This window comes from Rutidosis leptorrhynchoides, chromosome 1 (assembly GCF_046630445.1).
Source record: "Rutidosis leptorrhynchoides isolate AG116_Rl617_1_P2 chromosome 1, CSIRO_AGI_Rlap_v1, whole genome shotgun sequence".
Classification (NCBI taxonomy): Eukaryota; Viridiplantae; Streptophyta; class Magnoliopsida; order Asterales; family Asteraceae; genus Rutidosis; species Rutidosis leptorrhynchoides.
Genome location: NC_092333.1, coordinates 37339015 through 37483193, shown reverse-complemented (window position 1 = coordinate 37483193; position 144179 = coordinate 37339015). Strand labels below are relative to the sequence as shown.

General features: G+C 32.9%; 1 protein-coding gene across 1 annotated transcript; it reads left to right on the top strand.

Annotated features, from left to right (window-relative positions):
• Window positions 1-9118: 9118 nt before the first annotated feature.
• On the top strand, window positions 9119-9790 carry LOC139859847 (NDR1/HIN1-like protein 3). The gene has a single exon (XM_071848632.1). The coding sequence runs from the start codon at window positions 9119-9121 to the stop codon at window positions 9788-9790; it is 672 nt and encodes a 223-aa protein (XP_071704733.1).
• The last annotated feature ends 134389 nt before the right edge of the window (window positions 9791-144179 follow it).

Below are 144179 nucleotides of genomic sequence, written 5' to 3'. Positions count from 1 at the left end.
GTAAAAACAAGACTACTAACTCAAGAATTACGAAACGAGACTTATATGTAACGATTATCGTTGTAACGATATTTAAATGTATATATCATATTAAGAGATATTCATATATCATAATATCATGATAATATAATAATTTAATATCTAATTTGATATAATAAACATTGGGTTAACAACATTAATTGAGATCGTTAACTTAAAGGTTTCAAAACAACACTTACATGTAACGACTAACGATGACTTAACGACTCAGTTAAAATGTATATACATGTAGTGTTTTAATATGTATTCATACACTTTTGAAAGACTTCAATACACTTATCAAAATAATTCTACTTAACAAAAATGCTTACAATTACATCTTCGTTCAGTTTCATCAACAATTCTACTCGTATGCACACGTATTCGTACTCGTACAATACACAGCTTTTAGATGTATGTACTATTGGTATATACACTCCAATGATCAGCTCTTAGCAGCCCATGTGAGTTACCTAACACATGTGGGAACCATCATTTGGCAACTAGCATGAAATATCTCATAAAATTACAAAAATATTAGTAATCATTCATGACTTATTTATATGAAAACAAAATTACATATCCTTTATATCTAATCCATATACCAACGACCAAAAACACCAACAAACACTTTCATTCTTCAATTTTCTTCATCTAATTAATCTCTCTCAAGTTCCATCTTCAAGTTCTAAGTGTTCTTCATAAATTCTATAAGTATAGTTTCATAAAAATCAAGAATACTTCCAAGTTTGCAAGTCTACTTTCAAGCTTTCTAGTTCATTCCAAGTAATCATCTAAAATCAAGGAACCTTTGTTATTTACAGTAGATTATATTTCTAATTCAATTTAATATTCATATTCAAACTTTGATTCAATTTCTACAACTATAACAATCTTATTTCGAGTGAAAATCTTACTTGAACTGTTTTCGTGTCATGATTCTGCTTCAAGAACTTTCAAGCCATCCAAGGATCCTTTGAAGCTAGATCCATTTTTCTCATTTCCAGTAGCTTTATCCAGAAAACTTGAGGTAGTAATGATGTTCATAACATCATTCGATTCATACATATAAAGCTATCTTATTCGAAGGTTTAAACTTGTAATTACTAGAACATAGTTTAGTTAATTCTAAACTTGTTCACAAACAAAAGTTAATCCTTTTAACTTGACTTTTAAAATCAACTAAACACATGTTATATATCTATATGATATACTAACTTAATGATTTAAAACCTGGAAACACGAAGAATACCGTAAAATCGGACATACGCCGTAGTAGTAACACCGCGGGCTGTTTTGGGTTAGTTAATTAAAAACTATGATAAACTTTGATTTAAAAGTTGTTCTTCTGAAAAAATGATTTTTCTTATGAACATGAAACTATATCCAAAAATCATGGTTAAACTCAAAGTGAAAGTATGTTTTCCAAAATGATCATCAAGATGTCGTTTTTTTGACGGAAATGAGTACCTCTTTAGTAATTGACTTGTAACTTAAATTTTCAACTATAAACCTATACCTTTTCTGTTTAGATTCTTAAATTAGAGTTTAATATGAAACCATAGCAATTTAATTCACTCAAAACGGATTTAAAATGAAGAAGTTATGGGTAAAACAAGATTGGATTTTTTTTTGATTATTTTAGCTACGGAAAATGTTTAATAAATCTATACAAATCATATCCTAGCTAACTTATATTGTATTATACATGTATTCTAATATATTATGTAATCTTGGGATACCATAGACACGTATGTAAATATTTTGACATATCATATCGACCCATGTATATATATTATTTGGAACAACCATAGACACTCTATATGCAGTAATGTTGGAGTTAGCTATACAGGGTTGAGGTTGATTCCAAAAATATATATACTTTGAGTTGTGATCTAGCCTGAGACGTGTATACACTGGGTCGTGGATTGATTCAAGATAATATATATCAATTTATTTCTGTACATCTAACTGTGGACAACTAGTTGTAGGTTACTAATGAGGACAGCTGACTTAATAAACTTAAAACATCAAAATATATTAAAAGTGTTGTAAATATATTTTGAACATACTTTGATATATATGTATATATTGTTATAGGTTGGTGAATCAACCAGTGGCCAAGTCTTACTTCCCGACGAAGTAAAAATCTGTGAAAGTGAGTTATAGTCCCACTTTTAAAATCTAATATTTTTGGGATGAGAATACATGCAGGTTTTATAAATGATTTACAAAATAGACACAAGTACGTGAAACTACATTCTATGGTTGAATTATCGAAATCGAATATGCCCCTTTTTATTAAGTCTGGTAATCTAAGAATTAGGGAACAGACACCCTAATTGACGCGAATCCTAAAGATAGATCTATTGGGCCTAACAAACCCCATCCAAAGTACCGGATGCTTTAGTACTTCGAAATTTATATCATATCCGAAGGGTGTCCCGGAATGATGGGGATATTCTTATATATGCATATTGTTAATGTCGGTTACCAGGTGTTCACCAGATGAATGATTTGTATCTCTATGTATGAGATATGTATTGAAATATGAAATCTTGTGGTCTATTGTTACGATTTGATATATATAGGTTAAACCTATAACTCACCAACATTTTTGTTGACGTTTAAAGCATGTTTATTCTCAGGTGAATACTAAGAGCTTCCGCTGTTGCATACTAAATTAAGGACAAGATTTGGAGTCCATGTTTGTATGATATTGTGTAAAAACTGCATTCAAGAAACATATGTCGATGTAATATATTTCTATTGTAAACCATTATGTAATGGTCGTGTGTAAACAGTATATTTTAGATTATCATTATTTGATAATCTACGTAATGCTTTTGAAACCTTTATTGATAAAATAAAGGTTATGGTTGTTTTAAAAATGAATGCAGTCTTTGAAAAACGTCTCATATAGAGGTCAAAACCTCGCAACGAAATCAATTAATATGAAACGTTTATAATCAATATGAATGGGACATTTCATTACCTACCCGTTAAAGTTCATACTTAATAGCTTAATACAACAATTAACTACTACCGTTCAAATAATATTCTATTATGAAAAACTAATGCATTATCATTTTACGCTTTATTCTTCAATGCATTTTCGTACAACGATACAATACCACTTATTCACATAAGTTTATTTTACATAAAACATATGTAGAATAAAGTAAAGCACACTAATTAATATTATACAATACGTGAAGTGATGTCGTAGCGGAAATGGTTTTTAAAAGCGGCGAGGCTTCTTGTTATCAGGTACTGGAATATTGCTTATTCGAGCGGTAGGTTTATATTTTTGTCGGGGTTCTGAGGTACTTGATACCTCAATAGAGTTGGTAAGAGAAGGGTGACTAGGGGTAGAAATATTAGGAGTAACAATTGCTTTATTAATTTTTGAATTTGGCAATTCTGGGTTGGTGACTACAGGTTCCTTTTCTTTGTTAACTTCTTTTTCTGTAATCTCCTTTACTTCCTCCTCCTCCTCACTGATCTCACCTAATGAACTGTCTGAGTCATGTGTAGGAGAATATGTACTGGTGGTCATGAACCGATATCTGCCAGGCGTAATCGGCAACCCGCCCGTCGGCGGTGTATCTGGCCCAATGTCCATGTTCGTTTAGAAATGGACGATCCTCGTTTATTCCAGGGATCACGGTACCATCAAAACGATACTGTGGCTCCGGAAAACCAGGGATGGGTGGAGCTGGGACCTCCTCTAGGTTTACCTGGAGTTGAGATTCCCCGGCTAATACAATTTCTTCTTTAATAGGTATTGGAACGTCCTTTTTAGTTGTTGAGAGAATGGATTCAGTGTCCGATTCCGAGTCGTACAAAATGATAGGATTAGAAGAAGTCATCTATCACATAATTGAAACAACAATTATGTTAGCATATAAATATATCATATATAGTGTTTTTTGACAAGATGATAAGCAAAAATCGGTAAAAATAGATATGGTCATAGTCCAGACTCACTATTGCATCCTAACAATTATTAGTTAAACACATTAATGTAAATTCTGGTTCCTTATAACCTCAAGCTCGGATACCAACTGTAACGACCCGTCAAAATTGCTATTGACGCGGCACGTTAATCATTGATTCCACAGTGAGGTTTTAACCTCTATATGATACGTTTTGATAAAATATTGCATTCATTAAATAAAGTGACTTTCTAACATAGAAAGTTATAAGCATGCGGGTGAGTGCTTAGGTATAAGCAAATCCCCAAAATACATAAGTTTTTATCATACAGTTTGACATCACAGTCAAATTATTTATTACACAACGCAGTTTTTTTTCGAATGCAATAAACTTTATACAAAATATGAGAGACTCCATGCAGGCAACAAGCACATCACAGCGGAAGTAGTCTAAGGACCTGAGAATAAAACATGCTAAAAAGTCAACACGAATGTTGGTGAGTTATAGGTTTAATTGCTCGAGTCATAAATATATATAAAGATAGACCACAAGATTTCATCAAAAGTTTATCAATAGATTCTACGTAACAGAGCACCCTGGTAACTAAACTTAACGCTATAATGATAATTACCCTATTCATTTTAATACACGCAAACCAACGTGTCATAAACTCAAATAACATACATCCCTTAAAAGGCTAGCGCTCTAGCTCGGACGGGGATGTCAAGCCCTATGGATCCATATACAATTATTCGCGCCCACCAGTTCATATCCTATGTACTGGCAGCTACTAGTTACCAAAGCTAAGGGATTTTCGGTTTAACTCAGTGTAGAATTTAGTATGTACTTGTGTCTTATTGTGTTTAAAATAAATTGCATGTATTCTCAGCCCAAAAATATTTAAAGTATTTAAAAAGGGAGACTATAAACTCACTGTTCAATATTGAGGTTCAATATTGTAGGCAAATTACGTAGACGTAAAGATAGTGGATGACTGTATGATTGGTCTTGAATTCACGAACAATACCCCGAACAATACCCAATATTTCATTAGCTTAAAACGGTTTGAAACCCGAATTAAAACACCCTCGAATATACTTTATTATTATTAAACTTAAAATTAAAATTAAAATTATAAATAAAAATATAGATTACAGAAGAAGAGTGTGTGATGAGTCGAGCAGAAAACTGGCGTATTTATAGTACTTTTCCATTTCCTGTATCCCATGCAATCGCATGGATTTGTAGTGTATTTGCCATGCGATCGCATGGCCGCCTGATCCGCTTTTGTTTGCTAGTTCGTCGACATAATATTTACTATAGCGAATAGTGTTACTGTAGCAAATAGTGCTACTGTAGTAAATAGTGTTTACTGTAGCAAAGTCGTTTTCACTGTAGCAAAGTCATTTTCACTGTAGCAAATAGTGTTTTACTATAGCAAAGTCGTTTCACTGTAGCAAATAGTGTTTTACTGTAGCAAAGCCGTTTTCACTGTAGCAAATTGTGTTTTACTGTAGCAAAGTCGTTTTTTATAATTATCACAAGTTATGACGTTCGTGAATCGTCGAAAAAAATCGAAAGGTACATGAATGTTTAAACTAGTTCAAAAAGTTTTAAGACTCAACATAATAGGTTCGCTTATCGTGTCGGACACATTTATCCTGTAATTAATTTATTAATATGAAATTTTCTGGGTCATCACAATTTGACTTTACAATTTTCGTCGCCGAAAAGCATCTTTCAACCGTTGCAGTGGTCACTAAAATTGAAGACTGTTGAGACTAGAGAATCATTCACAATAATCACGCCACCGTTTGCTTTTATTTTTGTTTGAAGTTAGAAACTGAATTGAATAAGTGTAGCCACATAGAGACAAAATTATAAGTAAAACTAGATTTGTGGTCCGCGTTTTGCGGCAGATTAGTGTCATTTTAACGTTACTATATCGTTACACAGTTTTCGGCCTGAAAGTCATCAAAATATTGTCCACTCTTTCCAAACCATTTACGCAATGGGCGACAACTGTTATGGTAATATTCTACTATATTTTTAGGCTTCTATTTGTTGCTAGAAAACGCTGACACAACTTAGAATGTTTAGGAGTAAAAAAATAATAATATGGGTGACATTTTTTGTGAGGAAAAATAAGGAAAAAAAATTTAGAGAGTGTTATTGTGCGGGCCTTTAGGAAAAGTTGTAGGGAAGTAAGGGGATGTTAAAAAAGAAAAAAAATCAGTGTAGCATAGTAGTACCCCTTGTGGGTACAACTGTTTATGCGACACTTGGTGTCGTTACGATAGTGAATAGTTTTATTGTTGTATAGAATTTGTCCGAAGATAAAAATCATATCGTTGTTAGCTATCAATATTTTGTTGTATACATCATATCATTTATGATATAAACTTTGTTAATTTGTTGTTGTATCATTCATCTATCGGACAAAGTTTATTGTGTAATATAATAGAAGCACTTTTTTCTTAAGTATATAGTAAAACTAATATTACTGTAATTACTAATCTAACGAATATATACTTTTAAATTAGGTAATATGGAGTCCAAAAGATGGACACTATTTTTTCTTATTTAATGCCTTGTTGGGCCAACCCACCAAAAAAGGACGAAAATCCATTGATATGTTTAATTTTCATATCCTCAATTACTAATATCAAGTTTTACACCACATGTGCTTCATATCTCACACTTTTATTTATTTCTCATCTTCTTTTACTTCACAGTTTACCGTCCGGTACTTCTCTCATCTTAATTTTTTCTACCGAAAATGAGGCGACGGGTTTACCTTCTCCAGCAGGACCTCCTGTGTTTTTGCTAAAACCGCCTCCTTTTTCAGATCTGGCGGTTGGTCACTCCTTTTAAATGGTCAGATCGTTCTCTATTTTCAGAGTTACTACCGGATCAGAGTTTAAGGCATATGTTTTTTTTTCAAATCCATGTTAACACGATATTACCTTTTTAGATCCGTATTTATATTATCTTTGTATTTGTTTTTCTAGATGTTATTTAATTAATGGTGTGTCTGTTTGTCATTGAGTATGGATATCGATGATGGTTGGTGGTGGTCTTTTGTAGTAGTAGTAGTTCATAAAATGTATATTAAATAAAATAAGAAAAGGTTGTTGTTGATTGACTAAGTTTTTTAAGATATGAGTTTGTTTCATGGTTGGTTGATGTTAATTAGCAAAGAAAATTGAAAAATTAATTTGTATTCATTTTTTTTTGTTTATCAGTTAAGAGGTTTTTAAGAGTTTATTTTAATTTTTTTTTTTTGCTCTTGTTTCAAGATCGTTGGTGATCTTTGTTTAAAGATGTTTGTTAATGTTTGTTGTTTCTTGTTTCAAGATCTATGTTTTGGGGGGGGGGGGGGGTATTGATACAGTATCCAAGGATCAATTAGTGAGTCAGAAAAAAGGGGCGCTACAGGTGAACAGTAAATATTTGGCCAATAGGATTGCAGGGGTATTTACGTAAATAAAGATGTTTGTTAATGTTTGTTGTTTCTTGTTTCAAGATCTATATTTTTTTGGGGAAAAAAAATTGATGCAGTATCCAAGATCAATTGGTGAGCCAGAAGAAAAGGAAGAAAAAAGGGCGCTGCAGTTGAACAGTAAATGGGGTGGGTTTGGGCAATAGAATTGCAGGGGTATTTACGCAAATTAGTGTATAGAGTAATAATACGAGTGTATTTTAAAGCCCAACTCTATGGGATTATAAATATATCTTTTAATTGGATCGTGGCCTAGGGGTTTTGGGGTGGGGGCTACCATCTGCTATTTTTATTTGAAGTAAACAACAATCACAGTTACGGTTTAAAATAATAAACACCTATCTTCTATTTTGGGCTGGGGTCAAAAAGAGAAAAGTCAAAATTTTACCTTAAAATTTAATAATCAATTGGGGTTATATGAACCCCCTTGCACCACACTACTTCCGCCCCTGGCTGGGCCAATGACCCTTTGGTACAAACTTATTGTTATTATTTTTTAAATGTAAATTTTTTATAAAAAAGTTGTTTATTTTTTACTTTTTATATTACTAACAGAAATTAAAATTAGAAAGCATATAGCGAAACCATATATTGCATCATAGGATTTTCCGCCGCAACCCTTTTTTTTAAAATGTTTTTTTTTCTTTTACAAATTTTTTCTCTTCGTTTTTCATTCATTTATTTTTTTTACGTTCAGTTTACCGACCATTAACGGACAAAAATCACTCTATTCTATTAGACTAACCGACAAAAACTGCCTCCTTTGAATAACCGTCAAAAACACCCATTCGAATAACCGGAAAAATTCACCCAGCAGCGAAGCGTAGATTTTTTCCTCTCATATATACCAATGGTAATTAATGGGGTACATATACAATGTAGATTACACTTAATTTTTTGGTAAACATTTTTTTTTCGTTTTTAGGAAAAAAAATTTACCCTTCTTTTTACAAACCTTTTTTCATGCTGCTATTTCTTAAACATCCAATCAACCGATCGCTAACCAACTAAAATCACTGACCGTTAACAGATCGAATGAAAAAAAAAAGTCCTCTTTCTTTACAACATTTTTTTTCCTTTTCTTTACAACCTTTTATTCACTTCCTTTTTTTTCAATGTCTAATTAAACCGACCGATAACCGATCTTTAACCGTCCAAAACCGTCCAAAACCGTCAACCGTTAAGCGATGAAAATCGCCGACCGTTATTCTGCCGAAGCCACCCCGCAGCAAAGCGCGGGTGTATTTTCCTCGTTCTTAACTAAACATGAGCTAATGGGCCATTATGGTCAATGGAAAGCCGATTTTTTAAGTTCTTTTAGATTAGATAAATTCATTTGTTTTTATATATTTTATATTTATTTATTTATAAAAAAGATTTTGTTTAAAAGTTTTAATTAATTTCGGAATGCCGAGAGATCTTTAACTTTTATTAGTGTGATTTTGTTTTCAATTTTGAATTAGAATTGGATTAAATAATAATAGTAATTATACTTGACCTATATTTATCATTATTAACGTGATTTAGTTTCCCATTAAAATTAGATGACTTAATTATCAAGTTTATCATCCTATAAAAATATAGAACCGTATTTATCAAACATATCTATTACATCACATAAACCCTACAATTCACATCTCAATAATAATTCCGTTCAATATGCGTACAGCCGTGTGTTTTGTTGCGATATGCTGCATATGCATATCCGGTCTCATCGGCGCGTACTTTTCAGTTTGGTCAAAACTCACGTCCGAGAGGTCTCATATCCCAAAAGTTCACGTGGATGTCGCTTTAACTCAATTCACGCTCTCACCAACAAACAACACTTTGTATTACAATCTTCCGGCTAACATAACCTTTCAAATTCCTACCAGTCTAGTGGGGATAACGTTTTATAAAACTAATCTCTACTTGATGTATCAAGGCCAGCTATTGGGTACGCAAAGAATTTCGGAAGCGTTTTCTTTACAACATAAGAAGAAAAAGAGTATTGTTAACGTGACATTAGGAGGTCAACATGAATTGAAGTTGAATCATGGTGATGAGAGGTTGGTTTACGAGTCGGATAATAAGAGCGGTTTTTATTTGATTAATGTGATGTTGAGACTTAAGATGAAGTTTAAAGCGTTGGGGTTGCCGACGAAGAGATATGCATATCAGATCATGTGCGATAATATGGAGGTTCCATTGAGTTCCGAAGGCAATGTTTCATCTGTTTCATCTGTGAGGCTTGATATTACGAAGTGTTTGCATAAGGAAATAGATATCGAGTGTTTTGACGTTGAAGACGGAAACAGTATGTCTAGGAAATATTGTCAGAGGCTCTTTTGAGTTCCAAAGGCAATGTTTCATGGGTTTGATTGTACCAAGTGTTCGTATGATCAAATATCCGTCCATTATTTTTAATAAGAGATGTTCTCTAATTTAATATTTAATTTTAATATTATATTATTCATTAGACTATAATTAAATATATTTAATTAATATTAGTTTTGAATGTAAGTCGAGATTTATGAGATGTTCTCTAGTTTTGTAAGTCCAGATTTATTATATTTAAAATAGATATCAATTGTTCGTATTTAATATTAACTAGTAAAACGGGCTCGCGCGATGCCGCGGGGCCTTTGAGTTGCGTATTCATAGTTAGCGGAGCGTTATGTATCTACAGAAGTAAAAACGTTTTGCTACTTTTTAGATACACGTAGTTTGTACATAGGTTTGTATATGTATTGAATATATCCGAGGTATTTAGCATTTTTTTTAGTGTCATTTTCGCGTATAGTTAGTCCCGTTGTGTTCGTAAGATTTTTTTGAGTTGAACGGTGGGTCCGAAAAAATTTAACGCTAGGCGAGTGGAAAGATATGTCCCGTTGAAAATATGGGTGAAGTTTGGTTAAGATTTTTAATTAAAATAATAATTTTTTTTTTTTGAAAGACAAGTTGTTGGGATCGAATACGCTCATTTGTCACGCACGCACGCGTAATAAGTTTTATTTTGCACCCCTAATATGGGGACTGGATTTGAAAGCTAGATAGAGTTTGAGGGGGTGTTTGGTTTTTTTCCCCTTTTTCCCCCTGATGTCGTTTTGACCCTCTTTTGGGTTGGAATTGTGATGAAACGACCAAATTTTGTGTGGCAATTATTAGTATATATGGTAATAATAATGGTAATTGATGTTTATCAAATGATATTCTTCTTCTGTTTCAATTTTTAGAAGACATCCGGGCTGGTATACAAGTATTTTTAGCCCATTTGATTTCATTTGGACTTGAATGGGGCCCATTAATCGGATATTGATCCCCAACGAGATTCGAATCGGCCCGCGAGTTGCGGCGGGGCCTTCCGGGTTGCATATTCATAGTTAGCGAAGCGTTATGTATATATAAAGGCGAAAACCGCTCATGTGTTAAACCCTGTTTTAGATGTCGGTGCGTTTAACGTTTTTAAAAAGGTGTCCGTTTCGCGTATAGTTAGTTGCGTTGTGTTCATAAAATTATTCTGAGTTGAACGGTGGTGCCGGAAAAATTTTAACGTCTGACGAGCGAGAAGATACGGCCCGGTAAGAATTGTGGTAAGTTTGGTTAATTTGTTTTAATAGAATAATGATTTGACGGTTTCTACCCCAGATAAAATTGTCGTTTGGATGATAGTTGAGGGGTCGGATATGTAAATTATGTGTTGGATGTCGTTTTTATATTCAAGAAACGACCAAAAGTTGGTGCTCAAGAATGTGTATAATTTAGGGTTTCAGAATGTTGACCGACTAATGGCATACCAATTAATCATGAGTGTTAATAATATTATTATTACTACTACTACTACTACTACTACTACTACTACTGAGTCTATACATTTACTGTAGACTCGATTATTTTATTACTAAAGGGTAGTTTTGTCTTTTCACACTTCTGGTGTGTTCGCTGAATATCTGGAAGTCTCCATTCGCTTCATTTTGGGTAGGATTCTACGCATCTATTCTTTTGTTATAATTTCTGCCTTCTCATTACTGATGTCGATCCATGGCTTATTTGGTGGGTCCACACTTATGTTTGCTGCACTAATTTCCCCTTTTCTTCACCAATAACGGTATGTATTGGGGTGTGTGTTTAGTTTTTTTGCCCTAATTTTCCTTTTGCTTCACCGATGGTGATGCCGACGGCTATGAAAACACCGACTATCGGCCGTACCTACGACGGTTTATGTTTTTTCCAAAGGTATTTGTGGAAATCCAACCAACATGACTCGAGCCGTCACCGGCAATATGACTCGTGCCGTCACCAGCGTTGCCGTAGTTCGTATGGTAGCCATCGCTTTGATTTGAAATTGTTTGTTTTTTTTCCCTCCAATGTAAGAATATATTAAGAACAATACCAATTACAAAACAAAGGCAGAGGATAGTCATGCCCCAAACCCAAAACAACACATCCAAAATACAAAGTGAACACCACTCAAAATACAAACAACATAAAAATCACCCTAGCTTAAGCTGAAACCTATTATTAACCAGAGCAAGATCACAAAGGTTTGCAACCTTCTGCACCTTCACATTATCCTTAACCTTCAGGCAGGTTAACTTCAATCGAATAAATTCCCGAATAGTCCTCCATATATCATCAACTGAACTTGAAATATTCTTAAACAATCTTCTATTCCTCTCAGCCCATACAAAATATACACTGGCACCAAATGCAATTTTATTGATCACATTACGAATATCCTTAACAGCAGGATACCTAGCCAAATCACTAACAATATGGCTAATGTCATTATGCAACCCTCTGAATGTAAAGACCTGTCCTAATCCATAATAACGAATACAATAACATATGATTTCACCGCGAGGAATTTGACCTCTATATGATACATTTTACAAACATTGCATTCGTTTTAAAAGACAAACTTTCATTACATCGAAAGTTGACAGGCATGCATACCATTTCATAATATCTATCTATAAATGATCTAATATGTCATTTACTTAATCATAATCTTTACTGAACTCAACGACTTGAATGCAACGTCTTTTGAAATATGCCATGAATGATTCCAAGTAATATCTTTAAAATGAGCCAATGCACAGCGGAAGATTTCTTTAATACCTGAGAATAAACATGCTTTAAAGTGTCAACCAAAAGGTTGGTGAGTTCATTAGTTTATCATAATCATTCTTTTCCATCATTTTAATAGACCACAAGAATTTCATTTCCATTTCTCATAAATATACGTCCCATACATAGAGACAAAAATCATTCATATGGATGGAACACCTGGTAACCGACGTTAACAAGATGCATATAAGAATATCCCCTATCATTCCGGGAAATCCTTCGGACATGATAAAAACGAATTCGAAGTACTAAAGCATCTGGTACTTTTGATGGGGTTCGTTAGGCCCAATAGATCTATCTTTAGGATTCGCGTCAATTAGGGGTGCACTAATTCTCAAAATTAGTGATGTTCCCTAATTCTTAGGCTACCAAGCAAAAAGGTGAAATGTCCCGTTCTTATTGATTAAAAACGTTCCATATTAATTGATTTCGTTGCGAGGTTTTGACCTCTATATGAGACGTTTTTCAAAGACTGCATTCATTTTTAAAACAAACCATAACCTTTATTTCATAAATAAAGGTTTAAAAAGCTTTACGTAGATTATCAAATAATGATAATCTAAAATATCCTGTTTACACACGACCATTACATAATGGTTTACAATACAAATATGTTACATCGAAATCAGTTTCTTGAATGCAGTTTTTACACAATATCATACAAACATGGACTCAAAATCTTGTCCTTATTTTAGTATGCAACAGCGGAAGCTCTTAGTATTCACCTGAGAATAAACATGCTTTAAACGTCAACAAAAATGTTGGTGAGTTATAGGTTTAACCTATATATATCAAATCGTAATAATAGACCACAAGATTTCATATTTCAATACACATCCCATACATAGAGATAAAAAATCATTCATATGGTGAACACCTGGTAACCGACATTAACAAGATGCATATATATAAGAATATCCCCATCATTCCGGGACACCCTTCGGATATGATATAAATTTCGAAGTACTAAAGCATCCGGTACTTTGGATGGGGTTTGTTAGGCCCAATAGGTCTATCTTTAGGATTCGCGTCAATTAGGGTGTCTGTTCCCTAATTCTTAGATTACCAGACTATAAAGGGGCATATTCGGTTTAATAATCCAACCATAGAATGTAGTTTTAAGTACTTGTGTCTATTTCGTAAAACAGTTATAAAACCTGCATGTATTCTCATTCCAAAAATATTAGATTCTAAAAGTGGAACTATAACTCACTTTCACAGATTTTTACTTCATCGGGAAGTAAGACTTGGCCACTGGTTGATTCACAAACCTATAACAATATATACATATATATCAAAGTATGTTCAAAATATATTTACAACACTTTTAATATATTTTGATGTTTTAAGTTTATTAAGTCAACTGTCCTCGTTAGTAACCTACAACTAGTTGTCCACAGTTAGATGTACAGAAATAAATCGATAAATATTATCTTGAATCAATCCACGACCCAGTGTATACGTATCTCAGTATTGATCACAACTCAAACTATATATATTTTGGAATCAACCTCAACCCTGTATAGCTAACTCCAACATTCACATATACAGTGTCTATGGTTGTTCCGAAATATATATAGATGTGTCAACATGATAGGTCGAAACATTGTATACGCGTCTATGGTATCTCAAGATTACATAATATACAATACAAGTTGATTAAGTTATGGTTGGAATAGATTTGTTACCAATTTTCACGTAGCTAAAATGAGAAAAATTATCCAATCTTGTTTTACCCATAACTTCTTCATTTTAAATCCGTTTTGAGTGAATCAAATTGCTATGGTTTCATATTGAACTCTATTTTATGAATCTAAATAGAAAAAGTATAGGTTTATAGTCGGAAAAATAAATTACAAGTCGTTTTTGTAAAGGTAGTCATTTCAGTCGGAAGAACGACGTCTAGATGACCATTTTTGAAAACATACTTCCACTTTGAGTTTAACCATAATTTTTGGATATAGTTTCATGTTCATAATAAAAATCATTTTCCCAGAATAACAACTTTTAAATCAAAGTTTATCATAGTTTTTAATTAACTAACCCAAAACAGCCCGCGGTGTTACTACGACGGCGTAAATCCGGTTTTACGGTATTTTTCGTGTTTCCAGGTTTTAAATCATTAAGGTAGCATATCATATAGATATAGAAAATGTTTTTAGTTGATTTTAAAAGTCAAGTTAGAAGAATTAACTTTTATTTGCGAACAAGTTTAGAATTAACTAAACTATGTTCTAGTGATTACAAGTTTAAACATTCGAATAAGATAGCTTTATATGTATGAATCGAATGATGTTATGAACGTAATTACTACCTCAAGTTCCTTGGATAAACCTACTGGAAATGAGAAAAATAGATCTAGCTTCAAAGGATCCTTGGATGGCTTGAAAGTTCTTGAAGCAGAATCATGACACGAAAACAATTTCAAGTAAGATTTCCACTCGAAATAAGATTGTTATAGTTATAGAAATTGAATTAAAGTTTGAATATGATTATTACCTTGTATTAGAAAGATAACCTACTATAAGTAACAAAGGTTTCTTGATCTTGGATGATTACTTGGAATGGATTTAGAAAACTTGGAAGTAAACTTGCAATCTTGGAAGTATTCTTGATTTTATGAAACTAGAACTTTTGGAATTTATGAAGAACACTTAGAACTTGAAGATAGAACTTGAGAGAGATAAATTAGATGAAGATAATTAAAGAATGAAAGTGTTTGTAGGTATTTTTGGTCGTTGGTGTATGGATTAGATATAAAGGATATGTAATTTTGTTTTCATGTAAATAAGTCATGAATGATTACTCATATTTTTGTAATTTTATGAGATATTTCATGCTAGTTGCCAAATGATGGTTCCCACATGTGTTAGGTGACTCACATGGTCTGCTAAGAGCTGATCATTGGAGTGTATATACCAATAGTACATACATCTAAAAGCTGTGTATTGTACGAGTACGAATACGGGTGCATACGAGTAGAATTGTTGATGAAACTGAACGAGGATGTAATTGTAAGCATTTTTGTTAAGTAGAAGTATTTTGATAAGTGTCTTGAAGTCTTTCAAAAGTGTATGAACACATATTAAAACACTACATGTATTTACATTTTAACTGAGTCGTTAAGTCATCGTTAGTCGTTACATGTAAATGTTGTTTTGAAACCTTTAGGTTAACGATCTTGTTGAATGTTTTTAACACATTGTTTATTGTAACAAATGAGATGTTAAATTGTTATATTATCATGATATTATGATATATAATATATCTTAGTATGATATATATACAGTTAAATGTCGTTACAACGATAATCGTTACATATATGTCTCGTTTCGAAATTATTAAGTTAGTAGTCTTATTTTTACATATGTATTTCATTGTTAATACACTTAATAATATATTTACTTATCATTTAACATAATTAACCAAGTGTATCAATATCTTAATATGATTCATATGTACCTAGTAAGACGTTGTTATAACGATAATCGTTATATATATCGTTTTGGAGTTTCTTAAATTAATAGTCTCATTTTTATGTATATAACTCATTGTTAAAATACCTAATGAGATACATACTTATAATAAAATCATGTTAACTATATATATAACCATATATATGTCATCGTATACTTTTTACAAGTTTTAACGTTCGTGAATCACCGGTCAACTTGGGTGGTCAATTGTCTATATGAAACCTATTTCAATTAATCAAGTCTTAACAAGTTTGATTGCTTAACATGTTGGAAACACTTAATCATGTAAATAACAATTTCATTTAATATATATATATATATGAAGGTATTTCGTATGCCCGAGAGACATATTAAATTAATGTGGCTAACGTGTTATGATCCAAGTCGGGTCATACCCAATAACAAACTTACCGACACCTTATTCGTATTTGATCTTAACGATTGAATCATTGATTAAATACGCAACACTTGAATTTTAAGAAAAAGGTTTCTTAAATAATATTACTTGATATGTTTATATAAGTTATGGAATAACTTATAACAAGGATTTAATTATTTATAGGTTAAATAATTAATTAAGTTATGTTACATTTTATAAGTTGGTTTTATAAAATATACATAACAAATAATATACAAGTTTATAAAATGTGTTTTATAAAATCATGTTTTATAAAAACTGATTTTATAAATTCAGTTTTTTTATAAAAGTATATTATAATATGATCATTGGTAGTGGCTTTGGGAGTTCAAAACACATGCTAGAGATTCTTCATTGAATGGCCCATACTTTTCCAAGGATCTATAAGCATGCTCCTTGACTAAAAGCTACATACACATGCAAACATATCAAGAGAATAAGTGCAAAAAAAACTGCATTCTGCTGCAGTTGGGGCCGTGGGGTTTGAAGCTCAATAGGGAGATCTTCAAGCTCATTTTGCAAGTAATTTAAGCGTCTTATTAAATCCTAACTAAAGGCTAGGTGTTGGTGCATAAGTTTTGGGGTATTTCTCCTTGAGGTCTCATCATTTTGAAGCTCCATTCTTCATCATCTTCATCATCATCTTGCTCATTCCAAAACAGCCCTCAATTTACTTGAGGAGGTATAATCTCTAATCTCCTTGTTAATATATGTAAGCATATGTTCATGACTTGATATCTACATGGGATTCAATTTAAATGGTTAAACATATTAACTTGTTTTCTTAATTATCATGCTTCCGCTTGCTTTAATATTCATAAAATTAGTTTTGTGATCATGCAAACTCTAAGAACATGTTGTTATGTTGAATTCCATCAATGGTATCTAGAGCCGAAGTCTATGAAATATGCTTCTTATATATGGTCTTTAAACCCACTATACTTGCATTCTAAGTACATGCATGAAAATGGAATGCAAAAAAATTTTGGGTTTTGGGTGGGTACCCTATTATGGCCGAATTTGGGAGGGTCCAAATGGTTGTTTTGGGTTTGCAATTTGGTTAATATTTGTTGTTATATTGTTGTTCACAATCAAGCCTTGACCTTGTGGTTGTATGCATGTGTGTTTGGATGATTATTAATAATTCATTTGGTATGTAATATTAATTCATTCATTTGGTTTGTAATATTATTATTTTGGTGATGTAATTTGTTTTACATTTGGTATGTAAAATAGAATAGGTTGTATTTTCATTTTCTAGATAAAAATGTATTAGGATACATATTTTGTAAAATGAAGATACAAGATGATGAAGACTTGAAGAACACAAGGAGCATATGGATGCAAGGTTAAGTGGGAGATTTGAAATCTCCTACTTTGTATTATTACCCCTTAACCCGGTGACATTTGTTTTCGGCTAAACAAATGTCCACCAAAATGGCTAGATTGTGAACATACTTGTTTTGCATGTGTGGTTGTTTGTTTGTTTATTGTATTGTATGTTTGGTTGATACAATTAATCACAAGATAACAACAAGCAAAACGACAATTTAATTGGTTAAATTAGACGTATTAATGACATGCAAGACGACAATTTAATTGGTTATATTAAAAGTAACTAAAGACCCAAATAAATGGTTATTAAGAACAAGAAAAGGATCACATATATATAAAATGGTTTATATCAAGTAATTGGCAAATTACAAGACTTGAAAATGGATTTCAAATGAACCATACACTAAATGCATGTTGGTGTATGGCATAAATGTTTTCTTAAACTAGAATTAACGAAAACTTAAAATCCCTTAATCGACAAGGTAAACAAGTTTAACGCCATCCTTTTGTGGGACACTCAAACATAGTAGGGAATTCGTAATGGGATAAAGGTCACCTAACCGTTATGAGCTAACTAATATGGTTAAGGTAAAATTCGCATGCTTGTGGGATAAAGGTCACCTAACCACTTGTATGTTAATTTTACATGTTTACACAAGTAGGACGACTTGATTTGGGAATCATGAACTTAGGGTCACCGAAGCATGAGGAACAAATAGGCGTTGATGGGATAAATATGCCATGCAAAAGGATTGCATGATCCCATAATATAGAAGTTGCAAAAGGATTGCAATTGTCATATAATGACTACCTAGCTAAACCAAATGACGGGATAAAGGTCACCTAACCGAAATTTGGTTCACCGTTGGATTCTAAAATTTAATAAATATCAATTGGATTTAAAGGGTATTGATTATTAAATTAAAATTGATACTTAAACTACTTTGTTAAAATTTTGTAGATGGCCGCCAATAACAACAACATACAAAACGCACCTATTAACTTGAACAACCTATCATTAAGGTCTCTCCTCGAGAAAGACAAACTCAACCATACGAACTTTATAGATTGGTTCCGTAATCTTAGAATTGTCCTCAAACTTGAGGATAAGCCGTATGTGTTGGAAGACCCCATTCCCGATCAACTAGACGAGGATGATATGGAAGGCATGGCTTATTGGGATAAGTATTGCGCCGATTCGGTGCAAGTCGCTTGCCTAATGCTTGGGACTATGATACCCGAACTCCAAAAGGATTTCGAACATCATAGTGCATATGACATGATTACGCAATTGAAGGAGATGTTCCTTCAACAAGCACGTGTCGAGCGCTTCGAAATGGTTCGAGCGTTACATGCATGTCGTATGGATGACACCCAATCCGTATCCTCTTATGTCCTCAAAATGAAAAGCCTTATTGATCGCGCAAACCGTCTTAATCTCAACATATCTAATGAGCTAGCCACTGACCTTATCCTAAAATCCCTATCAAAGAGGTTTGACCAATTTGTAATTAATTACAATATGAATGGGATGGATAAGACCATTGGTGAACTTCATGGCATGTTAAGGACGGCGGAAACTAGCATGGGTAAGAGGGCTTCACCCGTGCTAATGATCAATGATGGTGGGTCCAAAGGTATCAACACCTCTAAGCCAAAGGCGGCTAAGAGGAAAGGACCCGCCCATCAAGGCAAGGGAAAGGGGAGGATGGTTACCCCAACCAAAAACAAGAACAAGAAGCAAAAGGTTGCCGGACAAGCAAACCCTAAGGAAGACCCGTGCTTCGGTTGCGGTGAAATGGGTCACTGGAAACGCAATTGCCCGGTCTACCTTAAGGAGTTGAAGGAAAAGAGGGATGTGGGGCAATCCTCAGGTAACATATATATGGTATATATAGAGCTTAGTATTACTTCTTCTAATACATGGGTATTAGACACTGGATGTGGAACTCACATTTGCAATTCTTTGCAGGGGTTCAAAAGAAGTAGCAAGCAAACGGGAACATCAAGTCTCTTTATGGGTAATGGAGCCAAAGTGCAAGTGAAGGCTCAAGGAGACTTTGTATTAAAACTTCCAAGTGGTTTGGAACTTATTTTGAACAATGTTTTGTATGCACCGGATTTATGTCGAAACATTATTTCAGTTTCCCGTTTAAAACAATGTGGTTTTTATCTTAATTTTGTTAATGATGATATCCACGTTTATTTAGATAATGTATTTTATTTTAAGGCTTCGCCTTCAAATGGAATTTATGAATTGGTTCACGATGACACATCATCTAGTGGCTCAATATACCATACTAGCACCAAGAAACTCAAAAGGGATTTGAGTGATTCCTACTTATGGCATTGTCGCCTTGGTCACATAAACAAGAATCGAATGCATACACTCCAAAAGAATGGCCTTTTGAAATCAAATGAACTAGACTCGTTTGATGTATGTGAATCTTGTTTACAAGGCAAAATGACTAAAGCACCTTTCAAAGGGACCTATGAAAGGGCTAAGGACTTATTGGGATTAATACATTCGGATGTATGTGGACTGTGATGACCCGGAAATTTCCGATCAAATTTAAACTTTAATCTTTATATATATCTGACACGATAAGCAAAATCTGTAATGTTGAGTCTCGAAAGTTTTGAAACTATATTTCTGTAATCAAATATCCTTTGACCATGCCAAACGATTCACGAACAATTATGTGTAAATAAATATATATATATACATATACATATGTCTGATTTTAAATTGAGTTATATTAATGAAACATTGAACGGATTAGTTATTATGAATATAAGATATGAGATTTATTTTATGAACCTGGAAGTACTATCAAGGTATTGAATAGATAATACTTTACATGAATGTATTTGTTCGATGTAAGTTTATCGACGAGATTAAAAGATAATATCAAATGATTGAATTATCAGATACATTGAATTATGATTAAGAATATCTGTTATGAGGTCCACTTTGAATTAGGTAACCCTTATTATTAACCGTATTCGGAAAATAGTAAAGAGAGTTATAAGTAAAGACAAATGTGTCAATTAACGGGAACTAGCCAAATGTTAGTGGAGTTTTCTGTTCGACTTTCTATATAAACGTTAACTAGTTAACTTTCCTATTATTTAGAGTGAAAGTGAAACTTTGGGAATATAGTTATATTATTTAGAAAGTTTAAGGAAAACAAACTAAACGTTGACGCATAAGGAAATTATTTTTTTTTTTAAAGTATAAACGTTATAGGATATAATATTATAAACGATCTTCAAATATACTTTGAAATATAATTAAAATCTAAATATTTTATTAATGTATTTCAAACCTATATATTATAAATATATTTTAATTTAGTCAAAAGACGTTTTGGTTTAAGTTAATGTTATTAAATATACTTCGATAACTAACGAGGGTATGAATTATAAAAGTAATTGACCAAAACACTCAAAAGATTAAGTTACACTCTGAGTGGGTTAGTTTTTAATTAATTTAAGTCTAGTTATTAATAAAGGTACATGTCACAATATGTTTAATTTAAAATAAAATATTTTGACAAACAACGAGACTTGGATTTATAGAAGGAAATGACCACAACGCTCAACTTTATAAGTTATATTTTTATAAAGGTAATTTATTGTTATATAAGTCTAATTTTTGTAAAAGGTACACGTCACGTAATATAAAGGGCTAGTTTTCTAAACGTACGAAAGTGCGCCCGAAAAACGGAAAGTGGTACATGAGTCGTGAGACCACGACCGTGTCATTTTTGTAAAAATTATATTTTTACCATACTCGTAAATATAATATATTATATAAATAATTATATAGATTAATTAATTAATTAATTATAATAATAAATAAGTGGTGTCGGTAGAGTAAAACAAGTGTGTGTGCTGCTGAGCTACATCATGCGACATCATGATCTTTTCAAATATCTCGCATGATCTTTGCAAATAGAAACGAGGTACTAGTAGTCTATATAAAGCAACTTGTCTCAGTTCATTATATTACACACATATCAAAAATCAATATCCCTCTGCAATTATATTTATATTATCAATATTAATATTATTATTATTATTAATCATATTATTATTATTATTATTAGGATTACTATTATTATTATTACACATAAAATATTACGACGAGGTCATGAGCGGGTCATTTCAAGACAAGTTTTATAAATAGGATAAGGCTAAGGAAATTATGGGTTATGGCTAAGGAGGTTATGGGTATGGATCAGGAGTATAGTTCGTGAGGTCAATTTAGTGTTTGTCATCTCCGTTGCGTCTACGTACCTTTCCTACAATATTGAACCTCAATATTGATACGTGAGCACTCATAACTTAACTTTTATTTATCAATAGTGTATCCCTGACTAGTGCTCGAGAAAATAGAATTATGCATGCTTGTATATTTGATATTGCCCCTAAATAGGTTATGTTGAATCTTAAAGGTTGTTATACTAGGGATGAGATAAGATATAAGATATGCATGTCGTTGGAAAGCTAGCGAAAAACTAAGAACTTTTCCTTTAGGTACCGAATGATTTTGACGGATGGATTAGAAGTTATCGTCAAATGAATTTTTGTATTATTATTAAAAATGATTATTATTATCGTCGTTATAATCGTCGTCATAACTATTATCTAATTATTATTATTATTAATATTATCATTATCTATAAGAAGTAGTATCATTAAAAATTGTTATTTTATTATTATTACTATCGTTAAAGTTATACTACTATTATCATTAAAATTATTATATTTAATATTAAAAATATCATCTTTACAAAAATCATTATTTTAATAGGAGTATCATTATTAATATAGAATTTCATTAGTAATAAGAATTATCATATTGTTATAATACCATTTTCGTAAATATAAATATTGTTATTATTGTTAGTAGAATAATAATAATTATCAATACAAAATAATACAACTTACTTATTATTATTATCAATGTTATTTTATCAAACAAAACTGTAATACAAATTATATAAATACCTTAATAAAACCTATCATAACGGTTTATGATATTCAATGAACTTTATAAAGTTTATTATCTAAGATATATAAAAGTATATTTTATTATATAAATTTTAATATAAATTTTATTTATTATTTACTCTATTAAATCTTTTAAAAATATTTAAAAATATAAAACGACGATATTTAAAATATATAATAATCATGTATAAATTTTGGAAATCATTTTGAGTTAATTTGATTTTTGTCGACTTTTACATATTAGTCTCGAGCATTAGGATTGTGGTACACTATGACATAACCTAAATTGTTAGACAAATATTGATCAACATATAAATATATATATAATTAATATAGGTTCGTGAATACGAGGCCAACCCTACACTTGCTCAATGATGTTATATGTATTTTTACTACAAAATACAGTATGGTGAGTTTCATTTGCCTTTTTACCCTTTATATTTTTGGGACTGAGAATACATGCGCTTTTATAAATGTTTGACGAAATAGACACAAGTAATTGAAACTACATTCTATGGTTGAATTATCAAAATCGAATATGCCCCTTGTTATTAAGTCTGGTAATCTAAGAATTAGGGAACAGACACCCTAATTGACGCGAATCCTAAAGATAGATCTATTGGGCCTAACAAACCCCATCCAAAGTACCGGATGCTTTAGTACTTCGAAATTTATATCATGTCCGAAGGAGGATCCCGGAATGATAGGGGATATTCTTATATGTATCTAGTTAATGTCGGTTACCAGGTGTTCACCATATGAATGATTATTTTTATCTCTATGCATGGGACGTATATTTAAGAGAACTGGAAATGAAATTCTTGTGGTCTATAAAAATGATGAAAATAAATGATTATGATAAACTAATGAACTCACCAACCTTTTGGTTGACACTTGAAAGCATGTTTATTCTCAGGTTTGAAAGAGATCTTCCGCTGTGCATTAGCTGATTTTAAAGATATTACTTGGAGTCATTCATGACATATTTCAAAAAACGTTGCATTCGAGTCGTTGAAGTTCATTAAAGATTATATTTAAGTAGATGACAGATTAGGTCATTTATAGTTTGGATACTATGAAATGGTATGCATGCCTGTCAACTTTCGATGTAAATGAAAGCTTTTCTTTTAAAACGAATGCAATGTTTGTAAAATGTATCATATAGAGGTCAAATACCTCGCGATGTAATCATATGTTATTGTATTCGTCCTTATGGATTAGGACGGGTCATCTCATGTGGTATCAGAGCGGTGGTCTTAGCGAACCAGGTCTTGCATTAGTGTGTCTAACTGATAGTTGTTTAGATGCATTAGTGAGTCTGGACTTCGACCGTGTCTGCATGTCAAAAGTTTTGCTTATCATTTAGTCGGAAATCATCTACCTACCATCCTTAGGAAATTACCTGATTATCATTCTTTAGTCTATACGCGTTTTCTTGCATTTATTGCATAATAGTGTATAGACGAAATCTTATCCTGGCATATCTGTTACTGTGAACTTTGACTGACATCTTTCAAAGTTTCTTCCGTAATTTATGGGATTTTGATAATATATATACATATGTAAATTATGTATTGAAGAATATCAAATCTAATTCCTATAATCTATTTCATAACAAAATTCTTTCCCTAATCATACAAGATGGATCCCTCAACCAGTTCGAACTCCTCAGATTTCGATAGCTATGTCGATATGGATTTCCATTCGAGCTCCGAAAACAGTGTGACCGGAATAGATCAACCAATCAGTCATCATCTATTCTGGATGAAATGGGGATGGGTTCGTAGCCTCCTCAATTATTGGAGACAAGAAGAAGGTGATCCTTTCCATCCACCACATTACCCTCTTGGCGATGAAACTGAAGCACTTACCGGCGAACCTGTTCGTGAAACCATTTTCTCTCTCATTTCCAGAGTATCTCGTCACGATTATATACTACATCAAATTCTAGATTTTATTTATCCGCTCGTCCCAACCAACAATCATCCCGGTATACTAGCAGAAGTTAACGAATTTCGTGCTCGTGTGACTGCTTTGGAGCTTATGGTGCAAGGATTACAAACACCATCAGCAGCACCAGCAGCATAATCAGTACCGCCAGTAACATCAACATCGCAAGCCTCAATACCCTAAGCACCAGCAGCATCACCGGCATCAACAACACCACCATCAACAACAGGATCATTACCACCACCAACAATCACATATGCATCACACACCTCAATATCCCAATCTATATATATGATATCAACGTCACACGCACCAAAGATACCAAGGAGTACCAACAACAACAAATGATGAAGTATTGATTCATAACTTCATCGGAGAAACATTCTGTGGTGATTATGTAATCTCTAAAGTTTTAGAGATTATCTATCTCAGCCTTAACCAAAAACTAGATGAGTGGACAGAGATGATAGAGAGAAGAACCGAAACCCTAACAAGACTAGTGCGTAAGGTACAAGCTAGACTTGTTTTACCAACAACATCAGCAGTACCAATAGCCTCACCAACACAGTCAAATGCTGTCAACATAGTGAGAATCGTCAACACCTCCAACCTCACAAGCTTCGCCAGTTCAAGAATCACTGTGGAAATCATTACGAATTAATAACGAGTATATTATATCAACGAGTTATGAAGTATTAACTCAGTTCCTCCAAAGAATTTATATGTATATCCTATATATATATATATATATAAAAAAAAAAAAAAAATTTAACCATAATAAATCTTTCTGTACTAAGCTATTATGTATGGAACTTAACTATCCGGTTAATTCATATTACTAATATGCTATGATGTACATTATTCGTTAACAATTTCATCATTGTTAACCACAATCTCTGCTTCAATTCAATGAATTCCGTCTCATAATAAGTCAAGTGTATCATTCAATAACATGTTTGATTTTACACTTTCATCTTCGATGCACTCGAAACTTTCTAGAAAACATCAATCGTACTTTGCGAAGTTCGCAAGAATTTTTCAAGCGTCAACATCCTTCACTGAAGAATATCAATAAGAATAAATATTGAAGTATTGACTACATTAGTGAAATACTCCGCAAAGATTATGAAATCTCTAATGTTTTAGAAAAAAAAAAAAAAAAATTCATTTCTAATTCAATCTGAAAATCAAATGAGCTTAGTATGATTTAAACTCATTGAATCTGTATTACATCTGAAGAAAATATATTCACATATATTTTCATAAGGACGGTAATGAAAATTCTTATTCAAAACATTATTTGTGAATTTTTTTAACGGGTAGGTAATACCCGAGAGATGTCTAAATTCACAATTAATATGTTACATTCTTTGAATCTGATTCAGCAATCACCAACTGTATTCACTACTCTCTCAACAATATACATTCTTTCGTAAAAATCAAAATAACTATTCTCATCCAAATTTGATTACATATTCTAATTTTGACAAATCAAAAAAATCCAAGTCAAGATTTAACAGAAGACATCACTCTTAGAATTCCTACATCTATCAAAGTCATACTTTGAATTCAAAACTGTGACAGAACATCACTTTTATTCGTAACACTCAGAAATAGATGAAATTCATTCGGGAATCAGGACGATTTTATCATTTGGATATTGACTATGACAATCTGCATTTAAAACCCTTCGAAATCCTGGAAGACACTTCAAACATTGAACAATCGAGATGATGATCCAACCACACATTATCCGAAGTCTTGTACCTGAAAAGCTCTCGAAACCAAAGTCGTAGTTTAACACGTACCCTCGTCGAATTCTTTAGCATTTATTAGCAAAAACAACACTTCGATTTCTTTTCAAAGTAGCCAATTTTGTCACAGCTCCAGCAAGTCAATTTCGATTTCTCAGTTGGACTAGTCTTATTATAACCCCGATAGATACGTTGCTCTTTCGTCATTATTACTGGGGAACCTTTCATATTCCACCATATTACCACCAGCGTTTAATCATCTGAAACACGATTCTTCTGAACCCACCTCGGATTGATAACCAGAGATTCAGATATTATAGCATTAAATGCAGAGGAAACATAAAAATGGTAGAAGGTTTAAACGGTCAAAATTTTGATGATAAAAGATAGTGAGTTGGTAAAGCTCAGAAAAAGAAAGGATTTGGTACTGAAAAACGGATTGAGCAAAGTATGAGGGAAGCCGTGGACAAATCATAGAGACTGAATCTGCCTTCAAAGGATCTAAATGATTCAGTGCCTGCTGAACTCGTTAGCAAACACCTTACTTCTTATTCTAAACCTTCACAGACAGATATTCTTCATCATCATCATATCTTAAATATTATAAGATATCTTCGTATCTTCCATTATACATATTCTCCATATTTCTGGAAATATCATCACAACTATTCTTATCAAGTATCATTTATCTCTCCGTAATATCTGCAAAATAAAAGAGACTGTGTTAGTTTCTAAATTCTGTAAAATTCGAATATGAATGTTTTTGAAGTAGTGTTGGGAACTGATGCATGAGTTAGTATAATATAATGACACTTGATCAACGTCATTATATTACAGTAATTCATGCTGAGTTTCTAATGGACGTGATGATTCACAGGACATACCGTCATCATGTGTCATTTACACGACTCTTACATTCTATCTAACCTCTAAATATAACAAGAAAATATTTCTTGATGATTCGGTCTTTTCAGGGTATTATGGTAATTTAACAAATCAATATTTTACCATTACCATTTCCTTCTTAGAACAATTACTATGTTCATTCTGAAATCTATACCTACGAATTCCGGACCATTACAAGAGATGTTAAATCGCAAGAAGAAGAAACGAAAGGACAAAGCTCCGAAACAGAAATTGGAGTATAGATCGCAACAAATAGAAGGGAGCATTAACTATGGATGACAATGATTATAGAAGACAGAAGCAGGGACATCGAAGTATAAGGGAAGATATAAAACCCAACAACCACCCGTAAATTATAAACCGTAGATGTCAATGCAAATAGCAATATAAAGACACGGGAGGACTAGAAAAACTATAAACCCAAGAGTATAGTAGAAGTAAATAGATTCTTCCGGTGGCAGATTAAAAAGAAGAATGACAGATATGAAAGTTAAGAGGATATCAAGGATCAGGATGGGATGGAGCATATTAATGAATACTTTAAAGTATGAATTGAGGAAGAAAGAATAGAAGGTGTGAGTTGTAAGGAAACGAAGGGGGTGGATTTATAGACAGAGCAATCAAAGCAGATTATCGCGTATAACCAAAGAGGATCCTAATCTCCTTATTTACCGACGAATCAAATCTTACTATGGAGATCTTCTTCTAAATTCCTTAAATTTCGGAAATCAATCTTGACTACGCCACCTGTTAGGTCAAACCTGCATTTATTCATTTTCACTCTTAGGTGATAGCTTCATTCGTGCTCTTCACAAAAACAAATCGTTTTATCTATATCACTCAATTATGATAAAACTCTATTATCGATTCATATTCGTCATGAAAACATTTTATTAGTTAGCCATGACGACCTCGATCAAATTTCGGGACGAAATTTCTTTTAACGGGTAGGTAATGTGATGACCCGGAAATTTCCGATCAAATTTAAACTTTAATCTTTATATATATCTGACACGATAAGCAAAATCTGTAATGTTGAGTCTCGAAAGTTTTGAAACTATATTTCTGTAATCAAATATCCTTTGACCATGCCAAACGATTCACGAACAATTATGTGTAAATAAATATATATATATACATATACATATGTCTGATTTTAAATTGAGTTATATTAATGAAACATTGAACGGATTAGTTATTATGAATATAAGATATGAGATTTATTTTATGAACCTGGAAGTACTATCAAGGTATTGAATAGATAATACTTTACATGAATGTATTTGTTCGATGTAAGTTTATCGACGAGATTAAAAGATAATATCAAATGATTGAATTATCAGATACATTGAATTATGATTAAGAATATATGTTATGAGGTCCACTTTGAATTAGGTAACCCTTATTATTAACCGTATTCGGAAAATAGTAAAGAGAGTTATAAGTAAAGACAAATGTGTCAATTAATGGGAACTAGCCAAATGTTAGTGGAGTTTTCTGTTCGACTTTCTATATAAACGTTAACTAGTTAACTTTCCTATTATTTAGAGTGAAAGTGAAACTTTGGGAATATAGTTATATTATTTAGAAAGTTTAAGGAAAACAAACTAAACGTTGACGCATAAGGAAATTATTTTTTTTTTAAAGTATAAACGTTATAGGATATAATATTATAAACGATCTTCAAATATACTTTGAAATATAATTAAAATCTAAATATTTTATTAATGTATTTCAAACCTATATATTATAAATATATTTTAATTTAGTCAAAAGACGTTTTGGTTTAAGTTAATGTTATTAAATATACTTCGATAACTAACGAGGGTATGAATTATAAAAGTAATTGACCAAAACACTCAAAAGATTAAGTTACACTCTGAGTGGGTTAGTTTTTAATTAATTTAAGTCTAGTTATTAATAAAGGTACATGTCACAATATGTTTAATTTAAAATAAAATATTTTGACAAACAACGAGACTTGGATTTATAGAAGGAAATGACCACAACGCTCAACTTTATAAGTTATATTTTTATAAAGGTAATTTATTGTTATATAAGTCTAATTTTTGTAAAAGGTACACGTCACGTAATATAAAGGGCTAGTTTTCTAAACGTACGAAAGTGCGCCCGAAAAACGGAAAGTGGTACATGAGTCGTGAGACCACGACCGTGTCATTTTTGTAAAAATTATATTTTTACCATACTCGTAAATATAATATATTATATAAATAATTATATAGATTAATTAATTAATTAATTATAATAATAAATAAGTGGTGTCGGTAGAGTAAAACAAGTGTGTGTGCTGCTGAGCTACATCATGCGACATCATGATCTTTTCAAATATCTCGCATGATCTTTGCAAATAGAAACGAGGTACTAGTAGTCTATATAAAGCAACTTGTCTCAGTTCATTATATTACACACATATCAAAAATCAATATCCCTCTGCAATTATATTTATATTATCAATATTAATATTATTATTATTATTAATCATATTATTATTATTATTATTAGGATTACTATTATTATTATTACACATAAAATATTACGACGAGGTCATGAGCGGGTCATTTCAAGACAAGTTTTATAAATAGGATAAGGCTAAGGAAATTATGGGTTATGGCTAAGGAGGTTATGGGTATGGATCAGGAGTATAGTTCGTGAGGTCAATTTAGTGTTTGTCATCTCCGTTGCGTCTACGTACCTTTCCTACAATATTGAACCTCAATATTGATACGTGAGCACTCATAACTTAACTTTTATTTATCAATAGTGTATCCCTGACTAGTGCTCGAGAAAATAGAATTATGCATGCTTGTATATTTGATATTGCCCCTAAATAGGTTATGTTGAATCTTAAAGGTTGTTATACTAGGGATGAGATAAGATATAAGATATGCATGTCGTTGGAAAGCTAGCGAAAAACTAAGAACTTTTCCTTTAGGTACCGAATGATTTTGACGGATGGATTAGAAGTTATCGTCAAATGAATTTTTGTATTATTATTAAAAATGATTATTATTATCGTCGTTATAATCGTCGTCATAACTATTATCTAATTATTATTATTATTAATATTATCATTATCTATAAGAAGTAGTATCATTAAAAATTGTTATTTTATTATTATTACTATCGTTAAAGTTATACTACTATTATCATTAAAATTATTATATTTAATATTAAAAATATCATCTTTACAAAAATCATTATTTTAATAGGAGTATCATTATTAATATAGAATTTCATTAGTAATAAGAATTATCATATTGTTATAATACCATTTTCGTAAATATAAATATTGTTATTATTGTTAGTAGAATAATAATAATTATCAATACAAAATAATACAACTTACTTATTATTATTATCAATGTTATTTTATCAAACAAAACTGTAATACAAATTATATAAATACCTTAATAAAACCTATCATAACGGTTTATGATATTCAATGAACTTTATAAAGTTTATTATCTAAGATATATAAAAGTATATTTTATTATATAAATTTTAATATAAATTTTATTTATTATTTACTCTATTAAATCTTTTAAAAATATTTAAAAATATAAAACGACGATATTTAAAATATATAATAATCATGTATAAATTTTGGAAATCATTTTGAGTTAATTTGATTTTTGTCGACTTTTACATATTAGTCTCGAGCATTAGGATTGTGGTACACTATGACATAACCTAAATTGTTAGACAAATATTGATCAACATATAAATATATATATAATTAATATAGGTTCGTGAATACGAGGCCAACCCTACACTTGCTCAATGATGTTATATGTATTTTTACTACAAAATACAGTATGGTGAGTTTCATTTGCCTTTTTACCCTTTATATTTTTGGGACTGAGAATACATGCGCTTTTATAAATGTTTGACGAAATAGACACAAGTAATTGAAACTACATTCTATGGTTGAATTATCAAAATCGAATATGCCCCTTGTTATTAAGTCTGGTAATCTAAGAATTAGGGAACAGACACCCTAATTGACGCGAATCCTAAAGATAGATCTATTGGGCCTAACAAACCCCATCCAAAGTACCGGATGCTTTAGTACTTCGAAATTTATATCATGTCCGAAGGAGGATCCCGGAATGATAGGGGATATTCTTATATGTATCTAGTTAATGTCGGTTACCAGGTGTTCACCATATGAATGATTATTTTTATCTCTATGCATGGGACGTATATTTAAGAGAACTGGAAATGAAATTCTTGTGGTCTATAAAAATGATGAAAATAAATGATTATGATAAACTAATGAACTCACCAACCTTTTGGTTGACACTTGAAAGCATGTTTATTCTCAGGTTTGAAAGAGATCTTCCGCTGTGCATTAGCTGATTTTAAAGATATTACTTGGAGTCATTCATGACATATTTCAAAAAACGTTGCATTCGAGTCGTTGAAGTTCATTAAAGATTATATTTAAGTAGATGACAGATTAGGTCATTTATAGTTTGGATACTATGAAATGGTATGCATGCCTGTCAACTTTCGATGTAAATGAAAGCTTTTCTTTTAAAACGAATGCAATGTTTGTAAAATGTATCATATAGAGGTCAAATACCTCGCGATGTAATCATATGTTATTGTATTCGTCCTTATGGATTGGGACGGGTCATCTCATGGACCCTTTAAGCCCATAGCTAGGAATGGTGAAAGATACTTCGTTACTTTCATTGATGACTTCAGTCGTTTCGGATATGTCTACTTGTTAAGACATAAGGACGAAACTTTTGAAGCATTCAAAGAGTATCAAAACGAAGTACAAAATCAACTCAATAAGACAATTAAGGTACTTCGAACCGATAGAGGAGGTGAATACCTAAGCGATGCCTTCCAAGATCATCTTAGAAGTTGTGGGATTATCTCGCAACTTACTCCACCCGGGACACCACAGCTTAATGGTGTGTCCGAAAGGAGGAACCGAACCCTAATGGATATGGTTCGATCTATGATGGCTAGAAGCTCGTTACCTCTATCATTCTGGGGTTATTGTCTATGCTCAGCGGCTCGTATTTTAAATATGGCCCCAACCAAGAAAGTGGAACGAACACCTCATGAGATGTGGTTTGGAAAACCTCCATCTCTATCATACTTAAAGGTATGGGGATGTGAAGCTTACCCTAAGTGTTACGTCCCTAATAAGTTGAATGCTCGATCTACGAAGTGTATCTTCATAGGATATCCCAAGGATGATATGGGATACTATTTCTATGATCCTTCCGAGCAGAATGTATTTGTTGCTCGGAAGGCTGAATTCCTTGAAACTAAGTTCCTAATGGAAGGCAAAAGTGAAAGGAAGATAGATCTTGAAGAGGTTCAAGATCAAGTAGATGATACACAATTGGCTGACACTAGCACTCAACATGAAAATGTTGAGAGTGATCAGATGGATGATCAAAATACACAAGACGTTCGCAGATCTGGTAGGATTAGTAATCCTCCTGAGAGATATGGGTTTCTCATGGATGGTTGCTATGTGGTTGATTTGGATGAACCAATAAACTACCAAGATGCTTTATCAAGGATTGATAAAGATAAATGGAAGGAAGCCATGAATGCTGAGATGCAATCCATGTATGACAACCAAGTTTGGGAACTTGTTGCGCAACCTCCTGGCTCTAGGCTAGTTGATTGTAAATGGCTGTTCAAAATGAAAACCGACATACATGGAAACTTGGATACATATAAAGCTAGACTTGTAGCAAAAGGTTTCACTCAAACTCGAGGGGTTAACTATGATGAAACTTTTTCGCCTGTGGCAATGCTAAAGTCTATTAGGATATTACTTGCCATTGCTGCTCATTATGATTATGAAATATGGCAAATGGATGTCAAGACCGCTTTCCTAAACGGACATCTTGAGGAAGATGTCTACATGGTTCAGCCTGAAGGTTTTGTTGATCCGAAATATCCTAAGAAGGTATGTAAGTTAAAGAAGTCAATCTACGGATTGAAACAAGCATCTAGAATGTGGAATCATCGTTTTAATGAGGAGGCCAAGAAATTTGGCTTCATTAAAAATGGTGATGAAGCTTGTGTATACAAGAAAGCTAGTGGGAGCACTATCATGTTCCTTGTACTATATGTGGATGATATATTGTTATTTGGAAATGATATTCCGGCAATGCAAGGTGTTAAAACTTGGTTAAGCAAATGCTTCTCCATTAAGGATCTTGGAGAAGCACAATACGTTTTGGGGATTGGGATCTACAGGGTTAGATCCAAGAAACTGATAGGTTTAAATCAAAGTGCATACATTGAAAAGATCTTGAAAAGGTTCAAGATGGAGAACTCTAAGAAAGGTTTGGTACCTATTCAAAAGGGAACACTTCTCAGTTCATCTCAGTGCCCCACCACGAAAGATGAACAGGAGAGAATGAAGAAAGTCCCATATGCTTCTGCCATTGGGTCAATCATGTATGCAATGATATGCACTAGACCGGATGTGTCATGCGCTCTTAGCCTGACAAGTAGATACCAGAATAACCCAGGAAACAGTCATTGGATTGCTGTTAAAAGTATATTGAAATACCTTAGGAGGACTAAGGATATGTTTCTTATATACGGGTCTGGTGAAGAGGAACTCGCTGTAAAAGGTTACGTGGATGCGAGTTTCCAAACTGATCATGATGATTCTCGATCACAATCCGGTTATGTCTTCACATTAAATGGAGGTGCGGTCTCTTGGAAGAGTTCAAAACAGGATGTTGTTGCTCTATCCACTACAGAGTCAGAGTACATCGCCGCATCATTGGCAGCTCAGGAAGCTGCATGGATGAAGAAATTCATCGACGACTTAGGAGTAGTCCCTTCCATTCAGGACCCTCTTGAGATCTTTTGTGACAACGAGGGTGCGATTGCTCAAATCAAGGAACCTCGTGCTCATCAAAAGACCCGTCACATTGAGCGGAGATTCAACTACATAAGGGATGAAGTTGAAAAGGGAAAGATATGTATTCGCAAAGTTCACACAGATCTTAATATAGCGGATCCTCTCATGAAGCTCTTACATGGATCAAAACATGCAGGACATGTTTGTGCATTAGGGCTTCGATATTCTAGTGATTGGTCATGATCTGTTTTAAGTATTGTAACGGAACGAAATTGTTCAAACTCATTAATATAATTATGGTATTAATTTATTTAGAGTCATGTTCCTATTTTGCATATTTTATCCATGAATAAGTAATTATTCTAAATTCCGTAGTCGATCACATTCGTGGGAACAAGTGTGAGGTTTAGACTATTATGAACTTGGATTGGTATACATTCACGGACTGAATCGGGGCAAGGTTGCTACCAAGGTTCATAGATATTTGTGGGATGCAAATATTGGAAGACCCGCCCTCAAGATTTGCTAAATGGAGCCTTTGTGGTTGATCACATGTAATCTTGAGTAAAGGCGAATGTCATTGTATCCTCTGACCTGAGATACATATTGGGCTCGGATATTCACTAAGTGTTGTGCCTTGATTCTTTCCTTCGCTATTCTGAAATATGGTAGTTCACAAGGAAGAGCTCAGGTGTGATACAAAGTATATATCTAGGACGTATGTAGTCAAGATGGAATTTGTCCCTCTTATTCGTTGAGAGTTAGATGTTTAAGGCATGATAAAGTTAAATCTATAAGAGAGTGATCACTCTGTGTCTCTTGGATTTAACATGACATCTAGGACGAAAGGATATAATGAAAGATTCACCTATTCATATTCGAGATGGGAACTCGAAAGAGATGATGTTATTGAATGGCACAAAGTCATAACATGTTGGGGGTGATGGACGGTCGTTAGGTGGTATCCATCGCTTGCATTAATTTCTTATGTTTCTCGTGCAAGTGGGAGATTGAAGGTATTTCGTATGCCCGAGAGACATATTAAATTAATGTGGCTAACGTGTTATGATCCAAGTCGGGTCATACCCAATAACAAACTTACCGACACCTTATTCGTATTTGATCTTAACGATTGAATCATTGATTAAATACGCAACACTTGAATTTTAAGGAAAAGGTTTCTTAAATAATATTACTTGATATGTTTATATAAGTTATGGAATAACTTATAACAAGGATTTAATTATTTATAGGTTAAATAATTAATTAAGTTATGTTACATTTTATAAGTTGGTTTTATAAAATATACATAACAAATAATATACAAGTTTATAAAATGTGTTTTATAAAATCATGTTTTATAAAAACTGATTTTATAAATTCAGTTTTTTTATAAAAGTATATTATAATATGATCATTGGTAGTGGCTTTGGGAGTTCAAAACACATGCTAGAGATTCTTCATTGAATGGCCCATACTTTTCCAAGGATCTATAAGCATGCTCCTTGACTAAAAGCTACATACTCATGCAAACATATCAAGAGAATAAGTGCAAAAAAAACTGCATTCTGCTATAGTTGGGGCCGTGGGGTTTGAAGCTCAATAGGGAGATCTTCAAGCTCATTTTGCAAGTAATTTAAGTGTCTTATTAAATCCTAACTAAAGGCTAGGTGTTGGTGCATAAGTTTGGGGTATTTCTCCTTGAGGTCTCATCATTTTGAAGCTCCATTCTTCATCATCTTCATCATCATCTTGCTCATTCCAAAACAGCCCTCAATTTACTTGAGGAGGTATAATCTCTAATCTCCTTGTTAATATATGTAAGCATATGTTCATGACTTGATATCTACATGGGATTCAATTTAAATGGTTAAACATATTAACTTGTTTTCTTAATTATCATGCTTCCGCTTGCTTTAATATTCATAAAATTAGTTTTGTGATCATGCAAACTCTAAGAACATGTTGTTATGTTGAATTCCATCAATATAAACATGAAAAAGTTCGGGTCACTACAAAAGGGGCATATCCGGCTTCGATCATTCAACCATATAATGTAGTATCGATTACTTGTGTCTATTTCGTAAAACAGTTATAAAAGCAGTGCATGTATTCTCAGTCCCAAAAATATATATTGCAAAAGCATTTAAAAAGGGAGCAAATGAAACTCAGCATACTGTATTTCGTAGTAAAAATACATATAACGTCATTGAACAAGTACAAGGTTGGCCTCGGATTCACGGACCTAAATTAATTATATATATATTAACACATATAATGACATATAATGGCATTCATACTAGGTTACCTATATTAATTATTTAATATATTACTTATTTAAAATAGTAATGTGTTTATTATTTCCAATATTATATATATATATATATATATATATATATATATATATATATATATATATATATATATATATATATATATATATTGTATATATATATATATATATAATATTTAATAATCCTATAATATATTATATAATAACTTTTGATTGAATATTTATTATTTATACATTTTATATATAATGCAATATTATAGAAATCATATATATTTATATATAGATTCATTTTAAATTACACTTAATTATTTTTATATATTATTTTACATATTTAATTCTAATAATTAATATCATATTGTAGATATTCAAACTATGTTATTTAAACAAAACATTTTAATAATCAAATTCTATTGAATCGAAAAACATTTCCGCACGTTTGTAAATAGATCAATCGAATATTATGAAATTCAATTCTCCACTAACTTTTGTCTAACTTTCATTATTTGTCACTTGTTCTCAATGGTAGATTACTTTACCAATTATTCCGAATACCGTTAAAAAGGACATATTTCTTAAATCTTAATGGACCTCACAACAGAGACCCGTAATCATATCATGATGTATCAGATAATTCAATCATTTGATATTATCTTCTAATTCCAAACATGTTAAATCAAATACGTTCATATAAAGTATTATACCTAATACTTTGTTAAAGTTTTCAAGTTATAATATATACACATATACATATATAATCATAACCGTTCATTTAATGGTTCGTGAATCATCGGAATTTGGTCGAGGTTAAATGAATATATGAACAGAGTTTAAAATTTTTGAGATTCAACTTAACAAACTTTGCTTATCGTGTCGGAAACATATAAAGATTAAAGTTTAAATTTGGTCGAAAATTTTCGGGTTGTCAAAGTACCTACCCGTTAAAGAAATTTCGTCCCGAAAATTGATTGGGATAGTCATCGCTGACAATAAGTATGTTTTCATGACGCATATAAGCTGAAGATTAGGGTTTTATCATCACTGAGTAATATGGATAAAACCATTTGATTTTGTGAAGAGTACGAGTGAAGTTATCACCAAAAGAGTGAAATGAGTAGGTATAGATTCGTCATATCTTTTGACGTAGATAGGATTGATTTTCAAGTTCAAGAGATTTGGAGAAAATCTTCGTAATAGGATTTGATTCTCCGATAATCAAGGGAATTAGGATCTGCTTTAAATGCGATCATCTGTTTTGATTTCTCTGTCGGATATTTTACTATAAATCCGCGTTCTTCGTTTCCTTTTAACTCACACCTTTCATTATTTCTAACTCATACTTTAAAGCATTCATCAATATGCTCCATCCAGTTCTAATTCTTGATATACTTCTAACTTTCATATCTGTCATTCTTCTTTTTCACCTGCCTCCGGAAGAATCTATTTACTTCTACTATACACTTGGTTTTATATTGTTTTTAGTTATCCCGTGTCTTTATATTGCTATATGCATCGATATATATGGTTTATAGTTTCTGGATTGTTGTTGGGTTTTATATCTTCCCTTATATTTTTATGTCCCTGCTTCTGTCTTCTATAATCATTGTCATCTCCAGTTAATGCCTTCTTTTATTTGCTGCGATTTATACCCCAATTTCTGTTTTGGAGTTTTGTCCTTTCGTTTCTTCTTCTTGTGAGTAAGTACCGCTTATAATGGTCCATAATTCGCAGATATGAATTTCGGAATGAACATTGTTAATGTTCTAAGAAGAAAGTTGTAATGGTACGATCTTGACTTGTCAAATTACTAGAATACCTCGGAAAAGGCCGAATCATCAAGAAATATTTTCTTGATATATTAGAGGTTAAAGAGAATACAAGAGTCGTGTAACAAGGCACATGACGATGTTATGATCTGTGAATCATCGCGTTTCATTTAGAAACTCAGCATAACTTACTGTAATATAATCACGTTGATCAAGTGTCATTATATTATACTAACTCATGCTTCAGCTCCCAACACTACTTCAAAAATATTCCTATTTTAAACTTTAATGTTTCAGAATTTAGAAACTAAAATAGTTTCTTTTATGATGTAATACAGATAGCGCAAAGAGGTAAATGATTTCAGATAAGAATAATCATGAAAATATCTTCAGAAATATGGAGGATATTTATAATGAAAGATACGATGTTATCTTAGAATTTCTAATATCAGAGGATGATGAAGAATATTGTTCGCAGGGGTTTAGAGTTAGGAGCAAGGTATTCGTTAATGACTTCAGCAGGTACTGAATCATTTAGATTCTTTGAAGGCAGGTTCAGTCTTTGTGATTTGTCCACAGCCTCCTTCATACTTTGCTCAATCCGTTTTCCAGTTCCAAAACTTTTCTTTTTCTGCGCTTTGCTAGCACACTTATTCATTATCATCAAACTTTTACTGTTACAGTCATTTATAGTTTTTGCTGCTTCATCAGCATTTTTTCATTTTTGGAGAACCAATTCGTAGTTCGGAGTGTTCTTCAGAAACTTCACATTCAAATTAAGTCCAGAAGTTAGACGTTATATATACACGTATAACTGTTGGCATAGACATGCTGCGAGATTTCAAAATACTGATTGCTAATTCTCAATGACTAGTATAGCAATTCTTGTTACAAGGTGCGGATGAGTATACGGTCGGGTTTTAATGAACAAATATAATAGTTTTTCGGAGAGACGTAAACCATTGAATCACGAAGTTGTTGGTAACTTTATTGCTAATGTGGTGGAATATAAACGGTTTTCCGGTAACGATGGCGAAATGGCAACGTATATATCAAGGTTATAATAAAGCTGTTTCGATTGAAAAGTCGAAGTTGACTTGCTGGAGCTGTGACAAAACTGACTACTTTGAAGAGGAAATGAAAAGTCATTTTTGCTAATAGATGCCAAAGGATTTGATGCGGATACGTGTTAAATTATGACTTTGGTTTCGAGAGCTTTTCAAGTATATAACTGTAGGTAATATGTGGTTGGATCATCATCTCGATTGCTCATTATTTGAAGTGTCTTCAGAAATTTTGGAGGGTTTGAACACAGATTGTAATCCTTAATATACATATGATGTTCCAATACAGTTTTGGAGTCAAACTATAACTTCAAAAGATATAGGAATCTAAGAGTGATGATACTGTTTATATTTCGAATTGAATTCTGCGATTTCAAAATCAGAATATGTAGTTGAATTTGAATGAGTATGGTTGTTTTGATATGAAAGAATGTATATTATTGTGAAAGTAGGAAGTATGGTTGATAATTTGCTTAATCAGATTCGTTAAAAAAATTCACAATTAATATTTTGTACAAAAGAATTTTATTACAGTCTTTATGAAAATATATATGTATATATTCTTTTCAGATGTAACATAGATTTTAATGAGTTAATACTAAATTAAACTCATTCGATTTACAGTTGAAACTAGAATTGAATAATCCCTTGAAGGCTTTAGAGATTACATAAGTATTTCTTCAATAATATTGAAATTATGAATCAATACTTCGTTATTTGTTGAGGCATGATGTTGGTTTTCGTTAAATTCTTGTGAACTTCGCAAAGTACGAATGATGTTATTTAAAAAGTTTCGGGTACATCGGTGATGAAAGTGTAAAATCAAATATATAATTGATTTATTATGAATTGGAATGTGTTGAATTGAGACAGAGATTGTAGTTAACGCTGGTTAAGTTACGGCCGAAGGACGTACATTATTGCATATTTGTAATATGAATTAACCGAGTAGTTAAGATTCACACATAATAGCTTAGCACGGAAAGATTTATTTTTATTTCAAAATATATATATATATATATATCAAATATACATACAATTTCTTTAGAGGGAATGAGTTACTTCTTCATAACTTGTTGATACAATATACACGTTATTGATTCGTAGTGATGTCCACAGTGATTCTTGAACTGACGGAGTTTGTGATGTTATAGGTGTTGTTGATTCTGATACTGACTGCACTGACGATGCTGGTGACGCTGACGGTACTGTTGATGCTGTTGGTAAAACAAGTTTAGCTTGTTAACCACACACCATTTTTGTCAGAGTTTCTACTCTTCCTTCTATCATTTTGGTTCGCTTAACTGATTTATGGTTAGGGCTAGATTAGATAATCTCTAAGACTTTAGAGATTACATAATCGCCGCGGAATGTTTCTCCAATAAAGTTATGAATTAATACTTCGTTAGTTATTGTTGTTGGTATTCCTTGGTATCCATGGTGCGTATGACGTTGATGCTCGTGGGACAGATTGTGAAGTTAAGGTTTACGACGCGGTTGTGGTTAGAGGTGGTAATGGTACTGTTGGCGTTGATGATGGTGGCACTGGTTATGCTGCTGGTGCCAGGGCCGGTCCTGGGGCTGTGCGGCATGTGCGACCGCACAGGGCAGCAAACGATAGAGGGCATCAAATTTTCATGTCGATTTTGAAATTTTGTAAACTGATTTGAAGTGTTACGGTTCTTGTTTGGTGGAGAATTAATTGCAGGTATCATCTAAGATGAAGACAAAATATATCGTCTATGACCCCTCATTTTGATTTTCTTAACAACTTAACCCCCTAAAGTATTTACATAAAGCAACAGCTACTCAGAGTACTATAGTACGGAGTACTTGCATTTTATCTACTCCGTAATTGATTAATTATATAAGAAATACTTGTGGTTATTGTTTCTTCATCTAATTTAATTGATTTTTTATGTAACTCGTATAAAACTCTATATACCTTTTTATTTTTATTTTTTTAAGACAATAATTTTATAAATAAAAATAAGGCTAGCAAGAAGCTAGTAGTTACAACAACTCTAAATAACTTCAACATAATTCTACGAATCTAACGATCTCGAAAAATACAATAAATATGGCTACAATCTAAACAACCAAGCTTATACTCGCTCCCAAATCAATACCACACCAGACCACATAATGACAACACTAGTTAGAACATGAGAACAGATGAAAAAACTAACCAAGACCAACACCACGAAACTGAAATAAAACTCGCCGATCACACAATCTAACAAAGTGGTGGTATAGCGAAATGCTTATTACCCACTAATCTTTTTCTTTCTTTTTTACCATAGTTAAATTTTTAACTTCTAACCAAATACTTTTAACCAAATACTTGTACATGCTTATTAGCTTATTGCGTGATCTAGATGTCAGTGATATATGTTACGGTCACTACGTAATTTGAATTTTTTTGTTGTTATTGTTGTTGTTAATTATTAAGTAATATATAAAACAATAAATATTAGATGTAACTTTGTTATATATTATTACTCATAAAAGATTAGTTGGTTACCTGTCACAAAAAATTAGAGGGCATACTTTTCTTTTTTCGCACGGGGCATCAAAAACGTGCGGCCCGGCCCTGGTTGGTGCTGCTGCCGGTGTTTGTAATCTTTGCACCATATTTACAAAGCCACTACCCGAGCGCGAAGTTCGTTGACTTCTTCTATTACACCGGGGTGATTGTCGGTTCGGACGAGCGGATAAAAAAATCTAGAATTTGATGTAGTATATAATCATGACGAGATACCCTGGAAATGAGAGAAAAAATGATGTTTCGGACAGGTTTGCCGGTAAATGCTTTAGGTTCATCGCTAAGAGGGCAATGTGGTGAATAGAAAGGATCGCCTTCTTCTTGTCTCCAATGATTGAGGAGGCTACAAACCCATCCCCAATTCATCCAGAATAGATGATGGCTGATTGGTTGATCCATTCCAGTCACACTGCTTTTGGAGCTCGAGTTAGATTCTATTTCGGAATCCGAGTGACTTGAACTGATGACGAATTCCATTTCGTACGATTAGATAAAGGATTTTTCGATATAAAATGATTTTCCGGCTATCGGATGGTATTCTATTTACATAGGATATCTATATATATAGATCAAAAGATTTCGTAGATTACGGAGGAATTTACGGAATGTGTCAGGTAAAGTTTACAGTAACATATACGATAAGATATGATTTAGCATATACTCTAAGATATGAATTTTGTCTATACACTATTCATTCAATCAATGTAGCAAGACGTGTCTAGACTAATAATGATAAGCAGGTAATTTTCTAAGGATGATAAGTAGATGATTTTCGACACAAAATGATAAGCAAAACTTTTGACATGCAGACACAGTTGGAGTCCAGACTCACTAATGCATCCTAAAGACTATCAGTTAGTCACACTAATGCAGACCTGGTTCGCTAAGACCACCGCTCTGATACCACATGTAAAGACCCGTCCTAATCCATAAGAACGAATACAATAACATATGATTTCATCGAGGTATTTGACCTTTATATGATACATTTTACAAACATTGCATTCGTTTTAAAAGACAAACTTTCATTACATCGAAAGTTGACAGGCATGCATACCATTTCATAATATCTATCTATAAATGATCTAATCTGTAGTGACCCGAACTTTTCCATGTTTATATATATTAATTGAGATTGATATTTACATGATTAAATGTTTCCAACATGTTAAGCAATCAAACTTGTTAAGACTTGATTAATTGAAATATGTTTCATATAGACAATTGACCACCCAAGTTGACCGGTGATTCACGAACGTTAAAACTTGTAAAAACTATATGATGACATATATATGGATATATATATAGTTAACATGATACTATGATAAGTAAACATATCATTAAGTATATTAACAATGAACTACATATGTAAAAACAAGACTACTAACTTAATGATTTTTAAACGAGACATATATGTAACGATTATCGTTGTAAAGACATTTAATGTATATATATCATATTAAGAGATATTCATACATGATAATATCATGATAATATAATAATTTAAAATCTCATTTGATATTATAAACATTGGGTTAACAACATTTAACAAGACCGTTAACCTAAAGGTTTAAAAACAACACTTACATGTAACGACTAACGATGACTTAACGACTCAGTTAAAATGTATATACATGTAGTGTTTTAATATGTATTTATACACTTTTGAAAGACTTCAATACACTTATCAAAATACTTCTACTTAACAAAAATGCTTACAATTACATCCTCGTTCAGTTTCATCAACAATTCTACTCGTATGCACCCGTATTCGTACTCGTACAATACACAGCTTTTAGATGTATGTACTATTGGTATATACACTCCAATGATCAGCTCTTAGCAGCCCATGTGAGTCACCTAACACATGTGGGAACCATCATTTGGCAACTAGCATGAAATATCTCATAAAATTACAAAAATATGAGTAATCATTCATGACTTATTTACATGAAAACAAAATTACATATCCTTTATATCTAATCCATACACCAACGACCAAAAACACCTACAAACACTTTCATTCTTCAATTTTCTTCATCTAATTGATCTCTCTCAAGTTCTATCTTCAAGTTCTAAGTGTTCTTCATAAATTCCAAAAGTTCTAGTTTCATAAAATCAAGAATACTTTCAAGTTTGCTAGCTCACTTCCAATCTTGTAAGGTGATCATCCAACCTCAAGAAATCTTTGTTTCTTACAGTAGGTTATCATTCTAATACAAGGTAATAATCATATTCAAACTTTGGTTCAATTTCTATAACTATAACAATCTTATTTCAAGTGATGATTTTACTTGAACTTGTTTTCGTGTCATGATTCTGCTTCAAGAACTTCGAGCCATCCAAGGATCCGTTGAAGCTAGATCCATTTTTCTCTTTTCCAGTAGGTTTATCCAAGAAACTTAAGGTAGTAATGATGTTCATAACATCATTCGATTCATACATATAAAGCTATCTTATTCGAAGGTTTAAACTTGTAATCACTAGAACATAGTTTAGTTAATTCTAAACTTGTTCGAAAACAAAAGTTAATCCTTCTAACTTGACTTTTAAAATCAACTAAACACATGTTCTATATCTATATGATATGCTAACTTAATGATTTAAAACCTGGAAACACGAAAAACACCGTAAAACCGGATTTACGCCGTCGTAGTAACACCGCGGGCTGTTTTGGGTTAGTTAATTAAAAACTATGATAAACTTTGATTTAAAAGTTGTTATTCTGAGAAAATGATTTTTATTATGAACATGAAACTATATCCAAAAATTATGGTTAAACTCAAAGTGGAAGTATGTTTTCTAAAATGGTCATCTAGACGTCGTTCTTTCGACTGAAATGACTACCTTTACAAAAACGACTTGTAACTTATTTTTCCGACAATAAACCTATACTTTTTCTGTTTAGATTCATAAAATAGAGTTCAATATGAAACCATAGCAATTTGATTCACTCAAAACGGATTTAAAATGAAGAAGTTATGGGTAAAACAAGATTGGATAATTTTTCTCATTTTAGCTACGTGAAAATTGGTAACAAATCTATTCCAACCATAACTTAATCAACTTGTATTGTATATTATGTAATCTTGAGATACCATAGACACGTATACAATGTTTCGACCTATCATGTCGACACATCTATATATATTTCGGAACAACCATAGACACTCTATATGTGAATGTTGGAGTTAGCTATACAGGGTTGAGGTTGATTCCAAAATATATATAGTTTGAGTTGTGATCAATACTGAGATACGTATACACTGGGTCGTGGATTGATTCAAGATAATATTTATCGATTTATTTCTGTACATCTAACTGTGGACAACTAGTTGTAGGTTACTAACGAGGACAGCTGACTTAATAAACTTAAAACATCAAAATATATTAAAAGTGTTGTAAATATATTTTGAACATACTTTGATATATATGTATATATTGTTATAGGTTCGTGAATCAACCAGTGGCCAAGTCTTACTTCCCGACGAAGTAAAAATCTGTGAAAGTGAGTTATAGTCCCACTTTTAAAATCTAATATTTTTGGGATGAGAATACATGCAGGTTTTATAAATGATTTACAAAATAGACACAAGTACGTGAAACTACATTCTATGGTTGAATTATCGAAATCGAATATGCCCCTTTTTATTAAGTCTGGTAATCTAAGAATTAGGGAACAGACACCCTAATTGACGCGAATCCTAAAGATAGATCTATTGGGCCTAACAAACCCCATCCAAAGTACCGGATGCTTTAGTACTTCGAAATTTATATCATATCCGAAGGGTGTCCCGGAATGATGGGGATATTCTTATATATGCATCTTGTTAATGTCGGTTACCAGGTGTTCACCATATGAATGATTTTTATCTCTATGTATGGGATGTGTATTGAAATATGAAATCTTGTGGTCTATTATTATGATTTGATATATATAGGTTAAACCTATAACTCACCAACATTTTTGTTGACGTTTTAAGCATGTTTATTCTCAGGTGATTATTAGGAGCTTCCGCTGTCACATACTTAAATAAGGACGAGATTTGGAGTCCATGCTTGTATGATATTTTGTGTAAAAACTGCATTCAAGAAACTTATTTTGTTGTAACATATTTGTATTGTAAACCATTATGTAATGGTCGTGTGTAAACAGGATATTTTAGATTATCATTATTTGATAATCTACGTAAAGCTTTTTAAACCTTTATTTATGAAATAAAGGTTATGGTTTGTTTTAAAAATGAATGCAGTCTTTGAAAAACGTCTCATATAGAGGTCAAAACCTCGCAACGAAATCAATTAATATGGAACGTTTTTAATCAATAAGAACGGGACATTTCATAATCTGTCATTTACTTAATCATAATCTTTACTGAACTCAACGACTTGAATGCAATGTCTTTTGAAATATGCCATGAATGATTCCAAGTAATATCTTTAAAATGAGCCAATGCACAGCGAAAGATTTCTTTAATACCTGAGAATAAACATGCTTTAAAGTGTCAACCAAAAGGTTGGTGAGTTCATTAGTTTATCATAATTATTCATTTCCATCATTTTAATAGACCACAAGAATTTTATTTCCATTTCTCATAAATATACGTCCCATACATAGAGACAAAAATCATTCATATGAATTGAACACCTGGTAACCGACATTAACAAGATGCATAAAAGAATATCCCCTATCATTCCGGAAAATCCTTCAGACATGATAAAAATGAATTCGAAGTACTAAAGCATCCGGTACTTTGGATGGGGTTCGTTAGGCCCAATAGATATATCTTTAGGATTCGCGTCAATTAGGGGTGCACTAATTCTCAAAATTAGTGATGTTCCCTAATTCTTAGGCTACCAAGCAAAAAGGGGCATATCCGGCTTCGATCATTCAACCATATAATGTAGTTTCGATTACTTGTGTCTATTTCGTAAAACAGTTATAAAAGCAGCGCATGTACTCTCAGTCCCAAAAATATATATTGCAAAAGCATTTAAAAAGGGAGCAAATGAAACTCACCATACTGTATTTCGTAGTAAAAATACATATAACGTCATTGAACAAGTGCAAGGTTAGCCTCGGATTCACGAACCTAAATTAATTATATATATATTAACACATATAATGACATATAATGGCATTTAGACTAGGTTACCTATATTAATTATTTAATATATTACTTATTTAAAATAGTAATGTGTTTATTATTTCCAATGTTATATATATATATATATATATATATATATATATATATATATATATATATATATATATATATATCCATATATGATATATTTATATTAAGTTAGTAAATTAGATATACTTATGATATATGTAATAAATCTATTTCTATATAAACATCTTTTGTTTGTAAAAAAAAATAATTATAATAATACTAAAATAATTTGTAGTAATAATAATAATAATTAATAATAATAATGAAATTGAAAATAAAAGTAATAACAATGATAGTAATATTAATAAAATAATAATATTTAAATTACTAATAATAGTGATAATAATAATAATAATAATAATAATAATAATATAATAATAATAATAATAATAATAATAATAATAATAATAATAATAATAATAATAATAATAATAATAATAATAATAATAATGATATCCATAATCAAATTTATACCATCAATCATACTCATCATCAAATCATATTCTTCTTATTATATCGTAAGTCATAGTCTTCATACATTATTTAATTTATAATCTTATTCATAAGTTCTCTTGATAATCATACTTATAACCATATCATGTTTATATATTTTAAAAAAAATTCTTTTAACACATAAACCTAACTATATTTCATTTGACATACCTACATATATGATCATCAACTTATATCAATCATTTAAGATCAAAACACTATATCAATAATTTATCTTATCTATTTTACCTAAGACATTTTTCGTAAATCAGTTCAAGATCTATTATGATCAACTAAGTTGTCTAAATTAACATGTTTGTAGCTAATATATGTTAACACGAATAATTGAAGTTATAGTATATATAGAGTATATATATTTAAACTAAAGTTTGAGTGAGTACCATATGTAGTGACCCGAACTTTTCCATGTTTATATATATTAAATTAAATTGATAATTACATGATTAAGTGTTTCCAACATGTTAAGCAATCAAACTTGTTAAGACTTGATTAATTGAAATAAGTTTCATATAGATAATTGACCACCCAAGTTGACCGGTGATTCACGAACGTTAAAACTTGTAAAAACTATATGATGACATATATATGATTATATATATAGTTAACATGATATTATGATAATTAAGTATCTCATTAGGTATTTTAAAAATGATTTATATACATAAAATTGAGTTTATTGAATTAAGAAACTCGAAACGGTATATATAACGATTATCGTTATAACAACGTCTTACTAAATACATATGAATCACATTAAGATATTGATACACTATGTTTAATCATTATAAATGATAAGTAAACATGTCATTAAGTGTATTAACAATAAATTACATATGTAAAAACAAGACTACTAACTTAAGGGTTTCGAAACGAAACATATATGTAACGATTATCCTTGTAACGACATTTAAATGTATATATATCATATTAAGATATATTAATACATCTTAATATCATTATAATGTAATAATTTAACATCTCTTTAGATATAATAAACAATGGGTTAACAACATTTAACAAGATCGTTAACCTAAAGGTTTCAAAACAACACTTACATGTAACGACTAACGATGACTTAACGACTCATTTAAAATGTATTTACATGTAGTGTTTTAATATGTATTCATACACTTTTGAAAGACTTCAAGACACTTACAAAGTACTTTTACTTAACAAAAATGCTTACAATTACATCCTCGTTCAGTTTCATCAACAATTCTACTCGTATGCACCCGTATTCGTACTCGTACAATACACAGCTTTTAGATGTATGTACTATTGGTATATACACTCCAATGATCAGCTCTTAGCAGCCCATGTGAGTCACCTAACATATGTGGGAACCATCATTTGGCAACTAGCATGAAATATCTCATAAAATTACAAAAATATTAGTAATCATTCATGACTTATTTACAAGTAAACAAAATTACACATCCTTTATATCTAATCCATATACCAACAACCAAAAACACCTACAAATACTTTCATTCTTCAATTTTATTCATCTAATTTATCTCTCTCAAGTTCTATCTTCAAGTTCTAAGTGTTCTTCATAAATTCTATAAGTTCTAGTTTCATAAAATCAAGAATACTTCCAAGTTTGCTAGCTTACTTCCTATCTTGTAAAGTGATCATCCAACCTCAAGAAATCTTTATTATTTACAGTAAGATATCTTTCTAATACAAGGTAATACTCATATTTAAACTTTGATTCAATTTATATAACTATAACAATCTTATTTCTAGTGGAAATCTTACTTGAACTTGTTTTCGTGTCATGATTCTGCTTCAAGAACTTTCAAGCCATCCAAGAATCCTTTGAAGCTAGATCTATTTTTATCATTTCTAGTAGGTTTACCTACTAAAATTAAGGTAGTAATGATGTTCATAACATCATTCGATTCATACATATAAAACTATCTTATTCGAAGATTTAAACTTGTAATCACTAGAACATAGTTTAGTTAATTCTAAACTTGTTTGCAAATAAAGTTGATCCGTCTAAATTGAATTTTAAAATCAACTAAACAAATGTCTATATCTATATGATATGCTAACTTAATGATTTAAAACCTGGAAACATGAAAAACACCGTAAAACCGGACATACGCCGTCGTAGTAACACCGCGAGCTGTTTTGGGTTTGATAATTAAAAACTATGATAAACTTTGATTTAAAAGTTGTTCTTCTGAGAAAATGATTTTTCTTATGAACATGAAACTATATACAAAAATCATGGTTAAACTCAAAGTGGAAGTATGTTTTTCAAAATGGTCATCAAGACGTCGTTCTTTCGACTAAAATGACTACCTTTACAAAAATGACTTGTAACCTGTATTTCTGACTATAAACCTATACTTTTTTTGTTTAGATTCATAAAATAGAGTTTAATATGAAACCATAGCAATTTGATTCACTCAAAACGGATTTAAAACGAAGAAGTTATGGGTAAAACAAGATTGGATATTTTTTATTGTTGTAGCTACGGGAAATATTGTAACAATTCTATACAAATCATATCCTAGCTAACTTATATTGTATTATACATGTATTCTAATATATTATGTAATGTTGGGATACCATAGACACGTATGCAAATGTTTTGACATATCATATCGACCCATGTATATATATTATTTGAAACAACCATAGACACTCTATATGCAGTAATATTAGAGTTAGCTATATAGGGTTGAGGTTGATTCAAAAAATATATATACTTTGAGTTGTGATCTAGCCTAAGACGTGTATACACTGGGTCGTGGATTGATCCAAGATAATATATATTGATTTATTTCTGTACATCTAACTATGGACAACTAGTTGTAGGTTACTAACGAGGACAGTTGACTTAATAAACTTAAAACATTAAAACGTATTAAAAATATTGTAAATATATTTTGAACATACTTTGATATATATGTACATATTTTTTATAGGTTCGTGAATCGACCAGTGGCCAAGTCTTACTTCCCGACGAAGTAAAAATCTGTGAAAGTGAGTTATAGTCCCACTTTTAAAATCTAATATTTTTGGGATGAGAATACATGCAGCTTTATAAATGTTTTACAAAATAGACACAAGTACATGAAACTACTTTCTATGGTTGAATGATCGAAGCCGAATATGCCCCATTTTGCTTGGTAGCCTAAGAATTAGGGAACATCACTAATTTTGAGAATTAGTGCATGCCTAATTGAGGCGAATTCTAAAGATAGATCTATTGGGCCTAACAAACCCCATCCAAAGTACCGGATGCTTTAGTACTTTGAGTTTTATATCATGTCCGATGGATGTCCCGGAATGATCGGGATATTCTTATATGCATCTTGTTAATGTCGGTTACCAGGTGTTCACCATATGAATGATTTTTATCTCTATGTATGGGATGTATATTGAAATATGAAATTTTGTGGTCTATTATTATGATTTGATAATATATAGGTTAAACCTATAACTCACCAACATTTTTTGTTGACGTTTTAAGCATGTTTTTTCTCAGGTGATTATTAAGAGCTTCCGCTATTGTATACTAAAATAAGGACAAGATTTGGAGTCAATGCTTGTATGATATTGTGTAAAAACTGCATTCAAGAAACTTATTTTTGGTGTAATATATTCTTATTGTAAACCATTATGTAATGGTCGTGTGTAAACGGTATATTTTAGATTATCGTTATTTGATAATCTACGTAATGTTTTTTAAACCTTTATCGATAAAATAAAGGTTATGATTATTTTAAAAATGAATGCAGTTTTTGAAAAATGTCTCATATAGAGGTCAAAACCTCGCGACGAAATCAATTAATATGGAACGTTTATAATCAATATGAACGGGACATTTCAGTTGGTATCCGAGCGTTGGTCTTAGAGAACCAGAAATTTGCATTAGTGTGTCTTATCGAGTTTGTTAGGATACATTAGTGAGTCTGGACTTCGACCGTGTTTTCTTTAAAAACGATTGCTTAACACTATTGTTGGAAACTATATATTATTTACATGTAATTATTATGTGATATATTAACCTCTTAATGTGTTTGATACTGTGTGATAGATGTCTACCACTAGTACAAATTCCATCGACTCACCTAATAATAATGAAGAGTCGAATATACTTTGGGAAGATTCACAAATTCCGGAAGAGGAGGAACCGGAAGAGGAGGAACCGGAAGAAGAGGAACCGGAAGAGAAGGAACCGGAAGAGGAAGAACCAAAAGAAGAAGAGGTTCTGGAGGAAGAAATATTGATACCTACAGTAACTCGGTTAAATAAAAGAAAATCCTCAACCAACGAACCAAAGTCAATAATAGTCAATGGTGTTTCCGCCGAGGAAGCAAAATATTGGGAAGATTACCAATTTTCCTATGAATTGGATCCCGATGAGGATTCCGATGATGTTATAGAAATTACCTCGACCCAATTTAATATAGAAAAAGAAAATAATAAGGGAAAAGGTATAAAAATAGAGAAACCAGATTCAAACCCCGATGAAATTTTTATGTATCGGCAACGTCCGTATTTCTTAAATTGTAACAATAACCCGGGAACCTCTAAACTACCAGGTTTTTCTAAACCATTGTGGAAAACGATGGATCGTATTAGAGGAACACCATATATTCCTAGAAAATTAGGAAAACGAACCAAGTCCGAAGAAGAAGAAACCAGTAATTCAGATTAGAGGGTTGTAATCATGTTGTGTATTATATGTATTGTAGTGTAGTTGTACTTTTATGTTCTATGTAAAAATTGATTGTATTGTTTGTTAATTATCTTTTACGAATCTAATCCTTGTCTATTTTACAGTATAAAAACAAAATGGACGTTAAGGGTAGACAACCGAAAATTTTAGAAGACCTACCAGGAGATATGATTGATGAAATCTTGTCTAGAGTCTGGAAGAATTCATCAGCACAATTAGTTACAGAAAAATTAGTTTGTCAAACCTTTGAAAGACATTCCAGGCATGCCTTAGTATATAAAAGGCTTTCCTTTGAAAGATGGGGTATATCACATTGGGGAGACTTTAAGTTATGCCAAGTTTTCTTTAAGGCATTTAGTGCGGGAAACCCAGATGCAATTTCACGCTACGGGTTACGAACGTATTTTGACTCAACATATCCCAACATAAGACTCCGTTCGTTAGAAAGAGCTTCTAACATGCAACATAAAGAAGCATGTTATGCTTACGGGTTAATAATGTTCGCTTCTCATCAAATTGAGAAAAAGAACATTGGATTGCAACTTTTAAATAAAACATTTCCACAAGTGACGGACTCGGTAGTTGAGATGAGAAACGAGGTTTTTAGATTGTTACGGGGCTGTTGGGCATTACGAAACCCTCATCCTTTTGATGACATTACAACATGCTGCCTAGCAAATGGTCATAACGGTTACTTTCCACAAAACCAAGGATGGGGAGTCGTCTTAGTAAAACCAGAATGCATGACTTGTTTCTGGACTTATGAATTACGTGTCTTTATTTCTTTTGCTGAACAACTTGCGTATTAACTAGAATTGCCTTTATAGCTGCCGAGTAGCAATGTTATTATATGCTATATTTCATCCTATATGTATAATGGTGGTATTGTAAGTTTGTAAAATATTGTATAAAGTTTGAACGCGAAATATTATTGTAATAAGTTTTTCATATAGAAACGTAGTAGTTGAGTTGTATAGTAGCTAGTAAGTATGAACTTAACGGGTAGGTATTACCCGAATTAAAACTATAAAATGCTAATATGAAGAAAAAGCTTTTATAAATAAGTTCATATAATACTACGAAATACTATTGACTACTCTTAAATACTATATGATTAACTCAATTCTTTTGGCTATTTTTGAAGGAAATGGCACCTGCAACTCGTCAGAATTTGAACATGAGTGAGGAAGACTTCCGTGTTTTCCTTGCAGCAAACATAGCCGCAGTACAGGCTGCAATGCAAAATAACAATAACTCTGGATCTAGCAGTGGAACTAATTCCACAAGAAATCGTGTAGGATGCTCCTACAAAGAATTCACTGCCTGCAAATCTCTGGAATTCGATGGAACCGAGGGTCCAATTGGATTAAAGCGATGGACCGAGAAGGTCGAATTGGTGTTCACCATAAGTAAGTGTACTGAAGAGGACAAGGTTAAGTACGCCAAGCATACCTTCACAGGTACTGCGTTAACGTGGTGGAACACCTATCTTGAACACGTAGGACAAAATGCTGCTTACGCACTACCGTGGTCAGCATTCAAGCAATTGATGAATGAGCAGTACCGTCCTAGAAACGAAGTTAATAAGCTCAAGGCGGAACTTAGAGAGTTACGAACACAAGGGTTCGACATTACCACGTATGAACGACGATTCACAGAGTTGTGCCTATCTGGTCCGGGAACGTTCGAAGATGAAGAAGAGAAGATCGACGCGTTTGTAAAAGGATTACCAGAAAGGATTCAAGAAAATGTGAGTTCACACGAGCCCGCTTCCAAACAAAAGGCAAGTCGAATGGCTCATAAACTCATAAATCAGATTGAGGGAAGAATTAAAGAGCAGGCGGCCGAAGAAGCCAACACGAAACAACTCAAGAGGAAGTGGGAGGAAAATAGTGACAAGAGTCACCAGTACAACAACAACAACAACAAAAATTACAACCAAAATCACAACAACTATCCCAACAACCGCAACATAAATCGCAACAACAACAATCACAATCCCAACAACAACAACTACAACAAACGTCCCAACAACAACAATTACAATAATCGTCCCAACAGCAATAACAACCGCAACAACAACAATAATCAGAAACAGCAATGCCAAAGGTGTGAAGAGAATCACCCGGGGTTCTGCACAACATTTTGCAACAGGTGTAAAAGAAATGGTCATAGCGCGACAAAGTGTGAAGTCTACGGACCAATGTATAACAGAACTAAAGGAACAAATAATGCCGGAACGAGTAATGTCGGAACAAGTAGTGTCGGAGCAAGTACTGCCAACGTAGTCTGTTATAAATGTGGAAAACCGGGCCACATTATTAAAAATTTCCCGAATCAGGGGAATACTAATGGGCAGGGCTGCGGAAGAGTTTTCAATATTAATACGGCAGAAGTGCAGGAAGACCCGGAGCTTGTTACGGGTACGTTTCTCATTGACAATAAATCTGCTTATGTTTTATTTGATTCGGGTGCGGATAGAAGCAATATGAGTAGAGATTTTTGTGCTAAGTTAAGTTTCCCATTGACGCCTTTGTATAGTAAATTTTTACTCGAATTAGCAAACGGTAAATTAATTTCAGCAGATAATATATGTCGGGATAGAGAAATTAAACTGGGGGATGAAACGTTTAAAATTGATTTAATACTAGTCGAGTTAGGGAGTTTTGATGTAATAATTGGCATCGACTGGTTGAAAAAGGTGAGAGCAGAGGTAGTTTGTTATAAAAATGAAATTCGCATTATACGAGAAAAAGGAAAACCCTTAATGGTGTACGGAGAAAAGAGCAACGCGAAGTTAAATCTTATTAGTAACATGAAGGTACAAAAACTAATAAGAAAAGGTTGCTATACTGTTCTAGCACACGTCGAGAAAGTCAATTCCGAAGAAAAGAACATCAATGATGTTCCCGTCGCAAAAGAATTTCCCGATGTATTTCTGAAAGAATTACCGGGATTACCCCCACACCGATCCGTTGAATTTCAAATAGACGTTGTACCGGGAGCTGTACCAATAGCTCGTGCTCCATACAGACTCGCACCTAGCGAAATGAAGGAACTTCAGAGCCAATTACAAGAACTTTTAGAGCGTGGTTTCATTCGACCAAGTACATCACCATGGGGAGCTCCTGTTTTGTTTGTCAAGAAGAAGGATGGTACATTTAGGTTATGTATCGACTACCGAGAGTTGAACAAACTTACCATCAAGAACCGCTACCCACTACCAAGAATCGACGACTTATTTGATCAACTACAAGGCTCGTCGATTTATTCGAAGATTGATTTACGTTCTGGGTATCATCAAATGCGGGTGAAGGAGGATGATATTCCAAAGACTGCTTTTAGGACGCGTTACAGTCATTACGAGTTTATGGTTATGCTGTTTGGGTTGACTAACGCACCAGCTGTGTTCATGGACCTCATGAACCGAGTGTGTGGGCCATATCTTGACAAGTTTGTTATTGTTTTCATTGATTGCATACTTATTTACTCGAAGAATGCTCAAGAGCACGAAGAACATTTGAGAAAAGTGCTAGAGTTGCCGAGAAAAGAAAAACTGTACGCTAAGTTTTCAAAGTGTGCATTTTAGTTGGGAGAAGTTTAATTCCTCGGTCACATAGTGAACAAAGAAGGTATTCAGGTGGATCCAGCAAAGATTGAAACCGTTGAAAAATGGGAAACCCTGAAAACTCCGACGCATATACGCCAATTTTTAGGGCTAGCTGGTTATTACAGGAGATTCATCCAAGATTTTTCCAAAATAGTAAAACCCTTGACTGCATTAACGTATAAAGGGAGGAAATTTGAATGGAAGGATGGACAAGAGAAAGCGTTTCAATTGTTAAAGAAAAAGTTAACTACGGCACCTATATTGTCATTACCTGAAGGGAATGATGATTTTGTGATATATTGTGACGCCTCAAAGCAAGGTCTCGGTTGTGTATTAATGCAACGAATGAAGGTAATTGCTTATGCGTCTAGACAATTGAAGATTCACGAGCAGAATTATACGACGCATGATTTGGAATTAGGCGCAGTTGTTTTTGCATTAAAGACTTGGAGGCACTACTTATATTGTGACGACCCGGGAATTTCCGACTAAATTTAAACTTAATCTATATATGTTTTCGGCACGATAAGCAAAGTCTGTAATGTTGAAGTCTCTAAATGTTTGAAACTGATTACATGAATACATTTGCCCCTTTGACCATTCCCGACGATTCACGAACAATTGTGTGCAAATAAATATGTGAATAAATATATATATGTAAATATAAATAGAAGTATATATATTAACTTGAAATAATATAATACCATTTAATCATTTAAATTAAATATGTAGAGAAGTATATATATGAATTCGGTACACAATTAATGTATGCTGTAATATTTATAATATATATATATACATAATAAATATTCAAATATGTTATTATATAGTATAAGTATTTCCTAATAAATGATGTGTAACATTATTGTAATAAACTTATTTACAAGTTAAAATATAACTAATATTATTACTCTTTTGATATTATTATTAATATTGATATTGATATTAATATTATTATTTGTAGTATTAATATTATTATAATATATTTTATATAAATATAAAAATGGAAATATGTAACTTGATATTACTAGTATTATTATGCATTATCATTAAGAATCATTATTATTGTTATATAGTATTATTTTTACTATTAATATTATAAAGACAATACAATTTATTAATATTATCATTAATAATATCATTATAAACATTATTATAATTATAATTATTAGTATCATTATTCTTACTAATGTCATTATTATTTCTATTATCATTATTATTAATTGTATTATTATTATTTATATAATTATTATTAGTATTAATATTATTATTAATACACTTATATATATTTAGAGATATATATACATATACATATACACTTACGAATTACATTTATATATATATATATATATATATATATATATATATATATATATATATATATATATATATATATATATATATATATATATATATATATATACTAATACATAAATACTGATTTATCTAGATAAGAATTTCGGATGCTTTATATATCAAAAACAGATCTTTACGCCTAAAATATCCCTATCACTATCTGTTATACTTTTTATTCTATTTTTTTTCCTGATTCTCTATTATGCTTGTGAACCCGTCGATCCTTTTCAATATAAAACAACCAGTAATTATTTATTGATTAGGTGAAGAAGTATCAGGTACAAATGGAAAGCAACCTTTTATTTTTTTATTCTTCTTCTGTCATTCTGATTAACCCATCGATCACCACACAAAAGCAAAACAAAATTTATGTCAGATGATTTGTACGAATTAGTTGCAAGTCTTTTTCAATCCCAATTTAACACAGGAATTCGTCCATTGTATAGAGATTAAATTAAGTGTGTTGAATTAAAATAGAAAAATACATTTAAGAGGACAACGTACCCGCTGTATTGAACTCAAATTTACATAATTCGAAATTGAAGCAATCCTCACAATCTAATGATACAGAAGCGTTAGGAATCATATACATAATCTATCTGTAAGTTTCAAGTTTTTCAATTCGTTTTATTTACTCTGAATTTCGAAGTCAAACTTCAAATTGAAAAAAGTCAAACGTTTTGTTCATTATGAAATTCGAAATTGTTTCGATGTTTAAAGATCAACCGATGTGTCAAGAAGTTTCTTGGAGTCATTTGCAACCTTTTTCGTATAGGAATTTTTATCAAAAACCGTCTAGAAATCAAGATCAGTGTTGGACTCCAGAATCGATTTTAGAGAACTGTATAATTGATATTTAAAGTTTTTTTTTTAGTTTTGTTGAATTACAAAATTCTTTCAAAACAGTCGTGTTGTTTATTTGCAAGATTAAACCAATAAGGTTATTACTAAAATCGTGATTAGGAGCTCTGGATGATTTTGATATTGTGAAGAAGATGAAGAAAGAACCAGTTAGTTGTATAGGTTATATTGTTTAAAATGGGTATTAAAACAGAAAACTAGGCAGCAGAGCAATGGTTTGTTAGAGTGTCGAGTTAACGTGAGGTCGGAGGTTCGAGTCCCTCATGGGGCAGTGTATTTTTTTTAGCCGAATTACTTGAAGGTAACTTCACTTTTTTTATTTATTATTATTAATATTATTATTATTATTATGTGTATTAATGAGTATTGTTATTTTTATGATTATTAATATTATGGATGTTAGAACTATAATTATTATTACTAAAATTATAATTATAAGTGTTAAAGACATTATTAGCATTAGTATATTTTTTTATCATTTAAGTATTATTATTATTTAGTATTATTATTATTATTATTATTATTATCATTATTGATTATGTATTATGGTATTATTCAATATTACTAATATCATTATTATTAACATGGTTATTAAAAGTTAGTATCACTAATATAGTTTATGAAAAATATCACTACTAATATTATTTTTAAGAATTATTATTCTATAAGGAGTATTATTATAAATTATTAGTATTTTCGTAAATATTATCATTTTTAGAACCATTATTAGTAACATAAGTATATTAGTAATATTACTATTATTATTTTTATAACTTCTAGCATTAACTTAGTATAAATAGAATTACAATTTTTTTATAAACATATATATATATATATATATATATATATATATATATATATAAGGTATTTAATACATATAGCATCACAGAATTTATATTGTTATACACAATGAATATATGAAACCTATATATATGATATTAATATAAAAAATGATATAACTAATAAAGTTATAGTTCGATTACAATTATGTGTGTTAATACCTATATGAATGATATAGGTTCGTGAATCCGAGGCCAACCCTGCATTGTTCAATATAGTCATATGTATTTTTACTACAAAATACATTAGGTGAGTTTCATTTGATTCCCTTTTTACTCTTTACATTTTTGGGACTGAGAATACATGCACTGTTTTAATAAATGTTTTACAATATTTATATGCGTGAGTTTCATTATTCCCTTTTTATATACATTTTGGGCTGAGAATACATGCAAATGCTTTATTAACTGTTTTACAATATTTATATGCGTGAGCTTCATTTGCTCCCTTTTTACTCATTATATTTTTGGGCTGAGAATACATGAAAATGCTTTATTAACTGTTTTACAATATTTATATGCGTGAGTTTCATTATTCCCTTTTTAAATGCTTTCGCAATATATATTTTTGGGACTGAGAATACATGCGCTGTTTTTTTTATAAATGTTTTACGAAATAGACACAAGTAATCAAAACTACATTATATGGTTGAATGATCTAAATCGAATATGCTCCTTTGTTATTAAGTCTGGTAATCTAAGAATTAGGGAACAAACACCCTAATTGACGCGAACTCTAAAGATAGATCTATCGGGCCCAACAAGCCCCATCCAAAGTATCGGATTTTTAGTACTTCGAAATTAATATCATGTCCGAAGGAGGATCCTGGAATGATGGGGATATTCTTATATGTATATTGTGAATGTCGGTTACCAGGTGTTCAATCCATATGAATGATATTTTTGTCTCTATGCATGGGACGTATGTTTACGAGAAATGGAAATATGAAATCTTGTGGTCTATTAAAATTATGAAATGATTATTTATGTCAAACTAATGAACTCACCAACCTTTTGGTTGACACTTGAAAGCATGTTTATTCTCAGGTACGAAAGAAATCTTCCGCTGTGCATTTGCTCATTTTAAAGATATTACTGGGAGTCATTCATGACATATTTCAAAAGATATTGCATTCGAGTCGTTGAGTTCATCAAGATTATTATTAAGTCAATTATATTTGGATATATTATGAAATGGTATTCATGTCTGCCAACTTTCGATGTAAATGCAAGTTTGTCTTTTAAAAACGAATGCAATGTTTGTAAAATGTATCATATAGAGGTCAAGTACCTCGCGATGTAATCAACTGTTGGGAATCATTTATAATCGATATGGACTTCGTCCAGATGGATTAGGATGGGTCTTTACAGTTGGTACCAGAGCAGAGGTATTAGCGAACCAGGTCTGCATTAGTGTGTCTAACTGATAAGTCGTTAGGAGGCATTAGTGAGTCTGGACTTCGACCGTGTCTGCATGTCATAAGTTTTGCTTATCATTTCTAGTCGGAAATCATTTGCTTATCATTCTTAGTAAATTACCTGCTCATTATTCTTAGTCTAGACACATCTTATTGCATTGACTGCATGAAAAGTGTATAGACAAAATTCATATCTTAGCGTATCTGTTATTGTTATCTTTGCCTGACAGCTTCCGTAGATTCCTCCGTAACTTATGAGATTTTAGTATTATATATGTATATGTAAATTATGTATTGCAGGATACTAATTTACATCCTATAATCTATTTCTTATCGAAAATCCTTCATCTGATCGTACGAGACGAATCCCTCAACCAGTTCGAATCCATCGGATTCCGACAGCTATTCTAATTTGGAGTTTCATCTAAGCTCCGAAGGCAGTGTCACCAGAATGAATCAACCAATTCATCCGATGGGTTCGTAGTCGACTTAATCAATGGAGACGTGCAGAAGGCGATCCCTTCCACTAATCGAATTCACCTCTTGGCGAGGAACCTGAAGCACTTACCGGCGAAGCTATTCGAAACACCATTTTCAGCCTCATTTCTAGAGTATCTCGTCGCGACTATATACTATCTCAAATCCTAGATCTTATTCATTCGCTCGTTCCGACCGACAATCATCCCGGAGTAATACAAGAAGTCAACGAACTTCGTGCTCGAGTAATCAATTTGGAGAATAATGGTGCAAAATGTACCAGCTTCAGCAACATCATCGGCACCAACAGTACCATCAGTAACAGCACCAGTACCATCAACAATCCATGCCTCAACATCTCATTATGTACCTCGAGTATAATCATCATTCTACGTATCGTTCTACATCGATTATCTTCGTTCTTCATGACGATTAAGTAATCTCTAAATGTTTTAGAGATTATGTATTCTAGTTCTAATGGTAAACCAAATGAGTTTAATATCACATTGACTCATTAAATCCATAATTACGTCTGAAGAAAATATATATATATATATATGTTTTCATAAAGATTGTAATTAAAATTTTTAATTGTACAAACTATTAATGGTGAAAATATTCTAACGGGTAGGTAATACCCGAGGAATATTTAGATTTCGCATTAATAAGTTACACTGTACATTCTTCGAATCTGATTCAACAGTCATTTACTATCCTATTTACAACCACCGATATAAGTATCCGTTCACCGCCGAAAAACCATTTTCATTCAATTTCATATTTGGATTTTGACCTATCAGAATCCAACAAGTGGCATAATGAAGAAAACATTTGACCAAAATAAAATTTGTTAGAAACAAATAAATTAACTATGATAAATTTTGTTAAGAATCCTAGCTAACTGTTCCTAGCTAACTGTTGATTCCGTATTACATTGTAACTATCGCAATTTATTTTATCGCAATTTTAATTCTCGCAATTTTATTTATCGTCATTTAATTTCTGGTATTTACTTTACGCACTTTATTTATCGTCATTTATTTTCTGTTATTCATTTTACGCACTTTAAATATCGGGACACGTATACAAGGTTTTGACATATCATATCGACTCATCTATATATATTATTTGGAATCACTATAGACACTCTATATACAGTAATGATCGAGTTCTCTATACAGGGTTGAGGTTGATTCTACAATAATATATATAGTTTGAGTTGTGATCGAGTCTGAGACGAATACGGGTCATGATACGTATTAATTAATTCGAATATTATATATTAAACTATGTATGAATTATTGAATTGCTAACTGTGGACTACCAACTGTGAACTACCAATATTGGACAATTAAAATGAATTAAAATATTGACTATAACATATGAAACTAAACAATTCTTCAAGTTTGCCACTTGATTTCATCTTAAACTTCATTTGTTTCTTGACGATTACAATCAGCGTTCAAACCTTTCATGATTTTTGAAAACACCTCAATCGGGAGGATGAATCAACCGCACTCCATCTACGGAAGAAAAGATTTATGCATATAGTTATACACCTGAAAAATTCTCAGAACCTGTATAAACGTTTAACACGTATCTGTGCTAGCTCCTTTGGCATTGTTATCACCAAAAATAACTTTGCAATTCCTTTCCAAATTAGCCAATTTTGTCACAGCTTCAGCAATTCAACTTCGACTTTTCATTCGAAGTAACCTTACTATAAATCCTGATATATACGATTACCCTTTTAATACTGGAGAATTCTTTTATATTCCACCATATTACCAGCAGACGTACCAGCAACCTCATTGCTTCTTGACTTAAATCTCTCTGACAAATCATTATATTCATTCATTGAAACCCTATCATATACTCATCCACATCTTGTAACAAGAACTGCCATACCAATTACCGGGAATCAGCAATCAGTATTTTGAATCTCGTAGCATTTCTACATCAATAGTTATTTGTATACATATAACAATTATCTCCTAGAATTATGATCTTCAATTCTGAAATTTTTAAAAGGCACCCAGTTTACGAATTGATACTCTGAATGTTGAAAAAGCTGAATGAAGCAGCAGAAACTGTAGGCGACCGTAAACGACCATAGTCGTCGGAAGTTTGATGATAAAGAATAATATGTTAGAAAAGCTCAGAAACGTTGGAATTGGAAAACGGATAGAGTTAACCAGGAAGGAGACCAAGGACAAATACAAGGACCATACCCTATATTCAAAGAATCCAGATAAATCTGGATCCGTTGAAATCTTTAGAGAATATATTACTCCGAAGTCATGTTAAAATCTTGCGGAAAATCTTTCTCCATCAACCATCGAACTTAGAAATTCCAAAATATCATCATCAATATCTTCGATATTTCTGAGGATATTTTCATAAATATTCTCGTCTAAAATTATATACTTCTTCGTGCTTCCTTTGTATCATTATAATGGAAACATTCAATAGAAAATTTAGTATCGAAAGGCAGATTATATGAAACTATGAAGAAAGTCGTGGACAAATCACAAAGAATAAGTTTGACTTCAAAGAATTCAAATGATTCAATGTCAGCTAAAGTCTTTAGTGAATATCTTGCTCCTTACTCTAAACCCTTGCAAACAATAGTTTCTATCATCCTCTGATCTTAGATATTTCGAGATATTATCGTATCTTTCATTATAAATATCCTCCATATTTCTGGAAATATTTTTATAACTATTCTTATCAGAAATTATTAATCTCTTCATGCTATCAGTATTACATCATATAGAAACTCTTAGTTTCTATATTCTGTAAACTTTTGAGCTTAAAATATGAATGTTATTGAAGTAATGTTGGGAACTGATGCATGAGTTAGTATAATATAATGACACTTGATCAACGTGATTATATTACAGTAAGTCATGCTGAGTTTCTAAAAAGGACATAATGATTCACAGATTATAACGTCATCACGTGCCATGTTACATAACTCTTTCATTCTGCTTAACTTCTGAACATATCAAGAAAGTATATTCTTGATAGTTCTATTCTCAGTGATTCTGATAATTTGACAAATCAAATCGTGCCATTACGATTTCTTTCTTAGAACATTAACAATGTTCAATCCGAAGTTTATAGCTGCGAATTCTGAACCATTACAAGAGGTGTTAAATCGCAAGAAGAAGAAACGAAGGGACAAAGCTCCAAAATATAAGAGAGAATATAAAGCCGATAACAACTCATAAATTACAAACCGTGTATATCAATGTTTATCACAACATAAAGACACAGGAGAATTAAAAACATTATAATCCCAAAGGCGAAGTAGAAGAAAGCGGATTCCTCTGGTGAAAGTTGGAAAAGGAGAATGATTGTTGCGATAGTAAGGATGAGGACAAGGATCAGAACTAGATTGAGCATTTCCCTGATCTTGGAAAGTATGATTTAAGAAAGAAAGTATAGGAATGGTGAAAATAATGGAACAGAAGAGTTTAATTTATAATGGAAATATCGGAAAGAGTAATCGAGGCAGATCACCGTAGTTAAATATAGAGATCTTAATTTCCTTACTCGTCGAAGAATCAAATCTTTTAGATTTTGGAGATTTTCTCCAAATCCCTTGAATTCCGGAATTTAACAGTGACTACATCAAAAGTCAAGATGAATCTTTACTTCTCATTTTACTATTTTGCGATAGATTCATTCATACGCTTCAAGTAATCGAATAGTTTTATCCAAATTATTTAATGGTAATAAAACTTTATTTATCAACTCATATTAGTCATGAAAACATTTTTATTGTTAGCCATGACCACCTCACTCAAATTTCGGGACGAAATTTCTTTAACGGGTAGGTACTGTGATGACCCGGGAATTTCTGACTAAATTTAAACTTAATCTATATATGTTTTTGGCACGATAAGCAAAGTCTGTAATGTTGAAGTCTCTAAATGTTTGAAACTGATTACATGAATACATTTGCCCTTTTGACCATTCCCGGCGATTCACGAACAATTGTGTGCAAATAAATATGTGAATAAATATATATATGTAAATATAAATAGAAGTATATATATTAACTTGAAATAATATAATACCATTTAATCATTTAAATTAAATATGTAGAGAAGTATATATATGAATTCGGTACACAATTAATGTATGCTGTAATATTTATAATATATATATATATATATATACATAATAAATATTCAAATATGTTATTATATAGTATAAGTATTTCCTAATAAATGATGTGTAACATTATTGTAATAAACTTATTTACAAGTTAAAATATAACTAATATTATTACTCTTTTGATATTATTATTAATATTGATATTGATATTAATATTATTATTTGTAGTATTAATATTATTATAATATATTTTATATAAATATAAAAATGGAAATATGTAACTTGATATTACTAGTATTATTATGCATTATCATTAAGAATCATTATTATTGTTATATAGTATTATTTTTACTATTAATATTATAAAGACAATACAATTTATTAATATTATCATTAATAATATCATTATAAACATTATTATAATTATAATTATTAGTATCATTATTCTTACTAATGTCATTATTATTTCTATTATCATTATTATTAATTGTATTATTATTATTTATATAATTATTATTAGTATTAATATTATTATTAATACACTTATATATATTTAGAGATACATATACATATACATATACACTTACGAATTACATTTATATATATATATATATATATATATATATATATATATATATATATATATATATATATATATATATATATATATATACATATATATATATAAATACTAATACATAAATACTGATTTATCTAGATAAGAATTTCAGATGCTTTATATATCAAAAACAGATCTTTACGCCTAAAATATCCCTATCACTATCTGTTATACTTTTTATTCTATTTTTTTTCCTGATTCTCTATTATGCTTGTGAACCCGTCGATCCCTTTTTAATATAAAACAACCAGTAATTATTTATTGATTTGGTGAAGAAGTATCAGGTACAAATGGAAAGCAACCTTTTTATTTTTTTATTCTTCTTCTGTCATTCTGATTAACCCATCGATCACCACACAAAAGCAAAACAAAATTTATGTCAGATGATTTGTACGAATCAGTTGCAAGTCTTTTTCAATCCCAATTTAACACAGGAATTCGTCCATTGTATAGAGATTAAATTAAGTGTGTTGAATTAAAACATAAAAATACATTTAAGAGGACAACGTACCCGTTGTATTGAACTCAAATTTACATAATTCGAAATCGAAGCAATCCTCACAATCTAATGATACAGAAGTGTTAGGAATCACATACATAATCTATCTGTAAGTTTCAAGTTTTTCAATTCATTTTATTTACTCTGAATTTCGAAGTCAAACTTCAAATTGAAAAAAGTCAAACATTTTGTTCATTATGAAATTCGAAATTGTTTTGATGTTTAAAGATCAACCGATGTGTCAAGAAGTATCTTCGAGTCATTTGCAACCTTTTTCGTATAGGAATTTTTATCAAAAACCGTCTAGAAATCAAGATCAGTGTTGGACTCCAGAATCGATTTTAGAGAACTGTATAATTGATATTTAAAGTTTTTTTTTTTAGTTCTGTTGAATTACAAAATTCTCTCAAAACAGTCGTGTTGTTTATTTGCAAGATTAAACCAATAAGGTTATTATTAAAATCGTGATTAGGAGCTCTGATGATTTTGATATTGTGAAGAAGATGAAGAAAGAACCAATTAGTTGTATAGGTTATATTGTTTAAAACGGGTATTAAAACAGAAAACTAAGCAGCAGAGCAATGGTTTGTTAGAGTGTCGGGTTAACGTGAGGTCGGAGGTTCGAGTCCCTCATGGGGCAGTGTATTTTTTTTAGCCGAATTACTTGAAGGTAACTTCACTTTTTTTATTTATTTATTATTATTATTATTATTAATATTATTATTATTATTATGTGTATTAATGAGTATTGTTATTTTTATGATTATTAATATTATGGATGTTAGAACTATAATTATTATTACTAAAATTATAATTATAAGTGTTAAAGACATTATTAGCATTAGTATATTTTTTTATCATTTAAGTATTATTATTATTTAGTATTATTATTATTATTATCATTATTGATTATGTATTATGGTATTATTCAATATTACCTATATTATTATTATTAACATGGTTATTAAAAGTTAGTATCACTAATATAGTTTATGAAAAATATCACTACTAATATTATTTTTAAGAAGTATTATTCTATAAGGAGTATTATTATAAATTATTAGTATTTTCGTAAATATTATCATTTTTAGAACCATTATTAGTAACATAAGTATATTAGTAATATTACTATCATTATTTTTATAACTTCTAGCATTAACTTAGTATAAATAGAATTACAATTTTTTTATAAACAAATATATATATATATATATATATATATATATATATATATATATATATATATATATATATATATATATATATATATATATATATATATATATATATATATATATATATATATATATATATATATATATATATATATATATATATATATATATATATATATATATATATATATATATAAAGGTATTTAATACATATAACATCACAGAATTTATATTGTTATACACAATGAATATATGAAACCTATATATATGATATTAATATAAAAAAATGATATAACTAATAAAGTTATAGTTCGATTACAATTATGTGTGTTAATACCTATATGAATGATATAGGTTCGTGAATCCGAGGCCAACCCTGCATTGTTCAATATAGTCATATGTATTTTTACTACAAAATACATTAGGTGAGTTTCATTTGATTCCCTTTTTACTCTTTACATTTTTGGGACTGAGAATACATGCACTGTTTTAATAAATGTTTTACAATATTTATATAAGCGTGAGTTTCATTATTCCCTTTTTATATACATTTTGTGATGAGAATACATGCAAATGCTTTATTAACTGTTTTACAATATTTATATGCGTGAGTTTCATTTGCTCCCTTTTTACTCATTATATTTTTGGACTGAGAATACATGCAAATGCTTTATTAACTGTTTTACAATATTTATATGCGTGAGTTTCATTATTCCCTTTTTAAATGCTTTCGCAATATATATTTTTGGGACTGAGAATACATGCGCTGTTTTTTTTATAAATGTTTTACGAAATAGACACAAGTAATCGAAACTACATTATATGGTTGAATGATCGAAATCGAATATGCCCCTTTGTTATTAAGTCTGGTAATCTAAGAATTAGGGAACAAACACCCTAATTGACGCGAACTCTAAAGATAGATCTATCGGGCCCAACAAGCCCCATCCAAAGTATCGGATTTTTAGTACTTCGAAATTAATATCATGTCCGAAGGAGGATCCCGGAATGATGGGGATATTCTTATATGTATATTGTGAATGTCGGTTACCAGGTGTTCAATCCATATGAATGATATTTTTGTCTCTATGCATGGGACGTATGTTTACGAGAAATGAAAATATGAAATCTTGTGGTCTATTAAAATTATGAAATGATTATTTATGTCAAACTAATGAACTCACCAACCTTTTGGTTGACACTTGAAAGCATGTTTATTCTCAGGTACAAAAGAAATCTTCCGCTGTGCATTTGCTCATTTTAAAGATATTACTGGGAGTCATTCATGACATATTTCAAAAGATGTTGCATTCGAGTCATTGAGTTCATCAAGATTATTATTAAGTCAATTATATTTGGATATATTATGAAATGGTATGCATGTCTGCCAACTGTTGATGTAAATGCAAGTTTGTCTTTTAAAAATGAATGCAATGTTTGTAAAATGTATCATATAGAGGTCAAGTACCTCGCGATGTAATCAACTGTTGGGAATCATTTATAATCGATATGGACTTCGTCCAGATGGATTAGGACGGGTCTTTACATATATGGGGTCAAAAGTATTATATATACCGACCACAAAAGTCTTCAACACAAATTTAATTAGAAACAACTGAACATGAGGCAGCGTAGGTGGATTGAATTGTTGAATGATTACGACTTTGAGATTCGTTACCACCCGGGGAAGGCAAATGTGGTAGCCGACGCTTTAAGCAGAAAAGACAGAGAATCCATTCGAGTAAAAGCTATGAATATAATGATTCACAATAACCTTACTACTCAAATAAAGGAGGCGCAACAAGGAGTTTTAAAAGAAGAAAATTTAAAGGATGAAATACCCAAAGGATCGGAGAAGCATCTTAATATTCAGGAAGACGGAACCCGGTATAGGGCTGAAAGAATTTGGGTACCAAAATTTGGAGATATTAGAGAAATGGAACTTAGAGAAGCTCATAAAACTAGATACTCAATACATCCTGGAACGAGAAAGATGTACAAGGATCTTAAGAAACATTTTTGGTGACCGGGTATGAAAGCTGATGTTGCTAATTATGTAGGAGAATGTTTGACGTGTTCTAAGGTCAAAGCTGAGCATCAGAAACCATCAGGTCTACTTCAACAACCCAAAATCCCGAAATGGAAATGGGAAAACATTACCATGGATTTCATCACTAAATTGCCAAGGACTGCAAGTGGTTTTGATACTATTTGGGTAATAGTTGATCGTCTTACCAAATCAGCACACTTCCTGCCAATAAAAGAAGATGACAAAATGGAGAAGTTAGCACGACTGTATTTAAAGGAAGTCGTCTCCAGACATGGAATACCAATCTCTATTATCTCTGATAGGGATGGAAGATTTATTTCACGATTCTGGCAGACATTACAGCAAGCATTAGGAACTCATCTAGACATGAGTACTACCTATCATCCACAAACTGATGGGCAGAGCGAAAGGATGATACAAACGCTTGAAGACATGCTACGAGCATGTGTTATTGATTTCGAAAATAGTTGGGATCGACACCTTCCATTAGCAGAATTTTCCTACAACAACAGCTACCATTCAAGCATTGAGATGGCGCCGTTTGAAGCACTTTACGGTAGAAAGTGCAGGTCTCCGACTTGTTGGAGTGAAGTGGGTGATAGACAGATTACGGGTCCAGAGATAGTACAAGAAACTACCGAGAAGATCATCCAAATTCAACAACGGTTGAAAACCGCCCAAAGTCGACAAAAGAGCTACGCTGACATTAAAAGAAAAGATATAGAATTTGAAATTGGAGAGATGGTCATGCTTAAAGTTGCACCTTGGAAAGGCGTTTGAAAGGACCCGTTCATATACATTATAAACGATTCACAATAGTTGATTACATCGCGAGGTATTTGACCTCTATATGATACATTTTACAAACATTGCATTCATTTTTAAAAGATAAACTTTCTTTACAACAAAAATTGACGGTATGCACACCATTTCACAATACATCCAACTATAATTGACTTAATAATAATCTTGATGAACTCAATGACTTGAATGCAACGTCTTTCAAAATATGCCATGAATGACTCCAAGTAATATCCTTAAAATGAGTTAATGCACAGCGGAAGATTTCTTTAATACCTGAGAATAAACATGCTTTAAAGTGTCAACCAAAAGGTTGGTGAGTTCATAGGTTTATCATAACAATCATTTCAATATATTAATAGACCACAAGATTTCCGTTTATAAATATATGTACACTCGCAAGTGTATAAAATTATTCTATAAGTTGTAGGCACCCGGTAACAAGCCTTAACGTTCATGTTTTACCCTCTGAAGTACACCAGATCAGGTGTGTTTAAAATAACCTCGAAGTACTAAAGCATCCCATAGTCAGGATGGGGTTTGTCAGGCCCAATAGATCTATCTTTAGGATTCGCGCCTACCGTACATAGACAAGTAGTTTAATGTTACCAAGCTAAGGGTATATTTCTGGTTTAAACCCACGTAGAATTAGTTTTAGTACTTGTGCCTATTTCGTAAAACATTTATAAAACAGCGCATGTATTCTCAGCCCAAAAATATATATAAAAAGGGAGTAATGAAACTCACAATACTGTATTTCGTAGTAAAAATACATACAACGTCTTTTAACAAGTGCAAGGTTGGACTCGGATTCACGAACGTATCAATATTGAGATTCAATATTGCAGGAAAGTACGTAGACGCAACGGAGATGATAAACACTAGATTGACCTCACGAGCATACCCATGAACCATACCCATCACCTCCATAGCTATAACCCATAATTTCCTTAGCTTCGACTCATTCAAAAAAACTATTTTGAAATCACTCGGACAGCACTCCGTCGTAATATTTTATGTATACTAATAATATCTTGAAATAATACAAAGAAAATATATATATGTAATTCGATTGAGAGAGTTTAGAGAAATATATTTTCAAGTTTCTATGAAATAATGAAACCTATTGAATTCTATTTATAACAGATTTTTGAATTATTAAAGTGAATTATTAAAGTATGAATTATTAAAATGAATTATTAAAGTAAATTATTAAAGTATGAATTATTAAAGTGAATTATTAAAGTGAATTATTAAAGTATGAATTATTAAAGTGAATTATTAAAGTATGAATTATTAAATTGAATTATTAAATTGAATTATTAAAGTATGAATTATTAAAGTTAAAGTAAAATAAAAGTAAAGTAAAGGTAAAGTTAAAGTATAGTAAAAGTATAAAAATATATACGTATAATACGCGTATAAGTATATATAATATTAATTTAAATCATTATATATATTTAATAAAATAAAATATAAATATTGTTATCTTTATCATACTGGTTATGTAATGAGTTGTCAAAAGTGGTTCTAGATATTTATAAAAGATATATACGTTTTAATAATAAAGTTCTTTTTAAACTGAAAACGTTTTTTGTACGTTTGAAACTAAATTAATAGAATATTATGGAAACCAATTCTCCACTAACTTTTGTCTAACTTTCGTAAATGACACTTTTTGTTTTTATTTATAAATAGCTTTACAAATTATTCTGAATATCGTTAAGAGGAATAGATTTTCTCAAATCATAGTGGACCTCTCAACAGAGACTTGTAATCATAATTCAATGTTTCTGATAATTCAATCATTTAATATTTTTTTTTTAATTTCATCGAAAATCATATTGAAACAAATACGTTCGTTTAAGGTATTATACGTTTAATACTTTATTAATATTCTCAAGTTATAATATATATATATACATATACATATCTATTTATATATAACGGTTCGTGAATCGTCGGAATTTGGTCGAGGTTATAATGAATGTATGAACACAGTTTAAAATTCTTGAGATTTAACTTAACAAACTTTACTTATCGTGTCGGAATAATATAAAGATTAAAGTTTAAATTTGGTCGGAAATTTCCGGGTCGTCACAGTACCTACCCGTTAAAGAAATTTCGTCCCCGAAATTTGATAGAGGTCGTCATGACTAACAATGAGAATGTTATTATAACGATTATAGAGTTTTATCATGTTCAAGAAGAATGGATAAAATAATTCGATTAATCGAAACGTGTGAGTGAAGTTATCGTAAATGAATGAAATAAGATAATAGTGATTCGTCGTATCTTTTGACGTCATCACGATTGATCTCCGAAAAGAAAATCTTTGTAATCTATATTGGATTTGATTATTCGGCGATTAAGGAAATTATGATCCTCTTCGAATTAATGCGATAATCCATTTTGATTTCTCTGTCGGATATTTCACTATAAATCCACCTCATTTGTTTTCTTACAACTCACACCTTCTCAACTCATATTTTAAAGTATTTGTCAATATGCTTCATCCAGTGCTGATTCTTGATATACTCCTCACTTTCATATCTGTCGCTCTTCTTTTTCATCTGCCTCCGAAAGAATCTATTTACTTCTACTATACTCTTGGTTTTATAGTGTTTTTAGTTCTCCCGTGTCTTTATATTGCTATATGCATTGATATATACGGTTTGTAATTTCTGGGTTTTTGTTGGGTTTTATATCTTCCCTTATATTTCAAAGTCCTTACTTCTTCTATAATCATTGTCATCCCCAATTAATGCTCTCTTTTATTTGCTGCGATTTATACCCCAATTTCTATTTCGGAGTTTTGTCCTTTCGTTTCTTCTTCTTGCGATTAAGCACCGCTTGTAATGGTCCAGAATTCGCATATATGAATTTCGGAATGAACATTGTTAATGTTCTAAGAAGGAAGTTGTAATGGCACGATCTTGACTTGTCAAATTACTAGAATACCTCGAAAAAGGCCGAATCATCAAGAAAAATTTTCTTGATATTTTAGAGGTTAAAGAGAATACAAGAGTCGTGTAACATAGCATATGATGACGTTATGGTCTGTGAATCATCACGTTCCATTTAGAAACTCAGCATGACTTACTGTAATATAATCACGTTGATCAAGTGTCATTATATTATACTAGTTCATGCTTCAGTTCACAACACTACTTCAAAAATATTCCTATTTTAAATTCGAAAGTTTCAGAATTTAGAAACTAAAATAGTTTCTTTTATGATGTAATACAGACAGCACGAAGAGGTAGATGATTTCAGATAAGAATAATTATGGAAATATCTTCAGAAATATGGAGGATATTTATAATGAAAGATACGATGATATCTTAAAATTTCGAATATCAGAGGATGATGAAGAATATTGTCCGTAAGGGTTTAGAGTCAGGAGCAAGGTATTCGATAATGACTTCAGCAGACACGGAATCATTTGGATTCTTTGAAGGTAGATTTCGTCCTTGTGATTTATCCACAGCCTTCTTCATGGTTTGCTCAATCCGTATTTTTCAGTACCAAATATTCTCTTTTTCTGAGCTTTGCCAACACACTACTCTTTATCATCAAACTTTTTACTGTTAAGGTCGTTTATAGTTTTTGCTGCTTCATCAGTATTTCGAGAACTAGTTCGCAGTTTAGGGTGTTTTTCAGAAACTTCACATTCAAAGTATATAAGTCCAGAAGATAGACACATATAATTGTTGGCGTAGACATGCTGCGAGATTTCAAAATGCTGATTGCTAATTTTCGATGATTCGTATGGCAATTCTCGTTACAAGATGCAGATGAGTAAATGATGGGGTTTTGATAAATATAAAGATTTTTCGGAAAGTCAAAGATCAATGAAGTTATTAATAAGTTTACTGCTAATGTGGCGAGATATGAAAGGTTCCCCGGTAATATTGATGAAGAGGTAATCATTATAATAAGGCTTATTCGATTGAACAATTGAAGTTGGTTTGCTGGAGCTGTGACAAAACCGTCTATTTTTAGAAGGGATTGAAAAGTTATTTTAGCTAGTAAATGCCAAAAGGTCTGACATGGATACATGTTAAATTATGACTTTGGTTTCAAGAGTTTTTCAGGTACGTAACTGTGGATAACATGTGGTTGGATCATCATCTCGATTGTTCATTATTTGAAGTGTTTTCAGGTATTTCGAAGGGCTTGAACACAGATTATAATCGTTAATATACATACGATGTTCTAACATAGTTTTGAAGTTAAAGTATAGCTTTGAAAGATGTAAGAATCTAAGAGTGATGATACCGGTTATAACTTGAATTGAATTCGGCGATTTTAAAATCAGAATATGTAATTAGATTTTTGAATGAGTATGGTTGTTTTGATTTCTATAAAAGAATGTATATTGTTGTGAAAGTAGGGAGTATAATGGATAATTTGCTGAATCAGATTCGAAGAATGTAACATATTAATTGTGAATTTATATATCTCTCGGGTATTACCTACCCGTTAAAAAAATTGTCACAATTAATATTTTGTACAAAAGAATTTTATTACAGTCTTTATGGAAATATATGTGTATATTTCTTCAGATGTAATATTGATTTAATGAGTTAATATTAAATTAAACTCACTTAATTTATGGTTAAGGCTAGGATAGATAATTTCTAGACTTTAGTAATTACATAATCGTCATAGAATGTTTTCCCAATGAAGTTATGAATCAATACTTCATCGTTGTGGTATTCCTTAGTATCTACAGGGCGTATGACGTCGATGCTCATGGGACAGATTGTGAAGTTGAGGTTTGCGATGCGGTTGTTGTTGGTGGTGGTAATGGTACTGTTGATGTTGCTGGTGGTACTGGTTATGTTGTTGGTGCTGCTGCTGGTGTTTGTAACCTTTGCACCATATTCTCCAAAGCCACTACCCGAGCGCGAAGCTCGTTGACTTCTTCTATTACACCGGGGTGATTGTCGGTTCGGACGAGCGGATAAATAAGATCTAGAATTTGGTGTAGTATATAATCATGACGAGATACTTTGGAAATGAGAGAGAATATGGTGTTTCGAATAGGTTCACCGGTAAGTGCTTCAGGTTCTTCGCCAAGAGGGCAATGTGGTGGATGGAAGGGATCACCTTCTTCTTGTCTCCAATGATTAAGGAGGCTACCTTGGAAAGGCGTCTGAAAGGACCCGTTCATATACATTATAAACGATTCACAATAGTTGATTACATCGCGAGGTATTTGACCTCTATATGATACATTTTACAAACATTGCATTCGTTTTTAAAAGACAAACTTTCTTTACAACAAAAATTGATGGTATGCACACCATTTCACAATACATCTAACTATAATTGACTTAATAATAATCTTGATGAACTCAATGACTTGAATGCAACGTCTTTCAAAATATGCCATGAATGACTCCAAGTAATATCCTTAAAATGAGTTAATGCACAGCGGAAGATTTCTTTAATACCTGAGAATAAACATGCTTTAAAGTGTCAACCAAAAGGTTGGTGAGTTTATAGGTTTATCATAACAATCATTTCAATATATTAATAGACCACAAGATTTCCGTTTATAAATATATGTACACTCGCAAGTGTATAAAATTATTCTATAAGTTGTAGGCACCCGGTAACAAGCCTTAACGTTCATGTTTTACCCTCTGAAGTACACCAGATCAGGTGTGTTTAAAATAACCTCGAAGTACTAAAGCATCCCATAGTCAGGATGGGGTTTGTCAGGCCCAATAGATCTATCTTTAGGATTCGCGCCTACCGTACATAGACAAGTAGTTTAATGTTACCAAGCTAAGGGTATATTTCTGGTTTAAACCCACGTAGAATTAGTTTTAGTACTTGTGCCTATTTCGTAAAACATTTATAAAACAGCGCATGTATTCTCAGCCCAAAAATATATATAAAAAGGGAGTAATGAAACTCACAATACTGTATTTCGTAGTAAAAATACATACAACGTCTTTTAACAAGTGCAAGGTTGGACTCGGATTCACGAACGTATCAATATTGAGATTCAATATTGCAGGAAAGTATGTAGACGCAACGGAGATGATAAACACTAGATTGACCTCACGAGCATACCCATGAACCATACCCATCACCTCCATAGCTATAACCCATAATTTCCTTAGCTTCGACTCATTCAAAAAAACTATTTTGAAATCACTCGGACAGCACTCCGTCGTAATATTTTATGTATACTAATAATATCTTGAAATAATACAAAGAAAATATATATATGTAATTCGATTGAGAGAGTTTAGAGAAATATATTTTCAAGTTTCTATGAAATAATGAAACCTATTGAATTCTATTTATAACAGATTTTTGAATTATTAAATTGAATTATTAAAGTATGAATTATTAAAATGAATTATTAAAGTAAATTATTAAAGTATGAATTATTAAAGTGAATTATTAAAGTGAATTATTAAAGTATGAATTATTAAAGTGAATTATTAAAGTATGAATTATTAAATTGAATTATTAAAGTATGAATTATTAAAGTTAAAGTAAAATAAAAGTAAAGTAAAGGTAAAGTTAAAGTATAGTAAAAGTATAAAACTATATACGTATAATACGCGTATAAGTATATATAATATTAATTTAAATCATTATATATATTTAATAAAATAAAATATAAATATCGTTATCTTTATCATACTGGTTATGTAATGAGTTGTCAAAAGTGGTTCTAGATATTTATAAAAGATATATACGTTTTAATAATAAAGTTCTTTTTAAACTGAAAACGTTTTTTGTACGTTTGAAACTAAATTAATAGAATATTATGGAAACCAATTCTCCACTAACTTTTGTCTAACTTTCGTAAATGACACTTTTTGTTTTTATTTATAAATAGCTTTACAAATTATTCTGAATATCGTTAAGAGGAATAGATTTTCTCAAATCATAGTGGACCTCTCAACAGAGACTTGTAATCATAATTCAATGTTTATGATAATTCAATCATTTAATTTTTTTTTAATTTCATCGAAAATCATATTGAAACAAATACGTTCGTTTAAGGTATTATACGTTTAATACTTTATTAATATTCTCAAGTTATAATATATATATATATATATATACATATACATATCTATTTATATATAACGGTTCGTGAATCGTCAGAATTTGGTCGAGGTTATAATGAATGTATGAACACAGTTTAAAATTCTTGAGATTTAACTTAACAAACTTTGCTTATCGTGTCGGAATAATATAAAGATTAAAGTTTAAATTTGGTCGGAAATTTCCGGGTCGTCACAGCGTTGTTCGATTTGGTAAACGAGGGAAATTAAATCCAAGGTATATTGGACGATTCAAGATTATTGATCGTGTCGGACCAGTAGCTTACCGACTTGAGTTACCTCAACAACTCGCAGCTGTACATAACACTTTCCACATCTCAAATTTGAAGAAATGTTTTGCTAAAGAAGATCTCACTATTCCGTTAGACGAAATCCAAATCAACGAAAAACTTCAATTCATCGAACAACCAGTCGAAATAATGGATCGTGAGGTTAAAAGACTTAAGCAAAACAAGATACCAATTGTTAAGGTTCGATGGAATGCTCGTAGAGGATCCAAGTTCACTTGGAAATGATAAGATCATATGAAGAAGAAATACCCGCACTTATTTCCAGAAGATACGTCAACACCTCCTACTGCTTAAAATTTCGGGACGAAATTTATTTAACGGGTAGGTACTGTAGTGACCCGAACTTTTCCATGTTTATATATATTAAATGAAATTTATATTTACATGATTAAGTGTTTCCAACATGTTAAGTAATCAAACTTTTTAAGACTTGATTAATTGAAATAGGTTTCATATAGACAATTGACCACCAAAGTTGACTGGTGATTCACGAACGTTAAAACTTGTAAAAACTATATGATGACATATATATGATTATATATATAGTTAACATGATATTATGATAAGTAAGTATCTTATTAGGTATTTTAACAGTGAGTTATATACATAAAATTGAGTTTATTGAATTAAGAAACTCGAAACGGTATATATAACGATTATCGTTATAACAACGTCTTACTAAATACATATGAATCATATTAAGATATTGATACACTATGTTTAATCATGATAAATGATAAGTAAACATGTCATTAAATGTATTAACAATAAACTACATATGTAAAAACAAGACTACTAACTTAAGGGTTTCGAAACGAAACATATATGTAACGATTATCATTGTAACGACATTTAAATGTATATATAACATATTAAGATATATTAATACATCTTAATATCATTATAATGTAATAATTTAACATCTCTTTAGATATAATAAGCAATGGGTTAACAACATTTAACAAGATCGTTAACCTAAAGGTTTCAAAACAACACTTACATGTAACGACTAACGATGACTTAACGACTCAGTTAAAATGTATTTACATGTAGTGTTTTAATATGTATTCATACACTTTTGAAAGACTTCAAGACACTTATCAAAGTACTTCTACTTAACAAAAATGCTTACAATTACATCCTCGTTCAGTTTCATCAACAATTCTACTCGTATGCACCCGTATTCGTACTCGTACAATACACATCTTTTAGATGTATGTACTATTGGTATATACACTCCAATTATCAGCTCTTAGCAGCCCATGTGAGTCACCTAACATATGTGGGAACCATCATTTGGAAACTATCATGAAATATCTCATAAAATTACAAAAATATTAGTAATCATTCATGACTTATTTACAAGTAAACAAAATTACACATCTTTTATATCTAATCCAAATACCAACGACCAAAAACACCTACAAACACTTTCATTCTTCAATTTTCTTCATCTAATTGATCTCTCTCAAGTTCTATCTTCAAGTTCTAAGTGTTCTTCATAAATTCTATAAGTTCTAGTTTCATAAAATCAAGAATACTTTCAAGTTTGCTAGCTTACTTCCAATCTTGTAAAGTGATCATCCAACCTTAAGAAATCTTTCTTATTTACAGTAAGATATATTTCTAATATAAGGTAATACTCATATTCAAACTTTGATTCAATTTCTATAACTATAACAATCTTATTTCTAGAGAAATCTTACTTGAACTTGTTTTCGTGTCATGATTCTGCTTCAAGAACTTTCAAGCCATCCAAGGATCCTTTGAAGCTAGATCTATTTTTATCATTTTCAGTAGGTTTACCTTCTAAAATTAAGGTAGTAATGATGTTCGTAACATCATTCGATTCTGTGACGATCGCTCTAAATCCACTTGGACGAACACGTCATTCATCAATTTCATTGCGAGGTATTTGACCTCTATATGATACGTTTTTTAAACATTGCATTCTTTTGAAAAGGCATACCATAAATGAATATTTAAATCAAAGGTTTTCGACATCTGATGATTTTTATACTTATAGACAATCACCGTAATATAATAATTTACAATAATACTTCCGTTGACAATGCAGTCAAAATGAGATACATGGTGATGATTTGGTGAATGCAACGTTTCCTTGAAAAATATGCCATGTATGATTCCATGCACATAGCTTGTCTAACATATAAGCAAACAGTGGAAGACTTCTAGGGAACTTGAGAATAAACATGCTAACAAGTGTCAACACAAAGGTTGATGAGTTCATAGTTTTAATGTTGCGCATAATCTGTATATAAAGGTGGATCACAAGATTTTAGTTATTCAATCCAGAAATGTTTATCAAAATATTCTACGAAATTGAGCACCCTGGTAACTAAACTTAACGTATATATAATTTGTACCCTTTGTATAATCATCTTAATAATACACGCAAACCAACGTGTACGCTTCTCAAATAGCATACGTCCGTTAAAAGGCTAGTGATCTAGCTCGGACGGGGATATCAAGCCCTATGGATCCATATACTACTACTCGCGCCCACCAGTTCTTATAACTGGCAGTTAACAGTTACCAAAGCTAAGGGATTTTCGGTTCAAACTCAGTGTAGAATTTAGTATGTACTTGTATCCATTGCGTTTAAAATAAAGTGCATGTATTCTCAGCTCAAAAATATATATTGCAAATGCAATTAAAAGGGGATCAATGAAACTCACCTTAGCAGCATATAAAGTCGTTCACCAAAATGTGATCGAAACTCGGATTACCAAATAACCGTAGATCTCAACCTAGAGAACATATGTTGGTCAATAAATGTCTATCAAGCTAGGTCAGGTCATAGTGTATCACAATCCTAATGCTCGAGATCGACATACAAAAGTTATCCAAAGTCGTTTCAAAAAGTCAATTTTGACAGTTGTTTAACAAAACGAGACGTACCTTATATAAAGATTCATTTACTCGGTTGGTAATATTCAAAAATCCAATTTATCAATCTCGTAAACAAGTTGTTTAAATCTTAATTGCAGATTCAAAAGCAATTTCAATTAACGTCAATCATAATTCAGTTGATCATATCTTTTAATCCGTTCATCGAATTTATTCGATATCTAAATGAAAAGTTATTGATTTTTCGCCAGCTTTCCAAAAACATGTATATCATATACCTTTTACCAGTAATATATGTATTTAATTCGTGATTCATTATAAACTGTTTAACGATGAAATTTAGCATATAAGCATATATAAATATATATACTCGTGCACTAGACATGGATACACAATTAATGTATAAAAGATCAAATATGAGTGCTTACGTATCAATATTGAGATTCAATATTGTAGAAAAGTACGTAGACGCAACAGAGATAATAAACACTAGATTTGATTCACAAATATACCCTCGAACATTACCCATAACCTCCTTGGCAATAACCCATAATTTCCTTAACTCTATCCCGCTCAAAAACCCATTTTGAAGGTGACACGCTCATAACCTCGTCGTAGTATTTTATGTATATATACTACTAATAATAATATTATAATAAGATTAATAATAATAATATTAATCTTAATAATAAAAATAATATAATAATAATAATAATAATAATAATAATAATAATAATAATAATAATAATAATAATAATAATAATAATAATATAATAATAATAATAAATAATAATACGGAGGAATGAATCGAGCTTTTATAGTGTGGCCTGCTACAGTACCTCATGCGATCGCATGAGTTTTCAGTGTTTTTGCCATGCGATCGCATGGCCGCCTTATCCGTTTTTGTTTGCTAGTTCGTCGATATCAAATAGTGTTTAATGTAGCAAATAGTGTTTTACTGTAGCAAATAGTGTTTACTGTAGCAAATAGTGTTTTACTGTAGCAAAGTCGTTTTTACTTGTATATATATATATATATATATATATATATATATATATATATATACATATAATTGTTCATGAATCGTCGAGAGCAGTCAAATGTAATTTAATACATGAAACAGTTCTAAAATTTTGAGATTCAACTTCATAAACTTTGCTTATCGTGTCGGAAACGTTAAATCATTTAAAGATAAAGTTTAAATTTGGTCAAAAATTTCCGGGTTGTCACAGTACCTACCCGTTAAAGAAATTTCGTCCCAAAATTTGAGTGAGGTCGTCATGGCTGACAATAAAAATGTTTTCATGACGAATATGAGTTGGTAAATAGAATTTTATCACCATTGAATAATACGGATAAAACAATCCGATTACTCGAAGCGTATGTGAGAAGTTATCGTAATAGAGTGAAATGGAGAATAGAGATTCGTCTTATCTCTTGATGTAGTAATGATTGATTTCCGGAATTTAAGGAATAGAAAATCTTCATAATTTAAATAAGATTTGATTCTTCAGAATTTAAGGAAATTAGGATTTCCTTTGATTAAATGCGTAATCTACCTCGATTGCTATGTCTGATATTTTGATATAAATTAACCTCTTCCGTTTCATTTATTTTCACCACTCCTATAATCTTCTTTCTTATTTCATACTTGTAAAAGATTTGTGAAAATGCTTCATCCAGTTCTAATTCTTGATATTTTCTTGGCTATCATATCATTCATTCTTCTTTTTCATCTGCCACCAGAGGAGGTTATTTTCTTCTACTATTACCTTGGGGTTATATTTTTTTCATTCTCCCGTGTCTTTATATTGCTATACGTATTGATATACACGGTTTGTAATTTCGGGGTTGTTTTCGTGCTTTATATTTTCCATTATATTTCGGAGCTTCATGCTTTCGTTTTCTCTTCCCGACTTTAAGTCAAGCGAATAATAGTCCAGAATTCGTAGGTATGAATTTAGGAATAAACATAATTAATGTTCTAAGAAAGAAACGGTAATGGCACAATCTGACTTGTCAAATTACCAGAATATCCGGAAAAGATCGAATCATCAAGAAATATATTTTCTTGATATATTTAGAGATTATATAGAATGAAATAGTTATGTAACATGGTTTATGATGAGGGTGTGATCTGTGAACCTTTGTCACGTTCCATTAGAAACTCAACATGACTTACTTTAATATAATCACGTTGATCAAGTGTCATTATATTATACTAACTCATGCTTCAGTTCCCAACATTACTTCAAAACATCCATTTTTTCGAATTTTTCAGATTTTAGAAACTAAAATAGTTTCTTTTATGATGTAACACAGATAGCGCGAAGAGGTAATGATTTCAGATAAGAATGGTTTCGAAAAATATCTTCAGAAATATGGAGGATATTTATAATGGGAGATACGATGATATCTTAGAATATTTAAGATAAGATGATGATGAAGAATATTGTCCGCAAAGGTTTTAGAGTAAGGAGCAAGGTATTCGCTAATGATTTCAGCAGACTCTGAATCATTTGGATTCTTTGAAGGTAGATTTAGTCTTTGTGATTTGTCCACAGCCTCCTTCATGGTCTGCTCAATCCGTTTTTCAATTCCAAACCTTCTCTTTTTCTCAGCTTTACCACCATACTATTCTTTATCATCAAACTTTTGACTGTTAAGGTCGTTTACAATTTTTGCTACTTCATCAACATTTTTCCAAAATTCGGAGAACTAGTTTCGTAGTTTGGGGTGTTTTTCGGAAACTTCACATTCGAAGTATGCAAGTCCAGGAGGTAGACGTTATATGTACACATATAACTGTTGGCGTAGACGTGCTACAAGATTTCAAAATACTGATTGCTAATTACCGATAGTTGGTATGGCAATTGCCGTTACAAGATGTGGATGAGTACATGATACGGTTTCAATAAGTATAAGGATTTTTCGGAAGGTCAAAGATCAATGAAGTTGTTGGTAAATTTACTGCTAATGTGGTGGAACATGTAAGGTTCCCCAGTAACGAAAACGTATATGCCAAAATTACAAGTCTAAAAAGTTGTCGTTGACTGGTTGAATGGTTGATAATACTGGATACTTTGAAAAGGAATTGCAAGGTTATTTTAGGTCAAAACAATGCTAAAGGATCTTGCATAGTTTTGAAGTCAAAGTATAGCTTTGAAAGATGTAGAGATCTAAGAATGATGTCACCGGTACAGAGTTATGGCTTGGATTCTGATCCGTCAATATCAGAATATGTGATTAAATTTGTATGAAATGATTGTGTATCATTGTGAAGATAGTGAGTATAGTTAATGATTTTTGAATCAAAATTAAAGAATGTACAGTGTAACATATTAATTGTAAACTTAAATATTTCTCGAGTAGTACCTACCTGTTAAAGATTTCACAATTAATACTTTGTACAAAAGAATTTTTATTACCGTCTTTATGAAAATATATGTATGTATATTTTTTTCAAATCTAATACAGATTTAATGAGTTAATATCATATTAAGCTCATTTGATTTTTGACTTGACTTAGAAGTGATTAATCTCTAAAACATTAAAGATTACATAATCTTTGCGGAGTATTTCGCTAATGTAATCGATACTTCATTATTTATTCTTATTTCTCGGTGAAGGATGTTGATGCTTGTGGAATCTTTGTGAACCTTACAAGGCACAGATGATGTTTTCTGGAAAGTTTCGAGTACATCGAAAATAAAAATGTAAAATCAATTATGTAATTGAATAATACACTTAGTTTATTATGAAATGGAATTCATTAAGTTGAAACAGAGATTGTAGTTAACAATGGTTAAGTTGTTAAGAAAGGATGTACATCATTGCATATTAGTAATATGAACTAACCGAGTAGTACCTACCAGTTAAGATTCACACGTAATAGCTTAGTACGAAAAGATTTATTTTGATTTCAAAATTCATATATATTAAATATACATAAAATTTCTTCAGGGGAAATAAGTTAATACTTCATCGGTTATTGTTGCTGGTATTTCTTGGTAACTACGATGCGTATGACGTTGATGTTCAAAGTACATATTGTGATGTTGAGGCTTGCGGTGCGGATGTTGTTGGTGGTGGTAATGATACTATTGGTGTTGTTGTCGGTGGTACTGTTGTTGTCGGAGATTCTGCTGGTGCTTGTAACCTTTGCACCATATTCTCCAAAGCTACTACCCGAGCGCGAAGCTCGTTGACTTCTTCTACTACACCGGGATGATTGGCGGTTCGGACGAGTGGATGAATAAGATCCAGAATTTGAGAGAGAATATGATCATGACGAGATATTCTGGAGATGAGAGAGAAAATGGTATTACGAACAGGTTCGCCGGTAAGTGCTTCAGGTTCTTCGTTAAGAGGGCAATGTGGTGGATGGAAGGGATCACCTTCTTCTTATCTCCAATAATTAAGTAGGTTACGAACCCATCCCCAATTCATCCAGAATAGATGATGGCTAATTGGTTGATCCATTCCGGTTACACTATCTTCGGAATTCAGGTGAATATCTATATCGGAATAGCTGTCAGAGTTTAAGGAATTTGAACTAGATACGGGATCCATCTTGTATAATTTGGGAGATGATTTTTTTTATATGAATTAGATTTTAGAATTTAGTTTGGTATTCTTCAATACATAATTTACATATGTATATATAATACCAAATTCTATAAATTACGGAGAAATTTTCGGAAGATGTCCAGAAAAGTTTACAGTAATAGATACGCTAAGATATGAATTTTGTCTATACACTATTCATGCAATCAATGCAGTAAAATGTGTCTAGACTAGGAATGATAAGCAGGTAATTTTTGACAAAAAATTATAGGCAAAACTTTTGACATGCAGACACGGTCGAAGTCCAGACTTACTAATGCATTCTAACAACTATCAGTTAGACACACTCATGCAAGACCTGGTTCGCTAGGACCAATGCTCTGATACCAACTGTGACGATTGCTCTAAATCCACTTGGACGAACACGTCATTCATCGATTTCATTGCGAGGTATTTGACCTCTATATGATACGTTTTTTAAACATTGCATTCTTTTGAAAAGGCACACCATAAATGAATATTTAAATCAAAGGTTTTCGACATTTGATGATTTCTACATATAGACAATCACCGTAATATAATAATTTACAATAATACTTCCGTTGACAATGCAGTCAAAATGAGATACATGGTGATGATTTGGTGAATGCAACGTTTCCTTGAAAAATATGCCATGTATGACTCCATGCACATAGCTTATCTAACATATAAGCAAACAACGGAAGACTTTTAGGGAACCTGAGAATAAACATGCTAACAAGTGTCAACACAAAGGTTGGTGAGTTCATAGTTTTAATGTTGCGCATAATCTGTATATAAAGGTGGATCACAAGATTTCAGTTGTTCAATCCAGAAACGTTTATCAAAATATTCTACGAAATTGAGCACCCTGGTAACTAAACTTAACGTATATATAATTTGTACCCTTTGTATAATCATCTTAATAATACATGCAAACCAACGTGTACGCTTCACTCATTATTTTTTTTTTAAATCACAGCGGAAGTCTTAATTCACATAAATACCCTTAGTTAATTACAAACATGATTATCACAAATCATTAGCTAGTTACTTATTACAAACTACCGGTGTTACTTTAAACAACTAGTTACATATTTAAAAAAGTTAAGACATCAGAGTTCATCTTGTCAAACATATCGTCAACCCGACGCCCGTCCCTACCAGCACTAATATCCAAAACCTGCAAGGAAGGAGGTGAGGGGGGTTAGCACGAGGCTAAGTGAATGGAATCATCTAACAGATCTAGCATACAGTACCAACTTGTACAACTACAGCAACTACAACAATCCATAACAGGAAACCGTCAACTAACAACTAATCATCTGGCAACTATCAACTAGCAACTATGCTCCAACTAGAGACTCGGCGGCTTGTACGAGCACACAACCACTAGCTGATCAGTCTAGCGTCTACCGAAAGTCCTTACTACTGAATCCCCAGTATAGTAAATCCACACGCAGGTGATGCGTCATTCAGTACTATACTCAATAAACAGTAGCCAACTGGACCCAACCACAACAAGGTTGACCTCTCTGAGCTGAACCTAACAACAATAGGTTCCAATAGGCAACTACAACTTGTGCACCCAACTGTTAAGCAACTACCACTACGAACAACTGTCCCTACGACTAGCATGACAACTCTACAATGATCATTATTACAACATATCTACTAAGCATAGCAACTAAAACAGTATAACATAGTAGCATAACTTGCTACTCTATACTACACCCGGAGATAATCCCACTCACCAATCACCAGCAACTGCTCAGTTATCTTACTTCTAAGCTTCTTCCTTGTTCTTATCACCTGAGAACAACACAACGAAGTCAATATACATATCTCAATCAATAATATAATCAAATCATACTATAAACTAGGTCATAACACCATATATTCATAATTTTATGATTCTACATCATGACTCCATTCAATAATGGCATACAGGTGCGTGCAAAACACGACATACACACTAAAACTCCTTTTTCGACCCAAAAACAGTTTGATCTAGTTTCTTAAAAGTTCACCATTGAAAAGTATTCTTTATTATGATTCTAACGATAGTTTATTCATCAAAAACGGAGTTACGTTTTGAAAGTTACGCCCGTTTCAATTTCATAAAAGGTACTGTAGCAAATAGTGGCACTGTAGCAACTGTACTGTAGCAAATAGTGACACTGTAGCAACTCGGGTACTGTAGCAAATAGTGGCACTGTAGCAACTGTACTGTAGCAAATAGTGACACTGTAGCAACTCGGTACTGTAGCAAATATTGACACTGTAGCAACTCGGCACTGTAGCAAATACTGTAGCAAAATACTGTAGCAACTGGGTTTCGAACTACTTCGCTGATTTCGAACATTTTTTGCCCAAAACTCGATTTTTGAGCGATTTTGATCAAATTTTAAGCACAAGAAAGTTACTAAACATATATACAACCTATTTCTAACATCAATTGAGCATCACAAACACATATAATCAAGAATCAAGCATCAAAATGCATAAAACCCATATGAACTCAAAACCCATTTTGAGCAAGAATTAATACATGAATCTATGATATGCATACCTTATATTGATCACGAAATCACAAGGAATATATCTCTAGCTTCAATTAATCCAAAGGCTCACAAAATCAAATTAGGGTTTATGTGTGTGTTTGTGTATGCGTTCGTGTGTGTGTTTGATGAAATGAGAAATGGATAGAACTATCCAGATACATACACTTAAATGAGTTACAAACTCATACCCCATATCACACAGGTATTTACCAGTTATCTTATCTGATAACCTTTCGTATCTCCTTAGGCGGTCCTAACGGAGTCCAAATTAAATAAACCAACCTGTTCTGGGACCCTTCTCACAAACTGGTCTCAACTAAACAACCAAATAATTGTAAACATATAATTATAAAAATCAATAATTACGCCATACCCCAGGGTACAATGGTCATTTCATCTAGGCCCAAAACGCGGGTGTTACAAATCTACTCTCCTTAAAAGAGATTCCGTCCTCGGAATCGGGTCAACTATGGTCAACAAACACAAAAAAAATTGTTACTCGCACCGCCAAAACACACGGTTAACTTTATCGATCTTATCCCCGATACCGACAATATCCACCACAATTGCATAGGAAAATGAGATTCCTGAAGTCAATACACTCCCGATACCAAATAACTTGTCACAATCTTCGTCGATCAACGTCCGTTAATCCACTTAAGCCCACAAATTACACGATCAAGTCAAATAATCAGAGTCAAATTCGTGTTTCTTCGCCATTCCGTATCATAAATTTCACGATCTGTCATCCAATTCAACTCTTTATACAGTCCATTTTTCCCAATTATCCAAAGCTTAGGCAATATAATTTGTCATCATGCTAAAATCTATACCTAGGTCCACGAAATTGTCTCGTAAGTCAACAGAACTTCACAGGTTATTCGTCTCATATCCAGTCACATCACAATCCAATATAGCACAGGCCGCCTAATTTTCCTTCAGCTTCCCAGAAATTCCTTATGATTTATCACAATATACTTCTGTTGGCCAGACACAAGCATATTATCCTAAATCATACCTTCATTCTGAGTTGCTCGTAACGGAAAAATTCTACTTGTCTCATTCACTAACTTATGTCCAATCAATTTCCTCAATAAGCATCGGTAATTAATTTAACTACTTTATGACTAATCAATCACAACATCTGTCCAATCATAGTTACTCAAACCTTGTCTATCAATCATCCAAATATAATCTATCAACCAGATCATACATCCAACAAGCTTAGGAAATACCGTCATAACAATCATACTCATGCCACTATCCAACAACTTCATGTCGTCCAAAAGTCCACTACACAAACATACTCAACGCATCTCTATCCAAGTCACGGTTCTCAATCCCAAAAAGTCAACCAAAGGGTCACCCTTACCCCACATGGCACAGAAGGGTCGCAACCAAAACATAAACAACATAATGCAACAAAATAAATCTTACACTACTATCAAGATCTACTAATCTACCACACACATATATACACCCAATCATATACATATATATAACTAAACAATACGAGGATTTTGAAGCATACCTGAATTCACATCATATTCAACATCTGCATCTGCAACCATCTGATAAGCTCTTGCTGTTTCCGTAGGTGGATTCTTTCTTTTCTGCCCAACTGGAGAACCAGAAGATCCACCTACTGATCCCGACTGCGCTCCTGGCCCCGCCCCAGAACCTGATCCTCTTACATACGGACACTGAGCTGACCTATGCCCCACTTGATGACATTTCCAACATACATCCTCTTGGAACGAACACCTCCGAATCTCGTGTCCCACAATACCACATCTTAAACATCTTTTGGTTGAATCTGAACAAAGACCACTGTGAGATGATCTACAACTATAACACCAAGAATTCTGACTTGATGCTGACCCACTCTGTTCTGACCCGCTAGTCCGTTTCAACTTAACAGACTTCTTTGACCTAGAGTCCGAATGACTCATCACCTGATCTTGTTGTGGCATAACATAACCTTCCATTCTGTTTCTTGCTGCTCTAACATCATCTTCCACCATCTTGGCCATAACAAACGCTTGCGATAACGTCGTCACTATCCTAACTATTGTTCTATACTCTGGTAAAATTATATTAACAAAATGCTGAATTCTGGACTGTTCATCTGGAACCCACTGATGAACGAACCTTAATTTATCCATATACTGCTCAATCACCTCATCTATCGTCATTCGAGGCGTCATTTTCATTTCCAAAAATTCCGTCTTAATTCGATTGAGGTCATAAGATAAACAATACTGCTCACAAACTTTACTATAAAATTGTTCCCAAGTAATCATGTTCACTTGCTCTTTCGGTATACTATAAATAACCGTATCCCACCAAACCATTGCCCTATTTTTCAACATTCGACTAGCATAAATAACCTGTAATTCTGGTTCGCACTGACATGCCTCAAAAACCTTTTCTATCTCTCTTAACCAGTTAAGGGTTACCGTTGGGTTAGAACTTCCTGAGTACTCTGGTGGATTACAATTCAGAAACTTTTTGAAGGTACATTTCTTTGGTTGTTGAAACATCAGCGTCTGATACGGACCCCACATCTGATTTGGGAACTGTTGATTAAACTGAGGTGGCATCTGATACTGTTGAGGAAACTGATATTGAGGTGGTAACCATTGCTGTTGTTGGAAAGCACTTCCAATTTGCTGATAATTATTTGACTGCACCGGATACCCACTAATCGTCTGATTCGGTACACTACCACTTGGATTCACGGTTACCTGACGTTGTTCTAATTCCCTTATTCGATCACGTGCTTCCTTTAACTTACTTTGCAAATCTAAAATTTGTTCATGCGGATCCACTTCTGACACATATCCGTCTTCATCTGGGGCTCTGAATGTTCCGGGGGCTGACGGACCAGTTGCGTTTCCTATATTATCTGCCATATCTGCACTACCACAACATCTCACACAAACTCTTAGTGGAAAATAGGTTAGTACCTATCAACTAACACATGTAATCCCTACATTCACTTAACCCGTCCCCTCATATAGGTTTGACACAACACAAGGTTTGGGAACATGACATTCACCACAATGTACATGCGGCCAAACCTATGCTCTTCTGGTATGGATACCTCTTCTGGTATGATGCGTTTTGAGGGTGTTTACTCGAGAAGCAAATCCGTGAGGTAGAAGTGCGATCCGGGGTTGTACTCGTGCGCGGGTAGCCCGTCGGTGATTGGCTTGTGTCTAAAGCGGACAATATCATACCACGGGCTGATGGTGATGTTACTTATGGTATCAGAGCTGGGGCCCGCATCGATGTGCACTGCGGGGACGCAGTATCCCGAAGGGGGGGAGAGTTGTAACAGACTCGTCCCACATCGGTGGGAGAGGAAAACAAAGCACTCCTTATAAGGGTGTGGATACCTCTTCTGGTATGACGCGTTTTGAGGGTGTTTACCCGAGAAGCAAATCCGTGAGGTAGAAGTGCGATCCGGGGTTGTACTCGTGCGCGGGTAGCCCGTCGGTGATCGGCATGTGTCCAAAGCGAACAATATCATACTACGGGCTGATGGTGATGTTACTTATGGTATCAGAGCCGGGGCCCGCATCGATGTGCACTGCGGGGACGCAGTATCCCGAAGGGGGGAGAGTTGTAACAGACTCGTCCCACATCGGTGGGAGAGGAAAACAAAGCACTCCTTATAAGGGTGTGGATACCTCTTCTGGTATGACGCGTTTTGAGGGTGTTTACCCGAGAAGCAAATCCGTGAGGTAGAAGTGCGATCCGGGGTTGTACTCGTGCGCGGGTAGCCCGTCGGTGATATCATCTTAATAATACACGCAAACCAACGTGTACGCTTCTCAAATAGCATACGTCCATTAAAAGGCTAGTGCTCTAGCTCGGACGGGGATATCAAGCCCTATGGATCCATATACTACTACTCGCGCCCACCAGTTCTTATAACTGGCAGTTAACAGTTACCAAAGCTAAGGGATTTTCCGTTCAAACTCAGTGTAGAATTTAGTATGTACTTGTATCCATTGCGTTTAAAATAAAGTGCATGTATTCTCAGCTCAAAAATATATATTGCAAAAGCAATTAAAAAGGGATCAATAAAACTCACCTTAGCAGCATATAAAGTCGTTCACCAAAATGTGATCGAAACTCGGATTACCAAATAATCGTAGATCTCAACCTAGAGAACATATGTTGGTCAATAAATGTCTATCAAGTTAGGTCAGGTCATAGTGTATCACAATCCTAATGCTCGAGATCGACATACAAAAGTTATCCAAAGTCGTTTCAAAAAGTCAATTTTGACAGTTGTTTAACAAAACGAGACGTACCTTATATAAGCATTCATTTACTCGGTTGGTAATATTCAAAAATCCAATTTATCAATCTCGTAAACAAGTTGTTTAAATCTGAATTGCAGATTCAAAAGCAATTTCAATTAAGGTGACACGCTCATAACCTCGTCGTAGTATTTTATGTATATATACTACTAATAATAATATTATAATAAGATTAATAATAATAATATTAATCTTAATAATAATAATAATAATAATAATAATAATAATAATAATAATAATAATACGAAGGAATGAATCGAGCTTTTATAGTATGTGGCCTGCTACAGTACCTCATTCGATCGCATGAGTTTTCAGTGTTTTTGCCATGCGATCGCATGGCCGCCTTATCCGTTTTTGTTTGCTTGTTCGTCGACATCAAATAGTGTGTTACTGTAGCAAATAGTGTTTTACTGTAGCAAATAGTGTTTACTGTAGCAAATAGTTTTTTACTGTAGCAAAGTCGTTTTTACTTGTACATATATATATATATACATACATATAATTGTTCATGAATCGTCGAGAGCAGTCAAATGTAATTTAATACATGAAACAGTTCTAAAATTTTGAGATTCAACTTCATAGACTTTGCTTATCGTGTCGGAAACGTTAAATCATTTAAAGATAAAGTTTAAATTTGGTCAAAAATTTCCGGGTTGTCACAGATTCATACATATAAAACTATCTTATTCGAAGATTTAAACTTGTAATCACTAGAACATAGTTTAGTTAATTCTAAACTTGTTCGCAAATAAAGTTAATCCTTCTAACTTGACTTTTAAAATCAACTAAACACATGTTCTATATCTATATGATATTCTAACTTAATGATTTAAAACTTGGAAACACGAAAAACACCGTAAAACATGACATACGCCGTCATAGTAACACCGCGGGCTGTTTTGGGTTTGATAATTAAAAACTATGATAAACTATGATTTAAAAGTTGTTCTTCTGGGAAAATGTTTTTTCTTATGAACATGGAACTATATCCAAAACTCATGGTTAAACTCAAAGTGGAAGTATGTTTTTCAAAATGGTCATCAAGACGTCGTTCTTTTGACTGAAATGACTACCTCTTACAAAAATGACTTGTAACTTATATTTTCGACTATAAACCTATACTTTTTCTGTTTAGATTCATAAAATAGAGTTCAATATGAAACCATAGCAATTTGATTCACTCAAAACAGATTTAAAACGAAGAAGTTATGGGTAAAACAAGATGGAAATTTTTTATTGTTGTAGCTACGAGAAATATTGTAACAAATATATATTAATTATATCCTAGCTAACTTATATTGTATTATACATGTATTCTAATATATTATGTAATCTTGGGATACCATAGACACGTATGCAAATTTTTTGACATATCATATCGACCCATGTATATATATTATTTGGAACAACCATAGACACTCTATATGCAGTAATGTTGGAGTTAGCTATACAGGGTTGAGGTTGATTCCAAAAATATATATACACTTTGAGTTGTGATCTAGCCTGAGACGTGTATACAATGGGTCGTGGATTGATTCAAGATAATGTATATCAATTTATTTCTGTACATCTAACTTTGGACAACTAGTTGTAGGTTACTAACGAGGACAAATGACTTAATAAACTTAAAACATCAAAATGTATTAAAAGTGTTGTAAATATATTTTGAACATTGATAATGCTAAAAACGAACATATATTTCATAACATTATCCCTCAAGAAAGACAAGCTTTTAGTTGCAATTTTTCTATTTACAAGTGATATTCGTTTAAATAATAAAAGGTGAAGACAAAAGACATATTCGACGAATTGAAGACGCAAACAACCAAAAAGCTCAAAAGTACAAAATACAATCAAAGAGGTTCCAATTATTGATAAGAAACGTCTCAAAATTACAAGAGTACAAGACGCGAAACGCAAAGTACAAGATATTAAATTATACGCAAGGACGTTCGAAAATCCGGAACCGGGACCAAAGTCAACTCTCAACGCTCGACGCAACGGACTAAAAATTACCAGTCAACTATGCACATAAATATAATATAATATTTAAATAATTCTTATAATTATTTATATATTATATTTATTTATTAAAATGTTGACAAACAAGAAAACAAAGAAATGTGAGCTGCTACCTACCCCCATGCGATCGGATGGCCTGGAGGCACAAAAGCCATGCGATCGCATGGCTGACTTTTCCAGCCCACATGCCTATAAAATTCGCGGTTTTGATCAAAGTAAAACACATCTTTTTCTTCTTCCTTCATACGTAAGATATATATATATATATATATATATATATATATATATATATATATATATATATATATATTTAAATTTTAATTTTAATTTTAATTTCTAATAATAAGGGTATGATAGCGAATGTTGTAAGGGTGTAAGTCGAAATTCTGTCCGTGTAACGCTACGCTATTTTTAATCATTGTAAGTTATGTTCAACCTTTTTACATTAATGTCTCGTAGCTAAATTATTATTATGCTTATTTAAGCCGAAGTAATCATGATGTTGGGCTAAAAATATTAAAATTGGGTAATTGGGCTTTGTACCATAATTCGGGTTTGGACAAAAGAACGACACTTGTGGAAATTAGACTATGGGCTATTAATGGGTTTTATATTTGTTTAACTAAATGATAGTTTGTTAATTTTAATATAAAGATTTACAATTGGACATACCTATAAATAACCATATACACTCGATCGGACACGATGGGCGGGATATTTATATGTACGAATAATCGTTCATTTAACCGGACACGGGAATGGATTAATAGTCTATGGAATTATTAAAACAGGGGTGAAATTATGTACAAGGACACTTGGCGTAATTGTTAACTAAGTATTAAAACCTTGGGTTACACGCAGTCGATATCCTGGTGTAATTATTAAACAACGTATTAAGACCTTGTTTCAGTTTAAGTCCCCAATTAGTTGGAATATTTGACTTTGGGTATAAGGATAATTTGACGAGGACACTCGCACTTTATATTTATGACTGATGGACTGTTATGGACAAAAACCAGACGGACATATTAAATAATCCAGGACAAAGAACAATTAACCCATGGGCATAAAACTAAAAATCAACACGTCAAACATCATGATTACGGAAGTTTAAATAAGCATAATTCCTTTATTTTCATATTTAATTGCACTTCTAATTATCGCACTTTTATTTATTGTCATTGTATTTAATTGCACTTTTAATTATCGTAATTTTATTTATCTCAATTTCATTATCGTTATTTACTTTACACTTTAAATTAAGTTATATTTATTTTCAATATTTTACATTAGGTTTTAACTGCGACTAAAGTTTTAAAATCGACAAACCGGTCATTAAACGATAAAAACCCCCTTTTTATAATAATAATATTACTTATATATATATATATATATATATATATATATATATATATATATATATATATATATATATATATATATATATATATATTTGTATTTTTATAAATTAAAACTAATATAGCGTTAAGCTTTGTTTAAAAGATTTCCCTGTGGAACGAACCGGACTTACTAAAAACTGCACTACTGTACGATTAGGTACACTGCCTATTAGTGTTGTAGCAAGGTTTAGATATATCCATTCTATAAATAAATAAATATCTTGTGTAAAATTGTATCGTATTTAATAGTATTTTTCTAGTAAAATATACGCTATTTCCTAGAACGCCTCGAACACATCAAGTATTTTTGGTGCCGCTGCCGGGGACAATTCTTGCTTAAAAGCTGGAAGCGCAACGCTATATATATAAAAAAAAAGATTTTTATAAATTTTTAGTTTACTTTTATAAAAATACACTTTTATAAAAATATATTTTAGTTTTCGAAAATATAAAAAGAAAAACAAAAATTTATATATTTGTAAGAGTTTGTTAAACATATAAGTTTTATAAAGTTTCTTTATTTTAATTTTAGTTTGTATAAAAATATAAGTTTTATTTAATTTATATAAATATATTATATAAATATATAAAACAGAAAAATTAAAACAAAATAATAATAATAATAATAATAATAAAACTCGAGGCCCAGTACTGTAGCAGCCCGTAACCTGGTCCGAAACTCAAGCTTATGCGATCGCATGAGCCTGAAGGCAAATTCTCATGCAATCGCATGAGGGTTTCTGACACGCGACAGTGGACTCCAACAGCAATCATTACGGATTATTATTATTAATTATTATTTAATTTAAAACCCTAATTAGGTTTTGTTATTTAATTAATTTAGTTTAGTTTTAATTAATTTATATATTTAGTTTAATTAGTTTAATTAAATTATAAAATTAATAGTTTTATAAAATAAATAATATAAAAATAATATTTTTATAAAAATTGTAATTTTTACAACTTTTAGTTTATTTTTATATTTTGTTCCCTTTTAATCGTTTTAGCGTAGTATTTGTATTTTTTGCTCGTATTTAGTTTTAAGCCATAGTTTTTGCCATAGTTATTTTTACTTCTAGATTTTTAAGATTTGCCGTAAAATCCCTTAAGTGCTTTTTCTTTAGACTAAGATTTAGGTGCTTTAGAATTTTGCGACGCCATTCTAAGTTTTTAGTACCTTTTTAAGATATTGCCAATTGGGATATAGTATTCTTTTAAGCTTTAATATTTTTAGACGCAACTTTTAATTCTTAGTTTTTAGTTCCTTTTTAAGTTTCGACGCGCTACTTTCTTATTTTTAGTTTTCGACGCCTATTATTTTTTTCGCCTTTTATTTTTCGACCTTTTTCAACTCGCTCTTTTTCTTTCTTATTTCTCGACATTCTAGTTTTAGGACTTAGAATTTTCTATTTCTTCTCTAAATTTCTTTAAATTACGAAAAATTATTTTAAGTGGTTAAATTGATAGACATCAAAATTTTCTGGTTCGTAGTAATAGTTGGATTTGTACGTGGACCGGGTTATTGGAGCCAAACAGTACTCAATTATATTGAGACCAAACGAATCCTGCCCCTCTGCTACATCTTTTGGCCATTCGAAACGTGGACAAAATCAGAAAAGTCTATTAATTTGATAACTTATATAATTTTTCTTATTTTTATAACTAATAGGATATTCAGTGAATGCACCGAGCAAGTCGTTCACCACCTTTTGTACGTTCACCACCTGTAACTCGATCAAGACATCTAGCAAATATTGTCGCCGTTGATTTTTCTTTAGAATCGTCATCCAGTCAACCAAGTACTCCAATTCAAATTTCCAATAATCCATTTTTTGAACCCGAACTCACAATTGAGAATCCGGAGAATATTCAGGGATGATTTCGAGATCCTGAACCATTAATCTTTCCTCCGAAACCGCCAATCATTCAAACAGAGATTGTTGAGGAATCAACCATTAAATCAGAATCCTCTAGTGATTCGGATTCAACAAATTCAATTATAGAGAATCTGGAACCTCTAAGTATGGAAGACCGAATGAGAGCTAAACGCACTGGCCAAGGTCACACAATTACTCAACCAGACATTAATGTGCCAGATTATGAAATCAAAGGACAAATCCTACACATGGTAACTAATCAATGCCAATTTAGTGGTGCGCCGAAGGAAGATCTAAATGAACATCTTCGTACCTTTAATAGGATCTGCACTCTATCTAAAATAAGAGAAGTAGAGGATGAACAGATATATCTCATGTTATTTCCCTGGACTTTAAAGGGAGAAGCCAAAGATTGGTTGGAATCGTTACCTGATGGGGCGATTGATACATGGGATGTTTTAGTTGAAAATTTTCTTAAACAATTCTTTCCGGCATCTAAAGCCGTAAGACTTCAAGGAGAAATTGTTACGTTCACACAAAAGCCAAACGAAACTCTATATGAGGCATGGACAAGATTTGGAAAGTTATTAAGAGGATGTCCGCAACATGGTTTAGACACTTGTCAAATAGTACAAATATTCTACCAAGGATACGACATCACTACAAGGAAAGACATAGATATAGCAGCTGGTGGTTCCATTATGAAGAAAACCGCAACTGACGCTTACAAATTATTAATAACACTGCTTCCCACTCACATGAGTGGCACTAAGAAAAAGATATTGTTAGATCATCTAAAGCAGCTAGATCCGATTCTAGCGATGACTTAGATTCCATTTCTACAAAGATAGATGCTGTCGAGAGACGAATGGAAAAGATGACTAAAGATATACACTCAATAATAATTAGTTGTGAGCAGTGTGGAGGACCACATTTGACAAAAGATTGTCTCAGTATTGAATTAACAATGGAACAAAGAGAGAATGTTTCATACATAAACCAAAGGCCTGGAAATAATTATCAGAATAATTATCAACCGCCAAGACCAATTTACAATCAAAACCAGAATTATAACCGAAATGTTCCATACAACAACCAACAAGGTCCTAGTAATAAACAAGTATCCAATAATACTTACAATCAGCAAAGACCTAATTTTCAAAACAAACCACCACAAACCGATGATAAAAATCCAAATTTAGAAGATATGATGACGAAGCTAGTTTAATCTCAAACTCAATTTTTCACATCTCAGAAACAAACGAATGAACAAAATGCTCAAGCATTTAGAAATTAACAAGCTTCTATTCAAAATTTGGAACAAGAAGTGAGCAACCTAGCAAGGTTGATAGGTGAAAGAAAACTGTGAAGTCTACCTAGTGATACAAATGCGAACCCCTGGAATGAAACAGCTAAAGCCATTACCTAAAGAAGTGGTATTACACTTAAACCACCTGAAATACCTGTAATTTCTGATGAAGCTATTCCTACTCCACAAGAACCACAACCTGAGCAAGATAAGGAAAAAGAACCGGCAGTTGAAAAGGTTAATGAAGATAACACAGTTAAGGCTAAACCTTATGTTAAACCATATCAACCACCACTTCCTTACCCGAGTAAAATGAGAAAAGAGAGACTTGAAGCCGAGCAATCCAAATTCTTGGATATGTTTAAACAGATACATGTCAATCTTCCTTTTATTGATGTGATTTCAGGAATGCCTAGATATGCTAAATTCCTGAAAGATCTAATCTCGAATAGAAAGAAAATGGAAGAACTCTCGGTCGTTACTATGAATGCTAATTGTTCAGCAGTGTTGTTGAATAAGATACCAGAAAAACTATCAGATCCAGGAAGTTTCACAATTCCATATATTCTGGGTAGTCTTAGTTCAATAGAAGCATTGGCAGATTTAGGTGCTAGTATAAATTTAATGCCGTATTTACTATACACTAAACTAGACCTTGGAGAATTGAAACCAACAAGAATAAGCATACAACTAGCCGATCGATCAATAAAATATCCTAGAGGGATAATGGAGAACATGCTAGTTAAAGTTGGTACTTTAGTATTTCCAGTAGATTTTGTTGTTCTGGACATGGAAGAAGATTATCAAGTTCCTCTCATATTAGGAAGACCATTCTTAAACACGGCTAAAGCAATGATAGACGTGTTCGGTAAGAAACTGACCCTAAGTATAGAGGACGAGAGTGTTACCTTTTCTGTTGATAGAGCAATGCAACAACCACCATCTGCAGATGATACATGTTATTATATTCAAACTATAGAAACACATGCAGAATTATTAGAAGAATTTTCAGAATTACAAGGAACATGAGAATGTTCTTTAGGAGAGGGTACTGAACCAATTGATGAAACTGAAATGTTAGCTACACTAATGGCTAATGGATATGAACCAACAACAGAAGAAATTCAAATGCTAAAAGAAGAAGACAGATATCGATATAAATCATCGATAGAAGAACCACCGAAATTAGAGTTAAAGCCACTTCCAAACCATTTGGAATATGCTTATTTACATGGTGAATCTGAATTACCTGTAATAATATCGTCTTCTCTTACTGAAAATGAAAAATCTCAACTCATTTCTGTGCTAAAAGCTCATAAACCAGCTATTGCATGGATGATTCATGATATAAAAGGAATAAGTCCTTCGTATTGCACACATAAAATCCTTATGGAAGAAGGTCATAAAACTTATGTGCAACGCCAAAGAAGACTAAATCCTAATATGCAAGATGTTGTTAAGAAAGAAATTATTAAACTGCTTGATGCAGGTTTAATTTATCCAATCTCTGATAGTCCATGGGTAAGCCCAGTTCAATGCGTGCCTAAGAAGGGTGGCATGACTGTTATCACCAATGAGAAAAATGAGTTTATTCCTACTAGGACTGTAACAGGATGACGTGTATGTATTGATTATAGAAAATTAAATGACGCCACCAGAAAAGATCACTTTCCTTTACCTTTCATTGATCAAATGTTTGGAAAGATTAGCCGGAAATAGTTACTATTATTTTCTTGATGATTTTTCAGGATATTTTCAAATTCCAATAGCACCCGAGGACCAAGAGAAAACCACATTCACGTGCCCTTATGGTACTTTTGCTTACAAACGCATGCCATTTGGACTTTGCAACGCCCCTGCAACCTTTCAAAGGTGCATGATGGCGATTTTTCACGACATGATAGAAGAATGCATGGAAGTTTTCATGGATGACTTTTCAGTCTTTGGTGATACATTTGAATCATGTTTAATTAATCTTGAACGAATGCTTATTAGATGCGAACAATCAAATCTAGTGCTTAATTGGGAGAAATGTCATTTCATGGTTAAAGAAGGCATCGTTCTTGGACATAAAATTTCAAAGGAAGGAATTAAAGTAGATAGAGCTAAAGTAGATGTAATTGCTAAACTTCCACATCCCACTAATATTAGAGGAGTTAGGAGTTTTCTAGGGCATGCCCGTTTTTACCGACGTTTTATAAAAGATTTTTCTAAAATTGCCACTCCTATGAATAAACTCCTAGAAAAAGATGCTCCATTCATCTTTTCAGAAGAATGCATCAAATCTTTTAATATTCTTAAAGAAAAACTCACTAATGCGCCGATCATGATAACACCAAATTGGAATCTACCATTTGAACTAATGTGCGATGCAAGTGATTTTGCAATGGGAGCCGTTTTAGGACAAAGGATTGAAAAACGATTTCAACCTATTTATTATGCTAGTAAGACGTTACAAGGAGCACAAACGAATTACACAACTACTGAAAAAGAACTCCTTGCTATTGTCTTTGCTTTTAACAAATTTTGATCATATCTCGTTCTAGCTAAAACGGTGGTCTATACCGACCATTCTGCTCTTAGATACCTATTTTCAAAACAAGATGCTAAACCAAGATTAATCCATTGGATCTTACTCTTACAAGAGTTCGATATTGAAATCCGAGATAAAAGAGGAGCAGAAAATCTCACCGCTGATCATCTTTCTCGTCTTGAAAATCCTGAATTAGAAATTCTAAATGAATCGGCCATACAAGACAACTTTCCTGATGAATATCTATTGAAGATAGATTATAATAAAATTCCATGGTTTGCAGACTATGCAAACTACTTAGTATATGGATTCCTTGAAAAAGGGTTGTCGTACCAAAAACGAAAGAAATTCTTTAGTGATATAAAACACTATTTCTGGGAAGATCCACATTTGTTTAAAAGTTGTCCCGATGGAATAATACACCGATGTGTATTCGGAGATGAAGCTAGTAAAATTTTAAACCATTGTCACACAGGACCAACAGGAGGGCATTATGGGCCTCAACTTACAGCAAGAAAAGTTTACGATGCTGGATTCTATTGGCCTACAATTTTCAAAGACGCACACCTTCTTTGCAAATCCTGTGATGCTTGTCAAAGGACCAGAAAAATAAGTCAACGTGATGAAATGCCACAAAATGTCATTCAAGTATGTGAAGTATTTGACATTTAGGGTATTGACTTTATGGGTCCATTTCCAAAATCTCATAATAATCTCTATATTCTCGTTGCCATTGATTATGTATCTAAATGGGCGGAAGCACAAGCTCTCCCAACTAACGATGCACGAGTAGTAGTCAATTTTTTAAAACGTCTTTTTGCAAGGTTTGGAACACCGAAAGCTTTAATAAGTGATCGGGGTACTCATTTTTGTAATAATTAACTTGAGAAAGTTCTTAAAAGATATGGAGTAACTCATAAAATCTCCACTGCTTATCATCCACAAACAAGTGGAAAAGTTGAAAATACCAATCGAGCTATAAAATGTATTCTAGAGAAAACCGTAGGATCAAATCCGAAGGAATGGTCCATAAAATTGGAGGATGCACTCTGGGCTTTTAGAACAGCCTACAAAACTCCAATTGGAACCACACCTTTTAGACTCATTTACGGAAACGCATGTCATCTTCCAGTAGAAATTGAACACAAAGCATTTTGGGCTTTGAAGACATGTAATCTTGATTTACATGAAGCTGGACGTCTACGGTTAAGTCAATTAAACGAATTAGAAGAATTAAGACATGAAGCATATGAAAATTCATTAATCTATAAGGAAAGAACGAAGAAATGGCATGATAAAAGAATCAGAAGTTCAAAAGAATTTAAAGAATGAGACAGAGTTCTTCTTTTCAAATCACGATTCAAGCTATTTCCTGGAAAATTGAAATCAAGATGGTCTGGACCATTCATAGTCAAAAGAGTTTTCCCATACGGAACAGTAGAATTAATAAATTCAAATGGGATTGAATTTAAGGTTAATGGTCACAGAGTTAAACACTACATAGATAGTCCGATGGAAGTCGACAACGAAGTTAATCACAATTTCGATACCACAGCTAACTAAGTGTGGGGAGAATCAAGTCTTTTAAAGGATAATAAGTATTTCTGTTAGAGTTAGATTTTCTGTTTTCGTGTAGTTCTCGAAAATGGAACCCGAATGGTCTTTCCCTAGCAGACCCTAAAAACTAGTCTTCTCCCCCCATTCTGAATTTTAATTTTTTTTAGGTTTTTACTAGATGAAGACTTCCTGTGAGCTAAACCATGGTCTAATGCTACACGCTTTGATCACTAAACATAATAATGACACACTTCCAAGTGAATTGGTATCATTAATCAGAGGTGAATTGGACGGAGTAAGAAAAGAATCCAGAAACGAAAATAATAAGTTACAATTTGGTAAAGGAAAATCAAAATCCGCAGCAAAAAGAAGAGTACGACACCTTGAAAGATGTCACAAATGCGGAAAATGGTCACATGAAGGTAAATGTTTAAATAATCAAACCTATTCAAATACCGAATTTGTTACTCTATGCAGAGACGGACCGTTCATATGTTTAGAAGAAAAATCGTTGAATGCTAGAGGTTACACCTATGTAGAAATGGAAAACCAATTAGTCCGACTATCTTATGAGTGGGCTAGAGCATATCACTAAGAAATCTATTTCACAGGTAAGTTTGTACAGTTTTTATTTTTATTTTTAATTTTAACCTTTTGATAATAAACGCTAATTTGTTCGCTATAAAGTATTAAATTGGTATTCGATAAAATTAGGTCTTGCGACCGAAATTATTAATATCATACAAAAATTTATTACATCACTGCGAAATTTACCGTTTATTCTTAAGGTATAAATATCTTTAATCAATCAACCCAAAATATTTCAAAAATTCGTCATGAGTTAAATTAGGTTATGAAACCGAAATTACTTTACCGAAAAGAGGGGCGCATATTTTTGATAATATTTGATTGATTAAAGTGGGATAAAAGACCAAAAAGATTTTTAATTTTATTTTTTATCATGTTTTTAAAATTAATATTTAAAAAATTAAATTAATATTGTGAAATTTGTTAAAAATCAATATATTTAAGTTTGTAAATATTTGAAAAATTAATATTTTTAATATAAGTTTGTATGTATAAAAACAAAAATATAATTTAAGTTTGGTGTGAATTTTTAATATGAATTTTTAATTTTATGCATCTTAAATTTAAGTTTTGTGTGAATTTAAAAACAAAAAAATTTACTTTATTTCGCTAAGTTAAAAATATGATTTTTGAAATTCGTCGTGAGTTGAAGACTAGATCGTTGAACCGAAATTGCTCTACCCAAGGGAAGGACGAGAACTTTTATTATCATTATTTTTAATCTTATTGAATTAAAGTATGCCAAAAACATTTAAAAAACCAAAAATCTTTACTTTTAAAACCGCGCTTAAAAATGACAAATTTTAAAAATTTTTGTCGAGGGACGGACTAGGACAACGATCCGAAACACCCTCTCTCTTAAAGGAAAACAAAATTTTTAGAATTTAATTAATTAAATGTTTTAAAAAGTTATAAGGTTTTATAAAAAAAAAAAGGGAAAGTACTGTACTCGGCACCCCAAAATTCACCATTTTAACACCAAAATCAACCAAATTTCTCGCTACAATCCGCTCTAAACATGAATTTTCTAAGGAGTTTATTAAAAAGGGTAACAATTTCACCCCTAAATCTCTTTAAATTTAATTTTTAGTGTTCTTGAGCTATATTTGTCTTAATTTAATTTTGTTAATTTCTAGTGTAATTAGTGTTAAATTGTTAGTATTTTATGCATGTATAACCTAGATTGATGCTATTTAACATGATTTGAAGCCAAAAACTTTAAAATTTTTAGAAATCTAGGGTTTGTGTTCTTGAGCAATTTGGGGCTTTTTGATATAAACAGGTTATGGCCGATTTTTGTTGTAACACCCCGTTTTCCCCGTATATGATTTATAGGTGTATGGTGTATGTACGATAGGCGTATGAAGGGTTTGGGACATGTTCGGGTGTTAAAGTCTTGTGTATGAGACAAGGAGTCAGATCACGCCTTGTGTCGCGGCGCGACAAAGGAGTCCGCGGCGCGGAAAACAACTGAAATCTGGATCAGAAGTTGGACAAAAAGGGATCCCAGAACTAGTCAAATGTCGCGGCGCGACAACTTAGGCCGCGGCGCGGCATACTGGGCAAACTGGTGCCGGATCCTTGTAAATTTAAATGAAGTTCAAGGGCATTTTGGTCTTTTCACGTTTGAGCCAGATTTGAGGCTTTAACCTCATCCACCCATTTCATTTCTCATTTTAATTTCCCTTTTTCTTTCATTTTCTCTCAAGAAAACTCAAACACCCAAGTGATTCAAGTGGGATTTTGGAAAGGAAGAAGCGGGTTTTGATCTTTGGCGTAGTTGACAAGTGTGTTCTCCTCGTTCTTAGCTACGCGATGATACTAGTGGTAAGCTCTAACTCTGAAATTCATTTTTGTGTTCTTCATTCAATTTTGGGGCTTTTGATTGTATGATTCATAGATAGAACCCATTTAGTTGTTAATTGGAGATTAACACCAATATTCGGATTTATTGTGGTTAATGTTGGTTTTAGGTTGGTTAATGATTTAACCATGTTTAAGACTTGTAAATGGTATATAATCACTAGCATTAGTGATTATTGGTGTTTTGGAGACGTTTAGGGTTCTTGGAGTTGACTAGTTTTGACTAGAGTCAAAATTAGGTTTTGTTGATGATTATGACCCGAATGACGATCCGATGAGGTTTATAATTTAAAATGGATTAAGTTGAAGTATAAAACCGAGTTAACTATGGTTTGGTGTCAAAACTTGTAATTGGTGAGATTTTGACTTTATGGGTCAAAATTAGGGTTTATGGACGATTTTGAGAACGATAAGTGTTTAACACCTGTGTTCGGTTTTAATTGGCATATTAGGACCATTATCACTTATGTTAGTGATTATTGGTTAAATTGGGCACGGTTTGTGCTTGGAAGTGCAATTGGGTCGAAATTGCACTAAGTGTCGAATTGGGTTGGTTTGTAAATCCATCCTAATTGTGTTGTGGTATTTATGATAATGGAATAGGTACATTCCTTCGGCGAGTTGCGGATTATTCAGAAGCGTTCATCAAGGCGACAAGGTGAGTGTTAATATCCTATATGCATATGTATGTGTAGGATGGGTGCGGGTCGGGTGAAGTGATTCTCGGCTATAGAGCTCACTTCCCATATAGGTGGATTTGATGGACTTTTGTATGAGTCCAATTGGCACGGGTGTGCGTTTTGGTTGACCACCTTTGGCGAGGTACACGTTTTGTGGGTACGTTATCACACGTGTTTGTGATGTGGAGTATATAACCCCATTGGCGAAGGGTTGATATTGTCGTGATGTGGATAACCTCGATGTGGTGGATTTTATAATCCCGTGACCGTGGGTTGAGTTGGAGAAGTGAATCACGTGTAGTTCGGATTCACGATGACGCGTGTAGTTCGGTCATCTTATCTAAAATGGATCTCGTGTAGTTCGGATTCATGGTGACTCGTGTAGTTCGGTCATCTTATTGAGGTAGTAATCTCGTGTGGTTTCGGATTACTAAGGCTCGTGAGTTCGGCCAACCTCGATGTTGTGAAGATAGTAATCTCGTGTAGGTTCGGATTACTAAGGCTCGTGTAGTTCGGCCAATCTTCATTGTGGTGTTTGATATTCGGAAATGGGTTAAGGGGTTAACCTTATTCGTTTTATATTGTTATATATTAATGTAATGTTGTGTTGTAGCTAACCCTCCGGGTGTAGCTTATTTGGCGTTGTTCACATCGTCGTTGGTGAACTTATACCTTGTTGATATCTTTAGCTTGTTGCTTAGAGATTGTACGGTATGGTTAGTGTAGTTGCCTTATACATGGATGCTTCGGTATGCGGTATTTGATATTTGTGTGGCGTGTCCATTTTTTTCAAAAACCGACCTTAACCATAAGGACGAATACAATAACATATGATTTCATCGCGAGGTATTGACCTCTATATGCGACGTTTTTCAAAAACTGCATTCGTTTTTACAATACAAACCATAACTTTTATTACAAATACAAGGTTTAAACAAGATAATAATGATTATCATTTAGCGATAATCTTAGACTTACAAACTTTACATGTGATAATAACAATACGACTTCCAACATATTTTACATTACAAATCCTCCGATATGCAGTTTTATTTTTGACACAAATATGCATACTCAAGATCTTGCTTAAATTCAACATGTTGCAGCGGAAGCTTTTAGTTATCACCTGAGAATAAACATGCTTAAAACGTCAACATAAAGTTGGTGAGATATAGGTTTAATGCCGGCAGCGTTATGAATATAGACCACAAGATTTCATAAATAAACGTTTTAATAAAAATATTCTAAGTTGTTGAGCACTTGATAACCATACTTAACATTTAATCAACGTCGCATATTCCCTTTATTATGAAATCTTACTACACCGTACCAAGTGTAGTCACCGAAATGAAGTACTGTGCAACCGTTGAATACTGGTCGTCCAGTCCGGTTGGGGTTGTCAGGCCTGATAGATCTATCAACAGGATTCGCGTTTACAATACCGCATGTAAATAGTAGTTACCAAGTTACAGGGAGATATGCCAGTGGTACAACTCAACGTAGAATATATTTTTAAGTACTTGTGTCTATAACGTAAATCATAAAATGCATGTATTCTCATCCCGAAATATTTAGAGTTTAAAAGTGGGACTATATACTCACCTTTTCCTTGAAGGTATTTAACTCGACTTGGTCTCCGATAGATATCACGAACCTAACCATATATATAATATATCAACATATTTTCTTTTCAAGTAATCGTTATATATATATATATATATATATATATATATATATATATATATATATATATATATATATATATATATATATATATATATATATATATATATATATATATACTTTTAATACTTTTAATATTTTCTTAGTCCGTAGTTAGCAGTCTGTTGTTAATGGTCCACAATTAGTTGCTCAATAAAATAAATAAAGACCCCATCGTATTCGTATTGATCAGAATTAATCTCGACCCATGGTACCATGTTGTCAAATGACGTGTTGCGTACATAAAGTACCGTGTTGTCAGATGACGTGTTGCGTACAATCATGAGGTCTTATGATTAATCTTCTCGTTTTGTTTACGGATGGTCCTGAAATATATAAAATCAAATCATAAGTAAATATATATTAAATATTATGTTAATTAGTCAAGATATGATTAATCCGATTTTGTCATAATATGATATATTACAGGTTTTGAAGTGTTTTAAAAATCAAATTAGAAGGATCTATTTAGTTTGCGAAAAGGTTTGAAATCATTCAAACTATGTTCTTGTTGTTAAAAATTTTATAACACAAAATAAGATAGCTATATAAATATGAATCGAATAAGATTATGAATAAGGTTACTACCTCAAGTTACTTGGATAAAGCTACTGGAAAAGATAGAAAATAATCTTGATCAAACTTTCTTATGATGATTATAGGTTGTTCATGAAGCTAGTTCTTCATGAGTATTTGCTGAGATTGTGAAGAACACTTAGAGTTCCTAAGAGTGTGTTTTTGGTTAGAGAAAGATGGTTGTAAGAATGAAATGAAAAACCAGGGTGATGGTGATACTTATAGGACAGTCTGGTTGTTGAGGGAACAAGGACAAATTATTGTGTTGAATTTTTGAGTAATAATGTATGCTAGCTTACAAATAAGATTCTATCTTATCTAGGGCAGATCTAAGGCTGATAAGGATATTGATTTGATATGTATTTACCAATAGTGAATACGTATAGATGATGGGTATGATACCGTAAAAGAAGCTCAAAATCGGGCTTTTATTTTGGGTCCAACCGGGCCAAAAATAAAATTTTAAGACATTTTTAATAAAGTAATGTTAGCCCCTTGGACCCCGCCAGGGGTTGCCACCCCTTGGACCCCGCTTATCGGGGGCGCTGCCCCCGAATCCCCATCATAATCAAGATAAGTTCAAACAAGTGTGCACTCCACACTTCCCCAAACTTGTTCGATATTTATCAAGATTATTTTGGTTACAAATTAATCCCATTACACTTAAATCATATTGGTGACATAAATCACAACACATTATAGATTGTAAGTATATATGTCAAAGAACGTTACATATAGTTATCGTTTTGAAAACTTAAGTTAGTGGTCTCAAAGTATACTTATAACTCATTGTTGTTAGTTCACAATGAAATGTTAAACCATCCTTAAATCATGTTAAATATGTATAGATATGTACATATACATAATCGTATAATTATCGTGTGTTATATAGTTCGTGATATCATCGGTCAAATTGGACTGTCAAACGTTGTGTAAAAACTCTTTTCAAAAATATAAGTCTCAACAGTTTGGATTGCTTATTATGTTGGTAAGGATTAATTTATGTAAATATTAATCTCATAAGTATAGAACGATCGGAAAATTCCGGGTCGTTACAGTACCTACCCGTTAAATAAATTTCGTCCCGAAATTTTAAAATTGTACCTATTTTGCGTTCTCGGGAAACAAATGTGGGTACTTTTGTTTCATCTGATCCTCTTGTTCCCAAGTAAACTCGGGACCCCTTCTAGCATTCCAACGAACCTTAACGATTGGTATGTTGCTCTACTTGAGTTGTTTAACTTCACGGTCCATGATTTCGACTGGTTCTTCTATGAATTGTAGTTTCTCGTCGACTTGGATTTCTTCAAGAGGAATGGTGAGGTCTTCCTTTGCAAGACACTTCTTAAGGTTTGAAACGTGAAATGTATTATGTACTCCGGCGAGTTGTTGTGGTAATTCGAGTCGATAAGCTACCGGTCCAATGCGTTCGATGATCTTGAACGGGCCTACATACCTTGGGTTCAGTTTACCTCTTTTTCCAAAACGTATTACACCTTTCCAAGGTGACACCTTTAACATAACCATGTCACCGATCTAAAACTCCAATGGTTTCCTTCGGACATCAGCGTAGCTTTTTTGGCGACTACGGGCCGTTTTCAATCTCTCCTTGATTTGCACTATCTTCTCAGTAGTTTCATGGATGATCTCGGGTCCAGTTAATTGTCGATCTCCTACTTCGTTCCAACAGATAGGGGATCTACACTTCCTTCCATACAGTGCTTCGAATGGTGCAGCTTTAATGCTCGCATGATAACTATTATTATACGAGAATTCTGCTAATGGTAGATATTTATCCCATCCGTTTCCAAAATCGATCACACATGCCCTAAGCATGTCTTCAAGAGTCTGAATTGTTCTTTCACTCTGCCCGTCAGTTTGCTGATGATATGCGGTACTCATATCCAAACGAGTTCCTAGGGCCTCCTGTAGTGATTGCCAGAACTTTGATGTAAATCTACTATCACGATCGGATATAATGGAAATAGGTATTCCATGCCTTGAAACAATTTACTTTATGTACAGTCGTAATAGTTTCTCCATTCTATCCATTTCCTTTATAGGCAAGAAATGTGCAGATTTGGTGAGTCGATCAACTATTACCCAAATGGTGTCATAACCCCAGGCAGTCTTAGGTAACTTTGTGATGAAATCCATGGTAATACCATCCCATTTCCATTCTGGGATTTCTGGTTGTTGAAGTAACCCTGACGCCTTCTGGTGTTCTGCTTTAACTTTAGAACAAGTTAAACATTCCCCAACATATGTTGCAACGTCTGTCTTTAAATTAGGCCACCAATAATGCGTCTTAAGATCTTGGTACATCTTTCCAACTCCAGGATGTATCGAGTATCTTGTCTTGTGCGCCTCATTCAATATCAACTTCCTTAATCCACCCAACTTCGGTACCCAAATACGGTTTGCATGTCATAACCCGTCCTTAACCAATAGAACGTGTTAGATAACGTATGATTTCATTGTGAGGTATTGACCTCTATATGCGACATTTTTAAAAGAAACTGCATATATTATACATTACAAACCACAACCGTTATTTTTGTTACAAGCTTTAGACAATAAAAAGATGATTATCGTTTAGCGATAATCTTCGACTTACAAACTTTACAAATGATAATAACAACACGGTTTCTAGCATATTTTACAGTACAACATCTCGGATATGCAGTTTTATTTTTGACACAAACATGCGTACGCAAGATCCTGCTTAGATCCAACATAATGCAGCGGAAGCTTTAGAAATCACCTGAGAATAAACATGTTTTAAAAGGTCAACATAAAGTTGGTGAGATATAGGTTTAGTGCCGGCAGCAATATATATATATAGACCACAAGATTTCGTATATAAACAGTTTCATAAAAGTATTCTAAGTGGTTGAGCACTCGGTAACCATACTTAACATTTTCACGTCGCATATTCCCTTTAATATGAAATCTTACTACACCGTACCAAGTGTAGTCACAAAACGAAGTACTGTGCAACCGTTGAATACTGGTCGTCCAGTCCGGTTGGGGTTGTCAGGCCCGATAGATCTATCAACAGGATTCGCGTTTACAATACCGCTGTAAATATTAGTTACCAAGCTACAGGGAAGTATGCCAGTGGTACAACTCAACGTAGAACATATTTTTCAGTTACTTGTGTCCATATCGTAAAACATAAAATACATGTATTCTCATCCCGAAATATTTAGAGTTTAAAAGTGGGACTATATACTCACTCTTGTCTTGATGATATATATATTTTGACTCGGTCTTCCGGTTGATATCACGAACCTATCCATATATAATATATCAATATGTTTTCATTTTAAAACAAACGTTATATATATATATACTTGTTATACTTTTAATATTTTGAATATTTCCTTAGTCCGTAGTTAGCAGTTCGTTGTTAGTAATTCAATTTTAATGGTTCATTTTTAGATGTTTAATATACCCGCAATGAAATAAATAAAACCCCCAACGAAATAAATAAAACCCCATCGTATATGTATTGGTCGAGATTAATCTTGACCCATGGTACCGGTGTTGTCAAATGACGTGTTGCGTACATAAAGTACCGGTGTTGTCAAATGACGTGTTGCGTACAAACATGGGATCTTATGATTAATCTTCTCGTGTTGCTTACGGGTGATCCTGAACCATATGAAATTGAATTATGAGTACATATATATAAAATATCATGTTATCTTAGAAGTATGTGATTTTATGTAAATTTTTCCAATGAATCCCGAAGTTGAAAATGTCTAGGATAGCCAATTTTGTTTCGGTCATAGTTTCTTCGTTACAAGTCCGTTTTCGTTGATTCAAATTGCCATCTTCTTGGATCGAGTTCTTCTTTAAGACTATGAACTGTAAATACCTTGGTTTGTATTCAAAATCATACGGCATAAGTGAAAGTTTAGTGAAACATATGAAGTTAAACATTTTGTTACAACAAAATCATTTAATGACCATTTTTCCAAAAATACTTATACTTTGAAAAACCAAGTTTTACCTTGTTAAATTAACATATAAATAAGTTATGTTACATGTCTTGAAGTATTTTAAAAGTTAAGTTAGAAGGATCTATTTAGTTTGCAAACAAGTTTGAAAACATTCAAACTATGTTCTTGTTGTTAAACTTTTGTACCACAAAATAAGATAGCTATATATATATGAATCAAATAAGGTTATGAACATAGACTCTACCTCAAGTTCCTTGGATAAGTTTGCTGTAAAAGAGGAGTAAGAAGCTAGAATCAAAAGGGTGTTGGAAGTGGATGAAAGATTGGAAGTAAGTTGGTGTTCTTGGAGGGTTTTCTTGAAGTGTTTTTGTATGGTTTTCTTATGGTGTTTTAGTATGGTTTTTGAAGCTAGATCTTCTTGGTAAGTTGCTGAAGTGTTATGGAGTTTAGAGTTCTTGAAAGAGTGTGTGTTTTTGCTAAGATAATTGAAGTGAAAGTGAATCAAAAATGGGAAATGAATGGAAGTATTTAAGGTGGTGATGGTGGCGTTTTTGATGGTGTACAAGGACAAAAGTTTTAGTTGTTTTCTTGTATAATTAGTCAAGTAATCATCCAAAAGTAATTACCTAGCTCTAAGGGCATGAATAATGGCTGGTTAGGTGGTGATTTTGATGTGTATTTACTATTAGTAAATACGTATAGGAGCTAGGTATGATACGAGTACAAATACTCTAGGTATACGTATAGAAATTTTGTGAAAAATGAAATGAGGATTCAAATATAGCTATCTTTTGTGAATACACTTATATGGTTTTATGTATTTAAGTCTTTAAAAGTGATTAAATACATTACTTATACAATATATGTATAACATTATAAGTCTTAAGTATTTATGTCAAATAACGTTACGTATAGTTATCGTTTTGAAAACTTAAGTTAGTAGTTTCAAAATACACATATAACTTGTTGTTATTAATACAAAATGAGATATTAAAACATTTATTAATCATGTTAAATATGTATATATACATTTATATACACAAACGTATAATTATCATATATTGTATAGTTCGTGATATCATCGGTCAAACTAGACGGTCAAACGTTGTGTAAAACTCTTTTCGGAAATATAAGTCTCGACAATTTGGATTGCTTATCATGTTGGCAAGGTTTAATTTATGTAAATATTAATCTTATAAGTATAGTATGATCGAAAAAGTGCGGGTCGTTACATTACCTCCCCGTTAAATAAATTTCGTCCCGAAATTTTAAAATTGTACCTATTTTGCGTTATCGAGAAACAAGTGTGGATACTTTCGTTTCATCTGATCCTCGCGTTCCCAAGTAAACTCGGGACCTCTTCTAGCATTCCAACGAACCTTAACAATCGGTATATTACTCTGTTTGAGCTGTTTAACTTCACGGTCCATGATTTCGATTGGTTCTTCGACGAATTGTAGTTTCTCGTCGACATGGATTTCTTCAAGAGGAATGGTGAGGTCTTCCTTTGCAAGACACTTCTTAAGGTTTGAGATGTGAAAGGTATTATGTACTCCGGCGAGTTGTTGCGGTAACTCGAGTCGATAAGCTACCGGTCCAATGCGTTCGATGATCTTGAACGGGCCTACATATCTTGGGTTCAGTTTACCCCTTTTGCCGAACCGTATTACACCTTTCCAAGGTGACACCTTTAGCATAACCATGTCCCCGACCTGATACTCTAATGGTTTCCTTCGGACATCAGCGTAGCTCTTTTGGCGACTACGGGCTGTTTTCAATCTCTCCTTGATTTGCACTATCTTCTCAGTCGTTTCATGTATGATCTCGGGACCAGTTAAATGCCGATCTCCTACTTCATTCCAACAGATAGGAGATCTACACTTCCTTCCATACAATGCTTCGAATGGTGCAGCTCCAATGCTCGCATGATAACTATTATTATACGAGAATTCTGCTAACGGTAGATACTTATCCCATCCGTTTCCAAAATCGATCACACATGCCCTGAGCATATCTTCAAGAGTCTGAATTGTTCTTTCACTCTGCCCATCGGTCTGCGGATGATATGCGGTACTCATATCCAAACGAGTTCCTAGTGCCTCCTGTAGTGATTGCCAAAACTTTGAGGTAAATCTACCATCACGATCGGATATAATGGAAATAGGTATTCCATGCCTTGAAACAACTTCCTTTATATACAATCGTAATAGTTTCTCCATTCTATCCGTTTCCTTTATAGGTAAGAAATGTGCAGACTTGGTGAGACGATCAACAATCACCCAAATGGTGTCGTATCCCCAGGCAGTCTTTGGTAACTTCGTGATGAAATCCATGGTAATACCATCCCATTTCCATTCTGGGATTTCTGGTTGTTGAAGTAACCCTGACGGCTTCTGGTGTTCTGCTTTGACTTTGGAACAAGTTAAACATTCCCCAACATATGTTGCAACGTCTGTCTTCAAATTAGGCCACCAATAATGCGTCTTAAGATCTTGGTACATCTTTCCAACTCCAGGATGTATCGAATATCTTGTCTTATGTGCCTCGTTCAATATCAACTTCCTTAATCCACCCAACTTCGGTACCCAAATACGATTTGCAAAATATCGAATTCCATCTTCCCGCATAACGAGTTGCTTCTCATACTTCTTCATTATTTCATTTCCTTTATTTTCTTTAGTAAGTGCTTCTCGTTGAACTTCTTTGATTTGTGAGTTGAGGTTCATGCGAATTTTTATATTCATTGCTCGAACTCGAATTGGTTCTCGTTCCTTTCTGCTTAAAGCATCGGCCACCACGTTCGCCTTTCCGGGATGATAACGAATTTCACAATCATAGTCGTTTATTAACTCGACCCACCTACGTTGCCTCATGTTCAATTGTTTCTGATCAAAAATATGTTGAAGGCTTTTATGATCAGTAAACACAGTGAATTTAACCCCATACAAGTAGTGTCTCCACATCTTCAATGCAAACACGACTGCTCCCAATTCTAGATCATGCGTCGTATAATTCCGCTCGTGAATCTTCAATTGTCGGGATGCAAATGCAATTACTTTCTTTCGTTGCATAAGAACACAACCAAAACCTTGTCGCGAAGCGTCACAATATATTTCAAAATCATCGTTCCCTTCTGGTAACGATAAAATAGGCGCCGTAGTTAACTTCTTCTTCAGTATTTGAAATGCGTTCTCCTGCCCCGAGGTCCATTCGTATTTCTTCCCTTTTTGCGTTAACGCTGTCAATGGTTTAGCTATTCGGGAAAAATCTTGAATAAACCTTCTATAATAACCGGCTAAACCCAAAAATTGGCGTATCTGCGTTGGTGTCTTAGGAGTCTCCCATTTTTCAATAGCTTCAGTTTTTGCTGGATCAACCTGAATTCCTTCGCTATTAACAACGTGACCAAGAAATTGCACTTCTTTCAACCAGAAAGCACACTTAGAAAATTTAGCATAAAGTTGTTCTTTTCTCAACAACTCCAGTATCAACCTTAAATGCTCTTCATGCTCTTGCTCACTCTTGGAATAGATAAGAATATCATCAATGAAAACGATAACAAACTTATCTAAATACGGACTACAAACTCGATTCATGAGGTCCATGAATACAGCTGGCGCATTCGTCAATCCAAACGGCATAACCAAAAATTCGTAATGACCATAACGTGTCCGAAAAGCAGTTTTCGGAATATCCTCTTCTTTGACGCGTAGTTGATGATAGCCCGATCTTAAGTCGATTTTCGAATAAACACATGATCCTTGCAATTGATCAAATAAGTCATCAATTCTCGGTAGTGGATACCGATTCTTGATAGTTAACTTATTTAATTCACGATAATCTATACACATTCGGAAAGATCCGTCTTTCTTCTTGACAAACAAAATTGGAGCTCCCCACGGTGATGTACTTGGTCGTATGAATCCACGGTCCAATAATTCTTTTAACTGACTTTGAAGTTCTTTTAACTCGGACGGTGCAAGTCTATATGGAGCACGAGCCACTGGTGCAGCTCCTGGTACTAAATCTATTTGAAATTCTACCGATCTAAATGGAGGTAATCCCGGCAATTCTTCCGGAAAAACTTCAGGAAAATCTCTTGCCACCGGCACGTCGTTGATGCACTTTTCTTTCTTTTCGACTTTATTAACATGTGCTAAAATAGCGTAACATCCCTTTTCTAAACACTTCTTGGCTTTCAAACAGCTAATGAGTTTTAGCTTTGAATTACCCTTCTCTCCATAAATCATCACCGGTATTTTATCCTTACCAGGAATACGAATTGCCTTCTTAGCACAAACAACTTCCGCTCCTATTTTGGACATCCAGTCCATGCCGACTATTACATCAAAACCTCCTAATTCTACGGGTATTAAGTCGATTTTAAACGTTTCTCCGGCTAGATTTATTTCACAATCACGACAAATTTTATCGGCTTTGATTAGTTTACCATTAGCTAACTCAATCAAGTACTTAGCATCTAGAGGTAATGATGAACAATTCAATTTAGTGTAAAAATTTATACACACGTAACTTCTATCGGCGCCAGTATCAAATAAAATAGATGCTGATAAGTTATTGATGGTAAACGTACCCGTAACAAGCTCCGGGTCTTCACGTTCCTCTCTAGCATTAATAACAAACGCTCTTCCACGTGCAGGTCCGCCATTCTTTTCTGGATTCGGGCACTGACTCTTATAATGACCTTGTTTTCCACACCCAAAACAAGTAACGTTAGCCAAAGCAGTTCTATTTGCGTTGGTGGCAGGAGTCTTGTTACCATTTGCATTTGTAACGAGAGCCTTACAATCTTCAGCAAGATGTCCCTGTCGATTGCATTTGGTGCACAACACACTACAGTAACCAAAGTGATGTTTGTGACAACGGTTGCATAAAGGACTTTGTCCTTTGTAACCAAAGCCTGAACCGCTACCCGCACCTTTCGTGGTTTCTTGTTTCTTATAAGGTTGTTGTTGGTTACCTCGATCATAACCTCCATTCCACTTTTTCTTGTTCCCCAATACCTTCACCTCAGTATTGAATGCTTTCTTGTCCAAAATGACCTGATCCATTAGCTCGTTCGCCATGGTTATAGCTTCATGAATTGTTTTAGGTTTCGATGCTGTAACGTTTGCCTTGACCTTTTTGGGCAAACTACCTTTGTACATTTCTATCTTCCGTGCTTCGGTTGGAACCAATTCAGGACATAGTAAAACCAATTCCATGAATCGCTGATTGTAGTTGGTGATTTCAGTACCAACCACCTTCAAACTTCGTAACTCATCTTCTAACTTAATAACCTCATTCCTTGGACAATACTCGGTGATTATCATTGCTTTGAATTCTTCCCATGGAGTATCATAAGCTACATCTCCTCCTACCGCCTTCACATAATTCTTCCACCATGTGAGTGCACTATCTTGTAAAGTGCACGATGCAAACTTAGTCATGTCTTTTTCATCACAACCACTGATTTTAAACACCGTCTCCATCTTTTCTATCCATCGGGTTAAACCGATCGGTCCTTCCGTTCCACTGAATGATGATGGCTTGCAAGCTTGGAACGTCTTGTAGGAGCATCCTACACGAGGATTTGGATTAACTGCAGCAGCTCTTGCAGCTTCGACCCATAACATTCTATCGTTCACTCGTTGATTGATGAGTTCCTCGAGTTCTTGTTCCGTCATTCGATTCAATCGCGCCATTTCCTAATGAAAAAAAATAATTATTCACATGGAATATTATAGATGTAGTGTGTATTTATAGTACATTTATAGCTTGTTAATAATATGAACCAGGTATTATTATAAAAGCCTTTTCTTCTTATTAGCGTTTTATAATTATATCTTGGGTAGTACCTACCCGTTAATGTTCATACTTATTAGCTTAGTACAGAACCAATTACTACAATCTAAATAATACTTAACCATGGAAAATTATTGCATTTCATACTTCGCTATTTTACATATGCTTATCTTACATCGAACATTAAACAAACCACACTAATAATATTATACAAAACATTATTTGATTCCATGGTTTAATTCGGCAGCGCATCGTTTGATCTATTTCCCAAAACATTTATGTCCAGGGAATCCCCCAACGCGAATCCTAGCTGTCTCCCTACGTTTTGGCTGAGGAGCCGAAGAACTAGATGCGGGGATAGCACTAATAGGAATAGCGGGGATAGGAGTGGTAGTGTTGAGTGGAATTGGTGCCACATCATTCTCATTAAACTCGGGATTTGGATTTTCTAATTCATTAGCCTTTCGTTTCTTTCCTAGTTCGAACTCGTCTTTTGTAATTTCCTGTATTTCTTCCTCGGGTTCACTTTCCTCCTCGGGTTCACTTTCCTCCTCGGGTTCACTTTCCTCCTCGGGTTCACTTTCCGATATTTCTATAGTTGGTTCATCCGGAAATTGTGAGTCTTCCCCAAAAATACCACTTTCGTCATCGGATATGTTAATGACTGAAACACAATCTGAAGGTTCTGATTCGGAGTCGCTGAATGTGATAATAAGTTTCGAGCCCGACATCTATCACACAACAACTAACCCATTAGTACTTACATAATATTTACACATAAATTTTAACCAACAGTGATAAGCAATGTTTTTTTTTTTTAAAATCAGACCCGGTCAAAGTCCAGACTTTACTAATGTATCCTAACGACTCTCGGTTAGACACACTAATGCAAACCTGGTTCGCTAAGACCAACGCTCTGATACCACATGTCATAACCCGTCCTTAACCAATAGAACGTGTTAGATAACGTATGATTTCATTGCGAGGTATTGACCTCTATATGCGACATTTTTAAAAGAAACTGCATATATTATACATTACAAACCACAACCGTTATTTTTGTTACAAGCTTTAGACAATAAAAAGATGATTATCGTTTAGCGATAATCTTCGACTTACAAACTTTACAAATGATAATAACAACACGGTTTCTAGCATATTTTACAGTACAACATCTCGGATATGCAGTTTTATTTTTGACACAAACATGCGTACGCAAGATCCTGCTTAGATCCAACATAATGCAGCGGAAGCTTTAGAAATCACCTGAGAATAAACATGTTTTAAAAGGTCAACATAAAGTTGGTGAGATATAGGTTTAGTGCCGGCAGCAATATATATATATATAGACCACAAGATTTCGTATATAAACAGTTTCATAAAAGTATTCTAAGTGGTTGAGCACTCGGTAACCATACTTAACATTTTCACGTCGCATATTCCCTTTAATATGAAATCTTACTACACCGTACCAAGTGTAGTCACAAAACGAAGTACTGTGCAACCGTTGAATACTGGTCGTCCAGTCCGGTTGGGGTTGTCAGGCCCGATAGATCTATCAACAGGATTCGCGTTTACAATACCGCTGTAAATATTAGTTACCAAGCTACAGGGAAGTATGCCAGTGGTACAACTCAACGTAGAACATATTTTTCAGTTACTTGTGTCCATATCGTAAAACATAAAATACATGTATTCTCATCCCGAAATATTTAGAGTTTAAAAGTGGGACTATATACTCACTCTTGTCTTGATGATATATATATTTTGACTCGGTCTTCCGGTTGATATCACGAACCTATCCATATATAATATATCAATATGTTTTCATTTTAAAACAAACGTTATATATATATATACTTGTTATACTTTTAATATTTTGAATATTTCCTTAGTCCGTAGTTAGCAGTTCGTTGTTAGTAATTCAATTTTAATGGTTCATTTTTAGATGTTTAATATACCCGCAATGAAATAAATAAAACCCCCAACGAAATAAATAAAACCCCATCGTATATGTATTGGTCGAGATTAATCTTGACCCATGGTACCGGTGTTGTCAAATGACGTGTTGCGTACATAAAGTACCGGTGTTGTCAAATGACGTGTTGCGTACAAACATGGGATCTTATGATTAATCTTCTCGTGTTGCTTACGGGTGATCCTGAACCATATGAAATTGAATTATGAGTACATATATATAAAATATCATGTTATCTTAGAAGTATGTGATTTTATGTAAATTTTTCCAATGAATCCCGAAGTTGAAAATGTCTAGGATAGCCAATTTTGTTTCGGTCATAGTTTCTTCGTTACAAGTCCGTTTTCGTTGATTCAAATTGCCATCTTCTTGGATCGAGTTCTTCTTTAAGACTATGAACTGTAAATACCTTGGTTTGTATTCAAAATCATACGGCATAAGTGAAAGTTTAGTGAAACATATGAAGTTAAACATTTTGTTACAACAAAATCATTTAATGACCATTTTTCCAAAAATACTTATACTTTGAAAAACCAAGTTTTACCTTGTTAAATTAACATATAAATAAGTTATGTTACATGTCTTGAAGTATTTTAAAAGTTAAGTTAGAAGGATCTATTTAGTTTGCAAACAAGTTTGAAAACATTCAAACTATGTTCTTGTTGTTAAACTTTTGTACCACAAAATAAGATAGCTATATATATATGAATCAAATAAGGTTATGAACATAGACTCTACCTCAAGTTCCTTGGATAAGTTTGCTGTAAAAGAGGAGTAAGAAGCTAGAATCAAAAGGGTGTTGGAAGTGGATGAAAGATTGGAAGTAAGTTGGTGTTCTTGGAGGGTTTTCTTGAAGTGTTTTTGTATGGTTTTCTTATGGTGTTTTAGTATGGTTTTTGAAGCTAGATCTTCTTGGTAAGTTGCTGAAGTGTTATGGAGTTTAGAGTTCTTGAAAGAGTGTGTGTTTTTGCTAAGATAATTGAAGTGAAAGTGAATCAAAAATGGGAAATGAATGGAAGTATTTAAGGTGGTGATGGTGGCGTTTTTGATGGTGTACAAGGACAAAAGTTTTAGTTGTTTTCTTGTATAATTAGTCAAGTAATCATCCAAAAGTAATTACCTAGCTCTAAGGGCATGAATAATGGCTGGTTAGGTGGTGATTTTGATGTGTATTTACTATTAGTAAATACGTATAGGAGCTAGGTATGATACGAGTACAAATACTCTAGGTATACGTATAGAAATTTTGTGAAAAATGAAATGAGGATTCAAATATAGCTATCTTTTGTGAATACACTTATATGGTTTTATGTATTTAAGTCTTTAAAAGTGATTAAATACATTACTTATACAATATATGTATAACATTATAAGTCTTAAGTATTTATGTCAAATAACGTTACGTATAGTTATCGTTTTGAAAACTTAAGTTAGTAGTTTCAAAATACACATATAACTTGTTGTTATTAATACAAAATGAGATATTAAAACATTTATTAATCATGTTAAATATGTATATATACATTTATATACACAAACGTATAATTATCATATATTGTATAGTTCGTGATATCATCGGTCAAACTAGACGGTCAAACGTTGTGTAAAACTCTTTTCGGAAATATAAGTCTCGACAATTTGGATTGCTTATCATGTTGGCAAGGTTTAATTTATGTAAATATTAATCTTATAAGTATAGTATGATCGAAAAAGTGCGGGTCGTTACATTGCAAAATATCGAATTCCGTCTTCCTGTATAACGAGTTGCTTCGCATACTTCTTCATTATTTCATTTCCTATGTTTTCTTTAGTAAGAGCTTCTCGTTGAGCCTCTTTGATTTGTGAGTTGAGATTCATGCGAATTTTTATGTTCATCGCTCGTACTCGAATTGGTTCTCGTTCCTTTCTGCTTAAAGCGTCGGCCACTACATCCGCTTTCCCGGGATGATAGCGAATCTCACAATTGATAAGGCTAAAAAGGAACATATATTTCATAGCAAAATCCCCCAAGAAAGACAAGATTTTAGTTGCAATTGTTCCATTTTCAAGTAATATTCGTTTATTTTAAATAAGTGCGAAGACAAAAGGCGAAAACGACGAATTGAAGACACAAAGGTCCAAAAAGCTCAAAAGTACAAGATACAATCAAAAAGGTTCAAATTATTGATGAGGAACGTCTAAAAATGACAAGAGTACAAGTTACAAAACGCAAAGTACAAAATATAAAATTGTACGCAAGGACGTTCGAAAATCCGGAACCGGGACCAGAGTCAACTCTCAACGCTCGACGCAACGGTGTAAAAATTACGAGTCAACTATGCACAAGAATAAAATATAATATTTAAATAATTCATAATAAGAATAATATTAAATAATAAAAAGTTGTTAATTGAGCATAGTTCAGGGGTCATAAGTGAAAATTCAATTTCTAAATTTGCCTATAAAAGGCTTTGTAATCGTAATGTAAAAACACACCTTTTTCTATCTTTTTCTTATTTATCAATATCAATTATCAATATCTATATTCTATATCTCTATCATAATGTTAACTTAATAAGATATAACAATAATCTTAATTTTAATTTTAAATTATGATAATAATAAGATTTATGATAGAGATCGGTTGAGTGTGTAAGTCGAAATTCTGTCCGTGTAACGCTACGCTATTTTTAATCATTGTAAGTTATGTTCAACCTTTTTACATTAATGTATCGTAACTAAGTTATTATTATGCTTATTTGAGCCGAAGTAATCGTGATGTTGGGCTAAAATATTAAGAAGGGGTTATTGAACTTTGGACCATAATTAAGGTTTGGGCAAAAGACCGACACTTGTGGAAATTGAACTATTGACTATTAATAGATGGGGGGTATTGTCTAATTGAGTGACAACTCATTGGAGTCTGTCGAACCTATCTTCAAATTAATTAACCTAATAATTAATAATGATTATGGTTGTCCTATTTAGTGATGTTAATATGGAATCTGTTATAATCATTTAATTAATCAATTGGGTTGGGTAATTGATTATTCATTCTGATCAAGTGGATGAATTAATATTCATAAACTAATTAAAACAGGGGTGGATTACATACAGTGATAACTGGTGTAATTGTTGACAGAAGTGATAACTGCGTCACAGTTTAAATCCTTAATCAGTTGGAATATTTGACTTCGGGTATAAGGGTAATTTGACGAGGATACTCGCACTTTATTTTTATGACCGATGGACTATTATGGACAAAAACCAGATAGACGTATCAAATAAACCAGGACAAAGGACAATTAACCCATGGTAATAAATTAAAATCAACACGTCAAACATCATGATTACGGAAGTTTAAATAAGCATAATTCTTTTATTATATTTCTCATCGTATCTTTATTTACTGTCATTTTATTACTCGCAATTTTATTTACTGTCATTTTATTTATTGTCATTATTTTACGCACTTTAATTATCGTCATTTATCTTTACGCTTAAAATATAGAATCGACAAACTGGTCATTAAACGGTAAAACCCCCCTTTTATAATAATATTACTACTTATATAATTATATATATTTTGTATAAATATAGTTAAAAATATAGTAAGTATCACCAGCTCCCTGTGGAACGAACCGGACTTACTAAAAACTACACTACTCTACGATTAGGTACACTGCCTATAGTGTTGTAGCAAGGTTTAGGTATATCCCATCCGTAAATTAATAAAATTTGTGTCATATTTTGTAGTATTTTGTATTAAAAATAATACTATTTCGTACCCTCACGCTACATCATCAACAATCGTAGTCGTTTATCAGCTCGACCCACCTACGTTGCCTCATGTTCAGCTGTTTCTGATCGAAAATATGTTGAAGGCTTTTATGATCAGTAAACACAGTGCATTTAACTCCATATAAATAGTGTCTCCATATCTTCAATGCAAACACTACTGCCCCCAATTCTAGATCATGCGTCGTATAATTCCACTCGTGAATCTTCAATTGTCGGGATGCGTATGCAATAACTTTCTTTCGTTGCATAAGGACGCAACCAAAACCTTGTCGCGAAGCGTCACAATATATCTCAAAATCATCGTTCCCTTCAGGTAACGATAAAATAGGTGTCGTGGTCAACTTCTTCTTGAGTAATTGAAATGCACTCTCCTGCTCAAAGGTCCATTCGTACTTCTTCCCTTTTTGTGTTAACGCTGTCAATGGTTTAGCTATTCGGGAAAAATCTTGAATAAACCTTCTATAATAACCGGCTAAACCCAAAAATTAGCGTATCTGCGTTGGTGTCTTAGGAGTCTCCCATTTTTCAATGGCTCAATTTTAGCTGGGTCAACCTGAATTCCTTTGCTACTAACCACATGACCAAGAAATTGCACTTCTTTTAACCAAAACGCACACTTAGAAAATTTGGCGTATAATTGTTCTTTTCTTAACAATTCTAATACCAATCTTAAATGCTGTTCATGCTCTTGCTCACTCTTAAAATAGATAAGAATATAGTCAATGAAAACGATAACAAACTTATCTAAATACGGACTACAAACTCGATTCATGAGGTCCATGAATACAGCTGGCGCATTTGTTAATCCAAACGGCATGACCAAAAATTCATAATGACCGTAGCGTGTCCGAAAAGCAGTTTTCGGAATATCTTCTTCTTTGACGCGTAGTTGATGATAGCCCGACCTTAGGTCGATTTTCGAGTAAACACATGATCCTTGCAATTGATCAAATAAATCATCAATTCTCGGTAGTGGATACCGATTCTTGATAGTTAACTTATTTAATTCATGATAATCTATACACATTCGGAAAGATCCATCTTTCTTCTTGACGAATAAAATCGGAGCTCCCCACGGTGAAGTGCTCGGTCGAATGAAACCACGGTTCAGTAATTCTTGTAACTGGCTTTGTAACTCTTTCATCTCAGATGGTGCAAGTCTATATGGAGCACGAGCCACTGGTGCAGCTCCTGGTACTAGATCTATTTGAAATTCTACAGATCTAAATGGAGGTAATCCCGGCAACTCTTCCGGAAAGACTTCAGGAAAATCTCTTGCCACAGGCACGTCATTGATGCTCTTCACTTTCTCCTTCGTTTCGACTTTATTAACATGTGCTAAGATAGCATAGCACCCTTTCTTCAAGCACTTTTGAGCTTTCAAACAACTAATGAGTTTTAGCTTTGAGTTACCCTTCTCTCCATAAATCATTACTGGCATTTTATCCTTACGAGGAATGCGAATTGCCTTATTGGCACACACAACTTCAGCTCCTATTTTAGACATCCAGTCCATGCCGACTATTACATCAAAACTTCCTAATTCTACGGGTATCAAATCAATCTTAAATGTTTCTCCGGCTAAATTTATTTTACAATCACGGCAAATTTTATCGGCTTTAATTAGTTCACCATTAGCTAACTCAATCATGTACTTAGCATCTAGAGGTAATGATGAACAATTCAATTTAGCGTAAAAGTCTCTACACACGTAACTTCTATCGGCACCAGTATCAAATATAGTAGATGCGGATAAGTTATTAATGGTAAACGTACCCTTAACAAGTTCTGGGTCTTCACACGCCTCTCTAGCATTAATAACAAATGCTCTTCCACGTGCAGATCCATTATTCTTCTCTGAATTTGGACACTGGCTCTTATAATGACCCTGTTTCCCACACCCATAACAAGTAACAGTGGCCAAGGCAGTTCTATTTGCATTGGTGGCAGGAGTCTTGGTACCGTTTGTATTTGTAGTGGGAACCCTACAATCTTCAGCAAGATGACCTTTTTGATTACAATTGTTGCACACCACATTACAATAACCAGAGTGATGTTTGTGGCATCTGTTACATAAAGGATTTCGTCCTTTATAACCTGAGTTTGAACCGCTACCCGCACCTTGCGTGGTTTCTTGTTTCTTGTTGGATTGTTGATGATTACCTTCCCACTTTCTTTTGTTTCCCGATGTCTTGACATCGGTGTTCTTATCCAGAATAATCTGGTCCATCAATTCGTTCGCGATGGTGATAGCTTCATGAATAGTCTTGTGTTTGGATGCTGTAACATTTGCCTTGACCTTTTTAGGCAAACCGTCTTTGTACAGTTCAATCTTCCGTTCTTCGGTTGGTACCAATTCGGAACATAGCAAAGCTAATTCCATGAATCGCTGATTGTAGTTGGTGAGTTCAGTACCAATAGCTTTCAGGCTTCGTAATTCAGCTTCCAACTTCCTAACCTCGTTCCTTGGACAATATTCGTTGATTAGCATTGTTTTGAATTCTTCCCAAGGAGTATCATAAGCTACATCTCCTCCTACGGCCTTCACATAGTTTTTCCACCACGTGAGTGCACTATCTTGTAGGGTGCACGATGCATACTTGGTCATGTCCTTCTCAATACAACCACTGATTTTAAACACAGACTCAATCTTTTCGATCCACCGGGTTAAACAGACCGGTCCTTCTGTTCCACTGAATGATGAGGGCTTGCAACCTTGAAAAGTTTTGTAAGTGCACCCCACACGAGGATTTGGGTTAACTGCAGCACCTCTTGCAGCCTCGACCCATAACATTCTGTCGTTCACTCACTGATTGATGAGTTCCTGGATTTCTTGTTCCGTCATTCGGTTCAATCGCGCCATAATCTTTAATAAGAATGAAAAAATAATTATTCACATGGAATATTATAGATGTAGTATGTATTTACAGTACATCGTAGCTTATTAATAATATGAACCAGTTATTATTATAAAAGCCTTTTCTTCTTATTAGCGTTTTATAATTATATCTAGGGTAGTACCTACCCGTTAAAGTTCATACTTAATAGCTTAGTACGAAAATCAATTACTACCACCCAAATAATACTTAACCATGGAAAATTATTGCATTTCACACTTCACTATTTTACATATGCTTATCTTACATAAAACATTAAGCAAACCACACTAGTAATATTATACAAAACATTATATGATCCCATGGTTTAAAACAACAGCGCATCATTTAACCTAAAGCGTTTGTGTTCAAAGAAATCGCTTAAAGGTTATCCTGGTTGTCTCCCTGCGTTTTGGCTGAGGAACCGAAGAACCGGATGTCAGGATAGAACTAATAGGAATAGCGGGAATAGGTGTGGAAGTATCTGGTGGAGTTGGTGCCACAACATCCTCTCTAGACTCGGGATTTAGATTTTCCATTTCAGTAGCCTTTCGTTTCTTTCCTCGTTCGAACTTGTCTTTCGTAATTTCCCGTATTTCTTCCTCCTCAGGATCACTTTCCGGTTCCTCTTCAATTGATTCATCCGGAACTTGTGAGTCTTCCCCAAAGGTGTCGTTTTCATCATCGGATAGATTAATGACTGGAACACCATCTGAAGAGTCTGGTTCGGAGTCGCTGAATGTGAGAATAAGTTCTAAGCCAGACATCTATCACATAACAACTAGCACGTTAATACCACATAATATTTACATATTAATTTTTAACCAACAAGGATAAGCAATAGTTTTCGAAATCAAACACGGTCAAAGTCCAGACTCACTAATGCATCCTAACAAACTCGATAAGACACACTAATGCAAATTCTCTGGTTCTCTAAGACCAACGCTCTGATACCACATGTCAAAACCCGACCTTAACCATAAGGACGAATACAATAACATATGATTTCATCGCGAGGTATTGACCTCTATATGCGACGTTTTTCAAAAACTGCATTCGTTTTTACAATACAAACCATAACTTTTATTACAAATACAAGGTTTAAACAAGATAATAATGATTATCGTTTAGCGATAATCTTAGACTTACAAACTTTACATGTGATAATAACAATACGACTTCCAACATATTTTACATTACAAATCCTCCGATATGCAGTTTTATTTTTGACACAAATATGCATACTCAAGATCTTGCTTAAATTCAACATGTTGCAGCGGAAGCTTTTAGTTATCACCTGAGAATAAACATGCTTAAAACGTCAACATAAAGTTGGTGAGATATAGGTTTAATGCCGGCAGCGTTATGAATATAGACCACAAGATTTCATATATAAACGTTTTAATAAAAATATTCTAAGTTGTTGAGCACTTGATAACCATACTTAACATTTAATCAATGTCGCATATTCCCTTTATTATGAAATCTTACTACACCGTACCAAGTGTAGTCACCGAAATGAAGTACTGTGCAACCGTTGAATACTGGTCGTCCAGTCCGGTTGGGGTTGTCAGGCCCGATAGATCTATCAACAGGATTCGCGTTTATAATACCGCATGTAAATAGTAGTTACCAAGTTACAGGGAGATATGCCAGTGGTACAACTCAACGTAGAATATATTTTTAAGTACTTGTGTCTATAACGTAAATCATAAAATGCATGTATTCTCATCCCGAAATATTTAGAGTTTAAAAGTGGGACTATATACTCACCTTTTCCTTGAAGGTATTTAACTCGACTTGGTCTCCGATAGATATCACGAACCTAACCATATATATAATATATCAACATATTTTCTTTTCAAGTAATCGTTACACACACACACACACACATATATATATATATATATATATATATATATATATATATATATATATATATATATATATATATATATATATATATATATATATATATATATATATACTTTTAATACTTTTAATATTTTCTTAGTCTGTAGTTAGCAGTCTGTTGTTAATGGTCCACAATTAGTTGCTCAATAAAATAAATAAAGACCCCATCGTATTCGTATTGATCAGAATTAATCTCGACCCATGGTACCATGTTGTCAAATGACGTGTTGCGTACATAAAGTACCGTGTTGTCAGATGACGTGTTGCGTACAATCATGAGGTCTTATGATTAATCTTCTCGTTTTGTTTACGGGTGGTCCTGAAATATATAAAATCAAATCATAAGTAAATATATATTAAATATTATGTTAATTAGTCAAGATATGATTAATCCGATTTTGTCATAATATGATATATTACAGGTTTTGAAGTGTTTTAAAAATCAAATTAGAAGGATCTATTTAGTTTGCGAACAGGTTTGAAATCATTCAAACTACTTTCTTATGATGATTATAGGTTATTCATGAAGCTAGTTCTTCATGAGTATTTGCTGAGATTGTGAAGAACACTTAGAGTTCCTAAGAGTGTGTTTTTGGTTAGAGAAAGATGGTTGTAAGAATGAAATGAAAAACCAGGGTGATGGTGATACTTATAGGACAGTCTGGTTGTTGAGGGAACAAGGACAAATTATTGTGTTGAATTTTTGAGTAATAATGTATGCTAGCTTACAAATAAGATTCCCTCTTATCTAGGGCAGATCTAAGGCTGATAAGGATATTGATTTGATGTGTATTTACCAATAGTGAATACGTATAGATGATAGGTATGATACCGTAAAAGAAGCTCAAAATCGGGCTTTTATTTTGGGTCCAACCGGGCCAAAAATAAAATTTTAAGACATTTTTAATAAAGCAATGTTAGCCCAAAAAAAAAAATTCCAAGCTGACCTGGCAGCTCGACCCCAGCCAGGGGCTCTGCCCCTTGGACCCCGCCAGGGGTTGCCACTCCTTGGACCCCGCTTATCGGGGACGCTGCCCCCGAACCCCCGTCATAATCAAGATAAGTTCAAACAAGTGTGAACTCCACACTTCCCCAAACTTGTTCGATATTTATCAAGATTATTTTGGTTACAAATTAATCCCATTACACTTAAATCATATTGGTGACATAAATCACAACACATTATAGATTGTAAGTATATATGTCAAAGAACGTTACATATAGTTATCGTTTTGAAAACTTAAGTTAGTGGTCTCAAAGTATACTTATAACTCATTGTTGTTAGTTCACAATGAAATGTTAAACCATCCTTAAATCATGTTAAATATGTATAGATATGTACATATACATAATCGTATAATTATCGTGTGTTATATAGTTCGTGATATCATCGGTCAAATTGGACGGTCAAACGTTGTGTAAAAACTCTTTTCAAAAATATAAGTCTCAACAGTTTGGATTGCTTATTATGTTGGTAAGGATTAATTTATGTAAATATTAATCTCATAAGTATAGAACGATCGGAAAATTCCGGGTCGTTACAATTTTATACATATATATGTATGTAGTATATTATCATTCACTAAGCGTTAGCTTACCCTCTCGTTGTTTACATTTTTATAGGTTGCATGCTTGGCGGCTCGGGTAAGCTTGGGGATTAGAGATCTTGGCTAGGTTGCTTAGAAGATCTTGCTTTTGTACTCGATTAGGATTTAGGTAGCGTAGTCCCAAATCACCATGCTCGGTTTTGTTGGAAACTAAACTAGTCGAGTCTTGTATGTCCGTTTGGACAATTAACTAATGTACTAAATGTTTTAAAGTTATTAAACTTATTATTTTATTAAAGATGTTTATGGAAACACAATTGGGACCTAAAGTGTTATTTAAAGCGTATTAAAAGGAAAAAATTTTATGGGCCGGTTTTAATATGGGTTGGGTTGTTACAAGTGGTATCAGAGCATGGTCTAAAGGATTTAGTTGACTTGAGATAGGTGCCTAGACTTAGAATTTTGTGTGTGCTTATTTGTTGCGGGACTTGTAGGTGTACGGGTCGGAATGAGAACTTGGTTAGTGCCTTAGCGTGTAGGTGAACTAACTAGGATTTTGGCTTGTGTTGTGATGTAATTCTTGCGTGTGCTTATATCACGTAGAATTTGCGTTGTGATGGTTAAATCATCGAGCGAGGCGGTCGTTGTACTAACGAGTGGATACAGCGTGTGTGCGTAATAAGGACTTGCAAACCTTATTACGGGTGCAAATCGTGTCTAACAAGTGATGTACGACGAGTGTTTAGCAAGATGGTGCGTTGTGCGTATGTTTTTATACGTTCGTGGACTAATCGTTTTGCATTCTTTAGAATGACGACGCAAAACGAGATCGAGACGAATGACTAAGAGTTTAACTCTAGAGTTGCGGCCGCCGTTGCGGAGCAAATGAGTGCATTTCGAGAAGAAATGGATAGGAAGTATTCCGAACTTCAAAGTAGTGGTGAAATGGAGCATTGTCTTAAGAGCTTCATGAGGACTAAACTGAAATGTCCCGTTCTTATTGATTAAAAACGTTCCATATTAATTGATTTCGTTGCGAGGTTTTGACCTCTATATGAGACGTTTTTCAAAGACTGCATTCATTTTTAAAACAAACCATAACCTTTATTTCATAAATAAAGGTTTAAAAAGCTTTACGTAGATTATCAAATAATGATAATCTAAAATATCCTGTTTACACACGACCATTACATAATGGTTTACAATACAAATATGTTACATCGAAATTAGTTTCTTGAATGCAGTTTTTACACAGTATCATACAAACATGGACTCCAAATCTTGTCCTTATTTTAGTATGCAACAGCGGAAGCTCTTAGTATTCACCTGAGAATAAACATGCTTTAAACGTCAACAAAAATGTTGGTGAGTTATAGGTTTAACCTATATATATCAAATTGTAACAATAGACCACAAGATTTCATATTTCAATATACATCCCATACATAGAGATAAAAATCATTCATATGGTGAACACCTGGTAACCGACATTAACAAGATGCATATATAAAATATCCCCATCATTCCGGGACACCCTTCGGATATGATATAAATTTCGAAGTACTAAAGCATCCGGTACTTTGGATGGGGTTTGTTAGGCCCAATAGATCTATCTTTAGGATTCGCGTCAATTAGGGTGTCTGTTCCCTAATTCTTAGATTACCAGACTTAATAAAAAAGGGGCATATTCGATTTCGATAATTCAACCATAGAATGTAGTTTCATGTACTTGTGTCTATTTTGTAAATCATTTATAAAACCTGCATGTATTCTCATCCCAAAAATATTAGATTTTAAAAGTGGGACTATAACTCACTTTCACAGATTTTTACTTCGTCGAGAAGTAAGACTTGGCCACTGTTGATTCACGAACCTATAACAATATATACATGTATATTAAAGTATGTTCAAAATATATTTACAACACTTTTAATATATTTTGATGTTTTACGTTTATTAAGTCAGCTGTCCTCGTTAGTAACCTACAACTAGTTGTCCACAGTTAGATGTACAGAAATAAACCAATAAATATTATCTTGAATCAATCCACGACCCAGTGTATACGTATCTCAGTATTGATCACAACTCAAACTATATATATTTTGGAATCAACCTCAACCCTGTATAGCTAACTCCAACATTCACATATAGAGTGTCTATGGTTGTTCCGAAATATATATAGATGTGTCGAGATGATAGGTCGAAACATTGTATACGTGTCTATGGTATCTCAAGATTACATAATATACAATACAAGTTGATTAAGTTATGGTTGGAATAGATTTGTTACCAATTTTCACGTAGCTAAAATGAGAAAAATTATCCAATCTTGTTTTACCCATAACTTCTTCATTTTAAATCCGTTTTGAGTGAATCAAATTGCTATGGTTTCATATTGAACTCTATTTTATGAATCTATACAGAAAAAGTATAGGTTTATAGTCAGAAAAATAAGTTACAATTCGTTTTTGTAAAGGTAGTCATTTCAGTCGAAAGAACGACGTCTAGATGACCATTTTAGAAAACATACTTCCACTTTGAGTTTAACCATAATTTTTGGATATAATTTCATGTTCATAATAAAAATCATTTTCTCAGAATAACAACTTTTAAATCAAAGTTTATCATAGTTTTTAATTAACTAACCCAAAACAGCCCGCGGTGTTACTACGACGGCGTAAATCCGGTTTTACGTTGTTTTTCGTGTTTCCAGGTTTTAAATCATTAAGTTAGCATATCATATAGATATAGAACATGTGTTTAGTTGATTTTAAAAGTCAAGTTAGAAGGATTAACTTTTGTTTGCGAACAAGTTTAGAATTAACTAAACTATGTTCTAGTGATTACGAGTTTAAACCTTCGAATAAGATAGTTTTATATATATGAATCGAATGATGTTATGAACATCATTACTACCTCAAGTTTAGTAGGTAAACCTACTGGAAGTGACAAGAAATGATCTAGCTTCAAAGGATCTTGGATGGCTTGAAAGTTCTTGAAGTAGGATCATGACACAAAAACAAGTTCAAGTAAGATTTTTACTCGAATTAAGATAGTTTATAGTTATAGAAATTGAATCAAAGTTTGAATATGAATATTACCTTGAATAAGAAAGATAACCTACTGTATATAACAAAGGTTTCTTGATCTTAGATGATTACTTGGAATGGATTAGAAAGCTTGGAAGTAAATTAGTAAACTTGAAGGGATTTTTGAAGTGTTCTTGAAGTGTTCTTCCTATGATGATTATAGCTTGATTCTTGAAGTGATTTTTGATGAAGATGATGATTAACTACTGGAAAAATACGTTCATAATAGTGTGTGTGTGTGTGTGTGTGTGTGTGTGTGTTGAGAGAGAATTAGAAAGAGAATTGGAAGTGAAATGGAGTGAATGATGAGTGGTAATTGGTGAGTGGTGAGTGGGGTTAAAAGGAGTTCTAGTTAGTTGACTAGCTCATGGTAGAAGTTAAAATTGATTAGTCATACATGACATAATCAAGAGTGGAATCCCATGCTAGTTCCTATTGGTATATACCCATAGTAAGTACGATTTGAAGCTGTGTATAATACGGGTAAGAATACGACTAGAATTCTTGATGAAAGAAAAGAATGGGAAAGTAACTGTAACCATTTTCGTTAAGTATGAGTGTTTTGATATATGTCTTGAAGTCTTCCAAAAGTATTTTAATACATCTAAATACACTACATGTATATACATTTTAACTGAGTCGTTAAGTCATCGTTAGTCGTTACATGTAAGTGTTGTTTTGAAACCTTTAAGTTAACGATCTCAATTAATGTTGTTAACCCATTGTTTATTATATCTAATGAGATGTTAAATTATTATATTATCATGATATTATGATATATTAATATATCTTAATATGATATATATACATTTAAATGTCGTTACAACGATAATCGTTACATATATGTCTCGTTTCGAAATCCTTAAGTTAGTAGTCTTGTTTATATGTATATAACTCATTGTTAATATACTTATGGAGATACTTACTTATCATAATCTCATGTTAACCATATGTATATCCATATATATATCATCATGTCGTTTTTACAAGTTTTAACGTTCGCGAATCGGCGGTCAACTTGGGTGGTCAATTGTCTATATGAAACATATTTCAATTAATCAAGTCTTAACAAGTTTGATTACTTAACATGTTGGAAACATTTAATCATGTAAATATCAATCTCAATTAATATATATATCAACATGGAAAAGTTCGGGTCACTACAGTACGTACCCGTTAAATAAATTTCGTCCCGAAATTTTAAGCTGTTGAAGGTGTTGACGAATATTCTGGAAATAGATGCGGGTATTTCTTCTTCATCTGATCTTCACGCTCCCAGGTGAACTCGGGTCCTCTACGAGCATTCCATCGAATCTTAACAATTGGTATCTTGTTTTGCTTAAGTCTTTTAACCTCACGATCCATTATTTCGACGGGTTCTTCGATGAATTGGAGTTTTTCGTTGATTTGGATTTCATCTAACGGAATAGTGAGATCTTCTTTAGAAAAACATTTCTTCAAATTCGAGACGTGGAAAGTGTTATGTACAGCCGCGAGTTGTTGAGGTAACTCAAGTCGGTAAGCTACTGGTCCGACACGATCAATAATCTTGAATGGTCCAATATACCTTGGATTTAATTTCCCTCGTTTACCAAATCGAACAACGCCTTTCCAAGGTGCAACTTTAAGCATGACCATCTCTCCAATTTCAAATTCTATATCTTTTCTTTTAATGTCAGCGTAGCTCTTTTGTCGACTTTGGGCGGTTTTCAACCGTTGTTGAATTTGGATGATCTTCTCGGTAGTTTCTTGTATAATCTCCGGACCCGTAATCTGTCTATCCCCCACTTCACTCCAACAAATCGGAGACCTGCACTTTCTACCATAAAGTGCTTCAAACGGCGCCATCTCCATGCTTGAATGGTAGCTGTTGTTGTAGGAAAATTCTGCTAACGGTAGATGTCGATCCCAACTGTTTCCGAAATCAATAACACATGCTCGTAGCATGTCTTCAAGCGTTTGTATCGTCCTTTCGCTCTGCCCATCAGTTTGTGGATGATAGGCAGTACTCATGTCTAGACGAGTTCCTAATGCTTGCTGTAATGTCTGCCAGAATCTTGAAATAAATCTGCCATCCCTATCAGAGATAATAGAGATTGGTATTCCATGTCTGGAGACGACTTCCTTCAAATACAGTCGTGCTAACTTCTCCATCTTGTCATCTTCTCTTATTGGCAGAAAGTGTGCTGATTTGGTGAGACGATCAACTATTACCCAAATAGTATCAAAACCACTTGCAGTCCTTGGCAATTTAGTGATGAAATCCATGGTAATGTTTTCCCATTTCCATTCCGGGATTTCGGGTTGTTGAAGTAGACCTGATGGTTTCTGATGCTCAGCTTTGACCTTAGAACACGTCAAACATTCTCCTACGTATTTAGCAACATCGGCTTTCATACCCGGCCACCAAAAATGTTTCTTGAGATCCTTGTACATCTTCCCCGTTCCAGGATGTATTGAGTATCTGGTTTTATGAGCTTCTCTAAGTACCATTTCTCTCATATTTCCAAATTTTGGTACCCAAATCCTTTCAGCCCTATACCGGGTTCCGTCTTCCCGAATATTAAGATGCTGCTCCAATCCTTTGGGTATTTCATCCTTTAAATTTCCTTCTTTTAAAACTCCTTGTTGCGCCTCCTTTATTTGAGTAGTAAGGTTATTATGAATCATTATATTCATAGATTTTACTCGAATGGGTTCCCTGTCCTTCCTGTTCAAGGCATCGGCTACCACATTTGCCTTCCCCGGGTGGTAACGAATCTCAAAGTCGTAATCATTCAACAATTCAATCCACCTACGCTGCCTCATATTCAGTTGTTTCTGATTAAATATGTGTTGAAGACTTTTGTGGTCGGTATATATAATACTTTTGACCCCATATAAGTAGTGCCTCCAAGTCTTTAATGCAAAAACAACCGCGCCTAATTCCAAATCATGCGTCGTATAATTTTGCTCGTGAATCTTCAATTGTCTAGACACATAAGCAATCACCTTCGTTCGTTGCATTAATACACAACCGAGACCTTGCTTTGATGCATCACAATAAATCACAAAATCATCATTCCCTTCAGGCAATGACAATATAGGTGCCGTAGTTAGCTTTTTCTTCAATAACTGAAACGCTTTCTCTTGTTCATCATTCCATTCAAATTTCTTCCCTTTATGTGTTAATGCAGTCAAGGGTTTTGCTATTCTGGAAAAGTCTTGGATGAACCTTCTGTAGTAACCAGCTAGTCCTAAAGACTGGCGTATGTGTTTCGGAGTTTTTGGGGTTTCCCACTTTTCAACAGTTTCTATCTTTGCCAGATCCACCTTAATACCTTCTTTGTTTACTATGTGACCGAGGAATTGAACTTGTTCCAACCAAAATGCACACTTTGAAAACTTAGCGTACAATTCTTCCTTCTTCAATACTTCTAACACCTTTCTCAAATGTTCACCGTGTTCTTGGTCATTCTTTGAGTAAATAAGTATGTCATCAATGAAAACAATGACAAACTTGTCATGGTATGGTCCACACACTCGGTTCATAAGGTCCATGAACACAGCTGGTGCATTAGTTAAACCAAATGGCATGACCATAAACTCGTAATGACCGTAACGTGTTCTGAAAGCAGTCTTTGGAATATCATCTTCTTTCACCCGCATTTGATGATACCCGGAACGTAAGTCAATCTTTGAATAAACAGACGAGCCTTGTAGTTGATCAAATAAGTCGTCGATTCTCGGTAGTGGGTAGCGGTTCTTGATGGTAAGTTTGTTCAACTCTCGGTAGTCGATACACAACCTGAATGTACCATCTTTCTTCTTGACAAACAAAACAGGAGCTCCCCACGGTGATGTGCTTGGTCGAATGAAACCACGCTCTAAAAGTTCTTGTAATTGGCTTTGCAGTTCTTTCATCTCACTGGGTGCGAGTCTGTAAGGAGCACGAGCTATTGGTGCAGCTCCTGGTACAAGATCTATTTGAAATTCAACGGATCGATGTGGGGGTAATCTCGGTAATTCTTTCAGAAATACATCGGGAAATTCTTTTGCAATGGGAACATCATTGATGCTCTTTTCTTCAGTTTGTACTTTCTCGACGTGTGCTAGAACAGCATAGCAACCTTTTCTTATTAGTTTTTGTGCCTTCAAATTACTAATAAGATGTAGCTTCGTGTTGCCCTTTTATCCGTACACCATTAAGGGTTTTCCTTTTTCTCGTATAATGCGAATTGCATTTTTGTAACAAACGATCTCTGCTTTCACTTCTTTCAACCAGTCCATACCGATTATCACATCAAAACTCCCTAACTCTACTGGTATCAAATCAATCTTAAATGTTTCGCTAACCAGTTTAATTTCTCGAGTCTGACATATATTATCTGCTGAAATTAATTTACCATTTGCTAATTCGAGTAAAAATTTACTATCCAAAGGCGTCAATGGACAACATAATTTAGCACAAAAATCTCTACTCATATAGCTTCTATCCGCACCCGAATCAAATAAAACGTAAGCAGATTTATTGTCAATAAGAAACGTACCCGTAACAAGCTCCGGGTCTTCCTGTGCCTCTGCCGCATTAATATTGAAAACTCTTCCGCGGCCTTGTCCATTCGTGTTCTCCTGGTTCGGGCAATTTCTAATAATGTGGCCCGGTTTTCCACATTTATAACAAACTACATTGGCATAACTTGCTCCGACACTACTTGCTCCGCCATTACTCGTTCCGACACCATTTGTTCCTTTCGTTCTATTAACCCCTGGTCCGTAGACCTCACACTTCGCCGCACTATGACCATTTCTTTTACACTTGTTGCAAAATTTGGTGCAGAACCTCGAGTGATACTTTTCACACCTTTGGCATAGCTGCTTCTGATTGTTGTTTTTGTTGCGGTTATTATTGTTGTTGGGATGATTGTTGTAGTTGCTGCTGTTGTTGTTGTTGTTGTTGTTGTTGTTATTGTTGTTGTTGTTGTTGTTGTTGTTGTTGTTGTTGGGCCGTTTGTTGTAGTTGCGATTGATGTTGCGATTGTTGGGATAATTGTTGCGATTATTGTTGTAATTGTTGTTGTTGTTGTATTGGTGATTCTTATCACCGTTTTCCTCCCACTTTCTTTTGACTTGCTTCACATTGGCCTCTTCAGTCTGTTCTTTAATTCTTTCTTCAATCTGGTTCACTAGTTTGTGAGCCATTCTACATGCCTGTTGTATGGAGGCGGGCTCATGTGAACTTATATCTTCTTGGATTCTTTCCGGGAATCCTTTCACAAACGCGTCGATCTTCTCTTCCTCATCTTCGAATGCTCCCGGACACAATAGGCATAATTCTGTGAATCATCTTTCGTACGTGGTAATATCAAATCCTTGGGTTCGTAACCCTCTAAGTTCTGTCTTGAGCTTATTGACCTCGGTTCTGGGACGGTACTTCTCGTTCATCAAGTGCTTGAATGCTGACCACGGTAGTGCGTACGCATCGTCTTGTCCCACTTGCTCTAGATAGGTATTCCACCATGTTAACGCAGAACCTGTGAAGGTATGCGTAGCGTACTTTACTTTATCCTCTTCAGTACACTTACTTATGGCAAACACCGATTCGACCTTCTCGGTCCACCGTTTCAATCCGATTGGTCCTTCGGTTCCATCAAATTCCAAAGGTTTGCAGGCAGTGAATTCTTTGTAGGTACATTCTACACGATTTCCTGTACTGCTAGATCCAAGGTTATTGTTGGTATGTAGCGCAGCCTGTACTGCGGCTATGTTTGAAGCTATAAAAGTACGGAATTCCTCTTCATTCATATTCACGGTGTGTCGAGTAGTCGGTGCCATTTCCTTCAAAATAGTCAAATGGAACAAGTTAATCATACAGAATATTAAGAGTAGTTAATAGTATTTCGTAGCATAATATGAACTCATTTATAAAAGCTTTTTCTTCATATTAGCATTTTATAAGTTTAAATTCGGGTAGTACCTACCCGTTAAGTTCATACTTAGTAGCTAATATACAATTCAACTACTACAATTCTATATGAAAAACTGATTATAATAATATTTCGCGTTCAAACTTTTACACAATATTTTACAAACTTACAATACCGCTTATTTTACATATAGCATGAAATATAGCACACAATAAATTTGATACAAGATGGTTGTGAAGATAATTCTAGCTAGTACACAAGTCGTTCAGCAAAGGCAATAAAGACACGTAATTCATACGTCCAGAAACAAGTCATGCATTCTGGTTTTACTAAGATTACTTCCCATCCTTGGTCTTGTGGAACATAACCGTTATGGCCGTTGATAAGACAGCGTGTTGTAACGTCGTCAAAGGGACGAGGGTTACGTAATGTCCAACAGTCCCGTAACAATCTAAAAACCTCATTTCTTACCCCAATTACCGACTCCGTCACTTGTGGGAACGTTTTGTTTAATAGTTGTAGGCCGATGTTCTTGTTCTCACTTTGGTGAGAAGCGAACATTACTAATCCGTAAGCATAACATGCTTCTTTATGTTGCATGTTAGCCACTTTTTCTAAATCACGAAGTCCAATATTCGGATATATTGAGTCAAAATAATTTCTTAACCCATTGCGTAAAATAGCATTTGGGTTCCCCGCAATATATGCGTCAAAGTAAACACATCGTAACTTATGGATTTCCCAATGTGATATCCCCCATCTTTCGAACGAAAGCCTTTTATAAACCAAGGCATTCTTGGAACGTTCTTCGAATGTCTTACAAACTGATCTCGCCTTAAATAGTTGTGCCGAAGAATTCTGACCGACTCTAGACAAGATTTCATCAATCATGTCTCCGGGTAGGTCTCTTAAAATATTGGGTTGTCTATCCATTTTGTGTTTTTATACTGTAAAATAGACAAGAGTTAGATTCATAAAAAAAAATACTTATTAGTACAAGCAATTTTTACATATATCATAAAGCATAAGCACACTATATTACTTATATTACACCACACGAATACAACTATCTTATTCCGACTCGCTTGTTTCTTCTTCTTCGGTTTTGGTTCATTTTGCCAAGTTTCTAGGGATATATGATGTTCCCCTAATACGAGTCGTCGTTATCCACATTGGTTTAGAAAAACCTGGTGGTTTAGAGGTTCCCGGGTCATTGTTACAACTTAAGGACTTCGGGGGTTGACGATACATATAAAGTTCATCGGGGTTGGAATTAGATTTCTCTATTTTTATGCCCTTTCCTTTATTATTTTCTTTTGCCTTTTTAAATTCAGTTGGGGTAATTTCTATAACATCATCGGAATTCTCGTCGGAATCCGATTCATCGGAGAATTGATAATCCTCCCAATATTTTGCTTCCTTGGCGGAAACACCATTGACCATAATTAACCTTGGTCGGTTGGTTGAGGATTTTCTTTTACTTAACCGTTTTATTATTTCCCCCACCGGTTCTATTTCTTCATCCGGTTCCGATTCTTCTTCCGGTCCCGATTCTTCTTCCGGTTCCGACTCTTCTTCCGGTTCCTCTTCGGGAACTTGTGAATCAGTCCACGAATCATTCCAATTTACATTTGACTCTTCATTATTATTAGGTGAGTCAATGGGACTTGTTCTAGAGGTATACATCTATCACATAATATCAAACGCGTTAAGAGATTAATATATCACATAATATTCACATGTTAAAAATATATAGTTTCCAACAAAATTTGTTAAGCAATCATTTTTCAAGTAAACACGGTCGAAGTCCAGACTCACTAATGCATCCTAACAAACTAGATAAGACACACTAATGCAAAATTTTGGTTCTCTAAGACCAACGCTCGGATACCAACTGAAATGTCCCGTTCTTATTGATTAAAAACGTTCCATATTAATTGATTTCGTTGCGAGGTTTTGACCTCTATATGAGACGTTTTTCAAAGACTGCATTCATTTTTAAAACAAATCATAACCTTTATTTCATAAATAAAGGTTTAAAAAGCTTTACGTAGATTATCAAATAATGATAATCTAAAATATCCTGTTTACACATGACCATTACATAATGGTTTACAATACAAATATGTTACATCGAAATTAGTTTCTTGAATGCAGTTTTTACACAGTATCATACAAACATGGACTCCAAATCTTGTCCTTATTTTAGTATGCAACAGCGGAAGCTCTTAGTATTCACCTGAGAATAAACATGCTTTAAACGTCAACAAAAATGTTGGTGAGTTATAGGTTTAACCTATATATATCAAATTGTAACAATAGACCACAAGATTTCATATTTCAATATACATCCCATACATAGAGATAAAAATCATTCATATGGTGAACACCTGGTAACCGACATTAACAAGATGCATATATAAAATATCCCCATCATTCCGGGACACCCTTCGAATATGATATAAATTTCGAAGTACTAAAGCATCCGGTACTTTGGATGGGGTTTGTTAGGCCCAATAGATCTATCTTTAGGATTCGCGTTAATTAGGGTGTATGTTCCCTAATTCTTAGATTACCAGACTTAATAAAAAAGGGGCATATTCGATTTCGATAATTCAACCATAGAATGTAGTTTCATGTACTTGTGTCTATTTTGTAAATCATTTATAAAACCTGCATGTATTCTCATCCCAAAAATATTAGATTTTAAAAGTGGGACTATAACTCACTTTCACAGATTTTTACTTCGTCGAGAAGTAAGACTTGGCCACTGTTGATTCACGAACCTATAACAATATATACATGTATATTAAAGTATGTTCAAAATATATTTACAACACTTTTAATATATTTTGATGTTTTAAGTTTATTAAGTCAGCTGTCCTCGTTAGTAACCTACAACTAGTTGTCCACAGTTAGATGTACAGAAATAAACCGATAAATATTATCTTGAATCAATCCACGACCCAGTGTATACGTATCTCAGTATTGATCACAACTCAAACTATATATATTTTGGAATCAACCTCAACCCTGTATAGCTAACTCCAACATTCACATATAGAGTGTCTATGGTTGTTCCGAAATATATATAGATGTGTCGAGATGATAGGTCGAAACATTGTATACGTGTCTATGGTATCTCAAGATTACATAATATACAATACAAGTTGATTAAGTTATGGTTGGAATAGATTTGTTACCAATTTTCACGTAGCTAAAATGAGAAAAATTATCCAATCTTGTTTTACCCATAACTTCTTCATTTTAAATCCGTTTTGAGTGAATCAAATTGCTATGGTTTTATATTGAACTCTATTTTATGAATCTAAACAGAAAAAGTATAGGTTTATAGTCGGAAAAATAAGTTACAAGTCGTTTTTGTAAAGGTAGTCATTTCAGTCGAAAGAACGACGTCTAGATGACCATTTTAGAAAACATACTTCCACTTTGGGTTTAACCATAATTTTTGGATATAGTTCATGTTCATAATAAAAATCATTTTCTCAGAATAACAACTTTTAAATCAAAGTTTATCATAGTTTTTAATTAACTAACCCAAAACAGCCCGCGGTGTTACTACGACGTCGTAAATCCGATTTTACGGTGTTTTTCGTGTTTCCAGGTTTTAAATCATTAAGTTAACATATCATATAGATATAGAACATGTGTTTAGTTGATTTTAAAGGTCAAGTTAGAAGGATTAACTTTTGTTTGCGAACAAGTTTAGAATTAACTAAACTATGTTCTAGTGATTACGAGTTTAAACCTTCGAATAAGATAGTTTTATATATATGAATCGAATGATGTTATGAACATCATTACTACCTCAAGTTTAGTAGGTAAACCTACTGGAAGTGACAAGAAATGATCTAGCTTCAAAGGATCTTGGATGGCTTGAAAGTTCTTGAAGTAGGATCATGACACAAAAACAAGTTCAAGTAAGATTTTTACTCGAATTAAGATAGTTTATAGTTATAGAAATTGAATCAAAGTTTGAATATGAATATTACCTTGAATAAGAAAGATAACCTACTGTATATAACAAAGGTTTCTTGATCTTAGATGATTACTTGGAATGGATTAGAAAGCTTGGAAGTAAATTAGTAAACTTGAAGGGATTTTTGAAGTGTTCTTGAAGTGTTCTTCCTATGATGATTATAGCTTGATTCTTGAAGTGATTTTTGACGAAGATGATGATTAACTACTATAAAAATACGTTCATAATAGTGTGTGTGTGTTGAGAGAGAATTAGAAAGAGAATTGGAAGTGAAATGGAGTGAATGATGAGTGGTAATTGGTGAGTGGTGAGTGGGGTTAAAAGGAGTTCTAGTTAGTTGACTATCTCATGGTAGAAGTTAAAATTGATTAGTCATACATGACATAATCAAGAGTGTAATCCCATGCTAGTTCCTATTGGTATATACCCATAGTAAGTACGTTTTGAAGCTGTGTATAATACGGGTAAGAATACGACTAGAATTCTTGATGAAAGAAAAGAATGGGAAAGTAACTGTAACCATTTTCGTTAAGTATGAGTGTTTTGATATATGTCTTGAAGTCTTCCAAAAGTATTTTAATACATCTAAATACACTACATGTATATACATTTTAACTGAGTCGTTAAGTCATCGTTAGTCGTTACATGTAAGTGTTGTTTTGAAACCTTTAAGTTAACGATCTCAAATAATGTTGTTAACCCATTATTTATTATATCTAATGAGATGTTAAATTATTATATTATCATGATATTATGATATATTAATATATCTTAATATGATATATATACATTTAAATGTTGTTACAACGATAATCGTTACATATATGTCTCGTTTCGAAATCCTTAAGTTAGTAGTCTTGTTTATATGTATATAACTCATTGTTAATATACTTATGGAGATACTTACTTATCATAATCTCATGTTAACCATATGTATATCCATATATATATCATCATGTCGTTTTTACAAGTTTTAACGTTCGTGAATCGCCGGTCAACTTGGGTGGTCAATTGTCTATATGAAACATATTTCAATTAATAAAGTCTTAACAAGTTTGATTACTTAACATGTTGGAAACATTTAATCATGTAAATATCAATCTCAATTAATATATATATAAACATGGAAAAGTTCGGGTCACTACATAAACCCCCGATGTACGATGGAAAACCGGATCCTTTGATAAGCACAACTTGGATCTCGAATGTCGAAGGGTGTTTTTGTACGATTGAATGCCCTCCTGAGAAGAGGA

What these genes read in the sequence shown, in the direction of transcription:
- LOC139859847 (XM_071848632.1), top strand. Translation starts at nt 9,119, where the DNA reads ATGCGTACAGCCGTGTGTTTTGTTGCGATATGCTGCATATGCATATCC.